The 144,179-nt window shown below is 36.6% G+C and overlaps 4 protein-coding genes across 5 annotated transcripts in view; 2 read left to right on the top strand and 2 right to left on the bottom strand.

Moving 5' to 3' along the window:
- Window positions 1-30,607: 30,607 nt before the first annotated feature.
- On the top strand, window positions 30,608-89,983 carry NAT1 (N-acetyltransferase 1). 2 transcript variants are annotated; one of them, XM_089089584.1, is made up of 15 exons: window positions 30,608-30,674; window positions 44,491-44,561; window positions 45,517-45,637; window positions 46,914-47,024; window positions 47,990-48,147; window positions 54,009-54,111; window positions 54,846-55,022; window positions 59,104-59,262; window positions 64,952-65,148; window positions 67,586-68,078; window positions 70,700-70,991; window positions 74,419-74,831; window positions 79,866-80,052; window positions 83,754-83,875; window positions 89,533-89,983. In XM_089089584.1, exons 2-15 carry the CDS (start codon window positions 44,524-44,526, stop codon window positions 89,590-89,592), a joined length of 2,631 nt encoding a protein of 876 aa, XP_088945710.1. In that variant the 5' UTR covers window positions 30,608-30,674; window positions 44,491-44,523; the 3' UTR covers window positions 89,593-89,983. The 2 variants fall into 2 exon arrangements, with proteins under 2 accessions (XP_088945710.1, XP_088945711.1); XM_089089585.1 differs by lacking the exons at window positions 30,608-30,674; window positions 44,491-44,561 and adding an exon at window positions 44,408-44,433.
- Window positions 89,984-90,532: 549 nt separating this feature from the next.
- Window positions 90,533-98,926, bottom strand: LOC148952144 (uncharacterized). The gene is made up of 2 exons (XM_089089142.1): window positions 98,897-98,926; window positions 90,533-91,030 (listed from the first exon to the last, which is right to left on the bottom strand). The coding sequence occupies exons 1-2, from the start codon at window positions 98,924-98,926 to the stop codon at window positions 90,533-90,535; spliced, it is 528 nt and encodes a 175-aa protein (XP_088945268.1).
- An 8,809-nt stretch (window positions 98,927-107,735) lies between these two features.
- Window positions 107,736-144,179, bottom strand: part of LOC148952145 (uncharacterized) — a 104,329-nt gene continuing 67,885 nt past the window's right edge. The window contains exons 2-6 of the mRNA XM_089089590.1: window positions 131,946-132,188; window positions 129,228-129,484; window positions 128,529-128,780; window positions 124,526-125,052; window positions 107,736-113,099 (exon numbers count right to left, since the gene is read on the bottom strand). Of these exons, the coding sequence (XP_088945716.1) occupies window positions 125,027-125,052; window positions 128,529-128,780; window positions 129,228-129,484; window positions 131,946-132,151 (741 nt within the window). The 5' untranslated portion in view covers window positions 132,152-132,188 and the 3' untranslated portion in view covers window positions 107,736-113,099; window positions 124,526-125,026. The remainder of the gene's footprint in view (window positions 113,100-124,525; window positions 125,053-128,528; window positions 128,781-129,227; window positions 129,485-131,945; window positions 132,189-144,179) is intronic.
- The window catches only part of LOC148952146 (uncharacterized), a 21,487-nt gene continuing 16,756 nt past the window's right edge, over window positions 139,449-144,179 (top strand). The window contains exons 1-3 of the mRNA XM_089088628.1: window positions 139,449-139,484; window positions 140,094-140,212; window positions 143,989-144,042. Coding sequence (XP_088944754.1) covers window positions 139,449-139,484; window positions 140,094-140,212; window positions 143,989-144,042 — 209 coding nt within the window. The remainder of the gene's footprint in view (window positions 139,485-140,093; window positions 140,213-143,988; window positions 144,043-144,179) is intronic.

Raw genomic sequence — 144,179 nt, forward strand, 5'->3', positions numbered from 1 at the left:
CAAATTCAAGTGTGGGGAGGGGGGAGGGATTCAATTAAGGTTTCAGTTGTTTTGAAGGTGTTCTATTTAATTGAGGGGAAAAGCGAAGTTTATCACCATTACATACACTCCGAGATGCATTTGATCTATCTGAATTTAGAACATTTTGAAAGTGTTTTTTGCGAGTGGATAGTTAATATTATAGCGCATCTTGAGAACTTTAACGAAAATGGGAGCGGCTCTGTAGTTTTATTTGTTGAAAATTTAATTGTGAATATTTGTAAATTTAAGAAAGATTTTATTTTAAGAGGGGGGGGGCCGGGGGGTATGATAGGGATACAGTTTTAAATTATAATCCAGATTTAGTAGGTTGTCGTGGTGTCCAGCGGATCTGTTTTGAAACAGGTCAAAAATGTTTCAAGTACGCTTTCCTCATATCAGCATTTCAGCCTCTAGCAGATGACGCTACCAAGACGAATTTAGACGATTGGGGTGTACATGGGAAGGAAGGGTCCAATTTCCCCATTGTAGATTTCACTTGTTTAGAGGGAAAATACCCAGTAACGCTAAGATATGTTGATATTTTTGAAAAGGCTAATGCCCATTTAAATATCGGCGTTACTGTGGTTCAGTATGAAACTGAATTTAAAGATGGGGTTCGTTCTAAAAAGAAGGGGGTGGTGTTTCCAGTATTAGATCAGTCGATTGAATTAGTAAAACAGTGGGTTTGACTGTTGGACACAACACATCTAGTGACTTTGTCGATTCAATTGGCTATTTTAACCCAATCACAGACATCAGTAGAGTTCTGGGGGGTGGTAAGAAAAGGGGGACACGTTTCGACTGTCCAACATTCCTGTCACAATTTCGTAGTGATATAAAACTACGGGATCATATGAGGCATTTCAGATAGCATGGCTACCGGACAGTAGAAACGGTTTCAGGGGATAGGGCCATTCTACGTTTTAAAAATTTTCAAAACACCCTCCTCCAGTGCAACAAAATATTTTTGGACTGTGAAGCTAAGCTGGTGGAGGTGAACGATCCTCGATTTCCAAACCGAATCAAAGAACATCAAGCTATTGCAGTGTCCTATGCCCATGCCCAAAGAGACAATTCTAACACCATGCGGTTGTTAGAAATAGTAGAAACATTGGATGAGGGGGAGTGCATGGTCAAGGCACTGACTCAACTAATTGGCACAGCTAATGGTGCTATTTCTCGTTTAAAAATACCCATTATCCTATGGTGTTGTCTGCAGAGGATCGTCTCGCGATTAAAAATCAAAAAATATGTTGGGTTTGTAAGGGGGAGTTTGTAAGGGGAATAAGGGGACTAAAGGGGAAAGAGGGGGGAGGGGGAAAGTCAGAGACCATAATCACTTGTGGCAGGATATATCCTCGGGGGGTAGTAATTTTAGAGGGGTAGCGCATCAATCGTGTAACTTAAATGTTAGCCAGCAGTTTTTTATCCCTGTTTTTATCCACAACTCAAATTATGATTTAAAATTTATTTTACCGGCACTGGCACATATGCACAGGGAGGGAGGGGGAGTAGGCAGTCCATGGGTAAATAATTCATTTACCTATAATATTATTCCCAAATCGGCCAAGAAGTTGTTGCTTCTCGATCTGAAATGGCAGGTAGTAAATAATGGGCATACGTGTTGGAATAGAATCAGGTTTTTAGATTCCTTTAGTTTCTTTCCCAAGTCATTGAGTCAATTGATTCAAGTGCAGAAAAGTGACAATTTTGATAGCTTTCCCTTGCTTAAACAGCACTTTCCAGACAGTGAAATGTAAGACCTGTTGACCTGCAAAGGTGTATACGCATACGACTATTACTGTTCTGGTGCTCGCTTAAGCGAGCTGAAACTACCTCCAATTGAAGCTTTTTAAAATTCATTGACCAGTAGTGAATGCACATTCAAGGACTATGAGTTTGCCAAGAAGGTGCGGGCAAAGGAAGGTTGTGAAAAACGGTGGGATTATTGTTGACTGTGCTCGACCTGTGAGGTTTTAACTCTGTTGGTCATAGTCTGAAAGAACACCGATCAAATCTACTCGGAGTTCAGGCTAGACAGAGGTTATTATTTTTCCACGCCCCATGTCGTGATGGATTTGATTTTAAAATTTAGTAGGGAGGAAATAGGCCTAATCACCGATATAGATCAGCACCTTTTTGTAGAGCGTTCAATGAAGGGGGGGGTATGTTTTTCATGGGGACCGTGTCTTGTCAACTGATCCGAGCGGACAAAACAGCACCGGTGCAAAGTCAAATGCAGTGTTCTTGGACATGAACTCATTTTACCCCTCGGCAATGTCTCACTACTCTTTGGCGTGTGGGAACTATCAATGGCTTGAGAATCCTTGTGAGTTTCCCGACATTACCACCGTCGGGGACAAAGGGCCGCAAGGATGGTTCTTTGAAAATGATGGATATATTCCACTGGTACTGCACGACGCAATCACAGATTTTGTTTGCCCTTGTATCAATTAGCCTTTGAGTAGATATTCAATGAAACCCTATAATCGATCACATGTCGAGGATTCGGGATTATACTTGCCCTCCTCCACGCAAAAACTGATTGCTGATTTTGACTCTAAAATGAACATTGTTGTCCACAATGTACTTTTGTATTGGGTGGTGGACAAGTGCTTCAAGATCAGCAAAATACATAGGGTCCAGCAGTTCAATCAGAAAGCATACCTGTAAACGTTTATCGCCACTTTTGTCGATAAACACTCTTGGGAAAACTCCAGAGTAGATAAGGAATTGTACAAACTCATTCTAAATTCAGCGTTTGACAAAATTTGTGAAAGCTTACGTAACAGATCTCGCTGCGACGTCGTGACTGACCCTCTAGAGTGTGCACGAATTATTACCGATCCCAATTTTACATCATTCACGAGCATAGAGGCTGGTATGGTTCTTCTACACAGGAAAAAGTGAAATGTGGTACTGAACAAGAATATAGCAGGAGGTAGTTCAGTACTTGAAATTTCGAAAAAGCTTTTGTTTTCATTCTTTTACTATGTGTGCAAGGTACCGTGGCCACGGGCGAGGCCGGGCGAATTCTACTATGGGGAAACAGATTTTCTTCCGTTAAAGGTAAAAAAAGAGGATCTATTGGGTGATCTAGAAAAGGTGGAACACATCAGCTCGCGGATGGATTTCACCAACTGGAATCCGTCCCTCTACCCCGAGTTGGTGAAAATCAAGCCCCCAACCAACTATTAATGTTAAAATCAGAGACGGGGAGTGATTTGATATCCAGGGGGTGTTCCCGGGTCCTAAAGTTTATTGCATTGAAACTCATAGTGGGAATGAAAAGCAGGCGTGCAAAGGGGTGCCTACCCATTTTGTAAAGAGCAATTTCAACATGAGCGTGTACAGAGACTGTGTAGAAAGTATCCTAGTGCCGAGAGCACAAGTGCTTGAAATTCGCTCTCTACAGTATAGAAATTATACTGTAAGAGTGGAAAAAAATGCAATATTGTGTATATCCGACAAAGTCTATGTGCTCGAGAATTGTGTGAGTTTACTGCCTAATGGCCACTACCGTATTTTCAGACCGAGTTGAATGCATAGACTATCGCAATCAACTTGGTCTGGATAGATTAACCTAACCAACTAACCAACTAACCTGACCATCAACCCGTTCATAAATTAAATGCTCTAACCCTTTCATAAATTAACTAACCACCATAACCACCTTAACCCAACCTAACCTGTAGCAGCAGTGACGACAACTATGGTATACAATCCCTTTTCCATCGCGGCTCCCGGGGGATAGGGGGTCCTTCCCAAGGCCGGCCCCGGGGGGTGGGGGGTCCCGCCCGCAGCTCCCGGGGGGTGGGGGGTCCCCCCCGCGGCCGGTCTTCAGCCCCGTGGCAGCGGAGGGGGGGGCCCCACTTTTAAATTCATAATGTTCAACTTTGCTATCAATTTTCAAGTGTTTTTCTGTTGTTTTCAAGTGTTTGTTTGTTGTACAGAAAAGTGTACTACTCTGTGCTAATGTACATAAAGTGATGGTGAACAAAAAAAAGTGTTTTTAAGACAATAAGTGTTGTTGTTCTTGCTCTTGTTCGTGTTGATGGACAAAAAGTGTTTTTATAATAAAAGTTGTACATAGTGTCATTTTTATTGTTGTTCCTGTTGAACAAATAGAGTTTTCATGTTGCAAATAAATGACCATGAAATTTTGTCAGATTCTTTTTGAACATAAAGTGTTATTCTTATGTTGTTGTTCATGTTGAACAAATAGAGTTTTTATTTTGCAAATAAATGACCATAAAATATTGTCAGGTTCTTGTTGAACATAAAGTGTTATTCTTACGTTGTTGTTGTTCATGTTGAACAAATAGAGTTTTCATGTTGCAAATAAATTACCATGAAATATTGTTTTTTTGTTCTTACTCTTGTTAACGTAGATAGATCTATGGGAAAACTATTACTACTACTACTTATTCATTGGACACGTATGATTTACAGTTAGTTGTAGTCCGACTGTTGTCAGCAGCAGCAGCAGCATGTATCAATTTAAAACACCCTTCAGATCATTTCTGTGTGGTCCCTCAATGTCGGGGAAAACAACACTTTTAAGTAAAATAATTCAAAATTGTCACAAAATGTTTTTGGAAAAGCCGAAAAAATCTACTATTGCTATAGTATTTGGCAGGAGTCCTATGATCAAATAAAAGCTATTGCCACAACCATACCAATACAATTCATACGGGGACTAGATGTTTTCAATAGTATTGAATCGAACTCGTGGCTGATTATTGACGATTTGGCTGAATCCATTGAACAGTTCTCACAGGAAATGCTACAACTGTTCACCGTTCGCTCCCACCATGAACACATTTCCATAACCCTAGTTCTGCACAATCTGTTTCATCAGAGCAAATGTATGCGAACCCTTGCTTTGAATTGCACCATTTATATTATCTATCTAGTTGTTCGTGATTCTAGCTCGCTAATAACTCTCAATAAACAGATATACCCCGGCGCCCCTAAATTTCTCTTGTCAGCGTACACTCAGGCGACTAATAAACCCTATGGTTACATTTTGTTGGATCTTAATCAGAGCACGCCCGAGGATCTACGTGTAGTCACCGACATTTTCAACAATGAAATTACAGTATATCTTCCGGTGAACAGTAGAAAAGATTATTAGTTGGCGTTATGACACTGAAGAAACTACACGAGCAACGGCATTTATTTTCCGTTTTAAGCACTTCAAAACCCTTGCTTAGGAAGGCCATAGTCAAACATGGTGTTGACAATGATTTCATTAATCTAATATCTGAACTTTGTTTAAATTTAACTGAGGACAATGTTCAACTGCCAGAAGGTGTTAGACAACAGAAAAACCAACATCGTTCCACTGTACGCGCCTTGGCCTGTAAAAACAAGGGAAAAAATTTTAAAAGAAAACGTCTCCTTCAAGCGGGCGGTAGCTTTTTCACACTTTTACTGCCAATAATTGCAGGACTTGTAAACAGTTTTCTCTAGAGAATGGCAAAACCCTATAAATTGACATCATTTGAACTTGTCCTCTCGCCCGTCGAACATTTTGAAGACAATCTAAGCAAATTCATTAATGACGGGAATATTGCAGATCATAAAAAACTGCTTTTAGCCCAAATGTATTGCAGTGGGATAAATGGCAGAAATCATATAGTAAGAAACCCACCGTTACCACTGTTATCGATCACTCCCATCATTAAGCGTCTCCTCAAAATGCTGCAGCAGCAGTGCAATCAAAGAAGAAAGACTTGAATTCGATTTTATCGACAACTGAAAACCTATTGCCACTGACCTATCAAGAACAGAGTAAAAGAGCATTATCTTATCTCTTGCTGGAAACTGCTGGTGAGCATCAAGTTCGATTCGACGACACCGGATAGAAAATTATAGTTAAGGGAAAAGGTTAATATCTTCTTGAGTTTATTTGTGAAATGTTGACAAATCGTAAAGGAATTTTATCCTTTGAAAATAATCTATACATTTTTCTAAATGTATCAAACTTTCCCAAAAGTCTTATTGGCAATAAGCAAATTCTAAAGAAACTAAAAGAATATAGTCCTCCAACAACACCAACATCAACACCATTTAAAAAAGAAGAAGAATCAATATTTGAAAATACTAGCAGCAGCAGCAGCAATGATTTTACAACACCTGTGACTGCTAGTCAAAAGCGAAGACGAATTGATTCACCCTCCAGTGTGCAAAAGGGGAGTGGACATTACACAACATGTTTAGTATCAAAATGGATGAAGTTCTGAAAGATGTCTATAAAAATATTGGTGCAGCAGGAAGTTTAAGTTTTCACAAAACCCTTTCTAAAGATCTCTCTGACAGCACAATAAAAAAGTAAAAAGAGCATATACAGAGAGAAACGAGTTACACATTGCACCGGAATCACAGGCTTCGTGTCAAACAATATCGACAAAATAAAGCCTTTTTCCCTCTGCATATAATGCAAACGGATCTTTCAACTTTAGACGCAATTCAACGACGTCACAATGCACCCTACAAATATATTCTAGTGGCAATCAGTGTCTTTAGTCGCTATGCCTATGCCATTCCATTGCGGTCAAAGAGAGGTGTTGAAGTTACTCATGCCTTAGAAAGTATTCTTGAACAGGATTCATATAGAAAAACTCAATAGGATCGTGGTAGTGAATTTGTTAATCCCCATGTGCAAAGGTTTCTTTTGAAATATAATAAATCACTTTATCATAGTCACATCCCGATAAAGGCTGCTTTGGCTGAACGCTTAAGAAGAACAATTCTACAAATAATATCAAGATATTGTATCTGGAAAAGCACATAGGATTTTATTCATGATTTATATAAAATCATGCGGATATACAACCATCGACCTCATCGATCTCTGTCCAACTCAAGCCTTTGGGACGCTCACTACAATAAAAATACATTTGATGTTTTTCTAAAATAATACTCCAATGGTGAAAGAGAGAAAAAAATGTTAAGAAGAAATTCAATGTTGGTGATAGTGTTCGAATTAATAGAACCACCAATATTTTTGAAAGGGGAATTAGTTATGGAGCACCGAACTTTTTAAAGTGTCCAAAATCCTGGACACCGAACCCACGACATATCGACTGCGAGACACCAAAGATGAAGAGATTCTCGGCGGTTTCTATGACTGTTAACTACAAAAAGTTAGAAACAGTAGGGAAATTTATCAAATTGAAAAGATATTAAAGAGCCGTACTCGTAGGGGCAAGAGACAGTTGCTTGTTCGCTGGCTAGGATACAACTCAGATTTTGATTCTTGGGTCAGTGCTGAAGATATTGACAATGCCCAATGATTTCTATATGACTTTCATGTCCAATGTTTCTGATCCTCTCTACAATGACTTGAATAGAACAAGTGATTTTTGGACGAAACCACCGGCGGATCTAGAGGAAAATCTTGGGGGGGGGGGCCGCGCCGGACACAGGGCGCCAAAAACTGATTATACAGGACTAATTTGATAGCTCTTTATTTATATGAAAACACTGCCAAATATGCTCATTAAGGTAAAACGTAGCAAAAGAAAATAAAAACAGTACCACACTACACAACTAAACTCAATCGGCGAGCTTTTCTGAGAGCGAACATATCGATAGCATCGTCTGTTTTCGGCAGTTCGTCTCTGTAAGTCTGCATGAGTAGTAGAGCCTCCAACCTCTCTTCAGTCATCATGCTTCGTATTGATGAACATGTCCTGTCAACCTTTGAAAACATTCGTTCTGCTTCACAGGTTGACACAGGAAGCGTCGCGAGAATTGTCAACAATGCGAAGATGTTGGGAAATACATTTTCCTGACAACTGTTCAGCGCTGAAATAGCTGTTTTCGGTTTTTGCACGGTTTCCTTAGACCAATACTTGTTCCAAATCTCGAACTCGGTTTTAACGTCTATCTCCGTACCCACGAGCAGCTCCTTGTACTTTTCTTACCCTGGCTGAACGTCCTCCCAGCGTTTGCCATTAACCACAGCCGGGATCAAAGCTGAAAGTTTTGCAGCATTCGTAAAATGGCAGCTGAACCGCTCCGTAAAATCAAGCAGCATGGCGTCCAGGGCTGGAATAAATGCCGCCATCCTATAATGACTTTCTGGATCCATCTTGGGTACCCCTGCCCGGTATGTAGAACGTGAAGCCATGCGTGGCTGCGTTACCTTGATGGTAGCATCAATCTTTTCGGCCATTTTCAGAAGATCTTCGTAAAGCAGTCTGAATTTGGTTTCGGCATGTGATCGCATATCTTCCAGCATTGCCTTCACGCTGCTAATGAGGGACAAGGCTCTCACGAGGTCACCATCCTTCTGTTGTAGTGACTCGGCCAAAGGTTTCATGATCGACGAAAACGAATTCAGGCAAACAAGTCCTACGAGTGTATCTGATTTTTCAATGCAGGATCGTAATGCATAAGCTCTGCTACTTGCCTCTCGATCGTGCCATCCTTCCATCTCCTGCAGAGCAGAAACGATCGACGGAAGGGAGTCCCAAAACCTGCTGATTGCTTCGTGTCTCTCTACAAATCTCGTGGTACAAAGACAGACGAATGTCTCTGTTTTAGCTTTGTCCGCGATAAGATGCTTTTTTAGAAGTCTTGTTCTCTTGGCACTTGAGCTGAAGTGAGAAATTGTGTCGCGAACAACGTCTTGGGCATTGCGCAGAATGGGAACTGAAACTATCTTTGAACATGAGAGATTTGTGGCATGGCTCACACAGTGGAAGTAATCTGCCAGTTCACACTGGCGTTTAACTTCAGCAGCAGCACCATTTGTCAAGCTTGCCATGCTAGCAGCTTTGTAATATCCTTGACCAACGCACTTTGACAAATCCAGATTTGACTTCCTGACCTCACTCAACAGCAGCTTCCCGAGGCTCTTGCCGTCTAGCTTCTCTTCGATGCTTCTACCGTCGTCACTTTCCTCATCTCCAGCGAGTCTTGACAGGGTTTGAAAGGCATCGACAACTGCAAAAGGATCTTCTCGAATCACGTATCCCTGCTCGGTTTTACACACATAACGACAAACAATGACCATCAGCTCCCTGGTCTGCCTGTCTGTTGACTCGTCCGCAAGAAGACACCAAACCGTTGCTTTGTTTGCTTTTCTCACTACTTCGGTTTTTATCATTTCCCCAATTGTTCCAATCAGTTCATTCTGGATCTGTTTACTCGTATATTTGGCGTTGCTCGGTGCATTTTCAAGTAAATTTTTAATTGCGAGTCTCCACTCTGAATCCGATACCGAAGTAGGTGGCGGAAATTCCCGTCGTTTACTGCTGTAATGACATCAGAGTCTTGGATATCAAGTTTGCCATCATCACGGTGGCCACGAAGGGGGATATTCTGTGCCCCGCAAAGCTTGACAGTTTCAACAACGCTTCTCAAGAGTGCACGGTTCTGTTGTATTTGCTTGACCCTTTCACAGTCCAGAGCATTCCTGATATCTTGATCTTGACTACCGCGCTGAAACGTTGTTAGCAGCGCGGCAGCTTTTTCCTGGCAGTGTTTGTGAAACTGTGCTTCAGCATGGTTTGTCAGCGCACCATCTTTCCCGGTAAGTTTCGAATAGTCTTTTAGCGGTTTCAAGACCAACTTTCCCATTTTTTGCCCTCCGCCACCTCCAGATAAAGCCGACCATCCTCCTCCGCTTTCGTTGGTCCTCATCAAAACACAAACACTGCACCAAAGGCCTTCATGGTCTGGATGACGACTCACTGCGAGCCAAGGATACCGGGCAAGATGTTCGGTATTCAAGCGACGCTTGACTTCGCCACCTTTTCTCTTTTGTGTCGAGACTGGAAGATCAGATTGGTTCTTCGGCTTCCACCTTTCGTTCATAAAAAACATAATTTCGCCAGAAGACAACTGATTTCGCTCTTTTAGCGCTACTGCAATACCAAAGTCATTCGACGGCGTGAAGTCAGTTTCAGGCGAAAAAATAGCGCTTTGATTCTGCTGCGGGTGCGGGGACTGTGAAATCAGTGTTGGGCTATGTACCACCAAGGTTTGAGTACTGCTTCTTGATCCTTCAGTCAGCTGATCAGTGTGTGTCGTTTCGCCGAAGTTTGTTATGAAGGCCGTCTGTGAAGTGGACGGAGTTGTTGGTGACAGTTCGTTCTCCTGGCTGAATGCGTTTTTGTGCATTCCGACCGTCGACTCAGAGTGGGCATCAGAAGTTGTCGTCGTCTCAACATCTAACAAAAAAAGTTTCTCTTTTAAAGTTTGCACAAGACATTTATTGTAAACGTATATACACTTTGCATAATGGCTTGCTTTAGTAGATTTAACTCTCAACATGGTGAAGGCAGAATTGGAACTAAATTTGAAAATAAACTGAATCAGCAACATTAACTTTAAACTCCCCCAACAATCTTGAACTTTCATACCCCAAAACTATTTCTAGGAAACCCGGACTTTAAAATAAAATACCACCCTAAACATCACTAATTTAATTTGCAACCCCAAGAACCGATCCCCGACATATGCTAACAAATATTTTTCAAGAGCTGAAACCCGAAACAATTATCACCGAAGTTTACAAGGCTAAAGAGAGAGCTTTAACTGCAAGAATTTGAAAGATAATTTCAGAGCTGACACAGTGTGTCGGTAAAAATACTGCTTTAAGCCAATATCATAACCGTCAGGCGAGACGAGTGGGCTGGTAAAAATCAGGTCAAACGCTTCGGACAAATTGCATACGAAGAACACTGTACAAGAGGGACCGTATGCAATATATAACAACAAAAGCAGCTGGTACGCGATGAAGCTTGACGAATCAGCCTTATCAGGAAAGCTATCCGACAATGGGCTAAAGCTAGAAATTAGAAGTGTTGATACCCACTTTAAACGACACTCCTTCCTTATTGTTCTATCTTTAAAAGATTACCTTTAATCTGATCTTTCTTGGCAAAATAATCAGAGATGTCCCTCGATCCTTTACGGCTTTCCGCCATCATTCTTTGTTTCTTCTCTGTTCTATATTCATGCCCTGATTTTTTTTTTTTCCGATCCATTTTAAATGCGTTTCCGTCTAACTGGTCTAACACACAGAGCAAAAATACTCCGAAGGCAGTGGCAGGGTCGCTTGCGCCTAGCCTCCCGCCGGTTGGATCTAACCACCCGCGCAACTCCCCAAAGACATGCGTTTCTCGTAAGCATTCACAAAATGTTTTGCTCGTTTAGCACGTCCCAAAAATAAACCCAATAATCATGATTCGTGCAGTGTCGGATTTGAACTTTAGATAATGTGATAAAAAGAAAGTAAAAAATGACGGCGTATCCGATTTGTTTTTTTAGCGTCGGCCTTAGTTGAATCATTCACAAAAAAAGGGTTGTTTGCACGATGGATGAGAGGGCGCCAGAAAATCTTGGGGGGACCCAGGGCCCCCCGGCCCCCCCTGGATCCGCCGCTGGACGAAACTCTCCCCCACCATCAATTTCGACGACGGAAAGTATGAAGTGGCTCTTGTCGACTGTATTCTCAAAAATACCCATGACATCCTGAGAAAGGATCGTAAATATGAAATAAAATTAGACCCTATGATTGGCCGCCACCACCCTCAGGTGACCAAGAACAAATTCAAAAGATCAACTGGATGGATTATCCATATATTGAATTACCCACCGAGGAGCTCACCTGTATGAATAATGTATGTTGTTATATTAATAAAAGAATTTCCGCTCGTAAAAAAGGAGCTTTTCATTTCAACTATTCAAAGGAGGAGGGCAAGATCTACATTAGTTCACCTATTGCCAGTGAAAAGGTTATTCTCAATGATAACCTAAAGGATGTTCTTGGCTTTAAGCTCAATATAAGCAATGGTAAAAGTGCCGGAAATACTAATTTCATTTTTGCTTACTACCCGCCTGCCTTCTCCACGGCCACTTGTATATTTCTCTACGCCTCATTTGTGGAAACATCTCGGGTTGGTAATTCAAATGTTCCCCTCCTACGAGTTCTTGAACGAAAAACCAATCAAGAGCATATTCACCCCTACAATATAAAGCATCTTCAATATATTCCTGTAAACACTTCCTATTTGGAACTCTGTCAGTTAACATTAAGAACTGAATTGGGTGATCCCATAGCAATTTCAAAAGGTTTGGCTGTGATTACATGTCATTTTAGTCCCATCGTTCAACAACAACAAGATGTCTAATAGAAAAGTGGTATTCACTTGTCCTGATATTGACTGCTATGTTAATACTCTTGGCCCAAGACAACAGGGCAATGGAATGGACTATTACAGAGGTCGTTCGTAAATGTCTGGATACAGTCTTGGCAGTTGGTTTGCTAAGCTGTTTCGCTCTTCACTACCACTGGCTAGAAAATATCTTGTACCGGCTGCGCATGATTTTGCATCCTCTACACTATACGATTGGGGCTCTGACAAGGATTTTAAAAAAAGTGCTACGGAAAATCTTAGATTCAGTGCGGGAACCCTTGGGGAGAGATTAAAACAAAATGGAAAAGGTTTAAAAAGGTCGAGAAACAATGCATCACTCATCAGTCTCCACTCAGGTCGGAAACGAAAGACATCACCACTCCTGTCAAAGAAAAGAAGGAAAAAGCCAACACGTAGTGTAAACAGAAGAAGAAGCCCTAGGAAGAGAATTGTTAGATCGAAACTAGATTTCTTCTCTTAAGATGTCCTACCAACTGCATAAGGATTCTCAAGCTTCAATCACCGCCTCATTGAATCTATTCAATGCTGAAAATGTTGATGTGAGTGTCAAGCATGGATACTATGAACAATTTTATCCTCAACAACCCCTCTCCGATAATATCCGCTTTCAAATTTATTCCAATGAAGACTACTTTATGGACATGTCTTCAAAATTTATAGATTTACAAATGAAAGTACGGAAATCATATAATACAATGCCAATTTGGGCTGATGGAATATCCTATGAAAGTTGTATATTACATAATTTATTTCGTCAAATCAGTGTCTACATCAATGGAACGCTGGTGAGCACAAGCAACAATCTCTCAAATTATACAAGCTATATGCAATTAATGTTGATGAAACCCAATTCATACAAGGAATTGAGTTACGCCTCCAATGTATATGAAAATATTACTAATACTGATAGTACAGGTGAATTTGAAAATGCTACAACTAGCGAATTATATCTAGTTGGAAAAATATATCATGAAATATTTAATATACCCTAATGGCTGCCGCCCAATGTTAAAGTGTATATAAAATTGACGTTTGCACCATCCAATTTCATATTGAGAAAAGATCTTGCTGCCAATCCGGATGTAAGCCTCTCCCTCACCTCGGCAATACTTCATGTACGCAAACAACAAGTCATGAGTTCTGTTGCTTTGGCAGTGGAAAAACTTAGAGCCAATGGAAATAATATTAAACTACTTGTTCATCATAAAATCACCAATCAACGACATATTGCCATGGGGTCACGCACATTCACCGATTCATCCTTTATCAATGGCAAAATTCCGTCAAAACTCGCTTTAGCATTTGTAAAAATCGCCAGTGCAATAGGATCGTTGACTGAATGCCCACATAAATTCGAGATGTTTAGACTTTCATCTCTTGTTTGCAAAGTAAATGGCATCCCACTCTACAATATATCCTTTGATAAATCCTATAGAACATTGTATGAGTTGACCATGCAAACCCTAGATCATGATTCGCAACTATTTGAAAATGGTATAACCGAAGAAATGTTTGCTAAAACACATGGTATCATTGCACTAGATTTGTCTGGCACACAGGATATGAGTATAGTACGTACGGGAAGTGTGCGTTTAGAGTGTACATTTGCCGACCCATTGGCTGAGAGTATTGCACTAATCTCACTAAATCAATATGAAACCTATTGGGAAGTCACTCCCGAAAGCAGTTTTCTACTAGACTTGGCGCCATGAACACCAGTCAAATAATCAATGTATTTAATATGAATCCCTACATGTCCCAGCACAAATCCTATTGTCTGCTCTCGGACTTTCTAAGAAAAATTCAAAGTGCAAACAATAGCTTAATTATTGTTAATAGCAGTCCATCGACTGTGCTGACGGGCCATTGGTTGTGCATCTTTCAAACAATGAAGACGATTGAATTTTTTGATCCTCTTGGTCTACCCTATACACTTTACACACCCCACATCAGCAACTATATTGAGAGCAGTGGGAAAACTATTATTCAAAATCGGAAGAGGGTGCAGGATCTAATGACTAAAAGCTATGGCTTCCATGCACTACTATATTTTGTGTTCCGATGTCGCGGCTATACTTACAAGCAGTTTCTCCACATTTATGGTGACAATCCACGTCTGAACGACTTTCAAGTGGAAAATATCCTCTCAGACCTATACAGTATTGATTTCAGTGCCCTAAGAGTAAAGTGCGTAAAAAATGTTTTTGAATTTGTTTATTAATAAAATGCATTAATATACAACAATGTCTTTAAATCTTCACTTTAGATTTCTTCTTCTTCGATGTATAGGCAACTATCGTGAACCACTAATGCCGGTAAATCATTTGGATTCACTGTATATTGATCTTGATTAAATGCAAAGTCAGGGTCACATTTTCTACAGTACAATGTAACTTCACTCTTGTCATATCTCTTTGTATAGTCAATGATACTATTTGCATTCATATTATGAAATTCACGAGTTTCAATCTGTCTATTTGAAGCAATATCGCATACAGTGTTTTCAAATGGTGAATCACATTCGGTAACTGCCGAAGAAAAATCATTTGGCTTATAGTCATAATATACAGTGTCATCAAAACGATGACGTAGAAACCAAATTATCTTATTATCCCAACAGTTGAATCGTAGACCTGAATCCTCTTCCCAGAATAATTTAAATCCACGACGATACAAATCTTGTAAAAATTAACTAAAATCACGCTTGGGATTCTTTCCAATCATAGCGGGTTAAGTATTCTCCCACTGATCACATTTATCATAGTGACAATTGGAGCAGAGGTGTCCTCTAGGGTGAGAGTCACACACCTCTTCAAGACATGAATTACATACTTTAATTTGTACTGCATAGCCTCTATGTAATTTATAAGGATTAAATAATTTACAATTTTAACTATAGTCGTCAATAATTGTACAATTCTCACATTGAGTCCAACTGCCAAGAGTGTACATGCACAGTGGACATGTATAGAACATTTTTTTTTTTTTGGTTTCCGATGTCAACTCTCTCACAGCTGAAACGAAACTGATCGTTCCTGCCAACGGATAAATTCAAGGTGGAGGAATGGGGGAGGAGTAGCTCTGTGACGTTACCTCTTTCGAAGGAGGAGCCATCTACATTGAATCCATTGGCAATGTTTTCAAAAGTATATCCACGATATGATTCTGCTTTGTTCCAATTAATATATCAATAAATTGAGTATAAGCATTTGAGTCACATCTTAAAAGTTTCATACAATAGTTCAATGGGGGAGAATCAGTCCTCATTATATTGTCAAGTGTTCCCTGACGAGAGAATATCCTGCGTTGAAGAGATAACTCGAGAAAATCATCATCCAAAATCAAATGTTTTTCCATAAATACTAGATTTGATCTAATTCTCTCTTTCTCAAATTTATTCATTTTTCAATCCTTTCACTCTGACTGCTGACTCTATTCTGACCCTGATTCGTTAGCTCTAACCTAACCTGACCAGAAAAGAATGGGAACATTTTCGATTTCGAAACAATTTTATTGAATAATTACAACAACAATAATACTAAGCATGTACAATTAGCGATACAGTTTATTGTCTTCAATATGTTTCACTAATGCACTTAAAGCACATTGAAGTCTATTCACATGTGCTATATCAACTTTAGCAGCGAAACATAATTGATCCTCCATTTTAAATTTGCTCAAGGATATCACATATCTTGCATACACTTCATCCTATTCCAGACAAAACTCTGATCCTCTCGTGATTTCCACCGCAATGTTTGGTGCTCTAGTATTATTGCCATCAACTCCACTAATAACTTCTAATGGAGTCAACATTCCACTCGCTATCATCAACACACAAATATATCCAAATGAGTAAAGTCAAACTATTCTTCTTCTCACCCCTGTGAATTCTATTCACAGACTAATAGAAACTATAGCAAAAATCCTTTCCTTATATTCTCTGCAATCCTCTCCCACTAATATGTAACCAGCCTTTTGATTGGCTTAGAAGGAGACACGTGATCCTGTTTTCTATTCTTGGATCATAACATTCTCCCCTAGCGTGCACTTGGACGAACAATAACAACAATAGCAAATAAATCGACCTTGAAACATCCATCAAAGTGAGAAAAGTCCTGTTTTTTCATTCTCACTGACAAAAACCATAAAACAGACATAAATTACTGTTGACATCCATGAAAAACATCAAATAAATTGACCAACACTCATAACCGTCCAAGAAACATCCATCAGTGTGAGAAAAATCATGTTTGTTCATTCTCACTGACAAAACCATAAAACAGACATAAATTACCGTTGACATCAAAGAAAAACATCAAATAAATTGACCAACACTCATAGCCGTCCAAGAAACATCCATCAATGTGAGAAAAATCCTGTTTTTTCAAGTGAGAAAAATCCTGTTTTTTCATTCTCACTGACAAAAACCATAAGAACATGCATAAATTATGTAAAAAAGTTGTAGGTGGCAGCAGGGGTGAATCGTGGGACTAGCACCCCCTTTCTACTAATATCCAGATAGAAATTATATTTTTGAGGAGGACACTCCCCCACAACCCTCAGGGCAAGGGTTTTAAGTTATGCCTTAAGGGCATATAAGAACGATGTTGGCACAATGTATTATTTATTATTTTTTTCCTTTAGACCAGGGCACTTCGTATCGAAGAATATGTCGTAGAAACTTGTCGAAAAGGGCTCATTCAATCGGAAATTGGAGTGGCTTGTACCCTTTTTAATAGTCGAAAGTAATTGGAAGGCAACTAATACTCCTTCCACGCCCACCATTTCCGAAAACACATCCAATCAAAATTTTGAGAGAGGTATTTTGTTCAGTGTAGTTGATTTCCAGATAGAAATTATATTTTTGAGGAGGACACTCCCCCACAGCCCTCAGGGCAAGCGTTGTAAGTTATGCCCTGGGGGCATATAAAATTTTTATAGAAAGCGTTGTTATAAAAACTTCTAAAATGGCTCATTCGAATGGAAACTCAAAGGGCTAGTGACCTTTTTAATTGTCGAAAGTGATTGGAGGGCAGCTAATCCCCCTCTCACGCCCACCTTTTCCCCAAACATATCCAATCAAAATTTTTGAGATAGCCATATTCTGTTCAACGTAGTTGAAATTTCTGGAAATTAGGTCTTTTAGGATGCCCTCAGGGCTAGGGTTGCAAGTTAGCTCTGGGACATATAAGGTTTTTATAGAAAGCGTTGTCGTAGAAACTTCAAAAAGGGCTCGTTCGATTGGAAATTGAAATGGATAGTACTCTTTTTAATAGTCGAAAGTGAGAAAAAGGCAACTAACACCCCTGTCACGCCCAACATTCCCCCAAACACATCCAATCAAATTTTGAGATAGCCATTTTGTTCCACTCAGCTGAAAGTTCTGGAAATTACACCTTAGAGCAGGATACTCCCCCACAGTCTTCAGGGCAAGGGTTAAAAGTTATGCCCTGAGGGCATATAAGGTTTTTATAGAAAGCTTTGTCGTAGAAACTTCACAAAAGACTCATTCGATTGGGAATTTAAATTGCTAGTGCCCTTTTTAATAGTTGAAAGTGGTTGGAAGGCAACTAACACCCCTTCCATACCCGCCATTTCCCCAAACACATCCAATCAAAATTTTGAGATAGCAATTTTTTTCAGCGTAGTTGATTTCCAGATAGAAATTATATTTTTGAGGTGGACAATCCCCCACAGCCGTCAGGGCAAGGGCTGTAAGTTATGCTCTGGGGACATATAAGGGTTTTATAGAAAGCGTTGTCGTAGAAACTTCAAAAAAGGCTCATTCGATTGGAAATTAAAAGGGCTAGTGACCTTTTCAATAGTCAAAAGTGATTGGAAGGCAACTAACACCCCTTCCACGCCCAACATTTCTCCAACCACATCCAATCAAAATTTTGAAATAGCCATTTTGTTCCACTCTGTTGAAAGTTCTGTAAATTATACCTTTGAGCAGGAAACTCACCCCACAGTCTTCAGGGCAAGGGTTATAAGTTATGCCCTGGGGGAATATACGGTTTTACTGAAATCTTTGTCGTAGAAACTTGAAAAAGGGCTCATTCGATTGGAAATTCAAAGGACTAGTGCCCTTTTTAACAGTCTCAAAAGTGATTTGAGGGCAACTAACCCCCCTCTCAAGCCCACTTTTTCCCCAAACACATCCAATAAAAATTTTTAGATAGCCATTTTATTCAACGTAGTTGAAAGTTTTGGAAAATGGGTCTTTAACGATGACAACCCCTCCCCCCCCCCCCACAAGCCTCACAGCAAGGGTTGTAAGTTATGCCCTGGGGACATATAAGGCTTTTATTGAAAGCGATGTTGTAGAAACTTCAAAAAGGGCTCATTCAATTAGAAATTCAAAGGCCTAGTGCCCTTTTTAATAGTTAAAAGTGATTGAAGGGCAACTAACACCCCTCTCACGCTCATCATTTCCCCAAACACCTCCAATCAAAATTTCGAGATATCCATTTTGTTCAACATAGTTGAAAGTTCTGGAGATAAGGTCATTTAGGATGATAACCCCCTCAGAACCTTCAATGCAAGGGTTGTAAGTTATGCCCTGGGGGCAAATAATGTTTATATAGAAACTTCTTGTAGAAATTTCAAAAAGGGCTCATTTGATTGGAAATTGAAAGGGCTAGTGCCCTTTCTAATAGTCGAAAAATGCAAAGGTTGTAAGTTTTGCCTTGGGTATAAGGTTTTATAGATAGCCTTGTCGTAAAAAAAAAATCAAAAGAGGATCATTCAATTGGAAATCGAGATGGCTAGTGCCCTTTTTAATAGTCGAAAGTGATTGAAGGGTAACTCACCCCGTCTCATGCCCACCATTCCCCCAAACACATCCAATCAAAATTTTAAGATAGCCATTTTATTCAACGTAGTAGAAAGTCCTGGAAATTAGGTCTTTGAGGAAGAACCCCCCCCCTCCCTCCCCCAGCCCTCAGGACAAGGGTTGTAAGTTATGCCCTGGTGGAATATAGGACTTTTATTGAAAGCATTGTCGTAGAAACTTCAAAAGGGCTCATTTGATTGGAAATTAAAAGGGCTAGTGTCTTTTTTAATAGTTGAAAGTTATTGGAGAGCAACTAACGCCCCTCTCACGCCCACCATTTCCTCAAACATATCTAATCAAAATTTTAAATAGCCATTTTGTTTAACTTAGTTGAAAGTTCTGGAAATTACGTCTTTGAGGATGACAACCCCCCTAACAGCCCTTAGGTAAGGGTTGTAATGGTCCCCCTGGGGACATAAAAGGTGTTTTTAGAAAGTGTTGCCCCTAGAAAATCCAAAAGGACTCATTCGATTGGGAATCGAAAGGCTGAGTGCCCTTTTCAATAGTCGAAAGTGATTGGAAGGTTTGTAATTTTAATAGGCAGCGTAATCGCGCTGCCTAAGTAAAGAACGATGTTGTAATAATGTATTATTATTTTTTATTTCCATACCAGGGCACCTTGTATCGAAGGAGTTGTTGTAGAATCTTCGAAAAGGGGTAATTCGATTGGGAAACTGATTGTGTGTGTTTCTGTAATTGTGTGTGTTATTGTGTGACTGTGTGTGTCATTGTGTCGTTGTGTGTGTGTGTTTGTGTGATTGTGTGTGTAATTGTTCGTGTGACTGTGTGGGTGATTTTGTGATTATGTGTATGTGATTGTGTGTGTTATTGTGTGTGTGATTGTGCGATTGTGTTTGTGATTGTGTGATTGGGATTGTGTGTCTGAGATTGTGATTGTGTGTGTGTGATTGTGATTGTGTGTCTGTGATTGTGATTATGTGTCTTCGATTGTGTGTGTATCTTCGATTTTGTGTGTGTGTGTCTGTGATTGTGTGTCTGTGTCTGTGAATTTTTGTGTGTGCATGTGATAGTGTGTATGTGTGTTTCCATGATTGTGTGTGTGTGTGTGTGTGTCTGTTATTGTGAGTGTTTGTGTCTGTGATTGTGTGTGTGTGTGTCTGTGATTGTGTGTGTGTGTCTGTGATTGTGTGTCTGTGATTGTGTGTCTGTGATTATGTATTTGTCTGTGATTGTGTTTGTGTGTGTCTGTGATTGTGTGTGTGCTATTGTGTGATTGTGTGTGTGTGATTGTGTGATTGAGTGTGTGTTTGATTGTGGGATTGTGTGTGTGTGATTTTGGGTTTGATTGTGTGTGTGTGATTGTGTGTGTGTTATTGTGTGTGTGTGTGATTGTGTGTGTGTGATTGTGTGTATGTGTGATTGTGTGATTTTGTCTCTGTGATTGCGTGATTATGTGTGTGTGACAGTGTGAGTGTGTGTTTGATTGTGTGTTTGTGGGTGTGTGTGTGATTGTGTTTGTGTGATTATGTGTGTGTGACTGTGTGATTGTGTGTTTGATTGTGGGTGTGTGATTGTCTGTCATTGTTTGTGTGATTGTGTGTGTGATTGTGTGATAGTGTGTGTGTGATTCTGTGATTGTGTGTGTGTGATTGTGTGATTGTGTCTGTGATTGTGTCTGTGATTGTGTGATTGTGTGATTGTTTCTGTGATTGTTTGATTGTGTTTGTGATTGTATGACTGTGTCTCTGATTGTGTGATTGTGTCTGTTATTGTGTGATTGTGTCTGTGATTGTGGCTGTGATTGTGTGATTGTATCTGTGATTTTGTGTGTGTGTGCCTGTGATTGTTTGTGTATGTGTCTGTGATTGTGTGTGTCTGTGATTGTGTGTGTGATTGTGATTGTGTTTCTGTGGTTGTTATTGTGTGTCTGTGATTGTGATTGTTTGTCTGTGATTGTGATTGTGTGTTTGCGATTGTGTGTGTGTCTGAGATTGTGTGTGTGTGTGTGTGTGTGTCTGTGATTGTGTTTGTCTATGTGTGTGATTATTTGTGTGTTTGTCTGTGATTGTGTGTATGTTTGTGATTGCGTGTCTGTGTCTGTGATTGTGTGTGTGTGTGTCTGTGATTGTGTGTGTGTCTTTGATTATATGTGTATGATTGTGATTGTGTGACTGTGTGTGTGTGTGATTGTGTGTGTGTGTTATTGTGTGTGTGTATGTGTGATTGTGTGTGGGTAATTGTGTGATTATGTGTGTGTGATTGTGTAATTGTGTATCTGTGAATGCGTGCGTTTGATTGTGTGTGTGTGATTGTTTGTATGTGATTGTGTGTGTGATTGTGTTTGTGATTGTGTGATTGTGTGTCTGTGATTCTGTGATTGTGTGTCTGACTGTGTGATTGTGTCTGTGATTGTTTGATTGTGTCTATGATTGTGTGATTGTGTCTGTGATTGTGTGATTGTATCTGTGATTGTGTTATTGCTTCTGTGATTTTGGTATTGTGTCTGTGATTGTGTCTGTGATTGTTTGATTGTGTCTGCTATTGTGTGATTGTGAGTGTGATTGTGTGTATATCTGTGATTGTGTGTGTGTGTCTGTGTGTGTGTGATTGTGTGTTTTTTGTGTGTGATTGTATGATTGTGTATGTGATTGTGTTATTGTGGGATTGTGTGTGTGATTGTGTGTTTGATTGTTAGTGTGATTGTGTGTTTGAGAATGTGTGATTGTGTGTGTATTATTGTGTGTGTGATTGTATGATTGTTTGTGTTTTATTGTGTGTGTGATTTTGTGATTGTGTGTCTTTGATTATGATTGTGTGTCTGTGATTGTGATTGTGTGTCTGTGGTTGTGATTGTGTGTCTACGATTGTGTGTGTGTGTCTGTGATTGCGTGTCTGTGTGTCTGTGATTGTTTGTGGGTGTGCCTGTGATTGTGTGTGTGTCTGTGATTGTGTGTGTGTGTGTGTCTGTGATTGTGTGTGTGTCTTTGATTATGTGTGTGTGTGACTGTGTGTGTGATTGTGTGTGTGTGATTGTGTGATTTTGTGTGTGTGTTTTTGTGTGTGTGATTGTGTGAGTGTGTTTGTGTGATTGTGTGTGTGTGATTGTGTTTGTGTGGTTGTGATTGTGTGATTGTGTCTGTGATTGTGTGATTGTGTCTGTGACATTGTGATTGTGTCTGTGATTGTGTGATTACGTCTTTAATTGTGTAATTGTGTCTGTGATAGTTTGATTGTGTCTGTGATTGTTTGATTGTGTCTGTGATTGTGTGATTGTGTCTGTGATTGTGTTATTGGGTCTGTTATTGTGTGATTGTGTCTGTGATTGTGTGATTGTGTCTATGATTGTGTTATTGGGTCTGTGATTTTTTGAGTCTGTCTTTGATTTTGTGATTGTGTCTGTGATTGTGTGATTATGTCTGTGATTGTGTGATTTTGTCTGTGATTGTGTGACTTTGTCTGTGATTGTGTGATTGTGTATGTGATTGTGTGATTGTGTCTGTGATTGTGTGACTGTATCTGTGATTGTGTGATTGTGTCTGTGATTGTGTGAAAACCCTTCTATTGAGACAAAATTTAGCTATAGACTAAGCTATGTAGAAGGTTGGGGAATTAAAGATTGAAACAGAAGTTACCCCAAAAATATGATTCATAAATAAATTGTAAATTATTACCTATAGTGGGGGGGGATAGGGGGCTATTATTTTTAAATGATAATACCTCATTTTTTTTTATTGAAAGCAGGGATGCCAAAAAGATAATTATTTGTTTTCATTTAAAGAGGAGACAGAATAAAATGATATCAAATTCACTGGGAAACCATTGAAATATTTTGATAGACCCAGGCCCCTCATTGGGACTTGTTCATTGTTTTGGGTATTTCGTGATTTCTCATAGGCTACTGGCCGAATTTGGCTTTTGTGTGTGCTCCCTTTTAATTAGATTCGTTGGATCTTATTGAATGTCACGGCGAATCTATGACTCAGTTTTCCAATAATTTAAGGTATATCTGAATATTTTCGACATTTTTGTTGTTGTTTTTGTACCCCTTTACTCGTATCCTCAATTTTTTTTCAATCACACAATCAAAGACACAGTCACAAATCACAGACACAATTACACAATCAAAGATACAATCACAGACGCAATCACACAATCACAGGCACAATCACAGACATAATCACACAATCACTGACATAATCACGCAATCACAGACACAATCACACAATCACATAGACAATCACACAATCACAGATACAATCACCAAATCACAGACACAATCATACAATCACATACACAATTACAGACACAATCACACAATTACAGACACAATCACAAAATCACAGACACAATCGCGCAATCACAGACACAATCACACAAAAACAGATACAATCACACAATCACAGACACAATCACACAATCACAGACACAATCACAGACACAATAACACAATCACAGACACAATCACACAATCACAGACACAATCACACAATCACAGACACAATCAAAGACAAATACAATCAAACAATCATAGACACAATCACAGACACAATCACACACACAATCACACACACAACATCACACAATCACACACACACAATCACAAACAAACAACCAAACAATCACACACACACAATCTAACAATCACACACACGCACAATCACACAGTCACACACACACAATCACACATTCACACACGCACAATCACACACATACAATCACACACACAAAATCACAAAATCACACACACAATCACACAATCACACATATAAAATCACACAATCAAATACACACAATCACACAAACAAAATCACACAATCATACACACACAATCACACGCATAACACAAATAATCTCACAATCTCAGACACACACACACACAATCAAAGACACACACACACAATCACAGACATAATAACCCCTGGCAAGATTCCCTCCCCCTGGCAGCCCACCCAGGATTCCAAGCATTCTAATATTTCTTCTATATTGACAGGATTCCTAACCAAAATTTTGGTATATTTTTATTCAGGAAGATCCCTTAGATTTCCATGACCAGGTCTAATATGAATGACACCAGTGTATAACACAAGCTAGACTAAAAGGACCCTTTGGGGGAATCCCCCAGGCACGGCACACACACGAGTGCTGTGTAATAACGGTGGCGAGTCACCTTAAGCAAGGATACCTAATGAGGGAGGATTGAAGATCATCTTGCGAGAAGAGTAGATGGCCAAACCGTTAAAAAGTATACTTATGCTCTAGAGCGAAATGGCGCGGTGAAAATGTTTTCACACTGGCACGAGCCCTCCATATGATACCAACCGTAACCCCCGAGGACATTTTCAATCCTTTTCGCTCCAAAAATAAGCTAACATATCCCATTAAACATTATATTTTTGAAAACAGAGAAGTTGCCCCACTTTCTTTACTGCTGTTTGATACTCTAAGCATTTCACCTAACAATACCAGACTATTACTGTCCCTGTGACTCACCTCTGACATCATCCCATCTCCCCAAATCACTTTTCAGACATTTCTTGTTAAAAGTTTTATTTCAAGCTATTCATTCGGGTTTTCAAAAGCAATTCACGCCACAGTACCACACTATAACTACTCTCTAGCATCCCTTTGTCATCGCCTCATCTCCCCCAAAAAACTTTTCAGACAGTTCTTGTTTAAAATTTTAACTTCAAGTCATTCATTTGGGTTTTTGCAAGCAATTCACACCACGGTACCACACTATAGCTACTATCTAGCACCCCTCTGTAATCGCCCCATCTCCACCAAAACACTTTTCAGACATTTCTTGCTAAAAGTTTTACTTCAATGTCATTCATTTAAGATGCAAAAGCAATTCACTCCATAGTACTACACTACATCTACTCTTTAGCCCCACAAACACAATCTTAAAGCAGAGACAGTATCCTATCAAGATGGTATCCCGAGGGGGGGGGGCCCAGGGAGTTATTATATTTAAGTGACAGTGCCTTGTTTTTTTTTGTTTTTTTTTTAAGCAGGGATGCCAAAAAGTTTACAAAAATTAACAAGATATTCATGAGTTATACTTGTTACAGCACTTCTATAGTTTTATCGTCCAAAGGGAAAGGGACACGTGCGTCCAACCCGTTTTTTTTCTTATTGATGACACGAGTTTACTTTGAAAACATTCATTGATAAGTGCCAGGCACATTCAGAATAAAACGAATTGGTGTGACGAAAGCGATATCAACATCCCCACTTAACGTTGCTCTCGAGTGACAATGGCGCCCTTGGTCCAGTGCCCAAGTTACATTAAAAGGCCAGGTCACAATAAAAGCTTTCAATTTGGGAGGTTCATGGAGGAGTCTTTGACAGTGTTGTGACCTCAGGGTACTACATGTTGCAACGTTCTTACGTATCTACAGTAGACCCCGGCGGATCGATCGACGCCACCGACGAGAGGCCTGGTTGACCGCCGCCGAAGTGTCGCAACGCCACCTGCGTGCCGATGGCGAGCCACTGCCGGCAAAGGCGGTGGCGTTTGGTCGACTTTAGATTAATTTTGCGGCAATTCATTATTGCGTCAACCGCAAAGTCGGAGCTTTTCCTTCTCGTGTGGTTTAGTATTTCGATTTTCCTGATTAGAAATCAAGCAGGGCTTGCACTATTCCGGATTTTCGGGTATTTCCCCGAAAATCTATGCACCACCCCGAAAAAAAATTTGGTTCCCCGAATCCCCGAAAATCACGAAATCACAGTGCCACCCCTAGCGATTTGTCACCAGTGACTTTCCCTGCCAAATATTACTTTGCATACCATAATTCTTCACTACTCTCTTGTTCGTTAATTTTCGTCTCTTTTGTTACTTTGCATAAAAACATGACAGATGCAATATGCAATTGCAAATATTGCAATATACACAGTTCTTCATATGTTGACGAAAAAATTATCGTATTTATGAAGTGAGTTTAAATAATTTCGAGTGTAGTTTCCCAATCGCTATTTCTTACATCATTCGTAGTCAAGGATTTTATTTTCAAGATTTATAGAATTATAGAACGCATTCACTACTATACAGCTTCAGCCTTCAGTTGGAATTTGAAATTGAGAGCCGACAGATCGTTTCTACAGCTGAATTGTAAGTTTGCAGAGTTTTTTTTCTTTTGCTGTTTTTAAATAAGATTTTCTTTGTGTTTAAAACTCAATTGTTGAACGCCTGATAGAAAATACAATCTTCTTTCTGAAAAATTTTTACCCCCCCCCCCCCCCCCACAAAAAAACCCTTCCATTGAGATAAAAATTAGCTATAGACTAGGCTATGTACAAGGTTGGGGAATTAAAGATTGAAACAGAACCTACCCCAAAAATATGATTCATAAATAAATTGTAAATTATTGCCTATAGTGGGGGTGATAAGGGGCTATCATTTTAAAATGATAATACCTCATTTTTTTTTAATTGAAAGCAGGGATGCCAAGAGATAATTTTTTTTCATTTGAAGTGGAGACGGAAGAAAATGATATCAAATTCCCTGCTAAACCATTGAAATATTTTGATAGACCCAGGGTCCCCCATTGGGAATTGTTTATTGTCTTTCGTATTGTGCGATTTTTCATAGGCTTCTGGCCTAATTTGGGTTTTGTGTGTGCTCCCTTTTAATTAGATTCTTTGGATCTTATTGAATGCCACGGCGAATCTATGACTCAGTTTTCCAATTATTTGAGGTATATCCGAATAATTTCGACATTTTTGTTGTTTTCATTGTACCCCTTTACCCGTACCCTCAATATTTTTTTTAAGAAACACTAAGCTGTTTAACGTTATTTTGCGTATTTTTTTTTAACCATATAGTGACCTAGTTAATTATTAAGTAAATTATTTTTCTAATGTAATGCTCGGACGGTATCCTATCAAGGTGGTATCCAGAAGGGGGGGAGGGTAGGGAGGTATTAAATTTAAATGATAATATCTCGAAATTTTTTTCGAGATATTATCTCGAAATCAAAGCTTAAACTCAAAGCTTAAACTCAATAACTGATACTAAGTGTCCTAACATTTTGCTTGGATTAAAAGTGACGAACTAGGAAGAAAATCCCAACATCTTCCTGGAGCTACTTCAGTGTGCACATTATTTCATTTAATTACATTTAAAACGGATCAGCTTTTCATTTTTTACCTAAGAAAATAGCTGGCACTTCGTTTTTCTTCATACTGAATAAACCATTAAGTGTTTTTTGTTTCATTGTAATTGAAGTGTTCTCATGTGAAGTGTTCATGATGTTTTTTTCAATTTGATAAATTTACTCCTTTTAGATGCAGTTTATAATTTGACGGATATTAGGTATTTATGAGTTTATAATTTGGAATGAATCCCCAAAAGAAAAAATGAATAATATCTAAAAGAGCAGCCAAAAGCAATAGAAAAGTAGCAGTTGAGCCTTAGTCTACATGACAAATATTCTATAAAGAAGCCAAAAAAAAACTTTAAAATGCTTTTTTTTTAATTGTGATTAAAACCAGTTTTTAATACAAGGAAGGCTTTTTAGGAATCCAAAAGAGCAAAAAAAAAGAATCAATATCAAAGTCGCCCATTTCAACTGTTTTAAAAGTGACAAAACAGATACAGGCAAAGGGCATTATGAAGAAATTAAGCTTCTAAGTTCAAACTTATTTTCAAAGTTTTTACCCAGATAACTGACGAATTTTGTGATACACTATTTGAAGTTTTGTACGCAGCAATGCTCGATAAAAAAAACTAATAATTTTGATAATTATTTATGTTAAGAATACATAGCTAATAGATACTTCAACTACTCGTATTACGCAAGGGTTCTGAAACACCACAACCATTTCGTTTCCACCAGATTTCTACCTCTCTTGATGAGTAACGAAGAAGACCGGTTTCCAGCCAGCGACTTGAGAATTTTTTAACTTATGAATAGGCTCAAATCTGAAGCTGTGATTTGAGAAAGACTGATGAAAATATTTATGTTTGCGGTCAACATTGATCGTGCCGGCGGCGCGCCGCCAACATCTTACAGGTGGTATGGCGGCGGCGCGTTGTTTTGGCCCCGCTGCCGCCGGTCCTCCCTCATCGGTGCGGCGCCCGGGTCTAATCTAAATTGGTTTAAAAAATTCGATCACCCCACAAATGATGACAAAAAATACGCACAAATATAACAGATGTAACATTTGAAATATTATAACACTTTTTTCAAAGCTTTGAAGAAACACAAAAAAGGCTAAATACCCCTAACTACACTTGAAAAGCTATTTTAAAAAGAAACCCTTTGGAGATTTCTATGAATATGACCGTAGCAGAAGCTTCGAGCCTGGGTGAGGGTCAAAGAGGAGTCTTTGAGTATTTTGACACCAGGTGACTTATTGTTGCAACTTTCTTAAATTTGGTAATTTTGTTAGCATTTGGAAATCAAAGATTAAACTCAATAACTGATACTAAGTCTCCTAACATTTTGCTTGGATTAAAAGTGACGAACTAGAAAGAAAATCTCAATATCTTCCTGGAGCTACTTCAGTCTGCATTTTATGTCATTTAATTACATTTAAAACGGATGAGCTTTTCAATTTTTACCCAAGAAAATAGCTGGCACTTCATTTTCCTTCATACCGAATAAATCATTAAGTGTTTTTTGTTTCATTGTAATTGAAGTGTTCTCATGCTCGATGAAAAAAACTACTAATTTTGATAATGATTTATGTTAAGAATACAGAGCTAATAGATGCTTCAACTATTATGCAAGGGTTCTGAAACACCACAGCCATTTCGTTTCTACCAGATTTCTATTTCTCTTGATGAATAACGAAGAAGACCAGTTTCCAGCAAGCGACTTGTGAAGTTTTGAACTCATGAATAGGCTCAAATCTGTTGTAAATTTAAGCTGTGATTTGAGAAAGACTGATGAAAACATTAATGTTTGCGGTCAACATTGATCGCGCCGGCGGCGCGCCGCCGATATCTTACCGGTGGCGCGGCGGCGGCACCCTTTTTTTGGCCCCGCTGCCGCCGGTCTTCCCTCATCGGCACGGTGCCGGTGTCTAAGTGAGGCTACGGATGAAGCTCTTGAGCTCTTGAATGGTTCAGTGACTTCCGGTTGGTTACATAAGTTATCACGTGACAACGAAACAAATGTTATAAGGAATTGCAAGGTTATTGATAAATTATTACCAGATGATGATATAATTACTTTTTTTGAGAAAATTATGAAAGAGAAGGAGAAAAAGAAAGGAAATGCAAAAACAAACAGAAAAGGAAGTGTGATCTGTAATAATTTTAATCGGGATTTCTGCATGTTTCGCAGCCAATGCAAGTTTCTATGTATTTTTCGTCATTTTTTTTTGGGGGGGGGGGAATTCGTAGGTCTAATAAGTGTATTTTTGATTATGTTTAACTTTGTTTTGTTTTATCTTATATTGACAATTCGTGTAATTTTGCTCATGTATCATCAAGGGTTGATGGTAAGTTTAAAGCCCAGCCTTTTTTAGGACGATACTAAAAGCATTTATGACCCCCTCTTCCCCTAGCTTGTGTTCCATTCGATTTTCAGCCTTATCTATATTCCCGATGCATTGCAGTATATTCCAGGAACCCATCCCTCTACACACTCCTCAGCCCCAGGTAATTACGTGTGTCCAGTCAACCCGACCCCTTAAATCACTTTCCTTAATTCGGACCATCCACAAATCTCCCTTACTCACATTCCTTCCAAAAATCCAATTCCTTTTGAATACATCCTCTCCGTGCGTACAAGAAGCTACCAACTGGTTCTGGACTCCAACAGACTCGAGCTTCAAAAACCTCCGCAACAAGGTTCTCGGTAAGATTTCTTAACTTTCAGAGGGCATTTCCCCCCTTTTCTGAAAATCAGGCAATTTTTTTTAGGCTCGTAGCCTTAGATTGGTAACACTTGACTTAATGAATCTTATATATTTGGAATCAGCATAAAAAGTCAAATCTCTGATATGTTTATTGATATCAAAATTCTGATTTTTAGAGTTTCGGTTACTGTTGATCCGTGTTGCTCCTTACTTACAGTTGTTACCAGAAACTGCTTAAACACTGAAACCTCAAATTCGTACGACTGCAGAAAATTATGTAAATATTTCGCTGTTCATAATATTGACTTACGAATAAAGTGAACATACTACTCGATGCCTTTTTTTATGCTCTTTCCGAATATAATAATCACTTTTGTCGCCAATGAATTTTACCCCACCCCTATATATACCCCTATATTCAGGGTATATATTTACAAATTAGGGAGGGGATGAGGGTAAAGCTTAAACTTACCTCTCATTTGCTTCTGAAATAAACTTTAACCCCACACTCCTAATGTGCAAAGATATATTCAGAATTGGTATATATAGGAGTGGGAGTAAAATTTATTGGCAGCAAAAGTGATTATTATATTTTTGAAAGGGCATAGGGATCGATTAGTATGTTCACTTTATTCGTAAGTCAATAATATTAACAGCGAAATATTTACCGAAAATACGTACAAAAAACTTGCAGGGGAAAATAAACCTTGAATCTAAAAGGTTGTGCAAGATAATCATAGATGGCTCTTTAAATGAGCAAACGTTGCTGTTGAGCTGTTATTAACCAATCAAAGGGCGAGTGTTGTGATTGGAAGTGTTGAAATCCAAAAAGCACAAATCCATTGGCGAAGCTTGTAGAGACAGGTTTTATTTATTCTTAAATTTTTGTACAGCATTTTTCTAATATTATTGCAAAATCGTTTGTTCTTACAAGCCCTATTGTTGCTCAGCTTAGGCCTTCCTAGTCTGCTTTTCTGACAAATTCTAGGCATAGGCTACCTCTGACAACCTTAGTAAGCCCTCATAAATAGGCTCAAAGCATAGACATTGCCGATGGGAAATTTTCATTCTCACGATATTAGTGAACTCAAGTTTTTTAAAATCGTTTGAGTACATTTTAAGTTTGGTAAGAAATCCTGGTAGGCCTGTGGCTTAACATACTAGGCTATTTATAAAGCTCAAAATGTGTACAAAACCTATGTCCAAACAAAACGTTCTAAAACCTAAAATTAGCCTTAGCTTTCAACTGGGTAAAATCCTAGATTAGGGACTTTTGTTGGTCTTTGAAATTTGTTGACCTTTGAAGCAAGAAAGATGAATAAAACCCTCAGGAATGGATTCAGAGCTTATTGAGCTTCTAGTAAGGTATTTTGAATGGTAATATATTCATTTATCTAAAAAGAAAGTAAACACATAACTTGATGCTCTCCAAATTCAATAGGCTAATCACATTTCACATCCAAATTCAAGATGGGCAAATTCCATCAAAAGGGGCTCAGAACTGCCTCAAGATGGGCAAATTCCATCAAAAGGGGCTCAGCTTCAAAATGTGTTTCTGAAAAAAAAATTCCTACCTTAGATTAGGCTTAGGCCCACCTTAAATTGCACTTGCCAGCAGTAGGATAATGCCTAGTGAGAAAAAAATGGTACTTTTGCATTATCAACGCCTCTTGACGGTCAATATCTACGAAATTATATTATTGAGTTAGGAATAAAGTGAATACACCATTCGATGCCTTTTTTTAGGCTGATTACGAATATAATAAGCATTTCTATCGGAAAGGAATTTCAGCCCTCCCTATATAGGCTATACCTAACCCTGAAGGGGCCTATATAGGGGGGGGGCTGAAACTCATTTCCGATAGAAATGCTTATTATATTCGTAATCAGCATAAAAAAAGGCATCAAATGGTGTATTCACTTTATTCCTAACTCAATAATATGATTTCATAGAACTTTACCATGATAGCTTGGTTTGTATTGTGTATATAATATTAAACTGTGTTTTTTTGGATTTTAGGGGGGGGAAGGGGTAAATTTTTATGGAATCATATTATTGACCTACAAATAAAGTGAATATACCACTCAATGCCTTTTTTATGCTCTTTCCAAATATAATAATCATTTTTGTTGGAAATGAACTTTACCCCCACCCCTATATATACCAGTTCAGGGTATATATTTGCACATCAGGGGGGGGGGGTGACAAATTTTAGGTAAATATATACCAAATCATATTATCAAGTTAGGAATAAAGTGAATACACCATTTGATGCCTTTTTTTATGCTGATTACGAATATAGTAATCATTTCTATCAGAAGTGAATTTCAGCCCCCCCCCCTATATATGCCAATTCAGGGTATGTATTTCTACATTAGGGGGATGGGGGCAAATTTTGTTTCTGATTTAAGTGGGAGGTAAGTTTAAACTTTACCCCCCCCCCCCTAATGTATAAATATATACCCTGAATTGGCATATATAGGGGGGGGGGACTAAAATTAATTTCCGATAGAAATTGCTATTATATTCGTAATCGGCATAAAAAAAGGCATTGAATGGTGTATTCACTTTATTCCTAACTCAATAATATGATTTGGTATATATTTACCAAATTTTATTTCTGATGTAAATGGGAGGTAAGTTTAAACTTTACCCCCATCCCCCTAATGTGCAAATATACAGTGAATTGGTATATAGGGGTGGGGTAAATTTTAGTTCTGGCAAAAATGATTATTATATTTGGAAAGAGCATAAAAAAAGGCATTGAGTGGTATATTCAATTTATTTGTAAGTCAATAATATGATTTTGTAAAAATTTACCAAAAAAGGTACCTATGTTAGGCTACGTATCTAATATATGCAATGCTTTACCCAAACCCCCCCCCCCCCCTAATGTGCAAATATATAGCCCAAATTTGTTTCTAAACTATTATATATTCCTCCTGTTTTATTTTATTTCATTAGCATTAACCAAACTTGACTTTTTGAGAGGCCCATATAATGCAAAAGTACCAAAAAAATTAGTTGATTCATGAATGGTAAGCTAATTTTAATATCCATTAGTCCAAATAGATTATTGAAATCACCATTGTCAAAAACCCTGAATAAGAAACTTACAGGCTCCCCCTTGAACAACATGGGAAATCACATTTTACATGGCTGACACCAACATGTCCTGATTTTCTTTTATTGTTCTGTTTTTTTTCTTTGTTGCTATTTGAGCACTAGAATGTTATAGTTGCTTAAGGCCTTATTTAAAAGCTAATTCTTGTACCTAATTATTTTTAACTAATTTTTTAACTTCACATTTCAATTTGTGTTCTGCATAGGCAGTATTAATGTGTCTGCTTTCTTTTTTATTGTTTTTTTTTTTCTTGTTGCTAATAGGGCACTGGAAATGCCATAGACAGTTGTTTAAGGCCTTGTTCAAAAGCTAATTTTAACCTTATGTCATAGTCTTAAAACTAAAGACAAGGTAATAGTTATCTTTTGGGGCCCCACTTAGGGGTCAGAATAGAATTTGCCCCAGAAAAGGCTATTGAATTTAGAAAAGGGGCACTAAGTGACATCTTTACTTTTATTCTAGCTAAATTATTTGAAGGTGTATATATTTACCTCCTGAAACCTCCAAAAGCCTCTCCTTTTGCATTGTGAATGCTGAAATCCTAACATACCTTCTGTCCAACAGAATACTGTCACCAGACCACCACAGCTTCCTTCCCAGAAAGTCAGTTGAGACCAACTAACTTGAAACCTACAATATAATCACTGACCTTCTTCTGGAGAGAGGATTACCTGTTGACCTTATTTTGATTGACCTTGCCAAAGCATTTGACAAGGTGCTGCCCAGACACCTTAGGACCAAATTACTGGCAGTTGGCATTCACACTGATGTAGTAGAATGGGAGATGAATTTCCTGAAAGACCAAGAGCAGCAGGTCCAACTTTTTACCAATAATGGCAATAAAGTATTCTCCAAACCATGTGACATTGTCAGTGGAGTTCTTCAGGGTACCGTCCTAGGCCCCACCCTCTTCCTCATTTACATAAATGATATGACAAAGAAAGCCACAAATAATATCATGCTTTACACTGATGATTCCAAGCTTTTTGGACCAGCCATTTAACAAAGCCTGCAATCAGACCTCCAGAGAATCCAGAAGTGGACCAGTAAATGGCTGCTTGAGTTTAACATTAATAAATACAGTCCTCCATTTTGGCAATAACAATCCTCACCACCAGTATACCATGCATGACCAGAAGTTGCAGTCTGCTATTCAGCTACAAACCAGTTGTGAAGAACAAGACTTGGGAGCACTTGTTGATGAGCAACTGAAGTTTCATGGGCATTGGCAACAAGTTGTGTCAAAAGCTAATTCATGTCTAGGCCTGCTGAAATGCACTATCACCAGCCGCTCCTGTACTGTCTTCCTGAGACTTTACAAGGCTATTGTTAGGCCATTCTTGGACTTTGGAACATGCCTGACCTCCCCCTTCTACAAGCATGACACCAGAATAACTGAAGGAGTTCAAAGACATGCCACCAAATGCATCACAGGTCTGCAGAATATGCTGTATAATAAGAGACTGGATCACCTAAAACTACCAACACTGGTTTTCAGACATCACATATCACATAGCTATATGCAATGTGATGCTGACCTACAAATATAATAGTCAACCAAAAAACACCCTCCTCACAAAACATACAGGTCAACACAACACTAGAGGACACTCACTCAGAGAAGCTAGCAAAGCAAAGAGTGAAGACCAGAATACACCAAAACTTTTTTACCAAGTGTATTTCCAACAACTAGAACAACCTCCAAGACAAAACCATGACTGCACCCACTAGTGCTTCCCTCAAGTCAAGACTTGACAAAGAATGGAACAACAAGCCATGGAAATACAAGCGGAAATATAAGACAGTCCATCCCTCTCAGCTTCAAGCTAATGCAACATCACTGGGCCCATTTCACTGTGACATTCCAAATTAACATCATTGATGCAGAGCAGAACAGATCCAACATGGACCTTATTTTGCTCCAAAGTGCGAATTAAGGTAATTAATTAATTAAGGTAAAATGGCATCACAGCAAAGCAAAGTACACTGTTTAAATCACCTTTTTGAAAACCCTTAACTAGGAAACTTACAGGCCCCACCCTAAGTAAATAGGAAAATTACATTTTTGCATGGGTAGCACTAATATATCCTCTTTTTCTTTTTGTTCTGTTTTGTTTTCTTTGTTGCTATCTGGGCTCTGAAACATCATAGAAAGTTGACTTTATAATAAAACAGTATATGCACATATTTCTGCACTCTCAGCATACCAGAGGCTATAAAAAGCCAATATGGGAATTAAAGAAATAAATAACTTAACTTAACAAAATTATTGCAACACACAGGACACATACCTTATTCAAAGAAAACTAAACAAACTGCAATAAACAAGCAAAACAACTAAGCCACTTCTTTATCAACTCAATAAGATATTTTTTTAAAACAAGCTTAACAAAATTAATTATCATAGGCAGTGCAATTGCGCTGCCTAAGTAAAGAACAATGTTGGCACAATGTATTATTTATTTTTTGGTTTTTCTGTACCAAGGCTCTCCATACCAGGAGTTGTTGTGGAAACTTAGAAAAGGGCTCATTTGATTGGAAATTGGAGTGGCTAGTGCCCTTTTAAATAGTTGAAAATGATTGGAGGGCTGCTAGGCCCCCCCCCCCCCCAATGCTCATCATTCCCCCAAACACAACCAATCCAGATGGAAAATATATTTTTGAGGACACTCCCCCACAACCCTCAGGGCAAGGGTTTTAAGTTATGCCCTGGGGGCATATAAGAACAATGTTGGCACAATGTATTATTTATTATTTTTTTTTTCTTTAGAGCAGGGCACTTTGTATCAAAGAAGTTGTCATCAAAACTTTGAAAAGGGCTCAATTGGAAATTGGAGTGGCTTGTGCCTTTTTTAATAGTTGAAAGTGATTGGAAGCAACTAACACCCCTTCCATGCCCACCATTTCCCAAAACACACCCAATCAAATTTTTTAGATAGCCATTTTGTTCAAGGTAGTTGATTTCCAGATAGAAATTATGTTTTTGAGGAGGACACAGCCCTCAGGGCAAGTGTTGTAAGTTATGCCCTGGGGGCATATAAGTTTTTATAGAAGGCATTGTTGTAGAAACTTCAAAAAAGGCTCATTTGATTGGAAATTCAAAGGGCTAGTGCCCTTTTTAATAGTTGAAAATGATTGGAGGGCAACTAACCCCCCTCTCACTCCCACCTTTACCCCAAACACATCCAATCAAAATTTTGAGATAGCCATTTTATTCAATGTAGTTTTCAGTTCTGGAAATTATACCTTTGAGCAGGACACTTCCCCCACAGTCTTCAGGGCAAGGGTTATAAGTTATGCCCTGGGGACATATAAGGTTTTTTATTGAAATCTTTGTTGCAGAAACTTGAAAAAGGGCTCATTCAATTAGAAATTCAAAGGGCTAGTGCCTTTTTAATAGTTGAAAGTAATTGGACAGCAACTAACACCCCTCTCACACCATGTTTCCCCAAAAAAATTCAATCAAAATTTTGAGATATCCATTTTGTTCAACATAGCTGAAAGTTCTGGAAATTAGGTCTTTTAGGAGGATAACCCCCTCAGTGCAAGGATTGTAAGTTATGCCCTGGGGGCATATAAGGTTTATGTAGAAAGTTGTTGTAAAAATCATAGGCAGCACAATCACGGTGCCCAAGTAAAGAACAATGTTGGCACAATGTATTATTTTTTTTTTCATACCAGGGCACTTTTTATCAAAGGAGTTGTCATAGAAACTTCGAAAAGGGCTCATTTGGTTGGAAATTGGAGTGGCTAGTGCCCTTTTAAATGTACAATAGCGATTGGAAGGCAACTTACACCCCTTCCACACCCACCATTTCCCCTAACACATCCAATCAAAATTTTGAGATAGCCATTTTGTTCAGCATAGTTTATTTCCAGATAGAAAATATGTTTTTCAGGAGGACATTCCCCCTCAACCCTCAGGGTAAGGGTTTTAAGTTTTGCCCAGGGGGCATATAAGAACAATGTTGGTACAATGTATTATTTTTTTTTCCTTTAGACCAGGGCACTTTGTACTGACGAAGTTGTTGTAGAAACTTCGAAAAGGGCTCATTCAATTGGAAATTGGAGTCGCTTGTGCCCTTTTTAATAGTTGAAAGTGATTGGAAGGCAACTAACACCCCTTCCACACTCACCTTTTCCTGAAACACATCCAATCAAAATTTTGAGATAGCTTGTTCAGCATAGTTGATTTCCAAATAGAAATTATGTTTCTGATGAGGACACAATCCTCAGGGCAAGGGTTGTAAGTTATGCCCTAGGGGCATATAAGGTTTTTATAAAAAGCGTTGTCATAGAAACTTCAAAAAAGGCTCATTCAATTGGAAATTTAAAGGGCTGGTTCCCTTTTTAATAGTCAAAAGTGATTGGAGGGCAACTAACCCCCCTCCCACACCCACCTTTTCCCCAAAAACGTCCAATAAAATTTTGAGATAGCCATTTTATTCAACATAGTTTTAAGTTCTGGAAATTAGGTCTTTGAGGATGACACCCCCCCCCCCCACAGCCCTCAGGGCAAGGGTTGTAAGTTATGCCTTGGCGGCATATAAGGCTTTTATAGAATGCGTTTTCATAAAAACTTCAAAAAGGGCTCATTCAATTGGAAATGTAAATGGCTAGTGCCCTTTTTAATAGTCAAAAGTGTTTTTAATAGTCTTTTTAATAGTCAAAACTAAAACCCCTTCCACGTCCACGATTTCCCCAAACACATCCAATCAAATTATTGAGATAGCCATTTTGTTCCACGCAGTTTAAAATTCAGGAAATTATACCTTTGAGTAGGTCACTCCCCCCACAGTTTTCAGGGCAAAGGTTATAAGTTATGCCGTGGGGGCATATAAGATTTTTATTGAAATCTTTGTTGAATAAACTTGGAAAAGGGCTCATTTGATTGGAAATTCAAAGGGCTAGTGCCTTTTTTAATAGTCAAAAGTGATTTGAGGGCAACTAACCCCCCTCTCTTGCCCACCTTTTTCCCCAACACATCCAATCAAAATTTTAGATAGCCATTTTATTCAACATAGTTGAAAGTTTTGGAAATAAGGATGACAACCTGTCCCCCCCCCCCCACAGTCCTCAGGGCAAGGGTTGCAAGTTATGCCCCGGAGGCATTTAAAGTCTCCTATAAATAGTAGTGCTTTTGAAACTTACAAAACAGCAAATTCGATTTGAACTTTAAAGGGCTAATATCCTTTTTAATAGTCGAAAGTGATTGGAAAATAACTAGCCTCCCTCTCTCGTCGACCATTTCCCCCGACACATTAAGTCAAAACTTGGAGATATCCATTTTGTCAACATAGTTGAAAGTTTTGGAAATTAGGTATTTTAGAATTATAACCCCCTCAGCTCAGTGCAAGGGTTGTAAGCTATGCCCTGGGGGATATAAGGTTTATATAGAAAGTTGTTGTAGAAATTACAAAACTGAGATTGCCATTTTAATAGTCAAAAGTGAGTGGAGAGTGATTAACCCCCCTCTAACGCCCACCATTTCCCCAAAAACACTCAATCAAAGTTTAGAGATAGCTATTTTGTTCAATGTAGTTAGAAGTTCTAGAAGTTAAGTATTTAAGGATGACAACCCCCCAGGGCAAAGGTTTTAAGTTATGCCCTGGAGGCATATAACGTTTTATAGATAGAGTTGTTGTAAAACTTCAAAAGGGGCTCATTCAATTGGAAATTGAGAGGGCTAGTGCCCTTTTTAATAGTCGAAAGTGATTGGAGGGTAACTAAACCCCCTCTCACGCCCATCCTTCTTCCAAACACATCCAATCAAAATTTTCAGATAGCCATTTTGTTCAACGTAGTAGAAAGTTCTGTAAATTAGGTCTTTGAGGATGACACCCCCAGCCCTCAGGGCAAGGGTTGTAAGTTATGCCCTGGGGCATATAAGGTTTTTATTGAAAGCGTTGTTGTAGAAACTTCAGAAGGGCTTATTTGATTGGTAATTGAAAGGGCTAGTGCCTTTTTTAATAGTTGAAAGTGACTGGAGAGCAACTAACACCCCTGTCATGGCCACCATTTCCCCAGACACATCCAATCTAAATTTTGAGATAGTCATTTTGTTTAACATAGTAGAAAGTTCTGGAAATTAGGTCTTAGAGGATGACAACCATCCTAACAGCCCTTAGGGTAAGGGTTGTAATTTATGCCCTGGGGGCATATAAGGTGTTCATAGAAAATGTTGCTGTAGAAACTCGAAAAGGGCTCATTCGATTGGAAATCAAAAGGTCTAGTGCCCTTTTTAATAGTCGAAAGTGATTGGAAGACTTGACATTTTTATAGTAAAGATTGATGTGGGTATAATGTATTATTTTTGTTGTAGTAGTTGTTTTTTAGACCAAGGCATTTTGTATCAAAGACGTTGTTCTAGGAACTTTGAAAAGGGCTCATTTGATTGAAAATTGAAAGGGCTGATGCCCTTTTTAATAGTCAAAAGTGATTGGAGGGCAACTAATCCCCTTCCCACGCCCACCCTACCATTTGCCCATTATGTTTAAAAACTAAATGTTGACTTGACTACAGTGAAGTCAGCTATAGTTTATTACTAGTTACTTGGACTTCTAATATTTCTTTCAAAACACTTTGACAAATTGAAGACAAAACATATGTAAATTAGACCCCGGCGCTGCGCCAATAAGGGAAGACCGGCGGCGGTGGGGTCAAAAACAGCAGCGGCGGCGCGCCGCCGGCGCGATCAATGTTGACTGCAAACATTAATGTTTTCATCAGTCTTTCTCAAATCACAGCTTAAATTTACAAATTTACTTTCTCTACTCATTGACAGTACACTTTCAAAGAGTACTCCTCCTAGTAGCTACTGGTAGCAACCAAACTGTCATATTTTTGTAAAAGTCTCTCACCTCCCTTCACACTTCCTTTTTTATTTTTTTTAAAGCAGCCATATAATGTTCAATAAGATCCGTCTCTGCTTTAAATTTAAAAAAAAATGAATTTTTGGCATTCCTGCTTTTGATAAAAAAAAAATCAAGATATTATCATTTAAAAATAATACTTCTGTAACACCCCCCCCCCCCCCCTCTGGATACCACCTTGATAGGATACCGTATCTGCTTTAAATTAAAAAAAAAATAATTAACTTTTTGGTATCTCTGCTTTAAAAAATAAATTAACATTTAAATATAATACCTCCCTACCCCCCCCTCTGGATACTACCTTGATAGAATACTGTCTCTATTTTTAATTTTAAAAAATAACTTTTTGGCATCCCTGCTTTCAATAAAAAAAAATGTAATTTACTGTCACTTAAATATAATTACGCCCTATGCCCCCCCCCCCCCCTCTGGATACCATCTTGATAGGATACCGTCTCTGCTTTAAATTAAAAAAAAAATAATTAACTTATTGGCATACCTGCTTTAAAAAAATCTAGGTATTATCATTTAAATATGATATCTCCCTACCCCTCCCCCTGGATACCACCTTAATAGGATACCGTCTCTGCTTTAAATTAAAAAAATAATTAACTTTTTGGCATCCCTGCTTTCAGTAAAAAAATCGAGATATTATCATTTAAATGTAATACATCCCTATCCTCTCCCTCCCCCCCCTCTGGATACCACCTTGATAGGATACCGTCTCAGCTTTACATTAAAAAAATAATATACTTGATAATTAACAAGGTCACTATATGGTTCAAACAATCACGCGAAATAACGTTAAACAGCTTAGTATTCCATGAAAAAAAATCGAGGGTGTGAGTTCAGGGGTACAATGACAACAACAGATATGTCGAAATTATGCAGATATACCTCAAATTATTAGAAAACTGAGTCATAGATTCGCCATGGCATTCAATAAGATCCAAAGAATCTAATTAAAAGGGAGGAGCACAAACAAAAGTCAAATTAGGCCAGTAGCCTATGAGAAATTGCAAAATACCCAAGACAATGAATAAGTACCAATGGGGGGCCCTGGGTCTATCAAAATACGCATAGATTTTCGGGTAAATACCTGAAAATTCGGGGATAGTACAAGCCCTGCTTGATTTCTAATCAGGAAAATCAAAATACTGAACTACACAAGAAAGAAAAACTCCAACTTTGCGGTTGATTTAATAAAGAATTGCCGCAAAATTAATTCCGAGTCAGCCAAACGCCTCTGCTGGTGGCGTAGCGACACTTCGGCGGCGGTCAACTGGGCCTCTCGTTGGCGGCGTTCGGTTGGTCCGGCGGCGCGGCGCCGGGGTCTAATGTAAATACTTCATGAAGTCAGCTATAGTTCATTTAAAAGGTCCAAGTGATAAAATTTAACACATAAAAATTTCTAGCAGAGAATTACCTTTTAGCTATAAAAAGAACAAGAGTTACAATCAAACTCATTATTTAGAGGTTCATTTAAGTAGGGAGCCCCCCTGACTTCATTTTGAATACACTTGAAAAATTTAAGTGCAATATGTTCAATGGTCTAAGGATAACTTATGATTATTTTTAAATGATGTTAGAGTTATCAGAACAGTCTTAGATTGTTAGACATCTGTTGTCTTTGGAGATGAGGGATGATATGCATCTACTGACTTGTGTACCTTACTTTTTTTTTATTTTAGCAGTGTTTATATATAGTAGAATTATTATGAAGAGCAGTTAATAGCTTTATAGAATCAACTAGGTTTTGGTAAGGTTATATTTTGCAAGCTTTGAGATTTTTCATGAGATATACTGTTTAAAAGGTTCTGAGGTGTTGACACTTTAATTTTAATGTTCACATTGAAAGGAAGAATTTTTGTTTAAAAGTTCGAGATAATTTATAGACTTGAAAATAATATTTGGCTGTTAGACCATAATATTTTTTGTTGATGAGGAGGTTGGAACTTTTTTTAGTTGTTTTACCTGTTGTTGGTTCCTGATATGTACTTTAGACTTGGACAAACGATTTCTGTATATATCCTTTCTTTACAATACATTTGACAATGCAAAAATTAGTCTCCACGTGATTATGCAGCTATTATAAATAAAAATACATTGCAATGATGCAGTTTTGCATTTATTATAGTAAAGAGTAGCTGCAGCAATATGATTCTGAAAAGGATGAAGTGTTAGAAACTTATGTAAATTAGTTTACCTTTTCTTGGTGTTTCAGCCCAATTTGGGTGGGCTGTATCCCGTACAGTGAAAACTGATGAATTGTATGAGCTATATACATATATATATGTATATATATATATATATATATATATATATATCATCAGGGAAATAAAAATGGAACTTCTATGCCTTCATGGTTACATGTGACTATGTCTGTCTCTGAGGTGTACCTTGTCTTTTCTTTCCATTTTTGATTAAAATATATCAAAAATGTAATTTTTCAAAATCTAGGGGGGAGGGTATAAGCCACCTTCCCAATTGTTTTCACATTAAACTAATTTGGTTGTGGTTATGAATGACTTGAAACATAACCTCTAGATGTTTGATTAACTTTGTTTCATAAATGAAGCCCTAATAAAGATGCTTACTCACAATGGTTCAAGGAAGCATTTTGCTTGTGATGTAGCTCTATTACTTGTATGACCAAGCAAAAACCTTTAGAAATAATTTATTGGAGTATGTCTTGCAAATTGGACCAGTACACCAATCCATGCATAGATAAGGATTGAAATAGGTTATGGGGCCTTGAGAGTAATAGTAGTATTAGGGGTCTACAAGCTAATAAATCTTGGGGATATAGAGAACTAATAGGGCATAGCTGTTAAAGTAGTGCAAAATAGAGAGGAAGGATTTACTTGTGCTTGAACACTTCCAACAGTCCATAAAAACAAACCAAACAAAAAAGTTACTCTCAGGTTTTTTGCTGTTGATGAAGAAATAGGATACCCATAGATTTGGAATATGAAGCGAAAAATAAATTTTAGAATTTTTTTCATAATATTGAAGCTGTATAAGACAAACAAGGGAAGATCAATATGAAGTGCTATAAATCATTTCTAAATAAAGAATACCTGCAAATTTTGGATAACTCCTTAAGTAAATTTCAATTAATACAAAGATTAATAATAAATCTGGAGGATTTATAGAGCTAATAGGACGTATCTGTTAAAGTAGAGCAAAATAGACGGATTGATTTGTGCTTGAAACTTTTCCAATAGTCTCTGAAAATAAAGCAAACGAAAAAGTTACTCTGAGGCTTTTTGTTGTTGTTGAAGCAATAGGATACCCACATATTTTGAATATGGAGATAGAAAATAAAATCATGGAATTTTTTTTCATAATAATGGAGCAGTATAAGAAGATTTATCATAAGTGGGAAGCATTGGAAGAAATAAATCTTTTCTAAATAAAGAATAATTGCAAATTTTAGCTGACTGCTTTAGTGAATTTCAATTATTACACAGACAAATAATAAATCTGAAATTTTTTTTTCTTATTTATAGAAAATAGATCCTGTTATATTATATTTTGTTTCTAGTGAAAGATTAGGCATGGCTTCCCTCTTATGGTTTCAATTCAGCACGATTAATGGTACTTATCTTTTACAGCAACCTCACTGAAGAATTACGCCGTGTAAAATTCGAGAACAAACCGGTTTCATCTGTCTGTATTAAGAGACAATTAGCTTACACTCACTGGAAAACAAGTGGTGAATGGCAGAATACATTAGACTTATATAGTTTAGGCTATTTATTTGCACATTAGGGGGGGGGGTGAAGTATTTAGACAGTGTGAAGTTAGAACACAATTCTTTCTTCATAATTTGCAGAATAATTGTAGCTAACACATTTTTCAGGCAGACCTGCTGTACTTTAAAAATTTGAAGTACCCCTCAAACCTTCTAAAATGCTTTGTGCTATTTTTGCTTCACTAAAACCAGATATATTTTGAGTAGTATGATTTTATCTGTTAAAACACTGGCAACAAAAATGAAAATCATGATTTTAATCAGGATTAAAGGAAAGAAAAAAACATTTTAACAAATAATTATATTTTGACATTCAATTTAATTTTAATATTTTAAAAGGACATTTTATCAAAACTTTTCCTTTTGGTTCTATTTCATGCAAACCAGTAGAACATTGATGCCTGAATAAAACTTATAAAGAACATGGATTTTTGAAGCAATCTGCTTAGTTTTTTGAAGCCATATTTTTCATTGACAGATTGATTTATGATTGAGTAAGATTTAACAATTGATATCCTTAAAATTTGAAAGGAATGCTTTCAAAAGAAAGAAGGTATGGAGGAAAACTCAATGCAAATCAGCTTAATGAAACGAGATTGATTGCATAAAATGTAGACTAACAATATTAACTCTTATCAGTTCTAGTACTTTGAATGGTTTGTCCTGGAAAATAAAGTCAAAGCATCTTCATAGTCCTAAGGACCCAATATAACGCCTCTTGTGCATCACAAATTATGAATTTTTGTTTTTTATAGCTGCACTCATCTTCAATTTTGTGACAAGTGTAAGATTTGGTCTTTTGGTCATCCTTAAGCAAAACGGAAGGGCATAGAGGTGTAGTCGGTGCTTCTCGTGGCCTAGGAGGAAGGTATGTTTATGTGTGGTTCTGGAATGTGTCATTTTATATTTGTTTGTTCTTTTACAGTTTAAGAGTCAAATTTGAAGAAGTTATCACCGAATGGTTTGTTCTTTCAACAGGATCTCAACAGACAAAGTGTAAGCTTTTGGAATGTTATCAGTCCTGAGCAAATAATTCTGAATATACAAGGCTATATAGTAGATTTTAATATTGCACTTCGAGCTTAATTTTAAATTTGTATAATTATAAGGATTTTTAGTTATTTTTACCTCTTTTTTTTTTGGTATGCGTGATACAGTTCAATGATAAAAGGAAATTAAAAGTCTAGTATATAAAAATTACAGATAAAATAATTATTTTTTTTTATAAAAGCTCCAGGAGTGCACTATGAAAAACCTATTTACTCTACTATATACCTTTGAGCTGCTGTTACATTTGTTCTTTTGTAGATAGTGTTTCTCCTCCATTGGTAGTTGAAACTTCTTATTTAACATTGCTTGTAGCTATTGTATGTAGCTTGCGTATCAACATTTATGCGCATCCTTTTTAGCCTCATTCATAACAATGTCTTGAGACAGAACAAATTAAATGATGTGCTTTTAGCTGGGAGGTTTTGCTTTGCTGCACTCTAGCTTTTCTTTGATGTTTCTTCTATTGTTGATTTATTTCGTTTTGATGTTGATTTTTATTTAAAAATTTATTTCGTAATTTTGAATAAATAGTACATTTTTGAGTTGTTTTTAACATAACCATAAATTTCAAGAATTTGACACATAAAGAAAAGAAGAAACGAAACTGCACAAACATAAATAAAGAGCTTCAAACTCGTGTTTATCTCTGAAATAACAATATCTTCTGTGGATGAGAAATCCAAGCATGCTTTTCTGTTCTTCCAATTTATTCTGAATGATTATATGGAAAATTTTCTGTATTGGCCTAAAATGAATATCCTTGCATTTTTTTTTCACTGGCTCTATATTGTCAAATTATTGTACCTGATATAGTTTAAAGATTTACTTTATATTTTCTTGTTTTAAAATTTCAAAGACGAAGTTTTGTTTTCATTATTTTTTTTTTTTTATTTGTTGATAGGGACGAACAACGTTCCCTATCTACGTCCAGCAGCGTTCCCAATCGCAGATGGATTCCTCCAAGTGTTATTAAACGAGACGCACTTCATCATGATGATAAGAGGGATCTTACATTCAGGAAAGTAAGTTAACAGTTTTTATAAGTACTACTCTTTTTCCCAGTTATGATGAACGAAGTTTCTTTCTGTAAGTGAGAATTTCAATATTTCTTGTCATTGGAACAGTGGAACAGGGAATCTTATTTCGGAAATTTACCTACTAGGAATAAGTATGAGAGTGTTGATACTATAACTATCTTGGCTTTAATCCTTTCCTTGCCCTTTCTGTAGGTCCAGATGATCAAACTTCTTATAATGATAGTAGACGCAAGATAACAATAAAAGGGGGAAAAGGGCTTTCAATAAAATGTAGATTTTAGAGGTACCTTACAAGGAAAAAGATGTATTCAAAGAAGGTAACAACTATGGGTGTTGTTTTGAGGATTAAGTTATTAGCATGTATAATAGGAAACCTCCAAGTTTCCTAGGGTCCAAATGATAAAATAGCACATGAAATTGTAATGCTCCAGGAAATATGTATAATAGGAAACCTCCAAGTTTCCTAGGGTCAAATGATAAAATAGCACATGAAATTGTAATGCTCCAGGCAACGTGTATAATAGAAAACCTCCAAGTTTCCTAGGGTCAAATGATAAAATAGCACATGAAATTGTAATGCTCCAGGCAACGTGTATAATAGGAAACCTCCAAGTTTCCTAGTGGCCAAACGATAAAATAGCACATGAAATTGTAATGCTCCAGGAAACGTTTGGATAATGATAGCTAGATTTCCCCAAAAGACTAGCTAAGTTAAAGTTCATATTCTTTTAAGATTACTGCTGAGGGCGGTTTTCCCTTTGTTGTGCTGTTTCTCCTGTTTTCGAAATGTTTTTGACGTATTGTGAAGTATTAAACTACTCTCTTTTGACTTGATGAATCTCAGTTGACTTAATTCCAGTTCAGCCTCACAATGCAAATTAATTACTACTGTCCCCTTTTCTTTGCCGATACATAAATTTAAACAATATTCTCTATTTTAGAACTAAAATGAAACTAATTTAATAAAAGCACAGTATTGTTTCCTTACTCTGTTGTAACAACTAAACTTCGCATTTTGAGCATTGTACTCAAACCCAATTTAACGAAACCATAGTGTTGTTTCCGTTTTGAAATATTCTGTTGCAACGAATTTTTATCCTTGAGTATGGTGGGAAAAGCGGTACTAACAGGGATTAACAGCAAAGCACTTCTCTTCTGGAGTCAGGTGAATTAGCAAGTACATTGATGTATTCTCATCTATAATTTTTCTTCTGGCTACTTAATTCCGCTATATTGAATACGATATTTTTTTATTCTTCAGGTCCGTGGGATTCTCAACAAGCTCACCCCCGAAAGATTTGAAAAACTAAGTGAAGATCTTTTAAGTCTCGGACTCAATTCAGAGGTCATTTTAAAGGGTGTTATTTTACTGGTAAGTTTTTTATCCTCCAATAGGACTCATAGCTGGGCCCATCCGATATGTAAGTGCATTATGTATATTTTATATATATATATATATATATATATATATATATATATATATATATATATATATATATATATATATATATATATATATATATATGTGTGTTCTTTATTATTTTGTTGTATTTACTGGCGCTACTCATGTAACAACAAAAGAAGATTTTCAAAAGCTAAGCTATTGAAACTAGAAAACGTGAAATATTTTCAGAGTAGTTTGGAATAATGAGAATGGCGATAAGCTATAAAATTACCGAACATTTTGTGAACTTCCCATGAACTTATCTTCTCCGTTTCACAGTCCCCGTACCGCAAATAATTTTGAGATTTTGATTGCTGTCTTGCAAGGTTTTGGCTGCTGATCATGATTAAATATGCCTCTTTGACAACAATCTAATAGCTTGATTTTAAGGATAAGTTGTCTAAATACCGTCTGTTGCACAATACATGTCTATAGGAACAAAATAGGGACCAATAGAGAAGTAACCATATGCTCTTTAGAATTAAAGGTTTTACGAATAGATTACTTAATAAATCTTTAAATTGTGATATTTTAAACTGAAAAAAAAAATACATAAATATAAAATTTCAAATAAATATCAAAGATAAAAATAAGTGTTATAATTCAACTGATAACATTGTATCATGGCCTTGTTCCACAGAAAATAATTGAATTGATTTCTATTCTTTGAGTTCTTATACATGTGTTTTTGAGCTCCCTTTTATATCTAATTTTGTACTTTGATTTGTGTTTGTTGTTATTGGCTATGGAAATTGGTAATTCCTTCAGCGTAATCGTGTCATCGTTCTGTGCCTACTTGTCATCCACATTTGCATATATTTTATGAAACATCGTTATTGCAACCAAAAATTTTGACCATGGGTTTATCATCATTTTTTTTTTTTTTTTTTTAGATATTCGATAAAGCTCTCGATGAACCTAAATATAGTTCTATGTATGCACGAATATGCAAGAAATTACAGGAACGAGCACCAAACTTTGAAAAACCCAATTCCCCTAGCACTTTTTGTAAACTCTTGTTAAATTGTTGTCGTGCTGAATTTGAAAACAGGTCAGTATATTTTATACTTTATGTGTCTTGAATAGGGCCTACTTATCTGGGTTTCCCAAGGTCTTCCTATATAATGATTTTAGTAATATGATGTTTATTCTTCATATTTATAACTATGAAAAAGAATCAGTGTTGCCTTTTTTCATTCTTGTTTGATCTGATTTTCGAGCTAGGCTATTTTTATCTGATTTTCAACTTAGGACTTTCTGAGTTTAGACGAAAAGGAAAAACACCAAAGCTAAAGCTCAAACCAATCCAAATGAAAGATTGAGGAGGGAGGGACCTTGTACATGATAGTTTCTGTGTCGTACTATAAATAGTAAGAATATCATTTTACTAAAAAGAAGAGAAAAAAAAACTAGAAAACTTTAAAAAAAAATCAGAGATCTGGTTTAAAGGCATAGAAGGGCGGGGGTCCTAGTTTCGAACAATGGTCCTTTTTTTAGGATCAGTCTCTTTTTAGAATTTAACTAGTAACTAATTATTGACTTGTTAGATTAATTAATTGTAATTTATTGAAAGCTTAACTGAGCTGCGTTGCTGAAGAAGTTTGGTCTTTGCTTTCTTAAAAAGAGCCCATAAGATTCAAATATAAAAAAGCTCGCTGAACATCTGCTGCATTTTGCATTGGAAAGGAAAGTTCCTCTATGTCACTTCCATTTTGTCCAAAACACCTAATTTACATAAACACCATACACCATCATAAAATATTTTTTGAAAATCGTCGAGGGTTTTCCAGCTGAATTAGACTGATTTTGATGCCCTGAGTCTGAAAATTACCTTGGTTTTGCTCCATAAGGTCAGGATTTTTTGCTTCAGAGATTATAAAAAAAAAAAATCTATTTTGCGCAAAAAAAAAAAAAAATGTGAAAAAACCTCGTAAAGATTTCAGATAGGTCCCATGATTATTTATTTAATGCTAGGTAGATTTTAGACGTTGGTGAATCAACCGTAGTTATGATTCGAAGAAGAGGGTAAAAGAATGAAAATTTCATGTGAACGGTAGGGGTTTGAAACTTTTTGGCGTGCTGACCAATGGTCTGCGTAGCAAGAGAAGGTTATAGGGAGTTGCAGATTGTAAATGATTTCCTGTATTCAGGGTGTAAGGTTTCATCAAATGGTAGCTGGAGTAATCATGTTGATCTTATGGGTGTTGGACAAAGACTTAGGACGATATGTAGTGTATTAGAGTTAGTTTGAGAAATGTATGGCTAAATGAGAATTTTAAGGACCGAGTAATGGTTGTGGCATTTGGAGGGTCGGAAATGAGGCTAAGCTAGAGATAATTTTGCGCTAAAGAGAACACATTGGTGTATTAGCTAGATGTGTACTACTCTGAGGATGATCCGCCAATATATTTTGGGTTGATTAGTGTAAGAGCAAATAGGCTAGTTAGTAAGTTCAAGTATTGGGGGAAATTATTATTTCTATGAAAATAGATTATTTATGGGAACCGACCAAGAAGATTTAAGAGTTACAAGGAAATATTTCTGGACTACACAGTTGAAACGGATTACAGAAAGTTGTAGAGAAGCTTGGCTATAGGATAGCAGGAAAAGCTCAGAACTAGAAAGGGCATGGTAGGTAAACAATTTAAAGAATATTTGGAGAGCCAGGAGCTACGAAATTGGTGGAGTGATGCATCTGAGTCCCCTTCTCTCTCGCGCTCCCTCCCTCTCTCTCTTTCTCTGTCTCTTTCTCTCTCTCTCTCTCTCTCTCTCTCTCTCTCTCTCTCTCTCTCTCTCTCTCTCTCTCTCTCTCTCTCTCTCTCTCTCTCTCTCTCTGTCTCTCTCTCTCTCTCTCTCTCTCTCTCTCTTTCTCTGTTTTTCTTTCTCTCTGTCTCTCTCTCTGTCTCTCTCTTTCTCTCTCTCTCTCTCTCTCTCTCTCTCTCTCTCTCTCTCTCTCTCTCTCTCTCTCTCTCTCTCTCTCTCTCTCTCTCTCTCTCTCTCTTGCTCGCTTGCTCGCTCTGTGTATTCTAAGACCAAGGAAGTGTGGGAAAAAGTTGTTTCCCCTTGGAAGGTGCGGAAAATGTTAAGGATGGGATGGTTGAAGGCATATCTTTATTTTGCCCAATGTCTGGAGAAGGTAATATTGATTTACTAAAATTGTCTTGGGCTTCTAAGCAGTTGGAAGGATTGAGGGAGGGAATTTTTTTCCCCGGGGAAGAGGCTGGAATGGATATGACATACAGATACTATTTCCTGTGGGGTATTTTTTTTCCCTTAAGGATAATTTTTTTGTTAAAATTAGTTCTTTTTATTAAGTTTATTATGACTAAGAGTTTATAAATATCCTACCGCATTTACGCTTGATTCTAAAGGTTTTAATTAAATTAGTTCACCTAATCAAAGCAATTGTAAAATATTTCCTATCCTATATATTTATTTAAAATTTGGTATTAAAAAAGTGAATGAACAACCTAAACGAACTGTTAGTAAGGAGTGTCCCGGCTAAATAGTAACCGAAACTCTCATGAAAACATTTGTCTTATTTTCGAAAAAAAGGAGAAAGGCCTCTTAAAAGTCATTTAATTTTAATGAAAGTCACACCATCATATTCAACGTATCTAAGAACCCTGTTGTAGAGGTTTCAAGCTCCTATCTACAAAAATTTGTAATTTTGTTATTTTTGCCAGAAGAAAAATCACGGGTGCGTGTTTTTTTTTTTTTTTTTTTTTCAGGGGTGATCATATCGACCCAGTGGGCCTAGAACGTTATTAAGGGTAATTTTCCGGGGTAAATTTTCACCATGATTGAATTGTCCAAAGGATATTTCCACGGGAAGGAGGACTTTTCCGTGGAGGTGTATGATGTTTAAGATACTTATTGGGCAGCTTTCTCCTTGAAAATGTCAACTGAGCTGTATCAAGCAAATATAATAGCTAGTGTTACCACACTACTTTGCCATGTTATGCTAGATAGTGGTGGGATTTGATAAAATGAAAGGTGTCCCTGTTCTGATTATTGTTGCTTCTCTATGCGCACATATCAAAAGGAGTAATAATCAGATGTAATTCTGCAACAATGTCGTCACCCTAAAATGAGTATCTATGAGGAAAATGTAAACACGAAAACGACACTCTGCTGCAGAATTACCTTTGATGATTACTTACTATCACAAAAAACTTTTCTTTCTTTTTTTTTGCACAAACCCACTTTATACTTAATGATAGTTGGTTGCTCTGAACCGTCATTAACTATCAATTGAAATATAATTTTGTCTCTGTCATTGTTGGCTGCTATAAGATTCCAGACAATAAAATTATTTATTTTTTTCGCCTTCAATTTTTATTGCATTTTCCCCTTTGATTTCTGTTTTCTGCAGTGAAACACTGCCAAGCTTAGATTTTAAGTCGTCCATAGCCTTTTCAACTACAATTAATTTGGGGTTGACGTTTCCTTTGAAGTGACTCAAGAAGATTCGATTCCAGAATTGCAAATCCATGGTTTCTGTTGCTTCAGTTGATTCACATAATTTATCCAAATTATATTCAACAATGCCCAACAAAGTATTCAAATTATCAGCCGAGCATTTTAAACATAATTTGTCAATGGGGTCAGAAGAAATTATAACTGACGGTTCTATTGCTTTATGTTTCCGATGTTTATTCTTCATATTTTAACTATGAAAAAAAAATCAGTGTTGTTCTTTTTCATTCTTGTTTGATCTGATTTTCGAGCTAGGCTATTTTTATTTGATTTTCAACTTAGGGCTTTCTGAATTTAGACGAAAAGGAAAAACAACAAAGCTGAAGCTCAAGCCAATCCAAATGAAAGATGGGGGAGGGAGGGACCTTGTACACAATGGTAAATTGATAAATTGTGCCATTATTGTGCAAAAAAAAAAAAAAAATTTTTTAATCGTCCAGGTTTTTCCAGCTGAATCAGACTAATTTTGATGCTCTGAGTCCGAAAATGACCTTGGTTTTGCTCCATAAGGACAGGATATTTTGCTTCAGAGATTATACAAAAAAATCTATTTTGCGCAAAAAAAAAACAAATGTGAAAAACCTCGTAAAGATTTCAGATTGGTCCCATGATTATTTATTTAATGCGAGGTAGATTTTAAACGTCGGTGAGTCAACCCTAGTTATGATTCGAAGAAAAGGGTAAAGAATGAAAATTTTATGTGAACGGTAGGGGTTTGAAACTTTTTGGCGTGCTGACCAATGGTCTGCGTAGCAAGAGAAGGTCATAGGGAGTTTCAGATTATAAATGATTTCCTGTATTCAGGGTGTAAGGTTTCATCAAATGGTAACTGGAGTAATCATGTTGATCTTACGGGTGTTTCAAAGACTTAGGACGATATGGAATGTATTAGAATTAGTTTGAGAAATGTATGGCTAAATGAGAATTTTGAAGACAGAGTAATGGTTGTGGAATTTGGAGGGTTGGAAATGAGGCTAAGCTAGAGATAATTATGAGCTAAAGAGAACACATTGGTCTATTAACTAGATGTGTACTGCTCTGAGGTTGGTCCGCCAATATATTTTGGGTTGATTAGTGTAAGAGGAAATAGGCTAGTTAGTAAGTTTAAGCATTGGGGTAAATTATTATATCTATGAAAATAGATTATTTATGGGAACCGACCAAGAAGATTTAAGAGTTACAAGGAAATATTTCTACACTACACAGTTGAAACGGATTACAGCAAGTTGTAGAGACTTGGAAACTTGGCTATAGGATAGCAGGAAAAGCTCAGAACTAGAAAGGGCATGGTAGGTAAACAATTTAAAGAATATTTTAGAAAGCCAGGAGCTACAAAATTGGTGCAATGATGCACCAACTCTCTCTCTCTCTCTCTCTCTCTCTCTCTCTCTCTCTCTCTCTCTCTCTCTCTCTCTCTCTCTCTCTCTCTCTTGATCGCTCGCTCGCTCGCTCTTTGTATTCTAAGACCAAGGAAGCGTGGGAAAAAGTTGTTGCCCCTTGGAAGGTGTGGAAAATGTTAAGGATGGGATGGTTGAAGGTATTTCTTTATTTTTGCCCCATGTCTGGAGAAGGTAATATTGATTTACTAAAATTGTCTTGGGCTTCTAAGCAGTTGGAAGGATTGAGGGAGGGAATTTTTTTAATTTGATTTTAAAAGCGGGGGGGGGGGGCTGGAAATAAGATTAACGTGTAGTTTTTGGGGATAGTTAATTTGGCTGGAATGGGTATGACATACAAATACTATTTCCTGTGGGGTATTTTTTTCCCTTAAGGATTATTTTTTTGTTAAGATTGGTTCTTTTTATTGAGTTTATTATGACTTTAAGTTTGTAAAAATAGTTTATAATTGATTCACATAATTTATCCAAATTATATTCAACAATGCTCAACAAAGTATTCCAATTATCAGCTGAGCATTTTAAACATAATTTGTCAATGGGGTCAGAAGAAGTTAGAACTGACTGTTCTATTGCTTTTTGTTTCCCCAATTTTTTGTATTCATACTCATTGCGATGTTAACCCTCTTTAGTCCAACTTATAAGGCTAACAAGTCTCTTATGAAATGATTTTTCAGTTGAAAATAGAATCAATAAAGACTTAAAGTGTCAATAATGAATTGCTATACTGATGTTGCTACTGATACTACTTCGTATGAAGTCCATATTCTAGGGATTACTTGAGACAGGCAGGATGGAGCCCATAAACTGTCGGTTAAGACGAAATATCTATGTTCGAAGGATATGGGTTTAAGTCGGTGTGGCTGTTTTTATTTTTTGTATAGTAAATGATGACGCTATTTCTAGAGCTCTAATTTTGAGTTTTCATAAAATTTAATATGCACTTTTCTTCTTTCTTGACACAAATGTTGATAATATTACTTAGTTGCCTGATCTGTTGTTTGTAGTTGTTCTAGCCTTATATTTTCTTCTACAGAACTAAAGCAAGTGATTACTACGAAAAACAAAATGGCGTTCTCACAGCAGATGAAGAGGAGGAAAGAGCGGTTGCTAAAAGAAAAATGCTTGGAAATATTAAGGTATCCTATTTAATCAGCAACTGACGTTACCATGTTATCGCATCTAACGACAATTCTTTTGCTCCGTGTGTTCGAAATATTACAGTACATGTAAAACTGTGTTCACAGAATGAAAGTCATAAAACGTGAATAACTACTTCAAACCCAATTGAATCCGGGTGTGTTGTTTTTAGTAACTTCACCGTAGCGTGTTTGATAGTGGTATTGATTCTTTTATAACCCTATGTCCGCATAATTCCTTGTCTGTAGTCTTCCCGCCTTGGTTCTATTTTTATCTAGTATCAAAAAGTCTGTGCAACAGACTTTAGTTTTTTTGTTTTATCTACTCTTTTGATTGTGAATATCATCCTAAATTTGTACTTTGCTTCAAAAGCATCTATGGAACCTTTTAATTTTGGCAAAAAAAAAATCTGTAAACACAATTATAAGTCGGAATCCCTATGTGTTCGATTTGCTGAAACATTTTTCAGTTTGGAAAATATGTAAAAAGAATTTAACTCTAGACCTGTGTGAATATTCAGCGTTAATTCTAGCTTGTTCAATATGCTTTAAAAGCTACTCAAATATTAGTAGACCTCGATTCAGCTTAAACAAATATAAAATGGTTTGTACTTGATTATTTTTCTTTTTTCTTAAGCAATTATTGCATATCTTACTTCTTCAGGCTGGACACCATGAAATTCTAATGCTTAATGTAATAAATGCTATTTATGGTATTCCTTAATTGTTTATAGTTCATGGGGGAGCTTGGGAAGCTTGAGATGTTGCAAAGTTGTATTCTTCATAAATGCATCCAACAGCTTTTGGAAAAACGGAGTCGCGGAGGACTCCGTGAGATGGCGGAAAATTTGGAGTGTCTTACACAGATCATGATGACCTGTGGACGCATCCTGGACACGGATAAGGCCAAAGTAAGTGTCTTATGTTTGTATTAAGCATAAGTTTAGATATTACTCAATTTCCTAATGGGTATGATAGTTTTTTTTTCTGACTTATTGGAGCCACGAGAATGGTTTATTTAAAATCACTACAGTAATTAAATCATTGAAAAAGGAACAAAAATGACAGACAACTCGACTTGAAGTGTTTGTGGTTGCGAACTCAAGAACAACTCGTAATAACTTCAGGCCTCTCATTTGGCTCATAGTCATGAAAAGGATTCAGGCTTTTCGTTGAGTTTCAAAAATGATTCACAATTTAGAACAAAAAAGTTCACAATTTTCATATTTCTCTTAGTCAACGACTAAAAGCTCCTGTAGTTGCTAGCTTTTCCATTTACGTTAGGAGTGCAGCAGGTTTGAAATTCCTTTTCTAAAAACGTGACAATCTGGGAGTGTTGTAAGTTTTCAAAACTAGCATTCACTCTATGCCTTACCATAGTTAAGACTGGGAGTTTTCTAGTTTGGTTTCTTACTATTACAATAGTATCTCTCTAATCATTCTTAATATAGCTTACTTGAAATAGCTGAGGATGGTTAATTTATTTTTCTCATAGCTGAACATGTAAGCAGAACTTTAAAAAGCTGACTACAATTAACTAAAGTGTTAGCTTTTTCGTTTAACATGGATGCATGCTAATGCTTTTCCTTTTATTAGAAAAGGTTTGGTTCTGCGATTGCTCCTTAAGAGTGAATGATGGGCAAGTTCCAATTAATAGTGCATGATCTAAAAAAAAACACTATTAAGCGTATTGTCTATGATTAGCGCGCTAGCATTAGCTTTCTGCAAACAAGGAAGATTTCTGCAAAGATCTGCAACTAGAGCTATCTTTGTACTGTAGGGTCCAACGCGACAATCTAACTAAGTGTTTCATTAACAAGGACAGATCAATCCCACTGCGTTGCTGCTACTCCAAGAATTTATATCTAGAAAAGGACGAATGGTAGGACATAGAGTTCTATGTGGACGTGTTTCGAGTAGGACCTGAACCAGAAGGACCTCATTAGGGCTATGAATAATTTTATCTTGATAAATGCTGCGTTCTACTATGACATTGAAGAAATTGTCCAAGCTCTTTTTCATGGTGGAGGCTAAGATAGGCTACTGTACTTCATTACAAAGGAACAGGTGCCATATTTTTCTAAGACCTTCTGCGTGACATCGGATCTTCAATTTCGATGTTGCTTTAGGATGAGATTAAAAATGTGAAAGTTGCAGAGGAGTTGAATATCATGATAACATAGTAGTTGGAAAGCAACTAAAGTGTGTGTCTGAAAAGCAGCTACTGTGTGTTTCCCCTTTTTACCTGAGATGAGTACAAGGGACTTGGATTAAACGCAGTAATTCTTGTATTAGCACCTTCAGTATGAATTCTAAAGCCACCGTGCCGAAAGGAACTTGCTGCAGTTGGAGTAGAGTTTGCCTAAGGACAGAGCTTCATCAAAAATCGATGTTTTTTAATTCTGTTTTTAGCCTCAAAAACGATTAGAGATTGGCGAAACGCCCCCTAATCTCGAAGATAGCGGACGCTGCTTCCTGCAAGTCACATGGGGACGCTGACATAGAACGTGACTTCTTCCTGGTCAGCGTAGATTATGACCAATGAGCATCGTCAATGAGGTTGAACATGCTCAATGCTAGACTATTAGTCTAGAGGTTCGAAAGAAGCTATAAATCAAACCTGAGTTGGTTCCAATTACCAGAGAGCTATTGTCTTTGGAGTGGAATGTGTGCTAGAGCTGTAAATTGGACCCCGGAGCTGAGTGCACTAGACAGGTTGAAGAGGAGTCCAAAAGAATAGAAAAATAGCTGAAAGCTATTTGTAAAAGAACGACAATTGGGTGGGATGCTTGCAACAATGGCTCTTCAGGAAGCTGAAGGGGGTATTAATTCCAAAGGTTATATAAAAGTATGGTCTCGTTCAAAGTACGATTGAGGCTTGGGGTGAAAAAACTGCATGAAGGAGAGAAGGCTGCAAGAGGGGTCGATCTTATCCTGATCAGATTTAACAATTGAAATTATTCTCTAGTTTTCCCTTATTTTGCCAAAAGTAATAAATAGAGCAAAGAAGCCATTGTTATTTTCTAATTTTTTTTTTTTTTTTTGAATGAAAATTAAAGCGCTTAAATGAGGTTATAAATTTTAGCAGAGTAAAATAAAGAACAAGTGTATCAATGGTCAAATCGCAAACTTCCACTTTTTGTTTGTCAATGACTTCTAAACTGATCACATCATAATTTAGGTTCAGAAGTAGCCTATAAAACATTCATGTATTTACACTGAAAAGTTCATAAGCTTCAGATTTGTTTAGTTGAGTGGGGGGCCTTCAATTGTAACAACTACAAAATTATTTTATTCTCCTTTCCTTAAACTGTGTTTCGTCGTGCCCTAACGAAAGAGTGCTTCTCGCTCAACGTTGAAAATACGTTAGAAAGTTAGAAAACTCTAAATGGGTTCAATATTCATCGATTGAATGTACAGGGACCTGCTTTTGAGTCTAACGTAAAAAGTAAATGCTATAACTTTATATGCTGTATACCACAATAAAGCCATATTAGTCAGTTACGCAATGCAACAATTTTGTTGTTTCTTCCCATTTAAATCACCGAAGAAAAATATTCCCGTGATAAGTATTTTAGAAATTTAGTTTACACTTTTTCGTTTTGGTCATGGCAATGTCCATGCTTGTGTAAAATTATAATCTAGATATGTCGAAACCATTTGATTTTGTTATCGAAAAAAAACATCAAGTAAAATTTCCTTGGTGATCGCAGGATGATTTTGGCTGCAAAAAGTTTGAAAGCTAAAAAAAAAACTGAATAGACGCAACGTTTTCTTCCAGCGTCTGAAGAGCGTACACATGCGCAGGGTAAGCTGGACTCTTCAAAGAAAGTACAGGGCCTTCATCTTCTATTGAACTCCGAAGCTCAAATAAATAAGCATCAAATACTCACAACCAGCATTAGGCTAAAAGTTGACACGAAATGTGCCTGTTAGTATCTAAAAAGCTACACTCGTTCGGTGTTTTCCATTTCTTTTAATCCAAATTGATAGAATACGAAGTTTCAGTCATTTGTGTTTAGAGTAGGGTTCGCACGTAGGGAAATCCAAGTTCAAAAATTTCTTCGGACAAAAAACAGGTTTTCATATTTTTTTTTTTTTTCAAAAAAAGTTTTTTTTTCAATACTGATAGAAAATATGTACCTTGAATTGGATTTGGGCTTGCCACTCAAAAAAAATTCATTAGGAGAATGTGTTGAGAAATAGGCTTTTACAAAGATATTTTATGATCCAAATTGTTTCTAATTGATAATTTCCGAAATGTGCAATCCCAAATGAAAGAAGAAGAAATGGAGTTTGGAATATTTTGATGTAGTAGACAAGTTTTTTGATACTGACCTAAAAATTAATAGTTTTCATCAGAAAATTTCTTTTTAATTGGGGGGAAAAGACCTAGTTTTGCGGCTGATGATAGACTTATGAATTTTATTAACTACAGAATTGTCTATTAGAAACGATTTGTATTAGAAAATATTTTTAAAAGAAAATTAAAAAATTTATTTTTAGGGGTAACCAGCGGAGAATAAGTTTATAGAACGCGTTTTTCATGACGTATTAACGCCTGTATTGGCAAAAATATGGTCTTCATTAGTTTGAAAAACGTTTAGTCTGCCCAGGCTTGGGAAAGAAAGGGAAAACATCTGCTTTTCCTTACAGACAACCGTTCCCTTTCACAGTAGCAATTTCTGACAGGCAACGTTTTTTTATGCAGTTATACCAGATGCAACCTGACGCATCAGAAATGGTAGTTGATAAAAAGCAACAGTCCAGTTGGTGAAAGAAGAGAAATCGGGATAAAGTTGATATAGTCACTGATAATTGCTATGCATAATTTAATTTTGTCAGTTTAAGCATTGTAAATTGTTTGTTGAAGTGATAGATCATTGATTTTTATGAGGACTGGGTTTGACGCTTACATTGATACTGCATGAGTATCAACCGTGGCTCATAGAGATTACGTGTTATTTATATATTATTCGTCTCATGTTTTAGAGTCTAATGGATCAGTATTTTGATCGAATGTCCCAGCTATCTGTCAACGAGGCTCTACCGTCGAGAATTCGATTCATGCTTCAAAATGCAATTGACCTCAGGAAAAACGGATGGGTTCCAAGAATCTTAGCAAATGCCGAAGGACCCAAAACAATTCAGGTAGCTATGCTTTTTCTTTTCCGCACAGAAATATCGGAATGTAAAATCTTATGATGAAGCACAAACTGTAAATATTAGAAAAAAAAAAAACCAAAATAACAACTAGAATGAAACCATTGGGTAGAGATAGATAAATTTTTTCATTTGTATTGAGTCTTGGAAGTAGTTTGTCTGGCTTCTGCAAATCGGTACGTCTTTATAGACAGTTAGACACTTTAGTGAACAAAAGAGAAAGAAAATTAAACCTTGCCAAGACAGTCCGGACTAAGTTTCTGTTTCAGTCAGACTGAAATAAATCTTAGTATATCATTTTTGATCGCATATAAATTACTTCATGTAGAAAGGAATCGTATGCAAGAATGTAAACTTCGTAAAAGGAACAAGAAGCTGGTATCAAAATTGAGAATAGATAAATTGTGCTTAAAAAATTTATTGCCTCAGTCTGCTAATACTTTTGTTGTATTTTATACATTTTTCAGTTTAATGCATGCTGATAAAATCACCTTTCTACGAAATATTCATGCTACATTTTGTTTTTGGTGTTCTTGCTCCCTTTATTAAAGATTCAGATGTATCACAATGTAGCTTTTGCCTCAGGATTGTTAATTCGGCTAAACTTTAAACTAATTTGAAAGTAGAAGTGTGTGTGTGTCAGAAACCTTATGTGCTATCTGTGGAATTGCAGCCAGAATACATAATAATAAAGTAACAAAATATCAAACAGTTCGTGGTAACAAACTGTAAGTAAGGAGCGACCCGGCTCAATAGTAACCGAAACTCTAAAAAATCGGAATTTTGATACCAATAGATACATCACAAGAATCAGATTTTTATGCTAATTTTAAATATATGTTTCATCAAATTTAGTCTTAACCATCAAAAGTTACGAGCCTGGGAAAATTTGCCTTATTTTCGAAAAAGGGGGAAAGCCCCCCTGAAAGTCATAGAACCTTAATGAAAATCACACCATCAGATTCAGCGTATCAGATAACCCTGCAGTATTGGTTTCAAGCTCCTATATGCAAAAATGTGGAGTTTTTTTGTTTCTTTTCCCCAGGGGTGGTCGTATCGATCCAGTGGTCCTAAAATATCGCGGGAGGGCTCAATCGAACGGAAATTAAAATTTCTAGTGCCTTTTTTTAAGTGACCAAAAAAATGGAGGGCAACTAGGGCCCCTCCCACGCTCATTTTTTCCCAAAGTCACCAGATCAAAATTTTGAGATAGCCATTTTCTTCAGCATGGTTGAAAATATAATAAATATGTCTTTTAGGATGACTTAATCCCCCAAAAACGAATTGAAATTATTCCGTATATGAAAGGTGCTGTCCTTTCCTCAATGCCTCGCTCTTTACGCTAAAGTTTGACTCTTACTCACAACTCTTTTTTTTAAAACAATAAAAAACTTCATTTAATTAACTTTATTTAAAAAAGTAAGCTCCTTACTTTCACTTAAAAAAAATTGTTTTTTTTTTATTTAATTAACAAGAAAAGCAACTGCTAAACCAAAACTTGAACTAATAATAAAAGACGAAAGGAAATAAAGGACTGTATTATTGGTGCGTATATTAGAGTTTCTGAGAGGTCATGAAAAAGCAAGTCCCTGTGCGGCTCTGTTCCTCCACTAGCTTCTGAGATAAAGCAGATAGAGAAAAAGAGCAAAGAAGGGATACAGAAAGAGAGAAAAACAAAAACCCCAAGTGGCACAGGACTTCTTCCTTTTATGTTGTTGAGTACGGTGCGCGGTTACTAAGACGTTTAGGAATTTATAGTCGTGATTACAGTTTTTGCTAGAGAATATTTTAAGAACAGTTTAAAATATGGGAAGAATCGAAAGTAAAAGCAAAACTGAGGATATTAGCAAGAACCTGATACTGTTTAGATATTTCAGACACGCCTGATTTTCTTTTGAAGCTTAGCACCATTAAAAAGAACATCCTATTGGTACAAAGCATGGTTTTGAGATATTTAATTGCCATACTTAGACTGTGACGCAATGTACGAGGAGTGTTTTTTTTTAATTAAAGTCCGTTTGATCATAAGTAAACAACGACTGATTATTTTAAAAAAAGTAAATTTATTCTCAAAAAGTACGTACTTTCCTCTATTTATCAGCATAGTTGCCAAGTTTGTTGTAATACTTATGATACCTTTCTACTAATTTTAAAGTAACCTGTTTGAAAACTTGCCGCCTGTTCCGCTAACCAGGAATTCACTTCCGTTTTTACGCCGCCATCATCATTGTAACGATCCCCACTGAGGTGTTTTTTGAGGTGGAGAAACGGGTGGTAATCACTCAGCTCAAGATCAGGACTGTATTGTGGGTAATCTAAAACTTCCCAGCCAAAACTGTGCAAAAAATTACGGGTCTGACCAGCAGTGTGAGGTCTTGTATTTTCATAAAGAAGGACAACTTCCTTTGTCAACATGCCAAGTTTTTTTGTTTTTTTTTATCGCTCTGCGTAGCTTTCCGAGGGTTAGGCATTATTGTTCTGCATTGATAGTGGTTCCTCCGTTGCATAAAGTCGACCGAAAAACACCATGTCTATTCCCAAACACCGACGCCATGATTTTGCGCCGGGAGAGGATGTTTGGCCTTCAGATTTTCTGGGGACTTTGTGTGTTTCCTTTCCATGTGCTGTTGCCTCGATTTGGGCGTGATATGCGAAAACCATGTTTCATCTCTAGTTCAACCAGTTGTAACCCCTGTGGCAACCGTTAAAAAAATTACGACGACGTAACAACAGCTGTGAACTCTTGGCTATTGGAGCCGGCGACAAGTTCTTATAAAGACTTTATTTTAAAATTAGTTGAGAGGTATGATAAGGGTTTCAAAAAACTTAATAACTATTCAGGTGGAGAGTTACAGGAGACACCCCTTATTGGTACAAAAATGGTGTTATATCACATTCTGGAGGGAAAAACCCATGACAGTATCAAATATCCCATACGTATGCCCGCACTTACCTAAATTGTTCTGTAAATATAGGGTGTGTTAGTACCCAATTTACAATATACTCTGCCCCATGGTATGGTAACGTGATCGAACTTCAAATGGCCAAACTCTAAGGCCAAGGGTGCACCCAACCCGGGTCACCACTAAAAATCTCAAGATGTCTCCTTGGAAGTAGACGAAACCCCCGGTCGGTATAATAATGACGGTATCTCGTAACTCTTTTCCCACCCTGTCTGGGTTCCTGGAAAAAATAGTCTACACAGCTGTAGAAAATAGCTTGCTTGTAATCTTCCAAAAAGTCACTTGACAAAACACATCAACTCTTAAAAGAACAGACTCCCCCAAACGGGGTCTCAATGTAGACTAACTAATTAATATTGGTTCTGTACAACAAACTTGGCATAGGGGTGGACTTCGCTTGGCCCTGGCCAATCCTCTAAATCAACATCTACATCCATTCTACTTTTGCGTAATTTTATCTTTCAATGGCCCAGACCCGGGAGACCAAAATATAATTTAAGTTCAAAGCTTTCTTATTGTAAAAGAACCTAGCTTAGCAACGAGAGTTCAACTTCTGATTAGAATTATCTTGTAGGCAAATATGATTACAGAAAAGAAAATAGGCCATTTGTCTGAAAAGAAAAAAAACAAGTGGTGGAACCCCAACATCTTCCCCCGTAAGATAAATGACCACCCATGCGCAACGCTGGTCCACCCTCACAAATATAACACTGAACTTCAACTTTACAAAATTCATTTGTCTTCTTTCTTCCACCAGTGCCTGTGCTTCCACCACTTGGCTCTGGATCTGTCGTCCTCCACACGTCTCTACTGTAGAGCCAACTTGGTCTCTATCGTATGGCATCCGCATTTTGTTGTGAAAGTCCCCATTCACACGTGTCAGAACTGTCTATTTCACTTCCTGAGTGAAATATGGTTCTATCTGATGGTGCTTTTCTTAGGGTATTTCCAGCGGGAGTCGCATACAATTGTGGGTCTGAATATGATTTTTGGTGTACCGCGGTAGTTTTTTTCGAATTCATATCTAATTCTTTCAACTCTTGTCCCTTTTCTGACCTTGTGTGAATCTTCCGTTTTCCGCCATTTCTTCAAGGTTTACTTAACGTCAAAATACTTCTTCAGTCTTAAAGAAAATTCTTTTACAAATGTCTCTTCTTGTCTTTTCACGAAATATTGTTGCGTTTTAATTTACCGATTTTAAGTGGGGGGCTCAGCCTCCCTTGTCTCACAAGTTACTTAGTCGCGTGATATATTGATTCCTAAGTTTTATTTCTTACTATTATCTAACTAGGCACAGCCCATTTAGATCTTCCTAATATTTTTAATTAATTTCCTTTCTTCCTCTATATGTAATCACAATAGGCTACTTTGTAGGCCAAATTAAATTGTCTCTTCAAAAACGGGGAATTCGTTTGCTATCAGGTTTACAGATAGGATATATCTTGCAGTTGCCAATGATTGTTTGGTAAGGTATATGTATTGGCCCTTAATGGTCCAAAAATGGTGCGACGCTGCATAATGGAAGAGAAAGCCTCTGACTGTACTGCATATTAGAAAGGGACATCCATGCTTCCCCAATTTGCAATATACCCTGCCCCAGGGTGTGGTAACGTGATCGAACGTCAAACGGCCAAACTCTAAGGCGAAGGGTGCACCCAACCTGGGTTACCACTTAAAATCTCTAGCTTTCTCCTTGGAGGTAGACGGACCCCCCTGTCGATATTATAATGACGTTATCTCGTAACTCTTTTCCCATCCTTTCTGGGCTCCTGGAAAAAATAGTCTACCCAACTGTAGAAAATAGCTTACTTGTAATCTTCCAAAAAGTCACTTGACAAAACAAATATCAACTCTGAAAAGCACAGACTCCCCCAAACGGCGTCTCAACGTAGACTAACTAAATAACATTGGTTCTGTGCAACACACTTGGCGTAGGGGTGGACTTCGCTTGGCCCTCGGCAATCTGCTAAATTACCATCCAAATCCATTCAGATGTTGCGTAATTTTGTATTTCAATGGCCCCGGAAGACCAAAATAGAATTTAAGTTCAAAGCTTACTTATTGCAAAAGAATCTAGCTTAGCAACGCGATTTCAACTTATGATTAAAATTATATTTTAGGCAAATTTAATTACAGAAAAGAAAATAGGTCATTTATCTGAAAAGAAAAGAAAAGAAACAAGGGATGGAACCCCAACAGTAACTATGTTGAAAAATAGAGTAAAATATGCACTTTCTGAAAATAAATTTACTTTTTTGAAATAATCTTTCTTTGTGTACTAGTGTTCAAACGGGCCTTTATTAAAAAATACGCCTCGTATATTTAGTATATACACATTATGTACAGGGTGTCCCAGTCTAATGCCGGAACAGTGTCTGGAAAACCATGTATTGGACCAAAAACAACTTTATTTTTATCGGTGCTAAGTCTTATGGCAAATGGGGACAGCACAACTTGTCAGGAGTGAACATCCCCCTTCAGGAGGTGAGTTCTAAATTTCAGACAGAAACCCTAGTGTTTCTGTATGCGCTAATGCATACAGAAAACTTATTTTTAAATATATGTTATATATTTCAAGCTTTCACGTCAAAAAAATTTCGCGCTGCGTTGAAAAATATCGGCATATGCTATTGAATATCGTAATAATTTAAACCATGAAATGAACTAGATCTTTTTTCTTTTTTTAAACTAAGGTTAAGGTTTCTATTTTATAGCAAATCAGAGAAGATGCAGCTAGAGATATTGGCGTATTTATACCTCCTAATACAGGTGGTCGTGGACCTCCGCCGATGGTTCCGATTATGGAACCCAATTACGATTTGTTTCCTCGTAAGGGATTTAGTGACGTTTTCGGTGGTATGCCTTTGGGCCTTGGAACGGGACCCGGTACCATTAACGGCGATGATTTTGGGTAAGTTTCAATCTTTATCATAATCTTTTATTTTTCAGGGAGTCCATTGTAAAAGTGTAGCTAGTCAATATCTATGTAACTGTAAGTTACTACTGCTAACAATTCATCATATCACCAAGCCGACTAAAGCTGACAACCCTGCTATTCTTCGCTACTCTATTCAGTGCATTACTCTTTGCTTTATTCCAAATAAGTTTCGCTTCCTTTAAATCTTATTTCTTTCTACCATATTCGAATACCCCATGCTTTTAGTTTGGTTTGTGTCGATTGTCAAAAAGAATAGTTTTTGGGCCATACAAAAGGTCCTAAGTATTATAACATTTTTTTTTTATTTTTTTTTTTTATATACACAGTGAGATCGAACCTCATTCCTCGTAGAACTTCTTGTTTAATATGCACTCGCTCAAATGAGTCCCAAAACTGTGTTTTGAAACTTCCTCTAGAAAGTATATACGATTTTTTCCTCAGCCTTAACTTTGTCTCTATTAAGAAAAAAGACTCATTACTGTTTAGCTATTTATTTTGTAACATCTTCATTGCCTTTGTCTTCCTAATTAATACTGTTAATCTAATAATAAAATATTAAAATTTTAGAATTGCTCTCTTGATATTCTCCTGAGACTCGAAAGTCTTTTTATGACTTGGTACTTGTCTGCAAAACTTCAAGTGGAAATTAATGCTTTCAAACTTTCATTCAATTTCCTGGCATCACTAACAGAGGCCACAATCACTGGTAGATAAATAAAAAATTTGTGTAGTTCCAGCTCCTATCTATCCCGCTTTGGCCCACTGTCCGTTATATCGGCAGCTTTACTGTCCCACAACTCAATCTAAAGCTATCCCTTAATAGCCTGTATCTCTCCCTGTGATTAAATCTTTTTATGATTGTAGTGTATCTTTGGATGCATAAAGGATCCTTGACCATTCCCCTCCCCCACCCTCCTATATGATTCTTTTATTATAACGATGGGATAAAATGCGTTAATATTCATGGGTGTCCTCAGGATGTGATTCAGTATGGGTTCATTCTAATTAAAGACCAGAAGTTGTTCGTATTTTCTTTGTCTATTGTCTATAGGGAGTATATTAAGCGTTGAATAACTGCAATTAAAAAGTGAACCATAAATCATACTTAGTGAGCTATGCGTCATGTTGGAAGTTCATTTTTTGCACATCTGATGTGCAGTTACAAAAGTCTTACACGTTCTTTGAAACTCTTCTTCATAGTTTCTTTTTCCTCTGGACTAAAATTTGGAACTTTAACAGCAATGGGAGATTATAAAGGGTCCCCTAATATTTCAAAAGGATTTTTTTTTCTTTTTTGTACTAACAAAGGATTTGCCTGTAGTCGACGAAAAATAAATCGGAAAAAACCGGATTTATCATTTTATCGTGTTTCGCTTCTTTTTCGTTATGCAGCTAGAGTTTATCCTGCGAACAGGCACATACGTCTACACTTATTTCGGGGGTGGAGGGAGCCCCAGTTCAAAACAACAAGATGAAAAGACCGATTTGCACGACAAGTTTTAAAAATCTTGAAATTACGTGATCTACGTACGTTCATGACCGTAAAAGGAATATTTGAAAACCATAACATTGGTGGTTTATATTAAAATGTATGTCTGACTAAGGGAAATGGATTACTGTCATATATGTTTTATTTACCCTTCAATGACGGATTATGGGGAATGTATACTGTCATTTGTACCCTCTCCACGCTATAACCACTCGTGACACATCTTTGAACCAGATTCACTTTCTAGGTGCATGTAACTGCGATATGTATATGCTTTGACATTGCACATGGTTATACGTAGTAGCAATAGTACCAGCACAATAGTTCATTCAAATAAACCAATTGAGAATAGTATTAAACCCGTTTCCAAAAGGCCTTTAAGGCTAGCTGCCAAAAAAGCAAGATTAGCTTTGAAAGCTTGTATTTAATTATTTTATTTCGTTTGAACTAATTTATCATCTCACACCATTTTATTTATCAGTTCTGGTTGATCTTCGTTAAAGTAAGAATGCTAGGGCTGTTTTAAAAGTTATAGTTTATTAAATTTACAGTTTTAAGTTTTGCATTTTAATGTAAGTTCTTACATGTCTATTGTTTTTTTTTTTTTTTTTTTTTTGTGTGTGTTGTGCTGAAGACGGTCCTTGGACAAAGGGCCGAAATATTCACTAAATTGAATTCCACTGTCTTCAGAAAAACTTCTCTATTGTTTCTAAGTTGTGTTTGTTTGTTATGGAAATGTGTGGTCTTCGTAACTATTTATGAATGTCCTTGTTATTCGAAACAAATTAGAGAGAAAAGACGGACCTTATGTTTTGTTTTCAGTTATCAAGTAGACGTTATCTTTTTTTCAGTAATAGCAGAATTATTATTTAATTTGATCAAAAATGTTAAAAGACATAAATATTTGCTATTTATTTTTAGAACATCGAATGGGTATCACTTTGACAATCGTCAAGGAAATCGTCCCCGCAGCAGTTACAGTATGCAGCCTAACCAAAATCACTATGTTGGACGTGGAGGGGGTCACAGATACCAGCGGAGTGCTCCAGGAACAGGCTATGAACCTTCCGCGCCGTATTCCGCCCAAAATCAGAACTCTAGTACCAATGGAAAAGATCTACCTCCACGTTTTCAAAAAATGAGCCTAGCTCCAAGAGGAGGGTCTCCTCAGGAAGAAATTTTGCTAAAACCTCCGCCAATGACTTTACGACCAAAGGTTGGAATGTTACCTCCTTCTGCTATTCTCAACAGTCAAAATAATGCAACTTTGGAACTGCCAAACGGTCCTGGTTTTCATAAATCATTAGCTCCGTTAAATCCAATTCAAAAAGACCCGCCAATTATTATTAAACAAGCATCTAGCGAGAAGAAGTCAAACAAAAAGGGGCCATCTAAAGAGGAAATTCATAAAAAGGTAAAGATTTTTTTTTAGGGATAGTAAGTGTGGCGGGATAGTGTCTTGGGTATAAATACAGATGACTTTCATGTATCTGTTAAATTGAAGAGGTTGTTGTGGTAGTGGAATTATTTTTGAGCTAGAGGTACTGAAACTTTCGTCCCAATTACGGCTGGTCCTTCCTAACTTTGTCAAGTTAATATAACGGTAAAGCATAAATTTCCCTAATAAGTCTTTCACTTTCTAACGTATTAAAAAAGAGAGTTTGGAATGGGTTTTTAAGTTTCGTTATTGACGATATGATGTGTAATTAAACCCTCTGTTTAGGAGGGAACTAATTTGATTCTGAGCAGTTGACTTCTGAAAAGTCAGTTTTGAAAAAAAAACACGAAAGAATAGAAATTTGAACCGAGAAAAACTCGAAAATCGCTCAAAACTTATGAGCAGGGAATGAGAGCTTTGGCTAATAACACCTTGGAATCTATGATACTGTAATAATTTTCTATAGCTTTCATAATTGTATGCTTTTCTTCCTCTTTCGGCTCAAAATCAATTCTTATATATTTGTCTGAGTGAAGTATTGATTTTAATATTTATCAGTTTTCTCCTCTAACATTGCTCCTAATTAGTAAAACGACTTCAATTTTTTTCACAAGCGCATTTTTCGGTCAGCTATTTCACAGAGGGCCAGATAAGGTATAAACACCAGATTTGAACAAAAAGCCACAAATACATATAATTACGTTGTAAAGCGCATTTCAAACGACAATCCTTGGGTATCCACATCACACAATAAATATATGTCTCTTTATAGCAACAGTTTTATTTCTGAAGCAGAAATGCATAATGAACCGTCAACAATGATAAGCAAAAGTGTATTTACACATCAGAAACGTTATTGTACGTGCTTGTTTCATCTTCTTTTGTAAAGTTGAACACTGTAGAACAGAAATCATAATATTATAGGGATGATTATTTTCTACTGCTCAAGTCTATGTGACATTAACAATAATATATTCTTGGTGATGACAATTTAAGGCCTAATGGACCTAGAAATTAGTGAAAAATTGAAATAACCTCCTTAAAATGTTCCTAATTCAAGGCAACCTCAATCCTAATTTAAGATTGTAAAGACTTTACAATATTTACTTTACGGTAAGGTAACGAGCCCACAAAGTATTGAAATTCATCGCTGAGAAAGCCAGTTATCGAATTCTGCCATGAGGAGAACACTTTACTCACAATTAAAAAGAAAATCTATCAAGGCTAAAATAGAAACATGACCAATATATATAAAGACTGTTTTATCTTTCTGCGAAAAATGGATTTATTGTATGTTTCCTGCCCTAGTTTTGTTTTTGAGTTCGAAAGTGAGTTACCGAATTCTGTCACGAGGAGAAAACTTCACTCGCAATTAAAAAAGAGGTCCAAATTGTCAAAGCTAAAATTCAAATACGGTCAATACATATGAAAACTATTTTTATTTTTCTACAAAAATGAAATTGTTGTATGTTTCCTGACCTAGTTTCTTTTTGGAGAACACTTTACTTGCAATAAAAAAAGAGGTCCAAATTGTCAAAGCTAAAATTGAAGTACGGTTAATACATACGAAAACTATTTTTATTTTTCTGCGAAAAAATTAAATAATTGTATGTTTCCTGACCTATTTTTGTCTTTCAATTCGAAAGTGAGTTATCGAATTCTGTCACGAAAAGAACACTTTACTTGCAATTAAAAAAGAGGTCCAAATTGTCGAAGCTAAAATTGGAATACGGTCGATGCATATGAAAACTATTTTTATTTTTCTGTGCAATATGAAATTATTGTATATTTCCTGGTCTACTTTTGTTTTTGAATTCGAAACTGAACTATCGAATTCTGGCACGAGGAGAACACTTTACTCGCAATTAAAAAGGAAATCTGGCAAGGCTAAAATAGAAGCATGATCAATAAATAAAAAATGTTTTATCTTTCTGCGAAAAATGAAATTATTGTATGTTTCCTGACCTAGTTTTTTTTTTTTTTTTGAATTCGAAAGTGAGTGATCAAATTCTGTCAGGAGGAGAACCACTACTCGCAATTAAAAAGAGGTCCAAATTGTCAAACCTAAAATTGAAATAGGGTCAATACATATGAAAAGTATTTTTATTGTTCTGCGAAAAATGGAATTATTTCATGTTTCCTGACCTAGTTCTGTTCTCGTAAAAACAAGTTTTGCCAATGAACAAGAATGAGTCGTCTCAGGATTGTGTAGAACCTGCATTTACATCAGTTTCACCTTCACACATGCCCAGTACTCCTGGCTAGTTTAGAAGTAGGAAGTAAAGTTTTGAGCCTGCTCATATGGAATCCGTGTTTTATATCTGCTTTTCTAATGAACAGATAGCCGTAGTGTTGTGAACATTTTGTATTTAAATAACATTACTAATTAATGAAATATTCATTGTTCTAAATACTTCCTTACTCTAAAATTTATAATTTCTGTAAGTTTTATCGGGTTATCTCCATGACTAGGTGGAAACAGATCATAAATTCTCGTTAGTTTGAAGCTATTCCTAAAAATGATTTCTTATCTTGAATTAACTCGCACAACAGATGTATTTAAGTCTTTTCTATTTTAACTCTCGTTCTGTTTTTAGGTCGATCATTTCTTCCAAGCAGCCATTGAATTAAAGGACATGGACGAAGTAGTTCTTCTTTGGCGTGATATGAGAATCCCAGAAAGATTTACCACAAATTCTGTAGCACATATGATGATTTCTGCTCTTCAAAAATCAAATTCAGATCGCGATGCTGTCAGTAAGATCATACTGAAACTCAAACGAGATGCAATCATTGGGCCAAATCATCTCTTTGAGAGTTACAAGGAGGTATTAACTTCGCTTTCGTCACTGGAGGTTGAAGTTCCTAGGGTCAAGTCTTATGTTGCTGGTAAGTGTCTGGCCAATATTTCTCTCTCTCTCTCTCTTTCCCTCTCCCTATATATCGAGAAGATTACTAAGATGAATCTTGCCAAATAAGTGGTGAAGAGAGTGGATCACTGCACACTAGCTTGTGTTAACTTTCTTTTCCAGGAAGTATTGGTTCCTACTACCACCAGTGTAATTACCTGATGTCGAATGGGTAGGTGGTACAGCGCCACCAGTACCTTTACCGATGGTACTAGTGTACTAGTGGTATCGCGGCCCACGGTCTCTTGTGGACTATTTTGCCACCAATTCGTATCTAATAGGCTGCCAGGGTCAGCCCTTAAGCAACTAGTGTAAGTTCTCTGGCACCAACTCTGGTAACCAGTGTAAGTAACACGGCCTATAGTGCCACGGTCAACTCTGCCGTGCCATGGATTCTAAGAGTTCCTCCAACACGGATATTCGTCTTGTGTGTGTGTTTTTTTTTTTTTTAAAGCTATAACCACGGGATACGACAACTGTACTTACCGTGGTATGTATGAGCCACGTTATGGGTCCACTGTATCAAGCCCGAAATTTTTCTTTTAAAAATTTTATTTTCTCTCAAGAAAAATATCTCAAATAATACTTGACCTCTCCCTGTACCAAGCTCCAGTCCAGTGGTTCTCAAACTTATTTAGACACTGTACCCCTTTTTATCCACAAAACATTTTAGCTTCCCTTTCTCAGTTACTGGTACTAAGTAAACTATAGCTAAAATTAAAATAAAATTGCCCGTTCTAGAGTTAAAGGGCTGTTTTATTTTTTGTTGGCCGGCCGCATACCCCCTTAAAATTTTTGCGTACCCGCAAGGGGTACGCGTACTAAAGTTTGAGAACCACTGCACTAGTCAATCAAATAACCTATCTCAAGCTCCAGGCTGGTCAAAAAAGAAGCCAAAAGTGGAAAGAATAAGCTCACTTCTTTTCAAAAGAGAATTACAAAACAAACTGAACAAAATCAAACAAAGCACGACTTCGCGACTTGCCTCTCACGCGGAGGTTCGCGTAGCTCTGACCAAAGGCAATGAATGGCCCTTTCAAATTCAAGTACAAAATTTACTCTTGGATTTTGTAAGCGAAATTTATACTTGTCATCTGTCGTCTGCATTTTTCAGAGGCTAGCTAATTAACGGATTTTTTCAAGACGTACCTTTGAGAGAGGGGGGCTAAGGCATTAGCTAATAAAAAATATAAAAATTAGAGAAAAACAAATCGATCGACCGTCTTCGCCGGAATAATGACAGTGTTGAGATTTGGGAAATAAAGTTGAATTAATTAAGGAACTGAATTTAAGGGTGGTTTGAGATTGCAGTTTTGGAATCTCTCCGTGTTAGAAAAAATACTACGCGATGTAAGAACTGATCAAAGATATTAAAAGCTGGATTATAGTTCGAGTAAATTTAGCGGACTTGGAGATGATCTTCAGTGTCGATGGTTATGAGATTTTTGATACGGCAAATTAGCGAAAATTTGTCCGTGTGTGGATAATTTTGGCATGAAGGTGAGATAGGCCTGTCCTTTTTGGCGTAATCTGCCTAGGTGGCAGATAATATTTACATTTTAATTACATTTAGCAAATCTGTGGAACTTGCATTAACCAGCTAATCAATCAGTAGAATATTCACGCGTTTGTTTTATTTTTGATCCCGCGATAACCCCTGATCTTTCGCTTTTCGGAGATTTATTTCACTCGTATTGGGATTGTTTGTAGCGAATTATTATTGGGATTCGCTATTAAAGTGTGGATATTCCTGTTTATTTAAGAGATTGTTCGAATGTCAAAAGAACACGCGTTCCCGAAAATACAAATTAATTTAGCCTATATATTAGTCTATAAAACTTGCTCGGAGAAATACAGAAAAAAATATCCTATTAAATTGAAAATTTGGCAAGCTTGACCCTACCTGGGGAGAACGCATTGTATAAACGAAGGTACCGTGGGCCGCGATACCATACCCTAGTACCATCAGTTGTAGCGCTGGGGTGCTCTGCCACGTACCCAGGCGGCACCAGGTAATTACACTGATGTTGCTTGGAACAAATACTAGCACTAGGTTCTCGCGCGGATGTTCGCGTAGCTCCAACAAGAGGCAATGTATGGCCCCATCAAATTCAAGTACAAAACTAATCCTTGAATTTTGCAAGCTAATAAGCTTGCAAAATTCCACTTGGATTATCAGTCGCCTGTATTTTTCAAAGGCTAGCCAATTAGCAGATTCTTTTGAGACGTTTCGCAATGGGTTAACCAAAAGAGAATTCTAACTGGGCAAAAAAATATTTAGCAATAGCTAGGACCATGGTTTAAGTATTGAAGGCGAAGAGAAATTAAATTAAGTTTACAAAAAAGGGCATTTATCTGATATGCAGGCCAAGGGCCCCAACAGGAAGCTTGGAGTTTAAGAATATTTTTCAAAGCGAAGACTACCGCGAACACTCCAATGAGAATTATTCCCATGAATGGGATCTTTAAATCCTTTGAAAGGAGTTTCAGCTGTTTTGTGGGGTGAAAAGGGCTAATTATTTTGTCTGGTCGCATTACATCGGTGTTGTCAGAGTTGGGTATATCTTGAACAAATTAGGAAACATGGGGTCTCTGTTTTCGCTTCTTTTGTTCTACCCGGAATATAGTTTGACATATGATTTATGGACATTCGTTGTTTTGCTCTATTAACCTTTAGTTTAGAAATATATCTGTTGAGCGGCTTTTAAGTCCACAGACCATTTCAGGTTTTGTTTGTAGACTTTTGTCCTGTCTATTTTTCTTGCTCCTTTTCCATCAACCTATATTACTTTAATCCACCTGTTTGGCCATTCCAAACCCTTGTTTCTCAAAACTGCACGTTTTGGGCTCGACACTTCTTCCGACTGTCTCTGAATACAAGAGCTAGATGATTTTTTTAGAATTAAGAAGCGTCTAAGAATCCCTCGTCAAACTTTGAAAAGAAAACTCTTGAGTAAATTCAATTTTGGGTCCCAAGAACGTTCTATTTGTCTTTTTATGAAGTTCATGGACGATTAGTTGAGTAACGTCTTTTTGGATGCCTTCAGCATCGGATTTAGATAAATTTTTTCAGTAAATATACATCTTGTGGGCCATACGAAAGTCTGTTGCAAATTGTATATTAAGAAAAATCTAGTGCGTTTGTAAGATGTTTATCTTAGACAGTGTGGATTGTTAATTTGTTGTGGTTGTTTGGCGACTTGTAATGTATGTATCATTTAATAAATGACTGATTTACTTGTGATATGGAGTAATTGTTGCTGCTTTTCAAGTAAAAAGAAATATTCTGCGGAATTGACGGCTACAATTACATGTCCATTAAGGGATGCCTTGTCCTGTCAAGCAAACTTAGGTAGAGAGATTTCAGAATACATACTTGAGCCTAAAAGAGAACTTATCTTTTCTAGGCTATATTGCACGTTCGGTTAATGACGAAATTCTGACGATTTCTGAAGTGGCCATTCCTTTAGAGGCTGGTGCCCATTTCCCGCTGTTTTTGCTGACCCTTCAGCAGCTATCAAAGATCATGGACAAAGATAAGCTTTATCAGTTGTTCATAAGCTCAAAGATTAGTTTGCTATCTATGTTGCCTGAAATTGACAGAACAGGTGAAAAATTAGCAGAGCTTCTTGATGATCGTGGACTAAGTTTCTTGTTTCCTTTGATGCGTATACAGACAGACCTTTGGAAACAAATTCAAGTGGAGTCTAGTCCACAGCTGTTCTATAAATGGATTAAGGATAACGTTGATGCAGGTCAATACAGTTCTCCTGGTTTTATCTCTTCTCTAATGACTGTGATAGTGAAATATATTACCCAGGTAAGATAAAGTTGTGATTTTTTTTTTTTTTTTTTTTTTTTTTTTTTTTTTTTGTTACTGGTAATAATCAAGGACCCTCGATATATACTCATTTCTTATGTTCTTTTTTCTATTAATATTATTCTGTAAATCTTCTTTTAGTATTTTCCAAAAATATGGCTTATTAGGCTTAAGTAAAAATTGAATACAAAGTAATTCAGTACCTACACGGTTCTCTTCAGGAAATGATCTAGGATTTCGGGAAGGAGCGCAAGATTGGGGTGCTAGCTAGAGTTTAGATTACTTTTTCGTCTCTCGACATATGTTAGTAAAAAGTAAGTAAATTAAACACTGACCAAGTATTGGGTAAGGGGGTTGAATACTGGACCTTCCACTGGTTCGGTTTCATAAACATAGATCCCAAAAGAAAAAATAAACCTGAGCAAATAAAGGAGGAAAATTTTAGTCAGTTAGAACCAGAAAGGATCGCAAATATTATAACCGAGACCGCGGCTCAGTGCTACTCAGGGCAAAAAGAAGCATCATAAATTAGAAGCTGATGTGACGTGAAAACCGAATATTTGTTTAAATTTTTCTTGTTAATGGGATCCTCTTTGCTTAAGGACCTAAAGATATAATTTTCAAGCCGATGGGGAAAAAGTTTTCACTACTTTTTCTTGTCCCACTTTTGGGGAGGAGTCTCATTTGGTTTTTATTCATTTGGGTCCATTTTGCCCAGTAACTTGCAAGTGTAAGTTTCAAGCCCCCTGGGATAAAAGCTCTTACCCCTCTTTTGGGCCTCATTTTAAGGCAAACTTATCTTGTTTCTTTCATTTTTTTTATGCATGGAAACCCCTTGGACGCAAGATTTATTTTGCAATCACTATCACAAACCAATCACTTTAATACAATATATTAAAAAAAAAGCCGAAAAAAAAGAAAGAAAAAAAGGAAAACAATTTAGGTAAAGTGATATCAAGAAAATGTAACAAAGGTTTACAGTGCAAGTCGTTTACAAAATTTATCAACAGGTAACTAGAGATGAAAGATGATGAAAAATACAGAAAAATTATAGTACAGAACGCGTGTTCTTATAATATAAAACAAATTCAAACACATGGGCAAGACCATAAAAAGGAATAAGCAAGGGAAGGGGTAGAGATTGCAAAAAGAATTGGGGGAATCAAGATTTTTTCAAATCTTGAGAGACAGCTGGACAAAATAGGGCTACAGAAGGTGAGACATAGCGTGGGGCAGACGGTAACTGTGGGGAGAGTGTCTTTTGGGGAAAATATTTTTGGCGTTAGGGATTAGCACTTTGTTCTATGAGAAATGGAGATACAACATAATTTTTCTGCACTCGGGTGTTTCTTGCCTTGCTATGGGACTTGTCATCTTTAAAAATTATTTGTAAACTTTTTTTTTTTATGGATTCAATTTTACTAGAATCATCTCGTAGAATGCCAGGGGACAGCATGAGACAAGCAAATTCGAGATGAGGGCGAGTAAAAAAGGTATAAACCTGCAAAGATTGAGAGGGGCTAAATCTATTAAGGAGTTTTCTGAGTTAAATAGATGCATTGACTTCGGGTTAATATTTTTAATAGGGATATCCTTTTTTAAATTATAACACATTTAAACGAGAAATTTTTGGTAGAGATGGGGCTAAGAAAAAAGGGTCGATGATTTCGGGAAAATTATTCGCACTATGGATATAGCAGGCCTCTGAGACCATTAACTCAGCAAAAAATTTCGATATGTTGGGAAAATCCTTAGAGAGGTTGTCAATCATGACCAAAAACAGGAAGGGGCCAAGGAGAGTTCCTTGGGTTACACCATTGTGACCTGGGTGAGATCAGAATGAGGATTCATATATCTGACTGGTTATGATTAGTTTGATAAAAAGGCAACCAGTTTTACAAGGAACCAGTCATTAGTTAAATTTATTAACAAACTTATATGCTGTATATATCGTGATTAACAACGCCGAAGGTTTTTGAAGATCAACAGAAATTGAATTTTGCTAAGCAATTAGCTTTTCAAGTATATTTTCAATTGAGTCAACAACGTAATAAAAATATTAAAAATGTAATAAAAAGTAGAACTCCATTTAATATTCCCGATTTGACTTAGATGAATTAGAGATAGATCCACGAATTGGGTCTAGTTATATCCTTGGCCCAGGAGCCTACGGATAAAAGCTTCCAGCAGATCTGGAAAAACCAAGCGAATCTTCTTTTTTTCAATTTTTTCTTATGCATTTGGGTGTCCTTGGCCCAAGGACCTGAAGATACAAGATCTAAGCTGATCGGGGAAAGATTTTGGATGCTTTTATTTGGGAGGGAGGGGGGAGGATTTGCCCCCAACCAAATCTTGTTTTTAGCATTATGGTCCTTTGGCTCAAGGACTATAATAGCTATCTGGAAATTTTGATCTGATGTGATGGGGGCCAGGAAGAGAAATTTATGTAGTAATAACATAAATGAGAGACACTTGAGGTTTTGTCATACGTCGATACTCTGATGGGATGTATGTATGTATTTCCAAAAAAAGCCGTCGGGCCGTAGGAAACAAAAAAAGAACATAAACATAACAAAACCAACAAAAATCACAATTAAATTAAAAAGAAAAACGTACTTACATATGAATCTTCACGAAATTATTTATAAAGAGATACATCTTTCACGATGTATCAGCCCTTCATCAACATACTTAATGTCATTCCTTAATGTCATCTAAATAAAAAAAAAGTTTTTCAATTTAATTGAATTTAGTTTTTTATTAAAAAACAAAAAAATAAGTTTTCCGAAGTTTTCCAATTTGGAACTTTTCGAATTTCCATTCGAATGAGCCCTCTCGTGACATTCTAGGACCACTGGGTCGATACGATCATCCCTGGGGAAAAACAAATAAACACGCATCCGTGATCTTTCTTCTGGCAAAAAATATGAAATTCCACATTTTTGCAGATAACAGTTTGAAACACCTACCGTAGGATTCTCTGATATGCCGAATCTGATGGTGTGATTTTCATTAAGATTATATGGCTTGTAGGGTGTGTTTTCCCTTTTTTTCGAAAATAATACACATTTTCTGTGGGTCGTAGCTTTTAATGGATAAGACTAAACTTGATGAAACTTCTGTATTTAAAATCAGCATTAAAATCAGATTCATTTGAGGTATCTTTTGGTACCAAATTCCGTTATTTAGAGTTTTGGTTACTATTGAGACGAGTCGCTCTTATGTTCGTTACCACGGACTGTTTGATTTTAACTCATGATCCTACAATCCCTTCCACCCACCTTCTATCTGTCAACACTAACGAAAAACACTCATGAAGTTTTTGCACACTATGAAGTGTACAAAGTAATTATTGATTGTGGTATGGCTGAGATTACCAAATTGTCTAGTGCCAATCTGCTTGGGAGTTTTTCCTTTTTTTTTCTTTTTTTTTACCTTTCATATGACTGTTTTCGTGAACTTGGAAAAACTGGCGTAAGTGTAATTGATAGTACATGGGGGCAATTAGAATTGATGGCTTTATTATTTTTTTTTCTTGGGGATTCAATAAGACCTTGTTTCTTACAACAATTTCGTTTGTAATATCGAACGAGGCATTGGATAAGATGACTTGTTTGTATAACGAAGGGGGACGGGGAGCATTGAAAAGTATAAAATAATTTGCCTTTCTCTATACTGTGTCTTTTTAGTTTCTTAATAAACCATATTTTGGTCAATTTTGAAAATAGATTTTCTTTATTCTTCTGTTTTTAGAAGATAATATATAAATACAATGCTTCATATTGTTTTCTTTTATACCTGATGGGTACCAGCATCTTTAGTGTGTACTTCTATTTGCTGAAGGGCATATACTGTAAAATTGAAAAAAAAATAACTAATTTGGTCTCATGAAATGATTTTTTAAACATGCTTTTGAATTTCCAGTTACTATGGGGTTAGAGTTCGTTCTTTACTATTAATCGGAATCCGGGGCAACAATTCGGATATCCTTTATGAGCGGAACGATTACAATCAATCAATCAGCTGTAGTCAATCGAGGCGTGCGTCCTGAAAATCAGATCATTACACTCCACTAGCGTATAGAATTTACTTTTTCTCTTGGTTATAGTTTGCGGCGGGCTCTTCTGTGTTCCATTTAATCACCTTCATTCGTCAGTCGACTTTATTCTGTATCAAAAAGCCTCACTTAGAAACAGTCTAAAACTATTAACGAAATAAGATGTACTCTAAACGGACGCCTAAGTATCTAAAGATACTTACTCCCGCCATTTACCCGTGCTGCAGCCATTTAAACATTTGCCTCTCGATTGAATTGAAGTTATCAAGTATTTTGCAGTAGGTTGCATCAAGACATGGCTAATTGTAGAAAGAGACAAGCCAAGACAGATAGTCCAAGTAACTGAGAGGCAAATGTTTAAATGGCGGTGGCACGGGTAAATGGCGGGAGTAAGTATGACTTTCTTATTGGACACATACTTGTCATGTTAGTTTTTGGAAAGGCATGCCTACCTAGAGTCTCAGGCATGTTGACCAATAATTTAAAATTGACATAGGACTGTTAGATTGCCTGGAATGAGAGGCAAACAAGGCACGCCCGCCTATGGTCTTAAGAAGGTTGACCAAAAATTAAAGATTGACATAGGACCATTAATTTGCTTGAAATAACAGGCAAACAATTGTTTAAAACCATCTTTATCTTCCAAATAGTACCTATTTGTCGCCTAAGCTCATCCCCACATTCTAAGAAAATTTCAATTTTTTACAAATTTTAAAATTTTTGGGTCACTTGCCTGAGACTGGATTTTTTTATGAGAATATTCATTATTAAGGTTACGGTTTCTTGAAATAATAGATGGATTCACTAAAATGTTGATAATCCGAAAAATAGTTTAGGTAACTCTTGAATAATAAATTTGGACGTTTTTTCACTGAAAGAACTATTCTACAGAGCTCTATAGATAGAATTGAGCTGTTGAGACAGGGTTTCATTACGTTAATTAAGGTTACCTGATCCTTTATATTGCCTTTTTTTAGGAATCTGGATCTGGTGAATGCGGCGAAGCAGGAAATGATAAAATGAAAGGAGTTTTTGAAAAAGAAAAGGAGCTTCTTGATAAGTATAGACCTGTCCTCGGGTCTTTCCTAAATGATCATGTGCAGCTTGAGATAACAGCTCTATATGCTCTACAATCGTTTATACATGGACTTCAATTTCCTAAAGGTAATGGTGCGCTAACTTCAATTTTGTCAAACAGACTTCTTTCAGCAAGCAATGATGTATAATGTTCTGTAGAAAAAAATTATTGCACGAAAATTAAAAAAATTAACATAAGTCACTCATATATGTGCCACATTAAACGAATTAAAACCAAAATTAAACGAATTCAGATTGAAGAAAAAAAACTCGAAAGCAGAGTTTGGGTGAAACTGATGGTTCAGCTATATTGAACAACATTTTCCTAGAGCTACTCAGTGTCCAACTACCAGGAGTTTTGACGGCTGAGGTTTGGCACGATTTAAATGGCGTTCAGGAGGAAGATCACGGAAATAAGCTGTTGGCCGACGTTACCAGTATCTGAAGTGTTCTTAATCATATACTCCAGTGGTTCCCAACCTTTTTCGTTCCGCGTACCCCTAATCAAGGCCCAAAAAGGTTGCGTACCCCTTTCTTGAGAATCGTTGTTTTACTTTTTTCTTAACTAAAATTAGGTTTTCAAAAACACGAGATTTATTGTCATTTATGGCGGTGCACAAATGTGTAAAAGTACGTACAAAATCAATGAGAATTTGAGGCTGCTTTTTAGCTAAAATATTATCAAATCTTGGCTTGATGTCACTAACGGCAATTATAAGTTTATTCTTTACACCCAGTCTGTTTCTGTGTTTGGTTTTGATTAATGACATTTCCGAAATGACACTTCACAAAGGTAAGTGGATCTGAATGGCAACAAAACAGACATGGCGATTCACTTAGTTCCTTGTATTCTACTTTCACCTCTAACCAAAACTGGGAAACAGTGACATTTTGGAATTTCAGTTCTAAGGCTCAATCAATGGCAAGTTCGATCAGATTCTATGTAAGCTTGTCACTAAGACTGGAGCTTGAGGTCGCATCTCCAACAAATGGATTTTGGATCCAATCCTGGGTTCTATCTTAGGTCATTATCGATGGGAAATATGACACAAGTTCATCTCGCAACTTTGTCAGATGCTCCCGATCACAATCACAGATTGTGTTGAGGTTATCAATTTCACTATCGTCCGCCAACTTGTCAAGGGACAGGAAGGCAAGGCACTAACGCTGTTTCTTTGAGCCTTTTTCAGACAGAACTCCAATTTTTTCACAAAAGCACACATCTTCGAATCCGGGGAGAGTTCGTCCATCCGGAAACCTTGCATTGGAATATTCAAGTCGTTCAGTTTTTCGAAAATAAGAGCAAGATAGGCCGGACTGCAGGCCCAGCCATGGTTTTCAAAACGTGAACTGAATGCAGACTTTTGCTCCAGAAGAAACACATGAACTTCTTGTCGAAGCTCGAAAAGTCTGTTTCATGATTTCCCACGAGACAACCAGCGAACTTCTGTGTGCAGAAGTTAATGTTGATGTTCCGAGCCCATCTCTTAGCAGAGCAATTTGAAGAGTCTTGAGTTCAGTGGTCTGGCTTTAATGAAGTTTATAACTTTCACAGTCTCGTCGAGGTTTTTGTGCAGATACGCGTTTATCCTTTTCGATGCAAGAGCTTGCCCGTGGATGATGCAGTGCAAGCACTTCACATTTGTATTTTTCTTCCTTATCCAGGCCAAGAGCCAATTATTCTTCCCCGTTAGGGCGGCAGCCCCATCACTGCAAACTGATAGACACCAGTTCCAAGAGATGCCCCTTTCTGCGAAGAATTTGTCAATCACCTTGAATAGTTCTTCTCCTGTTGTTCTTGACTGTAGGTTTTGACAAAACAGAATATTTTCTCTTATGTCAGAACAGTCTTGATATCGGACAAAGACGATCACCTGGGCTTCACCTGACACATCCGTGCTTTTGTCAAGCTGTAAGGCAAACATCTTCGTCATCTTTATTTGCTCAACAGCCTGCATGACAATATTGCTAGCAATGTCTTCTATTCTTCTTAAAAGAGTATTGCTCGAGACAGGTATAGTCTGAAAAGCAGTAGCAGTTTTTGTATCAAACATTATTTCACTGAATATCACTAGTGCTGGTAATATCATACTTTTGGCAATGGTTTGGGGTTTTTTCTGTTTCGCAACTAAATAGGACACAGAATATGAAGCCCGGAGAGCCTTGGAAGAACATGATGCCACTTTTGCAGTTTTCAAACAGCTGCTAGCGAATGCTTCTTGTTTACGCTTGAAAAACTCTATTGGCTTACTAAAATGAGAAGGGTACGCATTACTGAGATGGCAGTTCATATGTACAGGTTCCATGGACCTGTTATCCAAGACTTGACCACAAAAAAACGCACTGGGTATTCACTGGATCAGACATTGTCGCACTGAATCCGAGCCCTAAGTATTCTGACAAATATCGATGCACTTTGACCGAATATGATTCGTCATATTTCTTCTTCTTAGGTGCAGGTTCTGAGTTTGGGGTACCATCATTCGGCTTCTGGTTATTCCTGATCAGGAATCTATCCATGTTTGTTTGCAACCACAATTCACTAACTTAGTTTTTCAACAGATGACAAGATACTGAAATCAATGGGTTCAAATTGTCTGTGGCTGAACTGATCGTGACCTTACGGCTATGGAGAAATATTAGTGGGTTACTGAAAGCGAAAGTGAACGAGACCTTACCACTATGGAGAAAAATTAGCGGGTTACTGAAAGCGAAAGTTTTGAAAATGAGTCTGAAATTACGTACAATGGATTATCTGATTTTGAGGAAAATGTTGGAAATGAGTCAGAAAAAAGTTTTAAAGATGTAGACTAAATTCATTTTAGGACCTTCGCGTACCCCCTGCGAGGGTTTAGCGTACCCCCTGGGGTACGCGTATCACCGGTTGGGAACCACTGCTATGCTCATTGCCTATACTCAAACTCATAAACGAAAAGCCAAACAATCCTGGATTTACTTTTGACCAAACTTTATTTATTTTCTGAAAAAAAAGACGAAATAAAAATTGGAAAAAAAGCTTCTTCAAATATGATTATTAGCCTGTAAGTACAACTTATCTCTAGACGTATCATTATGGACCCTAGTTAGTGATTTTGTAACCCATGATTTACTTCGTTACACCTCGTTGGCTCTCCATTACTATCCAGTCTTTGCTCAATACTATTCGGTCTTTTTTCTTAGAGTCTAAACTGAAACATATCAAGTTCTAAAAAGAAGTTTTGACAGGAATTAATATAGTCGGCTGAAAAACTTTCAGCTTTGAGACTTTTCAAGCTCATATTTTTTCACTTGGATACGAATCCTCCTCATTTGTAGCCAATAAAGCATTGACTTCTTTTGAAAGAAGTCACAACAGCTGAAAAATGAAGAAGGAAACGTTTTAATTCTAATAATTGTCTACAAAAGCCATTCCCTGTAGGGATATTAGTTAAGTTTCGCCTAAGCCATAATAGTTAAAGTAATATACAACTGAAGAGTTATTTTAAATTACATATTGTCAAACTCAGTCAGAATGTGTCCTTATTTTTCAAAAATTAGTGAAATATTACAAATCTTTCTCTCGTTCTCTTTCCCTCTTCTTCAATTCCCTCCCTCCTCGCTGTCTATCTCCTTCTCTACTTTGTCTCCTAGGCCTGAACTTCTTCAGGCCTCGGCTTTTAACTTCTAGGCCTGAATAATTATATAACAAAGAAACTACGATTAGTCAAGATCATTCATTTGACTGCTTAATAGTCGTGGTGTTGAATATATTAATCTATCTTGCCATTTCTTATTTACAAATCTTTCAGGAATGCTTCTCAGGTGGTTTAGGAATTTGTATGACATGGAAATAATTGAAGAGGAGGCTTTTCTCAAATGGAAGGAAGATCTTAAAACTGATGTTCCAGGAAAAGGAAAGGCTCTTTTTCAGGTAAATACACATGTTAAAAGAACAGTTATAGGGTAGGTTTTAACTTTGAGTTTTTATAGCTGACGGACAATCCACAAAATTTAGAGACTCAAAATTTGTACCAAAAAGCAACCATAATTAAATAAAGATAAAAAAAAAAATTGAATAGATATCGAAACTATTTCGTATTATTGATAGTTTTGAAACATATATTTTACTGCTATGAAATACTGAGGAGGGGGAGCTACTTTTTACCAAGTAGCTCTTGCCTTCAACCCTCTCGAATGAGTCATGTCATGTATTGCAAATGGATTACGTCGTTTTGATCGAAGTTTTCCCTTTCTACCTTCTTTACAAAATAAAAACAGCAAATAATTGACCCATGTTTCTTTTTGCCTTAACGACAGTATACTTCGAGAACCCCTTCAATTATAAATTATGAATTTGGAATTTCAATTACGAAACATCTATATATAAGTTAAGCCGAATTTTGAAAATGCATGCCGAATAATTTTGGAACCATTAGAACGGAGATAAAAAAAAAACTGAACTAAAAAAATGTAAATCTGACACCAAGACTTTCAATGTGATGTCTTGACGTCTTATTTGTGTATCTGACAGCTCCTAGTATTTACTAAGTAGTTAGACACTACCTATGATGTTCCAAGAGCATAAGGGTCTTGCCACGTCTTGCGTTCGGTCTGATTTCAACTCTCTATTGGCATCTTCAAGAGTATGGAATACGGTTCCAGCCGTTGAACAGGGCTGTCATTCCTTTGGCACCTCAAATATTGGGGTGGTTGAATTTTTTAAAAGTTTAAGTTAGTGACAAAATTATAAATTCTATAGGACATATTGAATTACCCTGGTATTGTGAAGAATAATCCTGGAAATCGATTAGGTATTTCGAGAAAATCTTCATTCATATTTATTAACAATAATATCTCTTATATTTCTCTATATACTTTATAGATAGTAACAGCATGACAACTGGCCGTTTTAATTAGTATCAGTTTAACAACTCAATCTTTTTTGGTACACTGTATTTTTTTCGCACGTCATGCATAATTTTAGGTAGGTTACAATCATTTCCCTGGCGCTGTTTCTTTTACTTTGGATTTATCCCATTTTCCAAGTGGATTTCGACCACCGTGCCCAATTGCAACATAAGTATAATGCAAAAGTTAAATATCTTTTTCCTATTTACGTAAAATCTAATTTGATCTTTACCTTCCTCTACATGAAGTATGAACTTTTCCTTCTCTCCAATAGTTATTACGTAATAATACTTGGTTATTAAGTAATAGCAGGCCCATTTATCGTGAATAGGCCTGTTACCACTTCAATTTTCGATAATTGAATATTTTCTGTTAACTTCAAGCATTGTGGCGGTATCGTGAGAAAATGTGTATTCTGACCTTTGATAATTTACAATTCATTCAGCCGTTCGTTGAACCGATGGTTCCCGTCACTTATACTAATCAACAACGGCTCCTGTATTTTTTTTTTAGCAAAATAACTAACTCCATGAAAAAGCCTATTTTATTTAAGGTAAAAAAAAAAGGTTGTCGCCCATATGCTTTATAACATCCAAAGAAAACTCAAGAACTATATAAAAATACCGATAGAGGCCAGCAACGAACAGAAAACAATCGTGACCACGTTAAAGTGAAAGATGGTACAAGTGACAAGCCACTGAAAATGGTTGCTACTAATTGGTCAATGAAAGTTACACCATGCGCACGTTACCAAAATGCTGATAATGTATTAAAGCGATCAAAAATAATAGTATTTATAATGACTGGGCAATCAATAAATTATCGTAGATTATCATAGACTAATATAAAATATGGGATTGCATGATTTTATCGGCCATTATTCATAATGACCAAGCATTTTGAAAACTGCTGGTAGAACAGCGAGATATTTCATCTTAGAACAATGAGGACCGACCAACATTAATTTTTATAAAACTTTGGTGCCTCCTATTCGTCTTAAACAAGCCTTAAATAAGCAAATATAGGATTGGCTTCTAAATGCTTGTAACTTCTGAATTCATTGAAGAAAAAAAACTTTATTAATATTTATAAATTTTATAGCGGATCAAAATAGATAAGATATTTAATATGTGGTTGCCATTCGAAATTTGGCCTTTTCATGGCCACCTCCTACATCGTGTTTAAATCGTCCCTTAGACACCGTCAGCACAAGCTGCAAGAAATCCCATTCAAATTGTGCTTTCTGAAATATTTTTTCTTTCCCAGGGGATTCCCAAATGTCCCCCCCCCCCCCCAATTTGAAATAATTCTAGGATAAAAATTAAGGCCTTGTTCCCTTAGTATTTTTTAATTTTTTCCTTTGCTCAAAAGTGATGCATTTTGAAATAATATGCTTCTTTTCCTCTTAAATCCAATTGTGCACTGTTTTATATTGGTGGCTACTTCAAATTTCTCGTTACCACAGTAAGGAAGTTGTGGTGTACCTCTTATAGTTCAAGTTCTTTATTATCACTAGGTATTAGAACAACACTATTAACATACTGTTACGGGTGGGGAGACTGGCTCGGAGACCGGCCAACAACTGCTATAAAGAAACAAACAGAGAAAACGGATACGGTCCCATTTCTCACTTATCTCTCTCCGAATAAGAATCCTCGCTGTTATTTTTTATATTTTTATCTGTCCTCAAATAGCAACTAAACCTTGAAAACGAAGTTTTTTCTTACAAAGAATTTTGCTCGATGTTGGTATAGTACTTATTCAGTTTGTACATGTTTCATCTTGGTTTTCTTTTGACACTGACTCGCTTCCTCCACGATGACAACGAAAGACATTTGAGGCATCACTTCGATACCGCGTCGTAGTACGTGGCAGAACCACCAGAGGCGTCCGTATTTGAGGACATTTGATATGGGATGCCAGTTTCCAGCTTTACTGCTGATGGTATTGTTGCTGACTCTCGCAGATCGCCTGACCCTTAGGATATACCGAAGGTATTTAAGATAAGACATCCAGGTCTCGGGCTTCTGAGTTTTTTAAGTTTTTTTCGCAGCCGTACAGTAGTAACGATACCACCATTGCATCGTATATCTGAAATTTTGTTCGATGTAATTTGGTGCTTGTTCCATAGGGTTTTCTCAAACAGGCAAAAACAGCCCAGTCTGGAGTAATAAGAGCTTGGATTTCCTCAGAGGCGGTGCCAGAACTTATGTATTAAAAAGAGTTAACATCTTCGATGGTATTTCTATCGAGCAGAACGAGACGTCTCCAATGCCGCTTTTCCTCGTTGTTTTCGTTTTCTGCTGACATATATGAAGGCCGACAGATTTGCCCTTACTAAATAAGTCGTCTAGCATGGATTGCATTATTTGGATGGAATTAACAGGTAGACCAAGATCGTTGGTATAATCCAGGGCCTGACAGGGAAGGGTTTATCGTTAGTCATTGATACCGCTCAATTGCTTTTTGGATCCACTTTAATATGAAATAAAACAAAATCAGGGGCAGGACGCATCCTTGTGTTACTGGTTAGTCTTACGTCTAAAGCAGTAATAAAGTGAATGAACACCTGGATCTTCTCTTGCTTATGTTTAAGTCTGTGCTTTACAATCTGTCTTTAGTTGAATATCTGGTCAGAGAAGCCGAACCCAGACCTAAAGCCTCCTTGGTTAGGTCTAGCTCTCCTATCGCACTTGTTGTGGAACCTGTTTATTAATATAGCTGCACAGATTTTTGCCGCTACACTAATTAAGAAGATTCATATTATCTGGTGGAGCTCCTGGACTGCTAAGGGAGGAAGAGCTTAGTAGATTTCAGGTGCTATTGAGTCTTCGCCTGGTGATTTGTTGTTCTTTAAGAGTTGTATGATCGCGCTTGTCTCCCCGATCGTCAGAGATTCCAAATCCAGGTTCAGAAAGATCCGTTTTGGGGGTCTGCAGACTCAGCAAAGAATTGAAATATATTCACCATCGTTCAATCCTCAACTCCTTGTCAGTAATGACTTTTCCGTCTTTGTCTTTTAGAGCGGGTGCATCTGTGTCTTTTAATGTGCTTGATTTTTCCCAGTGCCAGTGAGGTCCCAGCTCAGCAAGTGGTTGGTACAGCTTTCGTGTATCATTTCTCATTTCACCTTTTCTATTTCCGATGCTATCCCATTTTTTTCCCAGGTAGGTGGCACGCTTTGCGCAGTTCCTTATATGGTGACGATTTCTTGGTTTTGTTTTTTTAGGTTCAACAGTTTCTTTAAAACGAGTTCACCTCAATCGTCTGGGACGGTGGATCATCATCATCGAGGTCGACCAAGACAGCAAAACAGTTTGTTAGGGCCAAGATAAGGAATGTAGCAACATCCCTAGACGCAAGCTTTGGGACATCGATTCAGAGGAGGGGGGGGGGGTCATCTACAGGGCCGTAGCTTTGAGGTGGAGTTTTATTGACGTTTGAAGGAGTTAGTGGTCCGCAGCTCTGAAAACGCGAGAGTGTCGTGTCATTGATCTCCACCGTTTTGATATTAGGAGATAATTTTGGGCGGACTTTTGCTTGTCTATCGCTTTAACTTGGTGTAATAGTATGAATAGGATTGTGCTGTTCGTGGGTGTTTGCTACTGTGAGGCTATTCTGCATTGGGAAAGTAAGCGGACCTGTGCCACTACGGTATAGGTTACGATACCCACGAGTTCCAGTAGAGAACTAGGAACTATCCAGCTTCCAACCAATTTTGGCATTGAAGTCGCCGCCTATGACGAGACCGTCTTTCTGGGGTATTATCTGTATGACGATCTACAAAGAAGCGTAGAAACCCTCTTTGACTTCCTATGGTGCTTTCTCTTGTTGGAGCGTAGTGCAGCACGAAAATGATAGTTGCAAACTGGCCTCTAAACCCAGCACCAGCAATAGGGTCAGATATGGGTTCATAGTCGATGATGGATTAAGCTGCTTTGGGTGATAGGACAATTTTGGCTCCTTCATGGCCAGAGCCGTCTATAGGAGCCGTCAATGCCTCGGCCGTTTAGTCGTGTTCCAGAGACACACAGGATATCCAAATCATATTTATAAAACTCTTCAGCAACGAAAGATATTTTATTGAACAAAGATTCCAGCATCTAGCATTAAGGACTTTTCTTTGAGATAATATGTTGGCTCGACCATTTTTCAAAGAGGTTGCCATCAACCCCTACGCATCGCTTCCCGGGAATGCTGTAGCAGAGCATAATTTGGATGTGATCATGGTTCTCGAATGTTTCTTGTGAATTTAGTTGACCGCAGGGACCCCAATCCTTCGGCAGCTTTACGTTTTGATCCAGGGATTGCGGGTTAGATAAGAACCGCCGTGTACATCTCTCCACCACGATGAGGTCGTATAGTCGGATTTTCAGTGACGAGTAGGGACGAAGACGGGTCTTAGCTGTGGCGAGGAATCACGAAGTGCAAAGAATTATAGGAAAATTGCGTACTTGTTTTTGTCATATAGGTGGAAATAATCTTTACTTGAATCAATATCCTGAGTAAGAACTTCATCCGACATTCTAATGCTTACATTTTATGGTTCTAGTCGTTTGCTTGGATTTTGAGCTATTTTGCTTCTATATGCGTCTCACTTCCAGGAGCAAATCCAAAAAATATTAAACTAATTTAATGTTTGCCATTTTTTATTGAATCTTCTTGTATCTTTTTTTTTAGGTTAATAGTTGGTTGACATGGTTGGAGACAGCAGATTCTGAAGAAGAGGAGGAAGCTTGATGTTCAACTGGATTGGTTGTCAGTTTTCTGATCCTGTCCTTTAGGTTAAAGTTTAGTTAGGCTCTACGAGTCATCTAGTTTGAATTAGGTCAATTAGTTTAGTTTATTTTTCTGGCCAAAGGAATTTGGCGTTTCTTGGCCCACGAACTTTCTTTACGTCTGGTGTAACTGTGTTTCGTAAAGGTGATGGAATTAAAAAGTAAGTGGGTGATAAAAAAGAAAACTTTAAAAAAAAATGTAAAAAATAAAATTATAATGACAGTATGTGATTTATTCGTTAGATGATTAATAGTGCGCTTGTTTAACGGGGGCTGCTGTTCTCCCTTGATTTTCGTCTTTAGAACATCTAGTTTTATTTTATTTGAGAAATAAATCCGTCTTTTGGTGAATATTTTTACATGTAGTTAATTTTATGAGGAAATGCACTGTAAAAATAGAAGTTTTTTTCGGGAAAAGTGGAAAGCAAGTTAAAAACATGCACTTGACTTACGTTGACTTAACGCTCTTGCTCAGCGGGGTCGCCAGCGTAGAGGGAACTGGTTGACAGCGCTCTCAGTCTTTTCCAAGCAGCCCTGTCCAGAGGTAGGGATGTGGCCTCAAAAGGGTCGTTATTGCGGTTGAAGAGACGTTGATTTATAATATCAGCCCATCTGGTGCGCGGCCTCCCTCGAGGACGTTTCCAGACAATCGAGGGATCGAACTCCGAAATGATCCTTGCAGGGATAGTTTAAGTAGCGGAGTAAGTAGCCGTACCATCTTAGAGAACGAGCTTCTACTTGGGTGGAAAGGTTTGTTAACTTGAGGGCCTTCAGGATCTCAGTATTGCAGATCTTGTCAGAACGTTTGACGCCTTCGACTTGAGGCAGGTGTCTATTTAGGATAGAATAAACCTTTCTTGGTTGTGCCATCGCTATCGACCATGTCTCAGTCGAGTACAGTATTATGTCTGCAATTGTGGCATTGTAGATTTGGGCTTTTTTGTAAGGCAACTAATTTGCGGTTTGTGGAAGACGGCTCTCAAGAGCCGTCCGAATACAGAGTTTGCCTTGGCTGAGATTTCGGCGTCAAGTGTGCCATTTGATGATATAATTGATCCGAGATAAATGAACTGCCTTACCACGTCAACAGCTTGGCCGTTGATCGCAACAGTTAAAAATGATGTCGATGTGGTCTTTTCTATGTGCATGATCTTCGTTTTCTTCCAGTTGATTTGCAGCCTAACTTTGGAGTCAGTGGAGGAGAGCGTCACGAGTGCAGACTTAAGTTGGTCGAGATTTTCGCTAAGGACAGCTTCATCGTCGGCAAAGTCAACATCAGACAAAGTCCTCCCGGCATAACTTGTGCCAAAAGGATGGGCACGGTGTGTCTCGTTCAAAATGTGGTCGATGGCGCAGTTAAACAGCTCAAGAGAAGCAGTGCATCCTTGTTGTGCAGCATTCTTGATGGGGAAGGAAGAAGAAAGCTTCCCGTTAACAAGGACGGCGCTTTCTGTGCTGCTGTAGAGCTCTTTAAAAAGGCTGAATATCTCTGTTGGAAGGACCGGGGCTGTCAGAATTAGTCAAAGGGAATGTCTGTCAACAGTGTCAAAGGCAGAACGAAAGTCAATGAAAGCTTTGTAAGCTTTCTTGTTGAATTCCAGTGTCTTCTCAACAATCTGTCTGACCGTATGAATCTGTTCAGTTGTTGATCTTCCTGGCATGAATCCGGATGGATTCATGGATGTTGGGGGTGGTGCAGAGTATGTTGGAAACTTATTGCACGTTTCAGCAGGAGCATTGCAAACAGCTTCCCAGGAACAGAGAGTAGGGTGATACCACGTTAGTTGCTGCAATCCGTCTTGCAGCCCTTGCGCTTAAACACTGGCACGATGATTTCTTTCTTCCTTATGCCAAATTGTCCAAATTTTGGACATGCAGCTTGTCCAAATGAGCCTATAGAAGATGCCAAAGCCATTGAGACCCTCTTACAAATTACCATCCGTTTTATATTATGAGCTATCTTATACATAGCTCTTTTATTTGTTGTTTCTAGTGCCTCAATCTACATCTAGAACCACATTTTTATAAATAAACCTGAGGGAGGCTGCCTTGGATGTCGAGGCTCAGAAAAAAAGAGGCGCTTTGAACCCTTCCCCAGTATTCGTAAAGGTTATTTATTCATAAAAAAAGCTTTTACCATTGAACTTCCTCCATCTTATATCCATCCATATCTTAAGTAAGGACCTGCTAAATGTCTTAAGTTTTAAGTTGTGAATTTGGAATTGCGTAAACGGTTGTTCATTGGCTTTGGAAAGAGGTTTAACGGCACCAGTCACGATGTTCCAAAGAGGAAAGCAACAAAAGAGAGAAATCTGAACAAAGAAGAAACAAATGGGAATACGGCCAGTAGAAATAAAAGATAAAAACCAAAACGACACGGATATTTTGCCTGTATGAAACGAGGCGTCTTCAACGCTAATAAAACAAAGATAAAACTAAAATAACCTAAAAACAAATAAAATCCTAAAACTAAGGAATAAAAACAATCAATATCTACAATTGTTGCTATGTGACTGAGCGTCACAGAAGCTAATAGAGTTGCTTCAATGAGAACACCAAAGCAACTGGATAAAATTAAGTTAATTATTCTGTTGCGAAATAATCACGTTGTTTGCTACTGCTACTGCAATTCTCTTAAGTCTTGTATTAAATCTAGTCTCCTGGTGATTTTGCAAAACTTTATTACCCTCATGAGCTATTAGTTCACTCTTAAGGAGAATGTCATATATCAGGTCAATAATCAAATTACCTATATCTCTATTTATTGAAATATTAGCAAGAATATGTTTTTTTTTTTTTAATTACCTCCTTAGCCCATTGTGTAAACCCCCTATCATTAGAAATGGTTGTGGTATCGTCGAATAGTACGTAATGATCAGGATGACGGAAAATGTGTTCAGCCAAAGCCGAAACAAAAGTTTCATGAGGCTTATTAAATTTTAGAGCTTTTTGTATTTGGTTACGATGCTCAATAAATCGTTCAACAAAGTGTTGGTGGGTTCGGCCAATGTAAAAGCTTCAGCAAGAACAAGGAATATTATACACCTCACTGCCCAAATTGCCACGAGTCACATCCTTCCCAGAATTTTGGGAACTACTCAATGGTCTTCTTGACTGAAAGTATGTGTCAGTATTATGTTTGTGTAAAATCTGTCTAAGGTTTTCCCCTAGACCAGATACATATGGTGAAGAAATAAAACTTTTAGACAAATTCAATTCCGAAGACCCCATTGGATATCAAATCACTCCCCGTCTCTGATTTTAACATGAGTAGTTGATTGGGGGCCTGACGTTTCACCAACTTGGGGTAGATGGACGGATTCCAGTTAGTGAAATCCATCCGCGGGCTGATGTGTTCCCCATTTTCTAAATCTCCCAATAAATCCCCGGTTTTTACTTTTAACAGCAGAGAATATGTATCCCCAGAGCATTAATTTTATTATTATGTTTAATGTGTTTATTTTCTATCATTTCGTTTATGAATTTAATTAAATGACCGTTATAAAATAAGATATCTTTTAAATACAACAATTTTGAATCAAGATATTCCTTGGAATAAATTCTGAAAGACCTATCAACCAATGAAATTACAATTCCATTTTTCACCGAAACTGGGTGGCATGAATGAAAATTCAGATATCTGTCTTAAAAAAAAAAAGAAAAACAAATATTCTTGCTAATATTTCAATAAATAATGATACAGTTAATTTGAATATTGACCCGGTATATAACATTCTCCTTAAGAGTGAATCAATAGGTAATGAGGGCAATAACGTTTTACAAAATCACCAGGGAACTAGATTAAATACAAGAACTAGGAGAATTGTAGCAGTAGTAGCAAACAATAGGATTATTTCGCAACAGAATAACTAACTTTATTTTATCTAGTTGCTTTGGTGTTCTCATTGAAGCAGCTCTATTAGATTCTGTGACGCTCAGTCACAGGAGCGACAATTGTAGATATTGATATTGGTTGTTTTTATTTCTTGGTTTTTGGATTTTATTTTTTTAGGTTATTTTAGTTTTTAACTTCGTTTTATCAACGTTGAAGACGCCTCGTTTTGTACAGACGAAATATCTACGTTGTTTTACTTTTAATCTTTTCTTTCTACTGGCCGTAGTCGTGTTAAGTCACTAAGGCTAGGAATAAGTGAAGATGAAAAGGTGACGTTGGGTAAGGAAAAGATTGATCAGTTGGGCAGCTTCACTTACCTTGGAAGTATTATTAGTAATGATGGTATGAGCAGTGAAGATGTTAAGAGTAGAATAGCCAAGGCTCAGGGTGTTTTTTCACAGTTAAAAAAAAAGTCTGGAAGAATAGGAAGATAAGTCTGCAAACCAAGATTATAATATTAGAAGCTACAGTGATGACAGTGGTCAAATATGGCTCTGAAGCATGGACGCTCCGAAAAGCGGACGAAGATTTGCTAGATGTTTTCCAGAGAAATTGCTTAAGGATTGTTCTGGGTACCTGGCTGACTGACCGTATTTCAAACAATAGGCTATACGAAAAATGTGGTTCAATACCGCTCTCTAGGGATATAATGAAAGAAAGGTTGAGGTGGCTAGGGCACGCTGTGCGGATGAAGGATGACGATTGCCGAAAATTGTTCTTTTCGACCAACCATCTAGGGCTAAACGGAAAGTAGGTCGTCCCTGTCTGGGGTGGAAGGACGTCATAAAGAAAGATTTAAAGGACATGGGAACTTCGTGGGCGGGTGTAAAAAGGGTCGCTTTAAATAGATTGGGATGGAGGAGGAGCGTACGTAGCTGTGTTGGCCTCAGGCGGCTTGGTGCTGCGGTGAGTTGTTAGTAGTAGTACTAGTCGTGTTTGTTTCTTCTTTATTAAGATTTCTCTCTTTGCTGTTGTTTTTTTTTATGGCTGTCCAGTTCGACTTTAGATCTTTCAGATGTCTCTTTTATGGGGTACGCGTGGACCTTTCGAAATTTAATGGCATTCCGTATTTATTGTTGTACATTTAGACATCATGAGAAAAAACACTCGTAGATGTACTAATCAATTTATAGCTCTACTCATCAGCTGTACCCATAACTTTGCGCATACGTCATTATTGGGTGGGAAATTTAAAAACTACAAGCTCAGAAATAAACTTGAAAATTTCAGTGACTGTTTATGAAGCCAAGAGGACCTCAAGGTAGGAAAAAAATATACTAAATCCTTCTGTCCTATGCTAAACAATCCTTATTTCAAGCTGAATGTTTCTAGTTTTCATAATATCGAAAAACATTTTTTTTAAAACACCATCATAACCATGATTACTAAAAGAAAGGGTGGATTGACAGTATAATATATATGGATATATATATATATATATTCATTGCTGAAAGTCTTAATAACTTCGGATTTATCAAAGTTAAAAAAGAGAAAGTATTTAAAATGTTTTTTGTTTTCACTAAATTGCAAATGATGTGCTGGTCTTTAGAAGGCGCTAGGGGGTGTCGGCCCTACTCATTTTAGTTTCTGCTCGTTTTGAGTTTGACTTCGTTATTAATTTTAATTTCTGGTTGTTTTTGGTTTCATTTATTTATTGATGGTAATTTCTGGTTGTTTTACGCTTGGATAATTATTTGACTTTCTTTTCTTTCAATTCTTTTTCTTTCACTTCAATTCTTTGAGGCTTATTTTGTGGAAAAAGTTTTCTCTAATTAATTTCTGTCCGTTTTTTATTGGGATATTTTTTTTTCGTCGATAAAGAAAACAATATTTTAAGTCTTTTCGTTTTTTCTGTAAGTATCCATATGTTGGTTTACTATTTATATCTTTTTATACTATTTATATTTTGTATCTTTTAAAAGAGCTTTAAGGGGTTTGAGAGACTCAGTTGCCTGATTCCGTGTGTTTTTTCTTCACTTGGTGGTCATTAAAAACAAAATTTTTTTGTTAAATAAGTAGTTTTTGTATCTTTTAAAAGAGATTTACAGGGTTTGAGAGACTCAGTTGCCTTATTCCGTGTGGTTTTCCTTTACGTGGTGATCATTAAAAACGAAATTTGTGTGTTATATCAGTAGTTTTTGTATCTTTTAAAAGAGCTTTAATGGGGTTGAGAGACTCAGTTGCCTAAGTCCGTGTGATTTTTCTTTACTTGTTGGTCATTAAAAACGAAATTTTTGTGTTAAATAAGTAGTTTTTGTATCTTTTAAAAGAGCTTTAAGGGGTTTGAGAGACTCAGTTGCCTGATTCCGTGTGTTTTTTCTTTACTTGGTGGTCATTAAAAACGAAATTTTTTTGTTAAATCATTAGTTTTTGTATCATTTAAAAGAGCTTTAAGGGGATTGAGAGACTCAGTTGCCTAATTCCGTGTGATTTTTCTTTTCTTGACGGTCATTAAAAACAAAATTTTTGTGTTAAATCAGTATTTTTGTATCTTTTAAAAGAGCTTTAAGGGGTTTGAGAGACTCAGTTGCCTGATTCCGTGTGGTTTTTCTTGACTTGGTGGTCATTAAAAACAAATTTCTTGTGTTAAATAAATAGTTTTTGTATCTTTTAAAAGAGCTTTACAGGGTTTGAGAGACTCAGTTGCCTAATTCCGTGTGGTTTTCCTTTACTTGATGGTCATTAAAAACGAAATTTTTGTGTTAAATCGGTAGTTTTTGTATCTTTTAAAAGAGCTTTAAGGGGTTTGAGAGACTCAGTTGCCTGATTCCGTGTGGTTTTTCTTTACTTAGTGATCATTAAAAACGCAATTTTTGTCTTAAATAAGTAGTTTTTGTATCTTTTAAAATATCTTTAAGGGGTTTGAGAGACTCAGTTGCCTGATTCCGTGTGGTTTTTCTTTACTTGGTGGTCATTAAAAAAGAAATTTTTGTGTTAAATAAGTAGTTTTTGTATCTTTTAAAAGAGCTTTACGGGGATTGAGAGACTCAGTTGCCAAATTCCGTTTGTTTTTTATTTTAGTTATTGTAATTAAAAAAGTAATTTTTTTTATAATTTATTATTGTTTTTTTATTTTAAAATTTCTTTATTGGGATTGAGAGACTCAGTTGCCTGATTCCGTGTAGTTTTTTCTTTACTTGGTGGTCATTTGGGCAAATGGTCATATGGGCAAAATTTTTTAACGATTTTAAAAAGTATACTTCCTTTTGAAAATCTGGACGCACATAGTATGCCTTGATCTAGTTTCACACATTCTCAAGTTTCCCTTAAAAATAAAACTTAATACCATTCCCAAAATATTGTATCTAGGCTATTTTGACAAACTGGATGCACTTACACTTTTTTGATTTAGTTCAATTTTAAGAGCAGAAGTAGTAAAAGTAGTAGCCTTGAAAGTTTCATCTCAATACCCTCAGTCGTTCTTGAGATATTGCTGAGACTTCTTATTGACAACCAGGATACACATAGTGCCTTTTGATCTGGTTTAAAGCAACATAAACTTTCCGTGAAAGTTTCTACTTCATGACCGATTCCTGCCTGGACATCTTAACAACCTGGATGCATTTAAGCCTTTTTTTTTAGTTATTTCAATAGTAGCAGTAGTAGTAACAGAAGTAGCAGCAAAAGTGGTAGTAATATTGTTAGCTCTAGAAGTTTCAGCTTAATACCCTAAGCCGTTGCTGGGATATTGCTAATACACCCCTTTGATAACCAAAATGTACATAGTGTGTTTCAATCCTGTTCATAACCGTCCTCTGGAAGTTTAACTAGTTCCCTTAGCATTCGTAATAGTAGTAGACCCGGTAGCAGAACGAAAAGTAGTACAGTAGTATTATTAGTCGTAAGCAGTAATAGTATTCACATTTTGCCTTTTTGTTCTAGTAAAACGTCCCTTCCTCATGCCCTGATAGTTTCAATTTAATATTTTAGCCGTTTCTGAGATATTGCTGATAAGTTCTGTGGAGAATATGCATATACATAATGTGTTTTGATTTAGCCCTGTTCCTGAAAGTTCCACATTAATACGATTAGCCTTAGTAGAATTAGTACGGACCCTGGTAGTAGTACTGCTACTACTAGTAATAGTAGCACGCACATATGGAAGTTTTATTGCTACAACACCCCGAAACATGCACTGAAAGTTTCAACTTAATACTTAAAGCCGTTCCTGAGATACTGCTGATACGGCCTTTTGACAGCCTGCATGCACAAATTGTGTTTCAATTTAATTCAACATACCCCTCAACATCTTCTGAAAATTTTTCTCTAATAGCCTTAGTAATAGTAGTAGAATTAGTAATAGCATTATGTATACGGTACCTTTTAGTCAGTTTAACATCCTTCTCAACATGCACTGAAAGTTTCAACTTAATAATCTAAGCTTTTCCTGAAATGTAGTTTTTACGCCCTTTTAATAACCTGCATCCACATAGCCTGTTTCAATTTAGCATAGTTCATTATCCTTTTCAACATTCCCTGAAGGTTTCACCGCAATACCCTTAGCTTCAGTAGTAGTAGTCATCCTTGTATTAGTTGTGGTAGAAATAGTAGTAGTAGTACCAGCCGTAGTAGTAGTTGTATGTACATTTCGCATTTTGCTTAGTTGAACATCCCCCTTAATATACCCTGAAAGTTTCAACTCAATACTCTAGACCCCCTTCCTATCCTTAGCATCAGTAGTAGTAGTCATAGTAATAGTAGTAGTAGCGTATACAGATTTCCTTTTAGTTAGTTCAATATCCCTCTCACCGCGTCCTGAAAGTTTCAATTTAATTCTCTTAGCTGCTCCTAAGAAACTACTTATACTCTCTTTTGGCAACCTAAATGCACACAGCATGTTTCGATTTAGTTCGATATTCCTCTAAATATCCCCTGAAAGTTTCATCTTCAGACCCTTAGCCTTAGTTGTAGCAGTAGTGACAGTAATAAGTGTATTACTACTACTAGTAGTAGTAGGCTACTAACTAGTAGCAGTAGTAATGTTGCCTTTTGGTCAATTGCACATCCCCCTCATCAAGCTTTGGAAATTTCAACTTAATACTATAAGCTGCTATTAAGATATTGCCGATATGCCCTTTTGATAACCTGTATGCGCATAGTGTGTCTTAATTTAGATCGACTTCTCCCTCAACATTTTGTCAAATTTGTATCTCAATAATTTTCATCTTTAGTATTAGTTGCAATAGGAGTTGGAGTAGCAGTATCGTACACATATTGCCTTTTGGTTAATTGATCTTCCCCCGAAGCAGTCCCAGAAAGCTCCAACTTAATACCCTAAGTCATTCCTGAAAACGCCCTTTTGACAACCTGCATACACATAGTGTATTCTGATTTAGTTTGACTTTCCACTAATATGCTCTTAAATATTCACCTTCATTTCACTTAGTAGAACTAGTATCATATTAGTAGTAACAGTAATAGCAGTGGCCTTAGTAGCAGTATGTTCATATTGCCTTTTGGTCAGTTGAACCCCCCCCCCCTCATCATGCCCTGGAAGTTTCAGCTTGACACGGTAAGCCGTTCGTAAGATATTGGTGATACGCCCTTTTGATAATGTATATGCATGTAGTATGTTTTGATTCAGTTTAACTTTCCCTCAACATTTCCTCAAATTTTCGCCTTAATATCGTCACTGTTGTAAAATTACCGTAAAATAAAAAATCGGTAAGTAAAATTGGTAAAATAAGGTAATATTGGTAAAATTGGTAAAATAAGGTATTCTCTAGGAAATAAAGGGCAAAATTGGTGTTTTGGAGTTGCCCTGTAGTACAAGACCAGTTGAGCATTTCTTTTTAAGCATCACTTACAGCTTTTAATGAAATTTTTTAATGGTTCTGATTTTCCCGGGCTTAAAAAGGCTAATGCCCCTTCATCTAGAGTTTATCAATTTAATTAACTGTCTAGTTTGTCCCTCTGGTAATCTTGTGTCTAGGGCAATACCTCAGCAATTAGACAGTGCCTGATTTTGGACATCCATTTTGTTAAAGGAAATGAATAAAATAAATAAATTAAATTTACCATTATTAGGGAGTAAAATCATATTAGTTGTTTTTTTCTATATTTAAACCTAAGAAATGTTACCCTAACAATCTTGCACATTTCGATAGCTGTGTTCAGCCACATTCCTTATATCATATACGTGTTATTTTTTAATTATTTATAGAAGTGCCGAATACAATAAAAAAAGAGGTTTGTAACACATTGATGACTTTAATTAACTAAGCACTGGATTATAAGAGCGAAATATTCAGTCACTTTCACAGTCTTTAAGACATTCTTCAACAGGATCTGTTTGCAAATCTAGCTCCTCTCTTTCAGAATTAAATTCTGATTCAGGTGACCGTGCCTATTTCAAAGCCCCTCCCCTCCCCCCAAACACAAGTCTTGGATACGGCCCTGAGGATTATACATCAATTTCTACCTCGACCATCCTATCGTCTCTCCCTTAGAGCTAGCTCTGCATTTATCTGAAGATTTTTCCAAAACAAGTGCTGAAACGCAAGGGCCGTTAAGCTAGAATAAGAATTTCTTTCAGACACTGTTGTCAGTAACAACTCATTCAGTAGGAATTGGTTGAAAAGCAGGCTAAATCTTAGAAAAGGCTACTGGAACTTTCGATTTCCAATTGACTATGCCACCTCCAAAGCTAATTAGACCACCCTTTCCACATGACGTGCCTAAAAAAAATAAATGAAGAAATATTAATATATTGAACCCTTATGGGTCTTCACCTTGGGTAATGCAATACGATTGTCTTTGATTTAAACAGGAGGCTAGAAATTTCAATTTCCCTTCTAGTGAAAATTTGGAATTATCCGAGGGGAAAATAGGGGGCAATTTGCCACGTGGGAGGGGGGATAGGCCGTGGGGCGGTTGGCCAGGGGGGAGGAGGCTTCGCCGGCTTCTGGGGAAAAGACGACGTGAATACAAGATTTTTCTGAGATGTTAAATTTAAAATAAAATGAGGATATTAACTCTGCTTTGGCCCTCCTTATTATTGAAAATCCAGAACATGTAGTTCTTTTTGATGAGGCAATTTTAATATTTGAAGCGAATGGCTTCCCACATTCTTTTAGGAAGGCAATTAAAATTAAGAAAAATTCATTAATAGAGACCTTGCTTTAAGTAGAGATACTGGAGATATTTCTTTAAACCCAGTGTACAATAACTTAAAATTAAAGGATTCAAATAACAATTTTCTTCATTTTAATTTAGGGTCATTTGAGCACACTTTTAATGAAAATTAGTTCAGTAGACAACCTAAATAAATATATTCAATCACTAAGCAGAGAATTCTTGCCCAATATAATTGGTGAATAGTCTTTCATTTATTTTGGCTTGTTTTTTTTGGCTAGTTTGATTCAGTCTTTTTTCTGATCAGTTAGAGTTACTTCAAAAGATTAATCTTCCTTCTTTTTTTTTGAGCATTGAAGACGGCTTGGCAGAAGTTCCTGACGAAATATCTACCTCTATCATTTTCGCTTCCTTTTTGTCTGCTTGCTGACATTCAGCTTATATTCACCATTTTAAAATTATAATTACTTGTAGTATAATACACTATCGTTCTGATAATAAAAGACCTAAGTGACACAAACCGTCTTTTAAACTGGGAAACACAGATATACATATACATAGATATACATAAATTTCTTCCGCTTACAGATCTTATATATATCTGTCTAGGTCCTACACTTTAAGATCTCTCTCATGTCCTTAGCCGAGAATCGTCATTCTCTCGGGCATTCCATCCCTTTGCTCGAGTCTCCGGCAAGTCTTACTTCATAATTATTGTGATTACCTTTGATCAGGTTGAAAGCTGCGCAAGCTTCGTTGCTAGTATTTGACTCGTTCTGACACAATGATATTTAAAAAGAAAGCGCAATATACATCGACAGGATCTTAATTTCGAAACGAAACTACCAACAATTTCTTTATCATTTTTTTTTTCAAAAACATTGCGTGCAGTTGAAGATGGTGTTTTGACTCCTACTGTTCCAGTTATTGAGGCAAGGGTAGAAAGTACTTGGCTAACCTCAGTTACTGCACCCATAATCACCTTGCTTGACATTATTCTGGAGCCCCTACATAACCGTGACCAATTTTCTGATGCATGAAAACAGGACTTAATGTGTAGGCAGGGAAACTAGGAAAGGACTTCGAATTTTCAGAAATAGTTAGCCGGAATGTCGAGGATATAGTGACAAAACATCGTTTTCTAAGTACATGGCTCCAAAATTATTCATGGTTGGTGTTCAACCCTTCAATAAAAGGTGCAATCTTTAAACACCGCGTCCTGTTTGCCGAAACTGAGACCAGTAAAAGCTCGCATGAGACACTTGGAGGCTTGGTTTCAAAGCCATATACTAACCATAAAGATGTTTTTGGTGACTTCAAGCATCATGATGAAAGACAGTATCATGTTACTGCAGTACAAAAATTCATGATGTTTATCAAAATACAAGAAGGGAAAAGCATTCCAATTGACCAGCAATTGAATTTTCGAGATCACCAGGAAAGGATTAAAAACCGAAAAATGTTCATGAACCAGCCCTGCTTAAAAATCATACCAGCCCTTCATCAAAAATGTGATCCCCTTACAAAAAGTGTTGAAAATACAAAAGGACTTTTAGATCTGTTTTCTTCTATGCAGCTGAGACTTGGCCACTGATGGCAGTTCATTTCCATGGAATGGAAGTCTTTGACCATCGCTGTTTACGGAAAATCCTGAGGATTTGATACTCTGACAGAACCTCAAATGCTGATGTGCGGCACCGCTGCTGTAACATCGAACCCACAGCCACGATTGTGAAACAGAGAAGATGCATTGGCTTGGCTATGTTTTGAGAAGATCCAATGACCACATCATCAAGGAAGTGCTTCTAGCTGCTCCTTTGCAAGATTGGCACATACATCCTGGTGGTCAATCCAAGAATTGGTGGGCAACTTTTAAAGTGACCTTTTAAAAGACCTTTTAATGGATTTCTAAAATCTGGCAGAAAGTGGGAGAGCTGCTGATTCCGGTTTACTGAAAATCTGGCGCAGGATAGCGATAGATGGGAGTCAACCATACGGAATCTTCTAGATGTGGGCTGAGGCGTCCACGTCTGGTCCCGCAAACAGGACCAGTAAGATTGGGGAAACAATAAAATTGGGAGAGTATTTCGAATCATCCACTAAAAGCGCGAAATATACATCTATCCTTGTGCAGAATGATATCGTCGATAGTGTAGGCAATCTCATTCTGGACCCAATTTTTAATAGAGCGAAAGTTGCGAAGTATTTTTCGATATTGGCTGATGAGATGAATGATGTATGAGGCGTGTTTTTTTAATTAAGGTCCGTTTGATCATAAGTACACAACGAATGATTGTTTAAAAAAATAAATTTATTTTCAAACAGTACATACTTTACTCTATTTAACAGCATATTTGTCAAGTTTGCTGTAACACTAATCATACCTCTCGATTAATTTTAAAGTAACCTCTATATAAAAAACTTGCCGCCTGTTCCGCTAACCAGGTATTCACTTTTGTTTTTACGTCGTCATCATCATTGTAACGTTGGCCACTTAGGTATTACTTGACGTGGAGAAATGGATGGTAATCACTCGGTGCAAGATCAGGACTTATTGTGGGTGATCTAAAACTTCCCAGCCAAAACTCTCTAGCAAATTACGGGTCTGACCAGCAGTGTGAGGTCTTGCATTGTCATGAAGAAGGACAATTTCCTTTGTCAGTATGCCAAGTTTTTTTTTGTTTTTGTTTAATCGCTCTATCTGTTGCCTCGATTTGGGCGTATGCGAAACCCATATTTCGTCTCCAGTTCAACCGGTTTCCACCTCAGTGGCAACTGTTAAAAAGATTTCGACGACGCAAAAACAGCACTGAGCTCTTGGTTATTGGAGCCGGCGGCAAGTTCTTATAAAGTCTACTTTAAAATTAGTTGAGAGGCATGATAAGGGTTTCAAAAAACTTGGTAACTATGTCGAAAAATAGAGTAAAGTATGCACTTTCTGAAAATAAATTTACTTTTTTGAAATAATCTTTTGTTGTGTAATTAATGTTCAAACGGACCTTAATTAAAAAAACACACCTCGTAACTTCAAAAGAACAGCTTCTTCTTGTCGTTTGTTTCTATCACGATCATCAAACACAAGAGTTTTTTTTTGCGTTTCAACATCACGAACCAAGACGCCAACGTTGGTGATTCTCCTCTTCAGACACTTCTCTTTTAAAAAGACTTTGTATTTTCCCAAATATCTCGAGTAGCTATGTGCAGAACTCGATATGAGATTTCTAAACCACCCGATAAAAATTTAAACATCACGATACAATTTCTGAATCTCCTGGTGCGTGCGACAACCGTTTTTTTCCAATTGTGCATTCACTCTTGATTGAATTTCTCCCTGTTACCACGACATCTGCAGAGTTCATTTAGCACGCAAAAGCAGCTTAAAACATACCTCTGAAACAGAGAGGAGAGGGCAGGTGAATGTTGTGGCACACATGTCTATCAATTGCGATGTCAAGGTTGGTATTGACGATGTTTCAAACGATTTCGGGAGGAAAACAAGGCGGATTAGAATATGAGAAGTATTTACAGTGCTCATGTTATTTCGTATCTGATTCAAGGATTAGCAAGATTAGAACTCTTCAATTTGATTAACTGACCTCATTATTTTACCTTTTTTAGTAGCATAGTAATAAATAAGTTCAAAAAGGGGACTATGACAGTAATATATTTGGTTGCTGGCAAGTTTCTGGACTTCCGGTGGCTTTTAGCTGGTACCTCCCGCCCCGAACAGAAATCCTAAATACGCCACTGTTAGGCGGCGCTGTTACGCTGGCTATGATTTGATTTTTCATATGTAGCTCCTCATAAATCACAAAAAGTAAAAGGTTTTTACTACAAAAATGTCCTTTCGTGCCCAGACTATTCAACTGATTTATGGAAAGTTGATTTTACTTCATAAAGTCAACGGACAATGTTACAAATCGTAGAATGTAAGTCCTTGCTCTGCCACTCAATGTGTTGGTACAGTATAGCAGCAATTACGTGATCAACAGACCTGTTCTAGAATTCACTCAGTTACGTTGAGCTACTTTAAGTGTGTAAATTTAACTAAGAAGATTCTGTATCAAGTATTGGATTTGTTCACCACTAAGGTTCTTGGCTCCGACATTATCGATTTGACTTGAAAAATCCAAATGGTGACGTCCAATCTTTTTCAGAAGAATTAAAACCTTGAGAGCGTGAAGGTAACATGGTTTCTTTCCTTTCCCCACTCTCAACTAAAAAAACAAGAGAAAAAAAAAGTTGAATCTGTTAGTGCTCGATAGTTTAACATTTTATAAATCGTTATCCAAGTGCATTTGATTCGTTCCTATAAGCTCCTTAATAAAACACACATGAAGTAAATAAGATCTTTACTACAAAAACAATTTGTAGAAAACAATAGAACATTAATAAAACAGACAATAGAAAATCCTAACCAGGATTTGATAAAACCGGGTAAAATATCATAAGAATGCCAATGCCATCAGACGACACAAGAAATTTCCTTCCCTGAGAAATCAAGTTCTAAAATACAAAGCGAGAGTAAAATATAATCCTTGGTTCTCAGAGGTTCTCACTCGCTTTCGGAATGAAACTTTTGCTCCAACACCGGCCTTCGATTGACTTTACAAGCAAGCACAAGTTAACCAGCAGATGAATTCAATAGCACTGGAGAATAAAGAGACACTGGGGTTACTCCCAGCCTTTCTCTGGAGTGACATGACTTTTTATTGTTACTGGTACTCTTATTATACTCCTCAAAAATACTTCGTCATTGCCATTAGACTCGTCAGGATATTTCTTTTTGGAAATTCGATGCATATTTTGAATAGAAGTCCAAATTAGAAAAAAAAAAAAAAAAAAAAAAGAATTCCAACTCGGAGATTTTGCTAGCGTTAGCAAGGACACTTATCGTCTACTTGGATAAATATTTTCAATTCAGATAGAAAAGAGCAACAGATCAAATAAAAAGAGATAATTTTAAAAACTCGATTCAGTGACTAATAGTGTTCTTCAGCGTAACTGAAGATAAAGAGCACTACCAACAGACTTTCAAAGGGGAGGAGGAAGGCATCTTTCTATATATTCTAAAATGTCTTTTTGTTTCCAGGGGCAATGACCCCACCGCCTCCCTGGCGACGGTCATGCCAATGCTGCTTGTCCATCTGACCCAAATTTCTCCACATTTATTTTACTATTTACAGCTATCAATAACATTACTCTGCTTGCCCCAGTATGCAAAGTAGAGTAGAACTTACGTAAATAAAAATAAAGTGACATTAGTTATCCTCTCTCATCCTTCCCATTGTAGTTATTAAGATTTGATTAATCCCGGAGTAGCCCATTTGGACAACAGGAATTATCAATTGGGGGCAATGAGGCGTCCCCCCTCCCTAGATTTGAAAGTAACTTTTTTTTATTTTCTCAGATAATACTTTTTGGCATTTTCATAGTGGAAAAAAAATTGCCCCCCTCTAGATTTTGATAATACACCCCCCCCCCCTGCGTTCTCGTGAATTAACGCCTAAAGGGAACCCTGGTAAGTTTAAACACACTCACAGTACACACAAAACATCTTTTTTCCCTATAAGATTTCAACAAATATGTTAACGGAAGTTCTTCGGAGGGGATCAACCGCGAAGAACCATTTAGGTAGGGTGGATGAACCACTAGCTTCTTTTTAACACCCTTTAAAGTTCATTCGTTTACAATTATCAGTTTTCTATGCAATTCCGCAAATTCTGATCACCAGTTACACTATTTTCTCCTGAATATCTCTTAAGTTAGGTAGACGTATATCTGGGGGATGTAGGATAGAAAATTGTTTCTCTAAATGACTGCGTCAAAACCATACACGACACATTAATACAGGCACATCAATTGAAGAGGGGGGGGGGGGCATTTCCCCCAGATTATCCCCCTGCCACCCCATTGTTTAGCCCGCTCGAAATTTTGAAAATACCTTTTTGGGTAATTTTATTATTTTTTTTTTTTTTTTTGGCACTTTAATTGATAAAAGAAAATCGACAAACAACCAAGTTGCCCCCACTTAGATTTGGAAAAATACATTTTGACCCTCCCCCTCTATTTTTTGTTGTTTGACGTCCCTGCATTATTAGGAACTTAATTTATTGAAAGAGAATCGATACGCATTTTGTGAAAAGATATGAAAGCTTCAAAGTTGTCAAGTAAATAAAAAAAAATACCATGATTATCTGTGTCCAAGGTCACTGACAGGATTCATTTTATATAGAACCATGGATTGTACGACCTTTCACTTATTTATTTTTAGCTCAGTCTTACTTTTGTTATTCATGTAAAATATTCTTAAATTATTTGGTTCCTTTTTGTCGTTATTGATATTACCTTTTTAAATCTTATTGTCTGGTTTTACTATCGGATATTTTGTTCTTCTTTATCGAGGTTCTACACTGTTTAATGTTTTTCACTCCAGCTAGGCGTATTTCTTCACAAAAAAAAAAAAAAAAAAAAAAATCTGCTTTTGTGCTATTTTATTTCACTGGCCGAAATTGTTATGTTCTTTGCCTTTTTTTGGTTTGTGCATGTCTAGCCAGTGTAGTCTAACAGCTTAACAAGATAAAAAACCACATACAAAAAAGGAAATAATATAAATGTAAGCATTAGATTTCAATTAAGCCCTTGACAAGGTTTCTAGGACTTACTCAGGGCCGGATTCAAGCTTTGACGCTTCTAGCCCTAAGCCTTTATGCCGCTCCATTTTTGCGAGATTTTTGAGGATAGAAGCACTGAACAGATCGCAGCTGATTAGCCAAAAGTAGTGAAAGAGGTGATACCAAACTCTCAGCTGCCAGTTTTGGGAGACATCTGGCCACGGAATTCCTGTGTTGTTTTAAAATCACTTTTCTGAGAATAGGCAGCGCGGTGGCGGAATGCACCTGGCACTTTGACTATAAATCACATCGTCCAGTTTTAGTTAAGAAAAAATCCCTCAAAGATAATTTATTGCGCCCCTAGGCCCGGGCCTAGTGGGTCTATTGGTAAATCCGGGCCTGGATGTACTATTAGCCTCCTAGCTCTGGTGTTTCAGAACACCCTGCTTGCGAAATAAGCCCATGCTATAACACATGACTCATTAAGCAAAAATTACAACCAAAAACATTGCATCAATGGACTTCAACGAGCAACCTGCATTTCAAATTAACATCAATCTTCATTAACATCATAACTTCGCATGCAAATATCATATCTTTTAGAATATCAAACTTTAAACAGGAACAAGTCTAGTAATTCTTCTGCTGCTCATGAACATTAATAATACACACAATTTTTCTGAAAAACATTCTTAAACACATCAATATAAAGGCTATTACGAGAAATTACATGATGCATTGCGTGGTTATCAAAACGTGTGAAAAAGATTGTTAGATTCTAAAATGAAAACAGAATAGGGTTTTTAATTTGACCATTTGAAATGGCATTTAATGGGCCCCTTTCACTGAATATCATTTAAATATTACACACGGCGTCCACAAAACAGCCACAATCATCATATTTAACAAAATCTCTACATTTATCTAAGATATAAAGAAATAATCCTTTCGGTCTGTGTTCAGTTTCACTAAAATATCAGATTTTCCATTTAGAGTTACTGTCGTTTCTCTAAAATGCCAGCTAAAATTTGACCTTGTGAAATACATTGGCGAATATTTCAATTCAGTGAGAACCAAGCTTCAGCGTCTTAAAAAGATAGCATTGCTTTTTTAAAGAACAAGAAAGATACGTCTAAGTTAGTATCGCCTTTTGGAAAAACACAAAACATGTAGACAAGACAAAAAAAAGAAGAAGATTACAATACAGTAAAAAAAATAATACTTCGCTAAAACAGCACAAGGTTCAATTTCTAGTGAATCAAAAGTTTGGAAAAAAGAGCTTTTTTGGCAAAAAAATTACTGTCCTAAGATTGTAAAAATAAACCTAAACATACGACATTGAATCGAAAATTCTATACAAAATTGTCCCTTTATTTTATTCATCTGTCACACAATGGCAGTTAACCTGAATATTATGGAAGTGCAATTTTGAAGTCGTCATTCCTTAAAGAAAAGAAAAAGCATAAGACCAACTTGAATTTTTTTATATTACTTTTTGTAAGATAAAATCGACCCTCTTCATGCTTCCGCTCAAAAATGTGCGTCGGACCGGAAGCCTTAATTTAGCTAAGCACTCTTTTTTATTCGTACAATAAAATCAAACGTTCTTGGGAAGCCCTATTAAAAAAAAAAGTTTAAATTTCGAAAAGAAAACAAGATATCTTAAGAGCTTTTGAAAAAAAAATTTAGATTTATAAATTCCACAGAACCAAAAGCTCTAAATTATCTTTGTTAAACTGTGGTTTAAAACTACTAGCAATAGCCGATTCTTGGCTATTTTAAAAAAATGTTCAAAATATTATTCGCCCCCATTCACTCAAAAGAAGAGGAAGAAAGCCGGGCTATTATTACAAAAAAAGAATTGTTCTTGGATCTAACTTTAGCTGAGACATAAACTTATTACAAGAAATATTTTTAAAAAAAGAAGGCCCAGCAGTTTCCAAAGCTTCATCCAATTACTTTTTACAGTAAAACATGATGGAATTGGAATATAGTACCAAGCGATGGAAGAATATGAACTGGAATATGGTACTAGTAAAGACAACATTGCTAAAATATGGTACAAAGTCCCCATCAGCAATTATTTCAATAAAATTCTGATTTTGGCATCGATCTGATGGACAATTCTTGGAATAAATTTCCCTCAAAATCTCTGGTTTACTATTTCATGACTTAAAATTTACGATTGCACTACGATAGCAAATTCATTCATGATCGAGGATGCCTATTCCATTCAATAAATATTACCTTAAACTAGTTCTACTAATATTCTATTTCCTTTCCTTTACATTTATGTTTGATTAGACTTAATTAAACATAAACGTTACCACTCCGTTAATTTATCTTAGCATATAAGACTAACGTTGTTACTTTTTGACTGGCCTTAATACTATTTTTTTTTTTCTAACCCTCGGCGTTATCACACTGTTTTTATCTTCTTGACTATATGGGCAATTTTTCCTGAAAGAAGGTTTGTTGCATTTATTTTCTTTGTAAGAATCGGGAATATGTCATAAATGAGACAGGCATTGAGATATTTTGGAACACTTGATTTCTACGACTTTATGCTAAGCTGGCAGCGCTAATAACGTTGACTTGAGGCCTATACTACAATATTTCAAAGGACTTTATAGAAGAATCAGCAAAGAGCTGCACAGAACATTAGCAATGGCATTAAGTTAGAATAACACTTACTATCCATTTTTAAGTAATAAAATTTACCAAATTGAAATAGAGAAAGGGAAAATCACATCTTTTTCGAAAATTATTTTGCCAAAAGAGCTCTTACAAAAAACATTGCCAAAGAACGCCCTAATATACAGAACAAGTCATGGATCTTTTAAACTATTGAACATGCAGCTACTTAATTTTGTACTAGCATCTCAAATACAAATAAACAAATTCGTTGATAACATTAAGGAGTCACCACTACAAAACAAGTTGTCTGCCAAAGCTAAATTTTTTCACTCTTTCAAAAAGAAATCAAATTAGTATAGGTCATGCACACAACATTAGTTACGTTTTTAATCTCCTGTGAGCTCCCTGACCGCCACATTTATCCTATTTTATGCTACGGCTGTTGCTTTAAAGATATTATAGACAAAACGATTTATGAAGTCGTTTTATCACTGAAGTCGGGACAGGTATCCTGTTAGGCCAGGGCATGATAAGCATTTCGTAAAAGATCAACGAGAAACCGAACAGTGCAAAGCCCTTCTGCCAAATTCAGAGAGTATTTTCGATTAAGTTGAAGAGTATATGTATGTCTACTACTTTAAAATCTTTATAAAAGATGAATTAAATATTAGGAGGTCATTATTAATTTTTATCTCAAATAACAGTTTATACCCCCCCCCCCTCAAAAAAGGAAGTCAAACAAAAAATTGATTATTCCTTGATTTATTTAATTGCCTGACAATTAACTTCATCTTTTGCATCCTTCAATTACAGAATTTTTGACACCGCGATATTTGCCTTTTTAATGAACCAATATTTCTAATATTCTTCCTGAAAACACAAACGGCCTGATTCTCAAAGACGTGCCAATATAGACCTCAAAGTTCTCTACAGGAATTCAGAATACGAAATGTTAAGCAATAAATTTTACAGGAGATAAAAAAAGGACAAGGTATTTCTGGTTTTTAGCTTTTATTAAGAATCAGTTGTTTTTAAAAGCAGAACTTCTTTGAGCATCTAAGACATCGCAAAGCAGTGTCGATATTTGGAGCTCCAATTTTCCACTATTTCAAAAGACGATGAGAGAGAATATTAGAGGCCCTTTAGGGAGAAAAGAAATACTTATAGATATGTTGCTTAATTTGAGGGGATAAGATATAACCTGACTTTTTGTGTAACTCCTTTTGAATTATCACAAAAAAGTTCTTATTAAATCCACATATAACAAAACAGCTCAAATCCAAAACAGCTAAACTCTAGCCAAATTAGAGATTTTCTAATGATTAAGGCTCTATATACTATAAGTAAACTATATTTCAAAACTTTTGGATAATTGCCTAAGAGAAGTAGGTTTAAGTTAAAGAAATATGGTTGCATGTTTTAAAATTTGGACAGTTCCAAAATTACTAAGAAAGAAGAAGAAAGCAGAATCGGCATTCGAGCGCATTAGAAATTTTAATTTACAGCTCTGGTCGTAAATCATTTTTAAAATAAATAATTGCGTCAGAACATATCCATTTTCTTATAAATAATTTTCTAGACGGAGATCTTAAATAATTTGTTATTCGTTCAGAGCGACTTCAAAGCTCAAAGAGCACTTATAGTTCACAAAATAGTTGCACCTTTGAAATCAAGGTAATCAAGGTTATATCCTCACTATCCCTCATATACCTAGCTACTATATTTCCTTTTCAAATCTTTAGCTTCCATACTGACAATTACTTATGAAATGGAAATGAAAACTTAATAACTGATGATAATTCCTTCTCAAGGAAATATTTTCCCATTTTATTTGCGGTATCCGTGGGTGTATTTTTTGTCTTTTAACTTAGTATCGTTCAATCTCTTATTTTATTAAAACTAAACTCTTTATGCTTAAAACGGAGCAATCCACTTTCTTGGGAATTGAATAGTATATAAAAAGATGAACATTTTCTAATAGACCAGTATCTGATTTCAAGGTCATTCAGCCTGTAAAATCAGTAAACTTATTGACTAACAGCCGTGACGCCCAGCCATTTTTCAGCTTAATGACAATAAAGAATCTCTTTTTATTTCCTTATTTCTTTTTATAGATGATACAGAATTAAATATAACGGGCTTCCGATATAATGGACAAACTATAAAGTTTATATAAAAACAGTTGAAAAACATCTTTTTAATGTTGGATATGTATAATCCCAGTATAACTGCCTGTTCTGCCTATTGCGAGTACCTGTTACTTTTCATCCTGAATTCAATCCTTGAAAAAATTCTTTATTCTTTTGTATTTAGTAACAGAATAATTTTCAGCGAAATAAATTTTCCACGACTACAGTACTTGACCATTACACAACATAATTCCTAGAATCTATTTTCAGTAACTCAGTGTTCATATATCATGTTTATATTTTCTTTTATTAAAAAAGAAAAAGAAAAAAAAAGAATTGAACTATCATAACTAAAAAAGAATTATGGAAATAGAAGCAACAGCCATAACGCAAAAATATAATTTTATTAGGAAGTTAGGCTAAATTACATAAAAAAAAAGGTTTAGGCATAAGAAATGCCAGTCCATAAATGAAATGCAACAGCTTTCTTTAAATTCATGAAACCGGGGAACTCTCAACAAAATTTTTCCCAAATGCAAAATAATCTGAAAAAAAGACTGTTCATACACTTCAGCCTAATAATCTCCGTTCTGATATTAAACTTTCAGTCCCTTTTAAAACCTGGTATAATCTATTTCGTTTAAAATATAACTAGAAACATAGGCGTAAACAGGTCAGAGGGTTTGGAGAGGAGCAAGGGGGATTCAAAAATACTACGCACGTCTTTTTTCATTAGATTTGCATTTCCCCCCTGGACGATCGTGTTAGCACCCCATGGTTTTCCCGGGCACGGGGATAATTGTAAAGAAGATACTACTATTGTTATTTCTATTATTGATACAGACGTTAGTCACGAAGTAGCCTACTCATTTATAAACTGGAGCAAATGAAAATCCAAAACTACACTAACAACAAACTATAAATCAGGTTTTCGTATAATACACAATAGTATGCGACTAATTACTTTCCACAATAAAAAAACGTTTTCCATACACATCATGCTAACAGTTTAAAAGCCGTTCACACTAAGTAGACATGGCTAACTGGAATCCAACATGTCGGTAACGCGACAAAAGTCTGCTGGTAAAAGTGAATTATGCATACTGGAACATGCTGGTACCTAAAAAAAAAAAAAAAATATAGATTTGGAGTAGTTTTGGGGTATTTCTTGGATGCCAAATTCAAGTAAACCAATGTTTTTTTTCTAGCAAGTCTAGATATCGAGATATAACACTGGTATGGTTTACGCGATTCCATTCATTGATATTAGTATAAGTTACGGTAACTTAAAATACTTTACGGTTATGTATCATGTAATAAATATTTTTAGGGACGCACAAAGTTTACAATCCTCTTCTTACCCAAAGAAAAATATGGCTCCAATTAGGATTTATGGTAAGAGTGCTCATCAATACATATATAAGCATTGTCAAATGAACCACTGCTCTGGGGTTATACTGTAACCTAATTGATAAATTTTAAACTTATTCTAATTTCACATTATGAAGTTTCGCTAATGCAGATTTTTGTCCACTAGGGAATGAAGAGCCTGCAAGCGTCTTGTTTCAAGGCCCCTCGTTCAGCACTATTGCTGCAACCATGAAATTTTAAGTGTGTTTGGGCCCTGGGAATGAAAAGTTTTACTAATTTCAAATGTCAAACTAGTTCAATTCAAATGTTCATGGTAAAGAACTGTAAGTAAGGGGAGAAGCGACTGAATAGTAGTCGAAACTCTAAAAAAAAAGTAATTTGGATAACAACATCTGTATCAAAAGAATCGACTTATTATGCTGATTTCAAATATATAAGTTTTATTAAGTTTGTTGCTACGCATCAAAAGCTACACGCCTGACAAAACTTGCCTGATTTTTGAGAAAGGAGGGAAACACCCCATAAAAGTCAAAAAACCTTAATGAAAATCACACCATCAAATTCTGCGTATCAGAGAACCTTACTATAGAGGCTTCAAAGCTCTTATCTGCAAAATGTAGAATTTTGTATTTTTGCCAGAAGAGAAATCATGGATGTGTGTTTATTTTTTTTTTTCCCAGGGGTGATTGATACCTAAAAAACGCATAACAAATCTGTTTATATCCATTTTTTTACGTTTTTACGAGTCAGACAAACATTTGGGGGGGGGGGAGGGATTCAAACCGCCCCCACCCCTGGGTACGGCCTTGTATATATGTGCATTGTCAGTTTAATATACATATGCTGATATTTATTCTTTAAAATCTGAATTAATTTTTTATTTCTTAAAGTTATAAAAGTGAAAACATTTAAAAGAATTTTTTCAGTAAAGTATAAATTATATTCTGGCTCTTAGAAAGCATGAGGTTTAGAACCCTACTCATTAATTTCTGCTCGTTTTGAGTTTGACTCAGTTTTTTATTGTAATTTCTGTTTGTTTTGGGTTTCATTTATTTATTGATACTGATTTGTGGTAGATGTATGCTTGGTAAATTATTTGATTCTATTTTTGTTCATTTTGGTTTAATGGAATTCTTTACTTTTTTTAAAACTTATTTTGTGGATAGTTTTTTTTTAATTAATTTCTGTTCGTTTTATATTGACATAGTCTTTTTAAAGGAAAAAGACTGACTCCCTTCTTATGTCTAACTACCATCCCTTCCATAAAAACCTTAAATACCCCCTGGGCAAAACTTACAACCCCTGTCCCTAATCTGTGGTTTGTTTCAACCCCAAAAGCCTTGTTATATGATATTTAGACTATTTTCAGTAGAATAGCTATGTCAAAATTTCTATTAAATGCATTTCGGGACAATACGATGTATGTGTGTGTGGGGGCCCCACAATCACTTTGACTCTTAAAAAGAGCACTAGAGCGTCTGATTACCAATCCAATGAGCCAACTCCGAAGTTTATATGACCACACTTTCTATAAAAACTTTATATGTCACCAGGGCATAACTTACAACCCTTGCCCTGAGGGCTTGGGGGATTTTTTAATCCTCAAAAACATAATTTCCAGACCTTTCTGATACACTGAACAAAAGGGCTATCTCAAAATTTTGATTGTAAGTGTTTGGGGAAATGATGGGCATGGGGGGGGGGGGAGAGCATTTGCCCTCTGATCACTTTCGAATAATAAAAAAGCCACTAGTCCTCTCAATTTCCAATCGAATGAGCCCTTTTTGAAGCTTCTATGACAAAAATTTCTCGAAAAAACCTTATGTGCCCCAAGGGCATATTTTAGGACCCTCGTCCTGAGGGCTATTGGGGAAGGGTTGTCATCCTCAAAGACATAAATTCCCGACCTTTCAACTACGTTGAACAAAATGGCCATATCAAAATATTGATCAGAAATGTTTGGGGAAATAATGGGCATGGGGTGGGGATGATTATACCTACGACTACTTTCGACTAATAAAAAAGACAACGTCCCTCTCAATTTTCAATCCAAGGACCTCGTTTTAAAGTTTTCTTCGTGAACGCTTTCTTTAAAAACATGTTAGACCCCCAGGGTACAATTTGCAACCTTAGCCCTGAGGGCTGTGGGAGGGTTGTCATACTCAAAAGCATAATTTCCGGACCCTTCTACTACGTTCAACAAAATGGCTATGTCAAAATGTTAATCGGAAGTGTTTGGAGAAATGATGGGCGTGGGGCAGGGGACATTCGCCCTCCAATCGCTTTTGACTATTAATAGGTGCTCTAGGCATCTCCATTCCCAATTGAATGAGCCATTTTTGAAGTTTCTACGACAACGCATTCTATAAAAACCTTATACGCCCAAGGGCATAACTTAGGACCTTTGTCCTGAGGGCTATGGGGGGAAGGTTGTCATCCTCAAAGACATAATTTCCAGACCTTTTAACTACGTTGAACGGCATGGCCATATCAAAATGTTGATCGAAAATGTTTGGGGACATGATGGGCATGGTGCGGGGGTGATTCCCCCTCCAATTACTTTCGACTATTGAAAAGGACAATAGTCCGCTCAATTTCCAATCCAATGACCCCCTTTTGAAGTTTTTACAAGAACAATTTCTATAAAAACATTATATGCCCCCAGGGCATAACTTACAATCTTAGCCCTGGGGGCTCTGGGGGGTTGTCATACTCAAAAACATAATTTTCGGATTCTTCAACTACGTTCAACAAAATGGCTATCAAATGTTAATCGGAAGTGTTTGGGGAAATGATAGGCATGGGGGGCATTCGCCCTCCGATCGCTTTTGACGATTAATAAGGGCAATAGCCATCTCAATTCCCAATTGAATGAGACCTTCTTGAAGTTTCTACGACAACACATTCTATAAAAACCTTATATGCTCCCAGGGCATAACTTACAACCTTAGCGCTGGGGCTGTGGGGGATTTGTCATCCTCAAAGACATAATTTCTGGACCATTGAATTACGTTGAACAAAATGCCTATCTCAAAAGTTTTATTGAATGTGTTCGGGAAAATGGTGGGCATGAGAGGGGGTTAGTTGCCCTCCAATCACTTTCGACTATTAAAAAGGGTAGTAGCGCTTTCAGTTTCCGATCGAATGAGCCCTTTTTGGGGTTTGTACAACAACACTTTCAATAAAAACCTTATATGCCCCAAGGGCATGACCTACAATCCTTGCCCTGAGGTTTTTTTTTTGGGGGGGGGGGGGAGTTATCTTTAAAGACCTAATTTCTTTTACTCTCAACTACGTTGAACAAAATGGATATCTCAAAATTTGGATTGCATGTGTTTGGGGAAATGGTTGGCGTGAGAGGGGGGTTAGTTGTCCTCCAAACACTTTCTACTATTAAAAAGGGCACTAGCACTTTCAATTTCCAACCGAATGAACCCTTTTTGAAGTTTCTACAACAGCGCTTTCTATAAAAAAACCTTATATGCCCCAGGGGCACAATTTACAACCCTTACCCTGAGGGGTGTGGGGGGTTGTTCTCCTCAAAGCATAATTTCCAGAATTTTCAACTACGTTGAACAAAATGGCTATCTCAATTATGATTGGATATGGTTGGGAAAATGGTGGGCGTGAGAGGGGGGGGGGGATCAGCTGCCCTCCAATAACTTTCGACTATTAAAAAGGGCACTAACCCTTTCAATTTCCAATCAAATGAGCCCTTTTTAAAGTTTCTACGACAACACTTTCAATAAAAACCATATATTCCCCCAGGGACATAACTTACAACCCTTGCCCCGAGTGCTCTGAGAGGGTTATCATCCACAAAGACCTAATTTCCAAAACTTTCAACTGCGTGGAACGAAATGGATATCTTAAAATTTGGATTGTATGTGTTAGGGGAAATAGTGAGCGTGATAAGGAGATTAGTTGCAATCCAGTCCCTTTAAACTATTAAAAAGGACACTACCCATTTCAATATTCCACTGAATGATCCCTGTTTAAATTTTTTAGGACAACACTTTCAATAAAAACCCTATATGCCCCCAGGGCATAACTTACAACCCTCAAACACTGATAAACAGGGGTTTATCATCCTCAATGACCTAATTTTCAGAACTTTCAACTACGTTGAACAAAATGGCTGTCTCAAAACTTTAATTGGATGTGTTTTGGGAAATGGTGGGCGTATATAAGCCTTATATGTCCCCACGGCATAGCTAACAACCCTTGCCCTGAGGGCTTGGGGGATTTTTTATCCTCAAAAACGTAATTTCCAGACCTTTCTGATACGCTGAACAAAAGGGCTATCTCAAAATTTTGATTGTAAGTGTCTGGGGATATGATGGGCATGGGGGAGGGGGGGGGGAGAATTTGCCCTCTGATCACTCTTGACAAATAAAAAAGGCACTAGTCTCTCAATTTCCAATCGAATGAGCCTTTTTTGAAGCTTCTACGACAAAACTTTCTATAAAAACTTTTTATACCCAAAGCGCATAACTTAGGACCTATGTTCTGAGGGCTATGGGGGGAGGTTTGTCCTCCTTAAAGACATCATTTCCGGGCCTTTCGACTACGTTGAAAAAAATGGCTATATTAAATATTGATCGGAAATGTTTGGAGAAATGATGGGCATCGTGCGGGGGTGATTCTCCCTCTGAATACTTTCGACAATTAAAAAGGGAAAATAGCCCTCTCAATTTCCAATTCAATCACCTCTTTTTTAAGTTTTTACGAGAACGCTTTCTATAAAAACATTATATGCCCCCAGGGCGTTACAATCTTAGCCCTGTGTGCTGTGGGGGGTTGTCATACTCAAAAACATTATTTCCAGACCCTTCAACTATGTCCAACAAATTGGCTATATCAAAATGTTAATCGGAAGTGTCTGGGGAAATGATGGGCGTGGGGGGGGGCATTCACCCTCCGATTGCTTTTGACTATTAATAAGGGCGCTAGTCATCTCAATTTCCAATTCAATTCCCCTTTTTGAAGTTTCTACGACAACGCATTCTATAAAAACCTTACATACCCCAACAGCATAAATTAGGACCCTTGTCCTAAGGGCAATGGAGGAAGGGTTGTCATCTTCAAAGACATAATTTCCAGACCTTTCAACTACGTCGAACAAAATAGCCATATCAAAATGCTTATCAGAAAAATTTGGGGAAATGATGGGCATGGCGCATGGATGATTCTCCTTCCCATTACTTTCGACTATTAAACAGGACAATAGCCCTCTCAATTTCTAATCGAATGACCCCTTTTTGAAGTTTTTACGACAAAGCTTTCATAAAAACATTATATGCCCCAAATGCATAACTTGCAATCCTAGCCCTGATGGCTGTGAGGGTTGTCATACTCAAAACATAATTTCCAGACCCTTCAACTACGTTCAACAGAATGGCTATAGCAAAATGTTAATCGGAAGTGTTTGGGGAAATGATGGGTGTGGGGGGGAGGGGCATTCGCCCTCCGATCGCTTTTGACTAATGGCACTAGCCATCTCGATTCCCAATTGAATGAGCTCTTTTTGAAGTTTCCTAGACAATGCATTCTATAAAAACCTTTTATGCCCCCAGGGCATAACTTACAACCTTTGCCCTGGGGGCTCTTGGGGATTTGTCATCCTCAAAGACATAATTTCTGGACCTTTGAACTACGTTGACCAAAATGACTATCTCAGAATTTTGATTGAATATGTTCGGGAAAATGGTGGGCGTGAGAGGGGTTAGTTGCCCTCCAATCACTTTCGACTAATAAAAAAGGCACTAGTCCTCTCAATTTCCAATCGAATGAGCCTTTTTTGAAGCTTCTACGATAAAACGTTCTATAAAAACCTTATATGCCCCAAGGGCATAACTTACGACCAATGTCCTGAGGTCTATGGGGGGAGGGTTGTCATCCTTAAAGACATAATTTCCAGACCTTTCGACTACGTTGAAAAAAATGGCTATATTAAATATTGATCGGAAATGTTTGGGGAAATGATGGGCATGGTGCGGGGGTGATTCTCCCTCTGAATACTTCCGACTATGAAAAAGGAAAATAGCCCTCTCAATTTCCAATTCAATCACCCCTTTTTTAAGTTTTTACGAGAACGCTTTCTATAAAAACATTATATGCCCCCAGGGCATAACTTACAATCTTAGCCCTGTGTGCTATGCGGGGTTGTCATAATCAAAAACACTATTTCCGGACCCTTCAACCATGTTCAACAAAATGGCTATATCAAAATGTTGATCGGAAGTGTTTGGGGAAATGAGGGGCGTGGGTGGGCATTCGCCCTCCGATCGCTTTTGACTATTAATAAGGGCACTAGCCATCTCAATTCTCAATTCAATGAGCCCTTTTTGAAGTTTCTATGACAACGCATTCTATAAAAACCTTATATACCCCAACAGCATAACTTAGGACCCTTGTCCTGAGGGCTATGGGGGAGGGATTGTCATCTTCAAAGACATAGTTTCCAAAACTTTTATGTTCGCCGAATAATATAGCCATATAAAAATACTGATTGGGAAAGTTTGAGGAAATGATGGGCATTGGGCGGAGAGGATTTATCTTCCGAATATTTTCTACTATTAAAAATTGCAATAACCCTCTCAATTTCTAATCCATTGACCGCTTTTTGATGTTTTTACGACAACGCTTTCTATAAAAAAACATTATATGCCCCAAATGCATAACTTGCAATCCTAGCCCTGATGGCTGTGAGGGTTGTCATACTCAAAACATAATTTCCAGACCCTTCAACTACGTTTAATAGAATGGCTATATCAAAATGTTAATCGGAAGAGTTGGGGGAAATGATGGGCGGGGGGGGGGGGGGGGCGGCACATTCGCCCTCCGATCGCTTTTGACTAAGGGCACTAGCCATCTTAATAAGGGCACTAGCCATCTCAATTCCCAATTGAATGAGCTCTTTTTGAAGTTTCCTAGACAATGCATTCTACAAAAACATTTTATGCACCCAGGGCATAACTTAAAACCTTTGCCCTGGGGGCTGTGGGGGATTTGTCATCCTCAAAGACATAATTTCTGGACCGTTGAACTACGTTGAACAAAATGGCTATTTCAAAATTTTGATTGAATGAGTTCGGGAAAATGGTGGGCGTGAGAGGGGGTTAGTTGCCCTCCAATCACTTTCGACTATTAAAAATAGCACTAGCCCTTTCAATTTCCATTTGAATGAGCCCTTTTTGAAGTTTCTATGACAGCACTTTCAATAAAAACCTTATATACCACAAGGGCATTACTTTGGACCCTTGTCCTGAGGGCTATGTGGGGAGGGTTGTCATCCTCAAAGACATAATTTCCAGACCTTTCAACTACGTTGAAAAAAATGGCCATATCAAAATGTTGATCGGAAATGATGGGCATGGTGCGGGGGTGATTCTCCCTCTGATTACTTTCGACTATTAAAAAGGACAATAACCCTCTCCATTTCCAATCCAATAACCCCTTTTTCAAGTTTTTTACGAGAACGCTTTGTATCAAAACATTATATGCCCCCGGGGCATAACTTACAATCTTAGTCCTGGGTGCTGTGGGGGGGGGGGGGTTGTCATACTCAAAAACTTAATTTCCGGACCCTTCAACTACGTTCAACAAATTTGCGATATCAAAATGTTAATCGGAAGTGTTTGGGGAAATTATGGGCGTAGGGGGGGGGGGCATTCGCCCTCCAATTGCTTTTGACTACTAATAAGGGCACTAGCCCTCTCAATTCCCAATTCAATGAGCCCTTTTTGACGTTTCTACGACAACGCATTCTATAAAAACCTTATATGCCCCAAGAGCATAGCTTAGGACCCTTATCCTAAGGGCTATGGAGGGAGGGTTGTCATCCTCAAAGACATGATTTCCAGACCTTTTAACTACGTTGAATAAAATGATAAAATCTTAATATTCATCGGAAATGTTTGGTGAAATGATGGGCATGGTGTGGGGGCTCCCTCCAATAACTTTCAACAATTAAAAATGACAATAGCCCTCTCAATTTCCAATCGAATGACCCTTTTTTGAAGTTTTTACGAGAACGCTTTCTATAAAACATTATATGCCCCTTATGCATAACTCACAACCTTTGCCCAGAGGGATGTGGGTGGTTTGTCATCCTCAAAGACATAATTTCCAGAACTTCCAACTACTTTGAATAAAATGGCTATCTCAAAATTATGACTGGATGTGTTTGGGAAAATGATTTGCGTGAGAGGGGGGTTAGCTGCCCTCCAATCACTTTCGACTATTAAAAAGGACAATAGACTTTTCAATTTCCAATCAAATGAGCCCTTTTTGTAGTTTCTATGACAACGCTAAATAAACTTTCTATCCCCTCAGGGCATAACTTGCAACCCTTGCCCTGAGGGCTCTGAGGGGGGTCTCAGCCTAAAAGACCTAATATTCCAAACTGTTAACTGCATTGAAAAAACTGGATATCTCAAACTCTTGATTGCGTATACTTGGGAAAATGGTGGGTATGAGAGGGGGGTTAGTTACCCTGCGATTATTTTCGACAATTAATCAGGGCACCAGCCCTTTCTATTTCCAATTCAATGAGCCCTTTTTGAAGTTTTTACGACAACACTTTCTATAAAAACCTTATATGCCCCCAGGGCATAGCTTACAACCCTTGCCCTGAGGGCTGTGGGGGTTTGTCATCCTCAATGACCTAAATTCCAGAACTTTCAACTACGTTGAACAAAATGGCTATCTCAAGATTTTGATTGGATGTGTTTTGGGAAATGGTGGGCGTAAGAGGGGGGTTAGTTGCCCTCCAATCACTTTCGACTAATTTCCAAACAAATGAGCCCTTTTCCAAGTTTCTACGACAGCTCCTTGGATACGAAGTGCCCTGGTCTAAGACCAACCAAAAAAAAATAAAAAAATAATACATTGTGCCAACAATGTTCTTTACTTAGACACTGCTATTGCGCTGCCTATGATTAAGACCGAGAGAACCCGAAAGCCATCCCACCACAAATGACTTAATCCACACTGACCTAACACACTTTTAGCAGGAGATGGTTACAACTTTCCTGAACCACACTTCAACATTTCCAAATAAGCCATCACCCACACCTCAGGTACCTCTGAAATTTTTTCTCAAAACCTAACCATATCAGTTAGCGTACAACTGCTTAAAGAAAACAAACCTAAAGCACCTCTTAACTACAAAACTATTTGTATACTTACTTATCCCTAACTACCTGTTAAAATATTCTAGTTGCACTATTCTAACCTATCCCCCTTTGCATACCCCCAAATCCCAGATCCATAGTGCATAACATTTAGAATTTTAGCCCTAAAACTTCTTCAACTAGGCCTATTTGAATTTTTTATTATCCCTAAGCTGACTTCTTAATACCATATTACAGTTTATCTTACCTTATTCAATCCCACTTTCTATGCGGCTACTAAATGAATTTCCTTTTGCCTTAAACTTTACTCCCAAATAGGACAATTCTAAGTTAAAACTAAACTAAGCATCCTCTCAAGTCTACCACATTTGCGGAATACTAACACTATAGTTTGATGCACATCAAGTTCTAACTTTTTCCAATCAAAATGATCCCCTAAAATATCAAATAATTTCCGAAGGTTCCCATGTGAAACTGCAACCAAAACTATATCATCTGCAAAGAACATCATGCAAAGGGATACAATATCTAAACTCACCATTGGCACCTTCTTGTCTTTCACAAACACCAGCACTAAATTCATAAACAGGGCGAACAATTTTGGAGACAATGTGCAACCCTGTTTAACCCCTTTATATCCTCAAACCATATTGAAACCTCCCTACCAACTCTCACAACCAGCCTAGTAAACCTATACACTTCAACTTAAACCAACACAAATTGGATCTTCAACAAACTTCCCATTAATAAAAGCCCACGAACGCTCATTAGCAGCTCCTTTAATATCTATAAGTGATGTGTATTGCTTACCTTTTTTAGTACTAGCATAATTATTTAGTCTGAAAACTAAATATATGATCTGCTGCCTCAAAACCCAACTGAACCTTATCCAAAATACCCTTTTTTCAATCTACCTCCTTAATCAAAAGTATAACGCCATGCAAAATACCTTAGGTAAACTATTCCCTAAACAAATTCCTCTATTATTGATATAAAGACATTTGAGCAAAATGGAGTTGATTTGAGTTGTCAAATAGGGTTGGGTTGCGTGGGTTAAAGTTGCACGAGGGTTGAATTACATGGCGGTTGGGTTGAACAGGGTTGCATTGCATGGGGGTTGACTTAAACATGAATTTAGTTAAACTAGTTCAGTTGCGCAGGAACCAGCATCTATATAAGTTCTAAATTCGACACTTTTGTCTTTTCTGGCTAAATAAAAAACAGAAGTACAACAATCTTTTGCTTTTCTCAAGGTACTATATTTTTAACAACTGTTTGTCTAATCATGTATTGAATTATAGTTTTATCTAACGGTTTGTACTATTTTATCTACAAAACAAGTACATCCACTAATATAAATTTTAGAACTTACTGTGCACACACAAATTTTTTGATAGTTTTTGCGTTTTTACTAGTTCTCGAGTCACCTAATATAAATTGCTAACATAAATTATCGTGCTGCTAATTATTACGACTCTCGAGATACAGCAGCTTCTAGGACTCTCCTTGAACAGAAGTTTACGTTATTTTCTTTTTCTTCTTATGTAAACATATCCAAAACTGACGAAATACATATTGTGAAAACTAGCCTAGTACTATTGAGATTATAGGTTACAGCAAAACCTGGTTTATTGACATACAACCTTTTCAATAAGCATAGCAGTATTATTAAGATTCGGTGAAGGCAATTCCTTTTAAATATGCAATAATTGTAAAAAAAGAAAGAAAAAAAGTTGTGCAAATAGGGTAAAGGTGACCGCCATAAAAATAGGAATGGGGGAAAATGTTTCAGAAGGGTTTTGCAGCTCTGGATCCAGAAAATATATGAACAGGCTCTTTAAGCAACCCTATTTATCTTACATTGCACATTATAATGGCAAAAACAGAACTTTGCCAATAGTACAGATACACTCTTGCCTTACGCAAATAAGGGTATACCAAAAAACCCAGTCATCTACAAAGCCAAGAGAAAGAAACTAATGTTTTCATCAAAAATTAAACTCCAATGCAAAGCAAAGAAATGAATCAAAAAACTTACTTCTTCCTTCCATGATGGCTTGACAACATATTCCTTTTACAGCTAATTCAGTTCACTAATAAAAATTAATGGCGGCAACTTCCTCTTAAAAACATGTTCCAATTTGAAAAAATAAAACAGATTTAGTGGCTAAACAAACGAAAAAATGTCACATACAACTCAGAATCCTAGAGCACACTTTGTTAACAAGTACAGGTACTTCAAATGTATCTGCGGCAATACTCTGTACAAGGCCAAGAGGGAATGGACACACACTTTATGCCTTGAGACTGTGCACAACTTGAGCTTGTTCAGCACAACAGAGATCACAACAAGCCTTCTGGATCCGATCACAAAGGCCAATTCTGAGTCACTCATTATTGTTCATTATTTTTGCAAATCTATATTAGCTGGGTTTCCAATGATCAAGGAAGACGAATTACTTGGAAATAGGAGTATTGCTCAAGTCAAATAAGTGAAAACACATAAAGAACAAAAGGAGGGATCCAGGAATGTATCGAACTATCCATACATTGCTTCAAGTTGGTCTGAAAAAAAAATCCATAAATATTCAGTTACTCGTGCGAATCTAAATCTTTATTTCATATTTGAAAAAAAAAAGTAAACAGGAAAATGGACGAAAAAACTAAGCTAAAAAGAACAGGCCTCAGCTCTATATAAAATAAATCATTGCTGACGCAAAGTCGATTCAGCCGAAATGGGACAAGTTATTTTTTTATGTAGTTTTAAGTCAGAAGAAAAAGTTTCCAAATAAGATTGAACCCATGAAGGAAGAGCTATACCCTCCTAGAAATATATAATTATTCTACAGGACATAAGACGAAAAAAAAATATTTACACAAGCAGTCAAAACTCAGTCTATATCCATGAAGCTCAAAACCTAAAAAAAAAAATGCATAACAGATAAAACATTAAAATAATTTTAACCTACAAAATAAATCCTAAACTGTGCGACCGATCATGTTTTTGTTGTACTTCGGATTGTCTTTGCTCATTTCACAAACTTTCCTGCCCAGTCAATTCTTAACTCACAGTCCTTTGATTGGCTATTACATAAGCGCTAGCTGCAAAAATGAAATAAGTTCGCTTTAAGAGAGGTAGCACTAGCGAGGAAAGAGGAACAACTTCTTTGCGTGCATTAACATTTGAACATCAACCTCTGCAAACTGTGACACTAAGCTAAGTCTAGTCTCAAGTGAGTATTTTCACCTTTACTAATATTAATGATAATCAAGATGCACAGCTTAAAATCTTTCAGATTTACTCCAGTATTTGCAATGGTAAATATACAATCCTTGTATGTGTATACACATACTTGTGCACAGAGAGGATACCCCCCCCCCTAAAATTACATCACATAACTAAAAAGCACATTCCATCGTACAATCTATCAAATTTTAAGAGAATATTAAAAATTTTTCCAAGAGAACAGTATGTTTTTGGAAACAGATACGACGATAAATCATTTTAGTTTTTTCGCGTTAAGTGCAGACACTTATGAAACACGAACTTCGAAGCACTGGATACTGTCAACAAAAGAAACAGGACATACCAAAAGCTGCTTAACTTTGAAAGTACTTTTCTAAATGCCCTTCGGTAGACTAGTCATGTTGTTTAAATTGTGTTTTTCATGGTGTTTTTCTTTTTCTTCTTTTATTTCTATTCCATCAGTTATGTGGCCCTGTGCATTATGATGGGCAAAAAAATTATACAATACAAACATACTATGATGCACAAGCGCGATCAGAACAAAATAAAGGAAAAAAAAATGACTGGGCTGGTTCAGCAAAGCCAATCAATAAAACTGTATCGTCTACCTATTTCCGCCCTTGAAGGGACTACTCATGGTCCCCGAACGGAGCACCGACCGAGAAAATGATACATGGAGAGCTTCAGCAAAGATTACTATGAACAATTATCTCGAACTGCATCGACAAAATTAATGCCAAACCCTAGCCCGCAAGCCAACAAAAGAATGGTCCCAAAACGTCCCGCGAGGATGTTCAGGACTTACGTTATAGGCTAACACAATTCGCCCGTTCATTGAGACTAGCGAAAGAGCCCACCGGACGGCCATATTCGAAAATAAAAAACGTAGTTCATACTCTTTAGTGAACATTGGAGAAAAACTGTCCTCCCCTCTAACATAAAATTTTTTACCTGCATTCCCCCCCCCTCCCCCCATCCTAAAGCTTCAAATTCTATTCCCCGGCCACGAAACGATTGTTTACTTTCTTAAAGAAAGCAAGCAAAGTATAGTAGGTAACAAAATTAGAATTTCTGAAATTGGGATTTTCAAGGCAGTGCACAAAACCGCCAAAGCCAAAACACCATGCCCTTAAAAATTGGGAGTATCTCAAACTATTACACAAATAGGTTAGTAAGTGATAAAAATCTCACTAGTGAGTAATTATCCACTGGTTGAAGTTTCAGGTTAGGTATATGAAACAGTTCGTGGTAACAAACTGTAAGTAAAGAGTAACCCAGCTCTAAAAAACTAAGTTTTTTAGAGTTTTGGTAACCAAAACTCTAAAAAACTGAGTTTTAGTATCAGTAGATACATCAAAAGAATGAGCTTATTATGTTAATTCCGAACATATATGAATCATTTTTGAAATAGGGGGGAAACATACCCTAAAATTCAGGGAACCTTAATGAAAATCTTGCCATCATTTTCAGTGTACCAGAAAATTCAACTGTAGAAGTTTCAAGCTGCTATATACAAAAATATAGAATTTTGCTATTTTTGCCAGAAGACAGATCATGGATGCGTTTTTTTTTTCAGGGGTGATCGTATTGAAATAATGGTCCTAGAAGATCCGGAGTGGGTGCATTCGAAAGGAAATTAAAAGTTCTAGTGCCCTTTTTAAGTGACCAAAAAATTTGGACGGCAACTGACCCCCCTCACATGTCCATTTTTCCCCCAAAGTTATATGATCAAAATTTTGAGATTTTACGGGGAAGTGAGATTTTCAGCGATGATAGAATTGTCTGGAGGGAATTTGACGAGGGAGGGGGTGTGCACTTTAGGTTGGATGAAATTTCCACGGAAGAGTTTTTCGTGAGGGGGTGAAGGTATATTTCATGGAGGGTGGGCCAGATTTGCCAGCACTATTTGAAAAACGATCAGAAATTAAATAAAAAGTTTTTTTTAACTGAAAGTAAGGAGCAACATTAAAACTCCATACGGAAAGAAATTATTCCTTACCGGTATACGAAAGGTTGCCCCCTCCTCAATTACTTGCTCTTTACGCCAAGTTTGACTGTTTGTCCTAATTTTTTTAAGAACAGCTACTGAAACACGGTGGCCGTTTAATTAGAATAGGAAGTTTTTTCTTTTAAAGTGCTAACAGCTTTTTTTTTTTAAAAAACAAGTTTTTTTAATTGAAAGTAAGGAGCGACATTAAAACTTAAAACGAACAGAAATTATTCCGTATATAAAAGGGGATATCCCCTCTTCAACCCCTCGCCTTTTACGCACAAGTTTGACTCTTTTTCACAACTCTACTTTCTAAGACAATACAAAACTCTAGCATAAAAAGCAAGGCACTGAATAGGGGACAGCCCCTTTTATATACGGAATAATATCTGTTCGTTTTAAGTTTTAATGTCGCTCCTTACTTTCATTAAAAAACTTGTTTTTTTTATTGAATAGGAGGCTGAGGAGACTTACAATAATTGTCTTCAATAGATGATATAATGAAAATGCACTCTGTTTTACGTCAATACTTGATATGCTGCTACTTTTGGTAGTAAGCCCCCCCCCCCCCACCCCCTGAAGTGGTTTAAGCCTCTTTTACGAAAATTTAGTTATTTTTGTTTAAGGACAATTGGTATTACTTCTTAAATTCCCATTAAAAAAAAGTACGAGCGAGGTTACAAGTCACTTTCATAGGGATGGCAAGAATCATCTTGAAAATTTGCTCAGAGGGAGAATAACACGGGATAAAGGTTTTGCTAAAAAAAAAAAGCCAAAGAATAACAGCTCAAAAACTGAAAATACCTGCTACATCATTGAATTGTTCTTCACGTAAAATCCGAAGGAGTTGCTCTAGATTGTAATCTTTGGGTTGAATGCCTTTCCATTCTTCCATCAAATAAATGATGGCCAAATCCACACTTTCCATTCTCATATTTATTTTCATGTGTATGGAATTTACTTGCGTTGATAAACCCAAACGATGAGCTAATGCACACCAGTTCCGTACCACCCGAGAATTACGACGCAGTACAGTCAACATCTCGTACGTTATCTCTGAAAAAAAAAAACAAATTTTTTTTTTATTAAATTTAACTATATCTGCATACTGCAATTATATTTACAATAAGCAAAGATTGCAAAAAAAGTCAAGGATACAATGTCAGCCTTATCTTTCACATTATCTCTAAAAAAAAACAACAAATTTTGCATTAAATCTAACTATATTTACATACTGCAATTATACTTACAATAAGCAAAGTCAAGGATACAATGTCAGCCTTATCTTTCAAACTTTGACTTTTAAATGATCTTGGAATAATACCACGGAATAAGATAAGTAAATTGTAAGATAAGTCTAGGAATATCAATTATCAAGCTGACTAAACAAATCCAATGTAAAAAACTATCCTCATTACTTAAATAAAGAACAATCACAGTTTTTTCCACAGAAAAAAATCTTTTAGTTGTATAAAGGAGCAAAGAACAAACAGAATCTCAAACCTTTGCTTTGACTCTGAGGTTGTTCTACAATATGTTGCTGTGCAGCAGGTCGTCTGTTCATTGGAACACTGTCTTGCACATCAATACCTCTCTCCTCATCAATAAATACTGGTTGCTGTACAGAGTCACTGGTTATCCTTTTAGGATTACTTCCTCGTGAAGCAAAGAATGATTCCACTTCGTCATCAGAAACTTCTATGCTTTTAATTGTTTCTGCAAGCCAATCATGATCCTCGTCAAGGATTTTTATAAACTTCCTAAAGCCAAAATATACAATTCAAAATATTATTTTACAATATGAACCATTATTATGAACCATTAAAACTGAGATAGGTTGTTTTTTTTCATTTCTTTTTTTTAAACCAGAGACATAAAAACTAAATATGTTCTATATAATTTCATGTGACATATACAACCCCAAAAAAGCACAAACATAAGTAGAAAGAGGCTCCAAGAGGAGGGTATATGAAGTGGGTTGTTTTGGGGTAGGGGGAAACTTCAAATGTAAAGGCATCCAAGGCATCTTCCCTATAAGTTTTGATCAGATTCGCTCTATTACATTCACACAGATTTGTTGATTAAAAAAAAAAAAAAAAAAAAAAAAAATCCTAGCCTTCAAGACTAGGAATTTCTCAAGAAAAAACAAAAACATGAAATTTCTATGAAGCTTTTCATCCAAAACGAAAAAAAGTAAGATAAAGGTACCTAATTTAAAAACAATATCCTATGCATAAGAATGAAAGTCAGAAGTGAAGATACTAATGAATGAAATGAATCAAAGGAAAGATAGTTTTGAAAATACATTCCTTTTAACTTATAAAACAAAATTAGAATGTATGATTAGCATTTTGTATTTGTTTTGTTTTCTTCTTTTTATAATTATGACAGACAAAAAAAGAGATCTCCAAATGCAATAATAAATAAAAATGTCTTTTCTGCAATACAACAAAATTTGAATCTTTCACATTAAAATAATGGAGTCATTACAAAAGCACCCTTGAACGGTTATAACCAGCCCAAACTTTCAATTTCTAGTCATAATAAGTGCCACTTTACCAGGGAGTAGGAAAGAAAAACAAAAAACTTTTCAGTACATTTGGAAATGAAATTGTTTTTTTTATGTTATTGTTTTATTTAATTTTTTTAGTCTCTGGTAAATCTTTTAGGATACAATATTGAATCTTTCATGCTTTATTTGAATGATTCATTATTTATTCTAATAAATATCACTGATAAAAATTCAAGCTGAGACCACATCTACCTCTCTTGTAAAAAAAATAATAGCCATAGCATTACATCATATCATTACTTGCTATCTGGCATTTGTTTTCTTTTAAGGATGGATCCTCTAAGTAGACAAAGCTAAAGAAAGGCATTAAAAAAAGTATTTTTTTAAAACATAGTTTTTAGTTCAGTTTCATCTGTTTTACTGAATACTAAAGTGTCTGCAATTAATGTTTTAATTTTTGTTAGGTATCAGTTATCTATACTTTCTATACACTTGTTTGTCCTTTCAAAATAGTAAACTAAATTGTCCTATGTTTTAAACCAGTCTAAAACTCTAGAACAAAGCTACCATATGGAGCCATTATCTGATTTTTTTTTGTATGACTCTGATAAGGTAATCAGCATCTAAAAAACAATAACTTACTGGATGGATCCCAAATTCACAATTACAAAGTTGCAATTATCTCATAAAAGTATTTGAACTAGCCAGAGCTGTTCCTAGGGTTGGCAGTTCCAAGAGAAAAATTAATTACAGAGCTCACCCTCCTCCCAACTCAAATATAAGCAAGAAAAGCCAAATCAAAGTGAAAAATTTGATCAAAGTTGGCAAATTTCAAACCAAACCCCCTAGACATGGCTCCTGGGCATCTGCCATGGTTACCCCCCCCCCTCCCCACCTGTTTGAATGGCTCTGGAACCAGCTAACATTACCTACTTTTGAAAATCTTTTCACTTATAATAAAGACAATTGTGATGATAATACAAAAGATGCCTATAATACAACTCATGAGTTTGTAACCAACTATGGGATATATTTACACAGTGTATGTAAATAATATAACAGTAAGTTCATGGCTCAGTGATTTTTGGCTACTGTATTCTTGGCATGTTCAAACAGCTAATCCCATTTAATCTGCTATCAGTGGTCCAGTGTATATTACCCTGGAATGCATATTTTTGCAAAAATTTTCTCAAAGTGCATTTGAAACCAACCTGAGACTTCAAAACCTACTTGTAACTCCTAAAAACATTTAATAATAATGTTGCACTACTAATTACCAATTAGTATATATGTATTGGAATAAATTAAATTTAAATTAGATTTTTTAAAATTTTGTGTTACAAAGGTGAAGCCAAGTTTTGTGTTCAAGAGAAATCTGACTCATTCGATGAAAAAATCGAATGTCGCTTATGTTTAACCTTGTTTAAATGTTCTCTAGAGCACTTGCATCTTGATCTGACTTTGTATAATGGTTGAAATAGGGAATGACCATACTGCATTATATTTATATACAGTGCTTTTACCATTCACCAAAAGGGAGGCTCATCACTCTTTATTATGTCATTGCTATTACAGTGACTGTAAGAGTCAGTTTTCACTAACACTCAAATTGTGGGGGGGGGGGGGAATATAGTCTTTGGACTATTATTAAGATATTATTATATTTCTTGTTAAGCCAAAAATTTAAAAAGACTGCCACTAAAGCTTACCGAAATGCCTGGGAACTTTTCTGGGAAAGAATCTCAATAAGTTTCTGAACTTGCTTTTCTCTACCCTTTGATGATAATACATCTCTGAAATCTTCTTCATCAATTATATCTTCAGCAAGCATTGAAGACAATACATATTTTGGCATTAAAGAATCTTTGATGCAAGGAGTACATTTCATTAGACGAATTCTGTCATATGCATTCATTTTCTTGTATATTGAACATAAATTCCTATAAAGTTTCCTGAAATTAGAAGAATATATAATAAATTCAGCTGATAGAGGGTGGAGGAGTAGTGAGAATAGGATTAAGAGGTTTTTAAAAGACCAGGAAACAACTGAATCAAATTTGAGGTGTCTAAAACAATTTCTTTGGGCAAAACAGTCTTACAATTAAAGAAAATTGACTAATCAAACTATCTCTGAAACTTGGTTGTAGACATTCCTAGTCATCTTGACTGCAACTAATTTAAACACTCTGCTTGGCATGTTTTTGCAACACAAAGACCTGCCAATAACAACTGGATCTAAAACTCATCAAAAATCATAAAAGACATTGATCAAGGCTTTCCTACGGATATGAAATTACTTTATCAATCAACTGATTCTTTGTAAGCCCCATACTTTCTGCTGTCTTCACTCAGCAGTGGACCATTGAGTGTTGGACTGGGCCCTAATAGAACACCTGAAACGCATGCTACAGAGCTGGCACAAATCTTAGTAAAAGGTGTAAATTGTACTATTCTTCTCTCCAGCCTGAACCAGATAAACTAGTCATAAAATACCTGACTCACAGTAGTTACTTGAATGTAAAAAAGGCTGGTTAGCATAAACAGAGCAAAGAAAAGTTTAACTATCCTATTGACACATGAAACTTCAAGTTTCATGCATATTTCGAGTTTCGAACTTAACTTCACTTCAAGTTTTGAGACAAGCATAGAAGAGCAATTAAAGCAATACACTAGTAAAACAAATTCCTTTGTCACTTTGTACAGACAAAAGTTGACATCAATTTCAAATTGCTGATGCATTCTAAGCTCCTGATAAAGTGTCTTGCCAGATTTGCTTGCTAAAAACAGAAATCTAGGCTTTCCTCAATACCAATAGCATTTACAAAAAGTTACAAAGAGAATGTCCTGTCCATTATCTGCAGAAACCCCAAACAACAAAATGCCTGTCCAAGCATGCAGCCTTGAGCTACCAACCCTTTGCATTTATTCTTAGTGAACAAGATACACCCCTTACAAGTATACAATGCACAGGTAAGAAATTTCTATGGTTAACTGGCAAAACTTGAGCAGGCCAACTTAAAGTTTAAAAAATCACTAAAATTATCTCAACAATTTTCTACACTTTAAGTGGGATTATGATAAATTGTTTCACCAGTTTTTACTGTTAAAATCACAAATATAGGTGTATACTCCAGATTAATGGAAATTATAAACATTTATATAAAGAAATGGTCATTCACTGTCTAACTTCAACTCTGCATCACTTGTAGAAACCCAAACAACAAAAGACCTACCCCAGGGTTCTTTTGCACTTTTTGACTAGGGTGCAGTACTACTTGTGCCCTTTTCTGTTAAATATAAATATATACCACACAAACATGCTGCACATGGCTGACATAGTTTTCTGGTTGACTTAGAAAACATTTTATTTGCCTTAATCCAAGTTAAAATAAACGTAATATATTCTCTATCCTCTAGAACAGCCCACCATTTAGGTTCATTCTGTTAAGTCATCAGAGTCTACCGTATTAGCATTGACTTAATAAAAAACCACCTGTCCCTCATACTACTACTACTGCTACTAACAACTCACCACAGCACCAAGCCACCTGAGCCCAACAGAGCTACGCATGCTCTCCCTCCATCCCAATCTATTCAAAGCCTCTATTTTTAAAACATCCTCCCAGGAAGTTCCCATTTCCCTTAAATCTTTCTTTATGACATCCTCCAACCCCAACTGCAGATGACCTGCTTTCTTTTTAGCCCTAGACAGTTGGCCAAAAAGCATAAATTTTGGCAGTTTGTCATAATTCATCCACAAAATGTGACCTAGCCATTTCAAACTTTCTCTCATTATAGTCCTTGAAAACAGGATTGAACCATAGTTTTTGTACAGCCTACTGCTTGAAATAAGGTCAGTAAGCTGGGTGCACAGAGCAATCTGTAGGCGATTTTTCTAGAAAACATCTAGTAAATCATCATCTACCTTTTGGAGCACCCACGCTTCAGAACAATACTTGACCAATGTTATCACTATAGCTTCCAATATTCTAATCTTGGTTCCCACGTGTTTTCCAACTATTCTTAACTTTTTTCAACTGTCAAAAACCTGAGCCTTGGCTATTCTACTTTTAACATCTTCCCTGTTCCCACTGCCTTAACTAATAATACTACCTAGGTAAGTGAAGCTGTCAACCTGATCAATCTTTTCATTACCCAGCATCACCTTTTCATCTTCACTTATTCCTATCCTTAGCCACTTAGTCTTCTTAACATTAATTTTCAAACCTATTCTAGCACACTGAACTTGCAAAACCTCTAAAAGTTCATTCATTTTGCTCTCACTTTCATCTAGGATGCTTAAATCATCAGCATAATCTCAGTCCAGGAAAGCTTTTCCTCCCCATTTGATTTGGTGTTCTCCCATTACCTTTCCTGTGCTCCATAAGACCAAGTCCATTAAAAATATCCATATAAAGTGGGATGGAACATAACCCCACTTAACTCATAATTTAATACAAAATCACCTGCTAACCTCATTTTCTACCTTAATCACAGCAGTGTTATTATCATACATAGCAATAATCACTTTAATGTATTGTCTGATACACCATACAAGGACAAGACTGTTGCTAAAGCTCTTCAATCAACAGTATTGATTGCTTGCTCATAATCTATAAAACTGAGGACTAAAGGAGTTTGATAACTCAGCCACTTCTCAATTATTAACCTAGGAGTGAATATTTAGTTAACACATCCTCTACCCTTTCTAAATCCACACTGTTCTTCTCTTATAACTTTGTCTACAGCATCTTTCAGTCTAAAAAGTATCATATTACTAAGTAATTTGCTACCTACAAAGACCAGGCTAATGCCTCAATAATTACTACTCACTCTTATCACCTTTCTCATACAGTGGTTTAATTTTCCTAAAATTGCTAAATACTTCCCCTTTTTCAAAAACCATATTCATAATCTTCAGTAACTTATTACGAATCTCAACCCACCATATTTAAGAAACTCATTTACCACAAAATCAACACCTGTGGCCTTATTATTTTTTAATCCTTTTAGTACTGTTGCTAATTCTTCCTCATAAAACATATCTTCCTTCACATCCAAGGTATCAAAAACTTAAGCCATGCTGGCCTGAGGACAGAATACTGTTGGACAGGATTTCTGCATTGACTATATGCTCCAAGGTTTTGGCTACAGCTGAAGTCAAGCTGACGGGTGCAATAATTTTCTGCCTTTGTCCCATCTCCTTTTTTTAAATATTGGGGTAATATGCGTGTTCTTCCAGTCTGCAGCTACTGTCTTTGATTCAAGGGACTTCTGAAATATTTGACAGAGTGGTGTACATAATATATTTGCCAATTCCTTCAAAGAAGCCTAGGTGAATGTTGTCTGGTCCTTTGTACTTAGTAGCACCTGAAGGCTTGAAGTCTTTTCTTGACAGATTCTGGGGGAATAATATTAGGTGGCATAGGGTTGGGTAGAACCAAAATTGTAGCAGGAGGGAGGGGGCTATCTGGCTCTTTACTTAGCAATTTCTTGCAGGTCAGCAGTTTCAGTCCCATCAGTTGTCTTCAAAGTCTTCACTGAACGTCTACTATGGTCTTTGCTAGATATGTAGTTCCAGAACCTCTTTGGATTTTTCTTACTATCTTCTGCAAGCTTGGACTTGAATTTAGAATAGATTTGTTTAATAAGATTGCAAAGTTTATTTCAAGCCTTTGTAAATTTATTATAATCATCATCTCTTCCCTTTTGAGCATACTTTCTCCAGTATTGGTTTTTCTGGTTTTGTTCCCTGGGTATCTGACAAGTCATACAAGGAAGTGTCTTGGACTTTGGTATGATTTTTGTTGATGTGTATATTACCTGAAGCTTAGTTAACTTCTCTTGAAAATTGACCCATGTAGCTGATCTACACTCCCTTGTAGCAGAGGTCCCCAGTCCATGTTGCTCAACCTTTCTCTGATTGTCGCATAGTTGGTGTAGGTCCTTTTTGTGTAGTCGTTTGTGATCTTGTGAAAGGCTAGATCAACTTCAATGATTATGTGATCACTTTTGCCAAGCAAGGGCTGGTAACTTATGTTCTGTAGCTGCTCTTTATTTCTAAGAAAGACAAGATCAATGATGGTTAGTTTATGGAACAATTGGTGTCTAGTTGGTTTTTCAACTATCTGGGATAGAGACAGGTTGTGGACGTCCTCAATAAACAGATTCAGACACCCCTTATTCAGCTGGGAAGAATAAATGGCAATCCATCTCTCCAAACCAGAGTTGGGAAATTAAAGTCACCAGCAACCATTATATTACCTTTGAAAATCATAACTGTGTTATAAAACATTTTAGCTATTGCTCTTTCAGTTTTAAGGTGAACTGGGGCAGATAGACTTCTGTACATACAGCCTACTCTAGTTAAAACCAAACTTTTCGTTATCATGAAGGTCAAACCCTGCTGCTTCAACATAATCTGAATCACAGGGCACACCAAACTTTCAGGCACTGTAGCATGCTTTGACAAGCACCAAAGTACCACACCTGCATCCTGGCAAATTCAGATTTCAGATGACAAAATAACCAGGGTCTTTAATAAGGGAATCATCCAACTTATTACCACTAGACTTTGGAGAGACTTCAGTCAGTAGAACCAGATCGTAATTTTTCAAGTAAACAGCTGATTTCAACTGATTTAGTTTGTTAGTAAGCTGGTCAACATTAGTGATAAGAACAGAAAAATCTGTACTTACTCTTTTTTGGTAATAATCTTGAAATCATGTATGGCAAGGTTTTGTTCACCAGCTGTGGTTTGTTCCTTTAACTGCTCAACAAGCTGTTTATACTTTTCACTGTCCTGCTTTGAGCAGTCATGGCAGAACTGGATATCCTCTTTTCTATCAAATGATTCTTTCAGGATTTGTTTCTTGAGTTGGAAAGAAGACACTGTAAATAAAAGTGGCAGGAGAGTGTTTGGCAATTTGCTTGTTCCAATCTGACATTTAGATGTCAGACATTACTAATAGGGCCACATGCAATCCTGTACTTGCTTGAAAGTATATTTCAGAAAACACTGAAACCATCATTTGATATTTCAATACCATAAGCAACAATGTTGTTCTTTTATTGTTTGCAATCTTTTTGGCATGAATAATTTGATGCACATCTGTCTCAAGTGACAGCTGGAGATTCACACTCAAAGCCCTCACCTTGTCCTGTACAATTTGCTTAATTTCAGCAGAACTGCACTTAGATGATAGGGCTGCCTCTACACTGTTGACATGGTCTCTTATAGCACTGAGCTCTGCTCTAAGCGCGCTTTCAGATTGCACAATTGTATTTGCCAGGCTTGTTTGCAAGCTGGACATAGTTTGGGAAATCACCTTTGTAATGTCCTTAATAGTGGCTGCAGGCTGGACAGGAGCTGGAAGTATAGGTACAGATACCTTACACTGAGGACAAGTCTACTTGAAGCCACTTTTATCTTCCATCTTGTTTAGAAGAATATACTCATTATTGCTCATGCTTAGGCAACTGCAACGCATCCATTTGTCACATTTTAGCATACAGTACTAGAATCTTCATCAAGGTCCAGGTTACATAACATGCATTTATCCACATTTTTCTTTGGATTTTCTCTCTGGTGTTCAGCACTCTGCAGTGGCATCATATTTTAATTTGATAAATCAGGCTTTTCTTAACAATTTGGTATACAATAATCTAGAATTCTAGCACTGGGTCCTTAAATAATTCAACTATCTTTGGAACTGAAGATTTACTTCACTTAATTAAATAGGTCAAATAATCCAATAATAATATAATCCCTTAATTCAAATGATAAATAGAGATCAGTATTATATGTCACTACAGTCCCACATATATGACAAACAAAGCATCATATAAACCACAAAAACTGGCAAAGAATAACAATAATAAAATAGCAGAAAGAAAAATCATTTGTTATTCATTAATTAAACTGGGAAATGTCATAACAAATCAAAAAGATGAACAATCCCTAAAGGGTAGCAGAGATTTCATAGTGATTTAACTGTTGAAGTGGTGATTAGCTGTCCAACTACAGGGCAACTTACCTTTATCTCAAAAGCAAAGAATATTCAGTAGGTATTAAAAATGTATGTTACTTAGCTAAATTCAAGGCAAAAACATCATCTAATATACTGTTTTATGCTCTTTTGAAAATTACTAATTACTTCCATTGCAATTGCTAGTCATCCCCCCAACCCCTAATAGACAAATTTATACCCAAAACTACATATGAACAGCAGACTGTATCTTAAATAGCATAACTCTGTACTTCTTATTAAATTAACAGCAAATGTTAAACAAGTAAAATGAGGACAAGCATTACATTATTGAAAATCTTGAGTAGGCAAGCCATTATAAAATTTAGCTATATATTTGTGTTAGGGAGGGCAATGGGGACTTGTGATATTTGCTAATTGCTGGCTAACAAAAAGATTTCCAGAAGCCAGAGCTAGCCAACTAGAGCCAAAAAATCACCCACTGATGTCAGCAATTATGGTCAGGGCACAATACCCCATCAAACTAGAACATGTTAAAACTAAAATAGCAACAGAACCACCATGAATATCAATCACTCAAGAGGCTAAACTAGAATTCTTCCCCCAAAAAAGGAACAAATCAAATCCAAAACTTCAAACATCTCTTAAAAAAGAAACATAATGGATATGCTCAACTATATGTTGATGGGTCTTAAAGTGAAGAGGGATGCAGAAATGGATGCTTTCTAAAAGAGCACAGCCTATGCATTATGGAAAAACACAAGGAATGGACCAGCGTACTAACAGCTGAAGTAGCTGCAATCAATTTGGGCTTAGAGGCCCTAATTAAACTGAAGCAGAGCAATAAACATATAGTAGTATTCTCTGACTCTAAATCTGCTCTCAATATCCTAACAAACCCTAACTTTGAACACTGGACATAGACCTCCATCTAATTAAAGACAACCTAAACAGCCATGGAAGATTAGACTATGTTATTAAATTTAAATATATACCTATTTATGTAGATATAGAGGGAAATAAAGGAGCAGACAAGATAGCAAAGCAATGAGCAATGAACTATAAGGCACATAACTAGATTGTGACTGAAAACATTACCTAAATTAAAGCCATCAAATCTATCCCCCTTTCCAACCAGGAAGCAAACAGTCTGGTTTTATTGCCTTTGCGCAAATACAGCTAACTTCAACCACCATTCTTTCTCACATAAAATGTAGCAGCCAAATGGAGAAGTTGCCAGTAGCCCATTTTGCAGGAACTGTAAGAACAGAGAAACCCACTGACAGATGTAAAAACTTTAACCCAATCTTCAAAAATAGATATTTTCATACATCCTTTTAAACTGTTAATGGATCTAAACCTTCAACACCATATATAGTTGTCAATTTATGCTGACTTATTGAATTGGATAAACCCTACTATGATTATACCACATATGCTTACCTGATTAGCTGATCTACATGTTTACATATTCATCTATATTTTTAATATTTATAAGCAGTGTTTACAACAATACAGTTTACTATACTAGTAACATAATTTTGCAACTAGAAAAATTACACAGTAAGGCAACATCTCATTCAGCTGCAATTGAATTGTCCCACAAAGAAGCCTACAAATTTATCATGAGGAAAGAAGAAAAATTCAAAGATTGGGATACATTATCAACCCAACCCAGAAAGAAGAGGGGCAAATGATCTGATTTTCCAGATACATGCCTTGATTGTCTACAGTTGATTGATAGAATATTGGAAGCTACAGGGACGCCTTGTGACAAGAGGACATTCAATGAAAATTTTCAAGAAGCACTCTTCTATCCGAGAGAGAAGCCATTTCTTCAGCCAATGAATAACCAACTTGTGGAATCAGCTCTCTGAAGATACGGTGTCTGCAGACTCAACCATTGCCTTCAAGCAAAGACTTGACAAAGATTGGCAACAGCAGGAGTTCCTCTACAACTGGGAAGCTGCTGAGTCTACAACCCAAATGTAGCAAGCAAATCATGACAAAAAAAAACAACCATTAGATGTCATCACAGAGCATTACAAGGATGGAAAATCCTTAAATTCGCTCCAAGCTGCAATTTAAGGTAATGACAGTGGTCAAATATGGCTCAGAAGCATGGACACTCCAAAAACAGAGGAAGTTTTGCTGGATGTTTTCCAGAGAAATTGTCTAAAGATTGTTTTGGGTACCCAGCTGACTGTATTTTAAAAAGTAAGCTGTACAAAAAGTATGGTTCAATGCCACTTTCCAGGGCCATAAAGAGAGAAAGGTTGAGATGACTAGGGTACATTCTGCAGATGAGGGATGACAGAGTACCAAAGATTGTACTTTTCAGCCAACCATCTCAGACTGAACAGAAAGCAGGTTGTCTATAGTTGGGGTGGGAGGATGTTGTAAAGAAAGACTTAAGGGAAATGGGAACTTCCTGGGAGCAAGTAAAGAGGGAGGCTCTTAACCGATTGGGATGGAGGAGTGTGTATAGCTACTTTGGCCTCAGGCCACTTGTTGCTGTGGTGAGCTGTTAGTAAAAGGCTAGTAGGGTGAAAAACCAGTATCCAATTGAGCAAAATTATGTAAAACTAAAACCCTCAAACCTCGTTACCAAAAGAGGAACTGAAAAAAATTGTATAGGTCTATACCAATGAATAGCTAAAAATCTAAGTTATGTATCAATATGGTTATTATTAAAATTATTGAATATCAAACACTTGAAATTATTAGTTTATTGACTTAGCTAAAAGGACCTCTTTTTGGAAATGCCAATTTCTACCATTTTGGTGTATATATCCTTTCAGTATTTCAGTTTTATTCACATATTAACAGAAAGCTGATTTTCTTGTGATTTTAAAATGTTACTTTTTTGCTCAGCCTAATATTTAATCTATAAATAATAAACATAGTTTCTTCTTTTCAAAACAGAGCTTTTTAAAGCTTTTTCTAAAGCTTTTTAAAACAGAGACCACATTTTTAATTTAGGCATATACTGACTGATAAATTATTGGTGAAAATTTTACCAAGAAGGCAGGGCTCTTGTTACTACCCTCACATTGCATCATGGTATAGTAAAATAGGAATGGTCCAAAAACCCATCTCTATTTTTCCGGAATGCCAAAGAAAATTGGTCTTTTACCCTAGCAGTATACTTGCAGTGAGTGGTTTGTTCATCTTGATTCTAGCTAAGCAATGATTTTAATAAAGCATTTGGTTTTTAGTCAATTCTCAGTAGATTTAAAAGACCTCTTTTTGGGAAAGACCACTTTTCTTTGGCATTCCAGAAAAGTAGAGATGGGTTTTCAGACCACCTATATATTACTACAGCATGATGCAATGACTGGTTATTAACAGAAGTCCCACCTTCTAGGCTAGGTAAAATTTTCACCAAGAACTTGTCAGCTTAAATTAAAAATATGGCCTTTGTTTTGACAAGCAATTAATAAAAAATTATATTTAATATTTGTGATTTATAGAATAAATATCAAGCTATAAAAGTTACATTTTTGGAATCCGAAGAAAATCAGCTTTCTGTTAATATGTGAATAAAACTAAAACACTAAAACTAAACTAATAATTTCAAGTGTTTGATCTTAAATAATCATAATAATAACCATATTAATGCATAGCCTAGCTTAAATTTTTAGCTATTCATTGATATATACAATTCTTCTCAATTTGTCTTTGGTAACAAGATGTGAGGGTTTTACTTTTACATAAGAGTTGTTTTTTAGCACTAAGATACTTCTACTTCTACCTACTTCTACTCCTTCTCCCTCTAGAGGGTCCTGACCTTTAAAAATCTGTGAGTTATAGAAGTGATACCTTGCAAAATAGATCTTCTGCTTAAATGAAGTACAACAAAATTGTTTTCAGCTTCACAATTTTGCTTAATCACAATTTATAAGGTTTTAAAGATATACAAATACATTTCCTAAATTTTGAAAATAAAACATTGATATGGCTTAAAATTCTGCTCAAATAACTGAAATTGCATTTTCAGAGCCAAAGCCAGAGAAAAAGAAACTGGTAACTGAAAATTAAGATAAAATGTTGTTTTGTCAAAATATCAATGTGTATAGACCTGTCATGTAGGCAAATTTAAAGACCCTCTAGAGTGAGAGGGAGTGGAGATATGTACTTCAAATTACCTTCCCAGAACATACTTTGGCCTGTAGACCCATCCCTGAAAATTTCAGGTAAATATTTACCAAATCATATTATTGAGTTATGACTAAAGTGAATATACCACTTGATGCCCTTGTATATTCTCTATATAAAAATGATAACAATTTTTGTTGGAAAAAAACTTTAGCCCCCACCCCTATGCATACAAATTCAGGGTAGGCCTATATATTTGGGTCAATATACACCAAATCCTATTATTTAGTTAGTACTAAATTTAATACACCATTCCATGCCTTTTTTATGCTTATTAAAAATTTTATAAGCATTTCTATTGGAAATGAATTTCAGCCCCCCCCCCCTATATAGGCTATACCTTACCTAACCTAACCCTGAATTGGCATATATATGGAGGGGGGGGCTGAAATTCATTTCCAATAGAAATGCTTATTATATTCGTAATCAGTATAAAAAAAGGCATTACATGGTGTATTCACTTTAGTCCTAACTCAATAATCTGATTTGGTATATATTGACCTATATTTGCACTTTAGGGGGGTGGGGGGGAAAGTTTAAACTTACCTCTCAATTACATCAGAATTAAAATTTACCCCCACCCCCTAATGTGCAAATATATACCCTGAATGATTATTATAGGCTATTTGTAAGAGCACATAAAAGGCATTGAGTGATATATTCACTTTAGTTGTAACTCAATAATATGATTTAGTAAATATTTACCAGGTTTCATTTTCCTAACCTAACCCCATTCCAAGATAGTCAAGAGTAGCTAAAGTAGAATTTTGGTCAATATATACCAAATCTTATTATTGAGTTAGGACTAAAGTGAATACACCATTTGATTCCTTTTTTTAGGCTGATTACGAAAATAATAAGCATTTCTATCGGAAATGAATTTCAGCCCCCCCCCCCTATATATGCCAATTCAGGGTTAGGTTAAGTATCGCCTATATAGAGAGGGGGGGAGGTCTGAAATTCATTTCCGATAGAAATGCTTAATTTATTCGTAATCAGCATAAAAAAAGGCATCAAATGGTGTATTCACTTTATTTGAAACTCAATAATATGATTTGGTATATATTGACCAGAATTTTACCAATAATATGATTTGGTATATATTAACCAGAATTTTACCAACGGCCCTATAATTTTACTTAATTGGATAGGCTACTGTTTTTTTTACCCTAGGCTGGGTGAAGCTAAACAAGCCTAGGCCTAAATAAAAATTATGACAGAAAGATTGTACAGCCTGGATAAATCAAACAAAGACAATACCCTATCAACCTACCATTTATATTAAGACGAAAAGTGTCTAATAGTTCAAACAGACTGCTAAACAGTAATCTACTATTTCCCTCCAATAGATTTTTTGTTTGTTTATACGCTGGTTGCTGCTGCAATCCGAATCATAAAATGAAATACTTAGGTTATGTTCGGAAATATTGAGATTTCAACAAGAAACAGTAATTTTGAGTATGTAAGGAATAGAATTTGATATAATTTCTGAAGAAACTTTTCTTTTCTTTAAATAACCTAAGCTAAACAGGGTCAATTTTAAGTATTGACGGCGTTAAATTTAAATCAGGACAACGTGTCAGCCTCCAGTGAATGATTGATCGAGGAAAACGGACAACGCGGTAAAATTAAAAAAAATTTGCACAGGCTTTTATTTCGGGTAAGAGCATTTACAATATTTGGATTAGGATCGATTAATGAATTCCCACCCTCTAATGGGGGTTCCTTCTGGGGGAAGTGTCACAGTGGGAACTAGCCATCCACAACAGACAAACCATACACAAACAGGATCAGCAC

Source organism: Artemia sp. Qi Xiang Cuo, chromosome 5, assembly GCF_049724085.1.
Source record: "Artemia sp. Qi Xiang Cuo chromosome 5, ASM4972408v1, whole genome shotgun sequence".
In the NCBI taxonomy this organism is placed as follows: Eukaryota; Metazoa; Arthropoda; class Branchiopoda; order Anostraca; family Artemiidae; genus Artemia; species Artemia sp. Qi Xiang Cuo.

What these genes read in the sequence shown, in the direction of transcription:
- LOC148952144 (XM_089089142.1), bottom strand. Translation starts at nt 98,926, where the DNA reads ATGATACTAGTTCTACTAAGTGAAATGAAG. An exon ending in TTCTACTAAGTGAAATGAAG is followed by an intron (nt 91,031 to 98,896) that starts GTGAATATTTAA and finishes TTCCCCATCAAG; the next exon opens with AATGCTGCACAACAAGGATG.
- NAT1 (XM_089089584.1), top strand. Translation starts at nt 44,524, where the DNA reads ATGGTTTGTTCTTTCAACAGGATCTCAACAGACAAAGT. An exon ending in TAAAGGGTGTTATTTTACTG is followed by an intron (nt 47,025 to 47,989) that starts GTAAGTTTTTTA and finishes TTTTTTTTTTAG; the next exon opens with ATATTCGATAAAGCTCTCGA. An exon ending in ATTAACGGCGATGATTTTGG is followed by an intron (nt 65,149 to 67,585) that starts GTAAGTTTCAAT and finishes ATTTATTTTTAG; the next exon opens with AACATCGAATGGGTATCACT.